General features: G+C 31.1%; 1 protein-coding gene across 1 annotated transcript; it reads right to left on the reverse strand.

Moving 5' to 3' along the window:
* Positions 1–685: 685 nt before the first annotated feature.
* Positions 686–95,209, reverse strand: LOC142331341 (popeye domain-containing protein 1-like). The gene is made up of 7 exons (XM_075377167.1): positions 95,016–95,209; positions 66,106–66,423; positions 17,488–18,335; positions 10,938–11,046; positions 9,530–9,641; positions 4,724–4,939; positions 686–1,517 (listed from the first exon to the last, which is right to left on the reverse strand). Exons 3-7 carry the CDS (start codon positions 18,246–18,248, stop codon positions 1,210–1,212), a joined length of 1,506 nt encoding a protein of 501 aa, XP_075233282.1. The 5' UTR covers positions 18,249–18,335; positions 66,106–66,423; positions 95,016–95,209; the 3' UTR covers positions 686–1,209.
* Positions 95,210–106,208: the final 10,999 nt, after the last annotated feature.

Genomic DNA, 106,208 nt, shown 5'->3' on the forward strand with positions numbered 1-106,208 from the left:
AAACATCCAGTTAAAAAAATTCTTGGGATGATATTCTGTTGTATCTCATTCTATTTTTCCTATTGAAAGAATGATACATACAAAAAAAATACATAATGGTTTTTGAAAAAAAGTAGTTCTGGTGGAAAGTAAAAATTGGTTCCAGAAAGATCTCACTCCCTAACATTTTAAAAAATTAGTAAAAGAGTTCATGAATGACAATAATATCTGTTTGTTACAATGAGCAGGAAACTCACCTGATCTCAGAACCTTATTGAGAATTTATGGGCAATATGGAAGAGGGAAAGGAAAAAAAACCCAGATATAATAAATACATAAAAGTGAAAATATTTTGTACTAAAATAATTGTAGAGTTAAACTCATCTAAGGAAAACATAAAAATTTGTTAAAATTTAAAAGTGCTTCCATTAATTTACACAACACTGCAGGTTAAACAAAATTCCAGAGTTAAAGTACAAGAAACTAAACAAAAAACACTCAAATTAAAGGGATATTATACAATTTCTTTAAAAAGATTCTTTTTATATCAACATTTTTTAGCAGAAAATAGTTACATTAATTTATTGATTAACTATCGGAACAAAACTATTTCATACAGTTTTAGTCAAAAACTACAAATTAATTTTAAATATAAAAACTAAATAAAACATAGAATAAGAGGCATAAATAAAAGGTAGGTTTTCTGTATAAATAACAGGATAAGAAAAGTTAATATTTTTTTTAATAAGAATGTGATATAATTAGAAGAAATTCACACAGAAAATAATTATATGAAACTGTATTATGTAACACTGTGATTACAGCTGATCCACTTCATCATTGTAACACCATCAATGTAATCGGATTTGGGTCTTTTTTTGAACTATGACTTATTCACTATATCAGAATCTTCCACTATATAATAAGTGGTCCAATGTAAAATAATATTGTTAAATAGAATGAAAACAAAATACATATTCCTTAAATTTATACGTGAACACATGCACATTCATACACGCTCACACTTACATGTGTAATACAAACATGAAAGAAGTATGAAAATCCAGTCTGAGCCGTACAAGTCCATATAAATACATATACAAAGGCTGATAAGAAATTGGGCTAAGGCAGAGGGTACTGGAACAATGGAATTACCTCCTGTGCTGTTGTCGAACTGTCTTTTTTCTCGTGGAAAGAAGAACCTCTCTTCCTTCGCACGGATAGCTGATGTCAGACTTTACTTTCATCAAATTTTACTTCACGAGTACGTGGCCGGCTCAATCGTGCCGGTCCGGTGTTAGCCGGGGGTGGCGCTATTACAGGCACAATGACAGGAATTAAAGCGACTGGAGGTTGCTGTGATGTCGCAGTCACCGCTGCAGCTGAAGCAGCGCTGGGCAGACAAGGAGGTGGTGGTGGAGCATATGAAGTATGTGATGATATGGTCTGCTGAGTGGAAGCAGCGAACGGTGAAGTCGGAGGAAAGTGATTTGCAACGACCGGAATCCAACACTGCTGTCCGCGTGAAGGTGATTCAGCTGAAAAAAACAACAGATTAATAAAAAGTTGAATGATAATTTATGGTGATGCAGAATAAATTAAAAATAACATTTTGAATTAAAGATTTTTTTGGAAATGTTAGGAAGGAAAGTAATTACATAATGAACATGGATGTATAAATGCTTTTTTTTGGTTACCAATAAATTAATTTTAAATTTAAAAAAATTATTGTAATTAAAATTTTTTTTAAATTTAAATATGAATATAAAGAGTAACATGTACATTATATTTAGGAATAGAATAAAATGAATGTATGGTTTGGAATATCTTCTTGCTGGGCTTCAATCACCCTGGCCGACGGACTCAGCAGCAGGAGCCAGTCCAGCATAGGATCGCTCGGGGAGAACCACCTCGGTGGCGAAAAAGAATCGACACCAACCCGACACTGAGGGGCTATGGGGGCCACTACTGCCACCCTGTAGAGGAGAACCGACTGCCTCTGAGGGGAAGCCCGGTCTGATTTCAATGGACGAGATGCAACTCCCCGACTACAACGAAGCCGGAGACCAGCTTCTGGACTCAACAGCTCTTCTCAGAGCTAACAACCATAACGGCACTTTTCAGGGCTATCGCAAGGATATAAATTATAACAAGCCATCAAAGCCAATCGATGACAACAACAGCCCTTCTCAGAGTTACTATAAAGTTATTAAGTGCCACATGCCGTCGAAACCATTCGGTGACAGGGCAAACAAACTGAAGGAAAAAGTCTAGCTAACAATGCATTAATCAAAACCTATTAAACAATGATATAAAAATTATAAATTAATTTATTACCATTATTTTTTTTATTTTATTTAAAAAGTTGTTACATTTTAGTCCCCATCATTAATAAACAACTCATCTTCTTTATTACACCTAATCAGTAAATTTCCCTTCAGCAACAACAGAGTGATACCAAATAATAGTTACTATTTCGAATAATATTAATTTTCTAATATGTAAAAATGCCTGATCAGGACTTGAACCTGGAATCTCCTAAAGAAAGGTAGAGATGTGATTACTCTGCCACTATTAGGAACTAGCATAAAAAAAAAATATATATATATTTATTTAATTACTTTATTTGTTTTATTAGATCAACCGAAGTACAGAATAAATAAAGTAGGATGACTTACCTTATTCCATCTATATGCAGGAGCGCTTTCGCAATTTACTCACATCATCAGCTGCATTATATATTCATTCATCTCAAATTACATTACTAACTTTGTAAAATATAATAACAAATCATGCATTTATTTATTTTATTTAAAAATACGTATAGTAAAGTAAATTCAGTTAAATGGGCAAATGCATAATTGCTTTACTTAAAATTATTTTTATGTTTTTTTAATTTTAATTTTCATTTTTAATTGTTAATTTTAATTTGATTTTATGCCTTGACATCATTTTTTTACATATGTAAAAATTTTTTACAATTTAATTTTAATTTAATTAATGTTAATTTTAATTTTAATTAATTTTTCATATTTTTAAATTTTGTTTTAATTTTTAATTTAACTGAATAAAAGTTTAAAACAAAAACAAAATTAAAGGTTTTAAATTTTTAAATAAAATAAATAAATGCATGATATGTTATTGTATTTTATGTAGTTTGTAATGTACTTTGAGATGAATTTATGAGGAGTATATAATGCAGCTGATGTTGCAAGTAAATCGCAAAAGCACTCCTGCATATACAGTGGAATAAGGTAAGTCATCCTATTTTATTTATTCTGTACTTTGGTTGATCTAATAAAATAAATATATTTGTATACAGTGCAGAGGAGAATGATTCTTAAAAGAAACGATTAAAAAAAAAAATTAATTAAGTTAATTTTCTTATTTTATTTCATTAATGCATGTAGAAAATTTTATACAGTGTTAGTCTATAAAAAAAGTATGTATTCTAACTGTTGCCTGCATTTTAACTCTCATGGATTTTGGATATGTACCACAGAATAAATTTAAAAAAAAAATTTTATTTTTGTTAAAATTCTACCATAATTTAAAGATTGATGTCTTAGTGGATGTTATATTAGCAAAATAGTCACTTAGATATTTGCCAAATTGTTTCTAGTGGTTGGCTTTATCCTGGAATGTTTGTACACTATTGGTCATGACATTGTTGACCAGGGATGTTTAGCATTTGCGGACTATATGTTCTTCTAGGTAAGTGGAAAACATTACAAAAAATCAATTTTGACTCTTCTTTGTATACTACTTTAGTGATTTCCCCTTTAGGTACAAGAATGACTAGAGAATTACGTGAATTCACTCTGGAACAGACCACATAAAACTGTCTATGAGAGAAGGAATCTTCCTGTGCCCCATCCCACAACCTTCAGAGTATGTCCCTGGGATTTATTGATAGTCATGGCAACAGAGATTTGGGAGATTTCCCCCTTCTGTAACTCCCAAATTGGATTTTTGAAAAATGAAATATATATAATTTTTTATTTTCAAAGGAGTGTCTAAATACAAATTTCACAATTGTAACATATTTTGTTCCTGAGATATAGAATTTTCATAAAAAACTTTTCCCTAAAACATAATTTTTATGTTATGTTTTCTCAGAACAGAAGAAACCAAATAAAATAACATTTTGAACAATTAAAAATGTCCTTTTTTTCTTACATTCTGTCAGTGAATGAAAAATCTTATTTATAATATAATTATAGTTGGTATCAATTGGTTACAATACATTAATTAAATTATCATTATATTTTTCAAATAACAAATTGCTTCTATTTATACAAATTATATCCTATTTTTTTTTTTTTAAATTGTAAGATAAACAGAAATTTCATCTTTTTTGTTGTTAAAAATCAGAAGTTCTTAACCACCTCTACCAGTTGCTTATTCAGTTTCATCGAAAGTTACATATGATAACATGGTTACTATTTTGAATGCAATTAAGCACAAGCAGTTTAATTGACAAGTTTGCAGGGACTCAAAAGTAATAGGAGATTAGGTAATGGAGATAAGGAGATTGAGCCATATTAATAGGTCTTTAAGATGGGTTTAAAATCCTTCAAGCAATAAAATTAAAAACAAAGTTGTTTACAGACAACTTTATTTATAATTACATAGACTTTTTTATTATTTTTATCAGAGGAATAAGCTTTTGAAGAACAACAGAAAATCTTCATGAAACACCTTTAATAGGTAAATGTTTTAATAAAACAATATATAAACTCACTGTCAGAATTTCTGCGTTCATCCTTTTGTGATGTCTTCCAGGCGATAGATCGGACATGTCCTCTTGTTCCAGTATCGACCGCATCAACACTAAGGCTGCGAGTCATCACATGTCTCCAGTGATCAGACATGTGGCTAGCTTTACTCAATTCATTGGCAATTATTGAATTTCCAAGTTGTTCATTTAATGAATATAATTTCTGCGTTATATCTTTACCTTAAAAAAAATATATATATAAATTAAATAATTAGTTAATAAACAACATCATTCAGCAAAGCTGTGTTAGGTTCATATTACATAGTTTATCTTATAAAAGTAATAAATGTTACCAGGACAACTGATTAAAACAAAAGCAATAAGTAAACCTGTAAACAAAGTAATAAATACGAACAACCTAATGAAGGCCTGTTTTTAAATCAGTTTAGTTTCAGATTTAGTTTTATTTTTATTAGTAACATACAACTTTATTTATACAGAATAAAACATTACATTGATGGCATCTTGCAATAATTAAATTTAGTTTACATTCTATTAATATTGTTACTTCATTAAATTATCACTTCAATATGAGAAAAGTTAAAATCACATAACTAGTTATTTACAATATTTTAAAATTAAAGCATATTGTAAACATTAATAGAATGCCTCCTTTAAATAAACGAACATAGAACAATTAGTTATAATTACCTTAATCAAAATAAAATACCATCATGTTATGGGTGAAATATAAAGAATCCAATTCCAGTTACAATTAAGTAAGCGCATAAAACAGGCAGAATTTCAAGACTTTTTACATGAAAAGATACTTGGTTTATCAAACCTGTATCATTTAATTCTAAATTATTCTTTGATTATTTATATTTTGCAACTCTAGAAGCAAATGATTGAACATTTTCAAATTTATGTAAATAGAACAAAATTTATTCATTTCAGTCACAGTGATCTCAAAAAATTCTATCAGTGAAACGAGATTCAGATTCAACTACAAACACATACAGGCAATAATATAATAAATCTTTATAAACTATTATAAAAAAAACACATATGTTCAGAAATTATATCAAAAGATTCTACTTAAACAAGGTTTATGTACTATTGTAACAAGTAGGGCAACATGATGAAAATTTCAATAATTACATACTCGTTTTAATTGGATAAATAATCCTAATACTGTCTTATCCCCATGATGATGAAACTACATTTGCATCATTTAGATGTTTATTTCCTAGGTATGTCAAATAGTATTAAAAATTCTTTTTATTTACAGGGTAGTAAAAGGATATGAAAGAGATTTGACGTGTTTATGATAATTTATTTAGAAATATGTAACTTATTTATTAATAATAAATAATTATTTTAAATAACTTACGGACAGCTTTTATGTTTTTGTGTGAGTTTAAAAATATGAGAAACAGGGATTTTCTTGTTTTAGTTCGTATAAATGATGTTCTTATTATTATTATTTAATTGAATCATTACAATGCCAAATTTCCATATTTAAAAAATGTATGAATAAAAACTGTTAAAAACTCCAGTTTGTTCATTCAGAAAAAACACATCATCTGAACAATGATGATACAATCGTATTCAATATCCTCACCTCTTATTTGTATTCAAACTACCTACTGGGGGTTGTGGTTTAGAAGACTAATCAACAATTTCAACTTCATTAAATATCCAGCAGACTTGTACATGATATTAAGATTACTGAATGTTCATGAATGTCTAGTAGATCATCTAACATACTTTGAGTACCAAATATATGACAAAGTTAATACATCCACCCGTTAAGAAATTCAACTGAATGTATATTTTATTCTTTTGAACTAAAATACAATAAATAGCACCCTTAGATCATTAATTGCCAATTCCTTAATATTAAAACTCTCAGGAATCCCATTTCCACTAATATTATCGATACATTAATTTCTTCTATACCTCATAGGTAATGCACAGGTAATGTTTAATGCATAGGTAATGCAGGCTAGGTTTCTGATCAGACATATTACTATGTTATTTCATTTATGACAATTGCTATGTTTATCAAAATTCATCTTTTGATACTATTTACACAGAGAATTATGTCTGAACTTAGCATTCTTATTAATAATTATTAATATTTGACTGATATCAGAGACTCACAATTCACTTTTCTATTTTTTTAACTGAATTTATTGGAATCTCAACGCAGAGAAAATGAAATGATCAGAACTGTTCCAATCAACCTTTGTCGAATTTAATAATATGAGGGTAATTTGACTACATGGTAACTAATTGATTTATTCTGTATCTGCTGTTTCCTACAATTTTATCAGCAAAAATGAAACTCCTAATCAAAAAAAAATTTGAAAGGATACTGGAAGCAGTATTTGAAGTGGACATTATAACTACATAAAAGTACAGGAATATTTGGGTAAAATATATAATTTCATCTGACTAAATATTTTAGAACATAGCCACCAAAAACACTAATCTGATTGAACCTCTATTTATCCTTACATTCAAACTGTAATTCTCTATTATGTTGAAATAGATGTATTTGCTACAGCCAAAATGTAAACAATAATCTTAACTGTCTTAAATGTAAACAATAAGAGTACATACCTATCTTCTCAATTAATACCAGAAGAAGCCTCACCATTTTTTTGAGGACTCATTGAATTGAAGACCTTGGGAACCATAATAAATGCAAAAAATAATTTGATGGCAGAATTTGGTCCTATTAATAAATTAACAGCATTTAAAATACCACTGTATATCAACAAACATTTCCATTTGATTGTTAACTAACATAGAAACTCTACCAAAAAATATTCCTAACAGACAACTTGCAACCTTTAAAGTTAAGTTCCACACGAAAACTTATTAATTCATTGCAATAAACCATTTAAAAGTGAAAGATAGAAATTTATTTTTAATGATATAACATTATTAATATTATTTCAAAAACTAGCTGAAGCAGTTAATTTGCATGAACACTAAAATTTGATGGTATCTGAAGAAAAGGTTAGAAGGAGCATAATGTTACAATTTTACAATGTGCTGGTTACATGAACATCGTTACATTGCAATGAAATTCAGGATATTGCCAGTAAGAGAGAGAAACAGATTACAATCAATGGAGCTCCTGCAGGAGATTTTCAGATAAATCCAAAGCAACAAGTTGAGAGAGAACATATGATAATAATTAAAAATTGAATAACAGAATCCACAGCAAAGAAAGTAACAGGATCAAGGTGACTGCATGAATACAAATCACTTTCCAAAGAAGATTCATTGTTACTAAGCTGCTGGAGGGCAACCTGAGGATATGATGGATAGATCAGCAACTTTGAAATTTGCAACTATGCAGCGTTCCATGGTTTACAATACAGGGTCTGTTCAGAAAATAATCTATTTAATTACGCACCTACAGATATATTTAGTGACATTGTGTTCCGCATAATCTCCTCTATAACCACATGTTCTTTGATTGTTGATATCTCATTTAGTTTTCATGTTATTGTTATTTGAGTGCAACAAGTTTAAGTGTTAGTAACGATTTTTGTAATGTGCAATTTTCAGGAGCAACAATAATGTAAAATTTTCCGTGAAAGTGGGGAAAACTTACCGAATTGTTTCAACCTTTGAAACAAGCTTACAGAGATGGTGTTCTGGGTCATACGCAATGTTATGAATGATTTTCACAATTTAAAAGTGGTCGTCAGTCAACTGAATATGACCCTCCACCAGGAAGGCCTTCAACTTCAACTGATGGCACCCATGTTCACAAAATCAACGATCTATTGCGTGCAAATCGCAATTGACTGTCAGAGAACTTGCAGAAGAGGTTAGCATCTCGACTGGATCATGCCATAACAATTTGAATGAAAAATTGAACATTCATCGAGTCCAGCAAAGTTTGTTCCTTGTTTCATGACTGAACAGCAGAAAAAACATTGAGTGGATATTTGTCTGCAACTTCTTGAACACGCCAATGATGATGAAACATTTATACAAAGGATCATAATAGGAGATGGAGATGAAAGCTGAGTTTATGGCTACAACACTGAGACAAAAGTTCAATTATCATAATGGATTGGCAAAGGATCTCCACGCCCCAAGAAAACACGTCAGTCTCGATTCAATGTCAAAGTGATGCTCTTTGTTTTTTCCGATTTTAATGGAATTGTGCATTTTGAATTCTTGCCTCAAGATCAAACAGTGAACCATGCATACTATCAAGGTATTTTACAACAGTTACGTGAAAACATCCGCAAAAAAGACCAGAGTTGTGGCGAGACAACTCATTCCTTCACCATGACGATGCGTCTGCACACTGCTCGAGACAACTCATTCCTTCACTATGACAATGCGTCCGCACACTCTGCTTTGTCAATTCATCAGTTTTATGCCAAAAATCAGATGACTGCCCTCCATCAGCCTCCCTACTCACCAGACTTGGCTTGGCTTTTTCTTATTTCTGAAATTAAAACCAGGATGAAAGGATGCTGTTTTGAGACTATTGACGTTAAAGCAAATTCGTCACAGATGTTAAAAGCCATTTCAAATGAAGCAGCACCGCTGGGAAATGTGTGTGAATAGGGAAGAGGAGTACTTTGAAGGGGGTCAAGGACCAATAATCTGTAAAACTATTAATAAGGATTAAAAACTAAAATTCGGTTAGTTTATGAACAGAACTCGTAAAGGTAGGTAGTAAAATTCTAGGACTAATATATTTAATAAGAGCAGTTATTATAAAGTAGTGAATGTTAATACTGAAAAAAAAAATCAATTATTAAAGAAAATTATAAGTGCACAAGTTACCGATTAAATTTGATAGAACAGTTTGTAACATCGGACGATGCCGTAAAACCCTATCCAACCGTAACTTTGGCCAACAAAGGTAAATGCAATCTTCCTCAGCTGTAATCGTCACCTGAAAACATAAATAAATAATAAGATAATTAAACATTAAGGTGGTAAATATCCATTAATTATGCAAACCATGTCTTCAGAAGCCAGACAGCAAAAATGGCTGATACAATGGTGCCTGCTATAAATCCATTCCTACAAAAGGAGTGATTCAAGCTTCTTTGTTAAGTGAATTTTGCTTTTAATTTATTGAAAAATACAACAGCAACTGTCTACTGACTTGAATTCTTTGGAATCATGAAGAAATTATCCATCAGTTGAAAGGACAGCTGATGTCTCTCCTTTGCCGACTCTTGTAGACTGCTCACTACAAGATTCTAGAACTGAAGCATAACAAATCTTGTGACAACTTCATACCAACATTTCAGGATTCCTCAATGACTGCAGAACTGATGGAGAATTTAAGGCCAAAATTAATTAGAAGAACTTATTTAAATAATTTTTCTGCAGAAAGAAAAATATTAATGATTATCAATCAGCCATTTATGACTTCAAACCAGTGTAAAGGGATGAAAATTTTAATATTTTTCCAGCTGGCTGTGCAAAACAAATTGAGCTCGGTTCTTTCTAACTTCTATTCTCCTTACAGACCTACCGAAGAAAGAGCAACAGGTACGTACAATTGACATTAATAAGTCTTTTAACGCAGCCAAGGAAACATAAAAAACTATTAGCAATCATGGCCATAGCTAAATGTACCAAAGTGCCTTCAAACTGATTTAATCCAAAATGGATTCATAATCTTCCAACAAGACAATGATGATTAAAGGTAGATTAAATCATATGATAAAGTGACATTATCCGATATAGGAGGAATTGCTACTCCTAGTAGTAATTTGAATGCCCCATAATAGTTTGTGCCATCCATTTCTGAAGATGAAGGTTAACATTTCACTTTCATTACCAAAGAAATCACTGATTGGCTCAGGCAGGTGAACAGTCATGAGAAGTAAAATTATGCAAGAGGAGCCCTGCTAACCCAATGCTTTAAATTCATTATGCAGCATTCTCAAATTAAAGGCAATAAATTTGCAGATTTGTCTTACAGAGACCAGGAACAGAAGAAACTGCAAGAATTCAAGAGCTTCAGCTACATCCAGAAATAATCAATAAACCACTCAGAGGATAGAGCACTCAAAGCTACAAACTTTCATAACAGAAGCAATCATCAATTGTATAGGAACATAGTTACCTGATAATCTGTTCTCCAATGTTGACTAACATATCAAATTGTTGTTAAAATTTTGTATTTTAACAACCTAGTAAGTAATCTATTGTTACAATTAATAAGATGGAATACCTGGAATAATTCATCACTGGTTTCATGGCTGGCTTCCCATTCCGGTGAATCAATGAACTGGTGGCTGTTTATATAATGCAAATGCATATTGTCACACGTTACCCTCATCCTGCAAAATAAATATGCAAGTTTTAAGATTTTAAGTGATTTAGAATCTCTGACAGTAAAGTATATTACATAAAAAAATAGCAAATATACTAAATTTATTTTAGATACAATTTCTTAATTTTAAACTAAAAAAATTGTGATATTCATAAAATTGTTGCTAAATATTTCTTTAAATTAATTTAAAGAAACAATTCTTTAAATATGGACTATGCTGCAGAATGAGAATTATCTTGAGTGTCATCCAGACACCAATTGTTACCTTTGTAATATTCACCTGAACCTACTAGTAAAAGATTATACAGTGAGATTTGTTGGGTGATTGCTATTTGTGCAAAAAATTCTGGAATACTGCATAATAGAATTTGTAATGCATTCCATCAAATAAATACAAAGTGACCTTTAGTGTCTGACTAACAAACAGTCAGTTTTCTTTATTATAATTCACTTGATGTAGAAATTTAGAGGAAGCAATGATATCAATTTTGCTAGAAGTTGTACACCCACACAAAGAAGTATACACATGCAAATATTGCTAACCTCTGATTACAGGTAATAGAATTATAATTAAACTAATGAACTTAAACTATACTGGTCGACAATTTATGTCAACAAAATTTTTTTAAGTACTCCAATAGGTGTACTTAATGCAGTTTGTAATCCTGTTTTCAGATATATTTGGAATTTCTTCATCACCCACAGTATTTTTCCACATATCTGTTGTAAATTGTGTTCTAGATTTCTCACTGCATGGAAATACACCACATGCCATTTGCTACCCCCCCCCCCGCCCCGTGATTTAGAAGGAATCCAAAGATCACTCTTCTGACTGCTACTTCTGCTTAACAGACATTAAAGGGATTACATCAAAATCAAAACATACAGTGGTGTACCCTAACTTGCAATCTGCAATGAGACCAGTTCTACTCTGCAAAGAATTGCCCATAGCTTTGCTATGGGCAATCTATACATTAGATGAAGAGAGAGCTCAGGGTCTGATGAAAGTAAGGAAAAAAAGAAACAGATTCTGGTGATACAACTTTTGAACAAAGCAGTTCATCTGAGCCTCATTTACTGACTCAAGAAGATCTTAATGATCTCATACGAGATTTAAAGTTATCCAAAAAACAGTCTGAAATGCTTACTTCCCATCTAAAAGAAAGGAATCTTCTTCAAAAGAATACAGAAGAATTTATCGTAATCATCATTCTGAATTTAAAGACTATTTTTCTGAAGAAAATGGCTTAGTGTTTTGTAATGAAATTTCTTCTCTTATGGAGACACTTTGTAATGAACATAATGCAACAGAATGGTGCTTGTTCATTGATTTCTCTAAAGTTAGTTTAAAAGCTGTGTTTCTGCATAATGGCAATAAATTCCCATCACTGCTTGTGGCTCACTCTGCTAGTATGAAACAAACATATGAAAACTTTAAATTTTCATTGAAAAAACTTCAATATGCCATGTATGAATGGAATATTTGTGGTGATTTGAAGGTAATTGCAATTACTCTTGGTTATACAAAGTACTGCTGTTTTTTGTGTGAATGTGATAGGAACAGAAAAAGCCATTTCATTAGAAAAATATGCCCTAAATGTGAATCACTCATTCCTGAAAAGAAAAATGTGAAACATGACCCAATGTGTAATCCTAAAAATGTGTATCTACCTCCGTTATACCAAACTAGGATTAATGAAGAATTTCATCAAGGCCATGGGTAATACTCTTGGTTTCATGTACTTAAAACAGAAGTTTCCTAAAGTTACTGATGCAAATATTTAAGAAGGAATATTTGTGGGTCTACAAATACGATCACTAATGCATGATGAAAAGTTTGAGGAACTATTGAATCCACTGGAGGAAGCAGCTTGGCAAGCATTCAAAAATGTTACTCAGAGTTTTTTAGGGAAATCGAAAGGCGGAAAATTACTGTGATATTGTCAGCAATCTTATAACATCTTATAAAAATTTGAGTTGTCCTTAAAAGTACAATTCCTGCACTCGCACCTAGATTTCTTCCCGGAAAATCTTGACACAGTGAGCAATGAGCAAGGGGAACATTTTCATCAAGAGATTTCAGCTATACAAAAGAGGTATCAAGGCAAAAATAGAATCCTTATATGCTGGCTGTATATTGTTAGACCATCAAGAGGGATGCTCCACAGAAAATATAGCAGAAAATTGTCGTTTCTTACTTTCTAGGTGAGTCAAATGATTGAATATTGTCTAGTTAAGAATGCAGAAAGTATTAAAATGTTTGAAATTATAAATGCCTGTCTCTCGGAAACCTTGCGTGATGGGGAAAATCCGATATCATATTTGAATTCAGAATCAGTCACATATTTTTCTTCCTGAGACAAAAATATTCTTTTTTGTATCCCGGTGTTATAAAATCAAAATTTAAATTCAGCATCTTAATTAAGTTAAGTTAAATGTAGACTTTAAATCATAACAAAGTGTGGCATTAATATGATACAATTTTAAACAAAATAAAAATATTTTTATAATGCATTATTTTAACAAATTTAATTATTGAATTCAAACTACATAAAATAAAAATTACAAATTATGAAAGATATATTATTAAAGCAGACTGGATTATTACATGACTGCCCAAAAAGGAATGTAATGTATTTAGGGTGAACGAATGTTTTTGTTCCACTATAGCATCTCAAAGGCTGAAATGATTTTGATGTATGACCCCGCATTGAAATCCTTATGTTACCGGGAGTGTCATAGGTTTTATATATATATATACACAGTGTTTCTAAAATGGTGGGCTGTTTATACTTTTTCAGATTCTACTTGTTATTTTTATATAAAAATTTATATCTCAAGTTCAGATGTAGGAATTACATTAATATTTGATAAGCGTCTTGGTAATAAAGTTTTAAAATTAGCAAAAAATCAGGACATAAATACCATTGCAAATTACAAAATAGTGGTCATGTTTATTTTTCAATCTGTTATATCTCCATAAATATAACTTTCATCAAAATATTGTTATTTGCTAAAATATTAAGCCTTTTATTTTGAACAAAATGTCATTTTATTTTTTTAAATCTGTTAAAAAATAGCCGAGTTATGGTAGAAAATTGATGTAATTTTATATCTCTTTTCATGTCCTCCACTATATGTTCAATTCGATTAAATATTAGTTTGTTTTTTTTTAATTTATTCTAGTATTGTAAATTAGTCACAAATTAAGTAATTAACTTTTTACAATAATTGACCTAATAATTAAAAAAAATAAAACAATTAACTGTTATAATCTTGTGTTAATTGTTGTAGAAGATTAGGTTCCTTTTTTTCAAATAAACAGTCAACAATTGTTAAACATTATGATATATTCAAAGCGTCCACCATTAGAAATTACACAAGTTTCCAGTCTTTTTCTGAGAGATTGTCTTAACCGTTCAAAAATTCCAGGAGTATTCATAATTTCTTGAAACCCATTTTGGATCCTTTGCTGAAGATCCTCAATGCTGAGTATGAATAAAGTTGAATAAACACTATGTTTCAAATGGCCCCATATATAGAAGTCAAGAGGGTTTAAGTCAGTTGATTGGCACTGGCCCTCTGTGGCCTATCCATTTTTCATGGAAAGTTTTCATGCAGGAAATCTGACACCAACTGACTGAAATGTGCTGGAGCTCCATTGTGGTGAAACCACATATTTCCTCTTAATTATACAGGTAGGTCTTCCAAAAAATTTGAAAAATTTTCAGTCAAATAGCAAGATAATTTTCTTCCATTAATTGATTTGGTACAATGAAGGACTCAAAAGATAGGTATTAAAAATACCTCCCCATATGTTCAGGGAAAATTTTTGTTGATGACTGCAATATACCATGAGGATTCTTGTCACTCCAGATATGCTGGTTGTGATATTTTTGAGCATCATTCCTGTTGAAAGAAGCTTCATTTTTACATTGTTAACATGATCAGAAGTAATAGTAACTGTGTAAAATTATTCAAAAGTGAAAAATTAATATCAATTGTTTTATTATTATTTAATATTAAATTTTATTGTGAGAAAATTATTTCTTAATTTGATACTAATTTACAATATTAGAATTAACAATGAATAAAAATAATTAATATTTAATCAAATTGAACGTAAAGTGGAGGAGATGAAAACAGATACAAAATTACAACATCAATTTTCTCCCATAACTCGGCTATTTTTTAATAGATTTAAAAAAGTAAAATGTCATTTCGTTAAAAATAAAAGACTTAATATTTTAGCATATAACATGCATTTTGATAAAAGTATATTTATGGAGATATAACGGATTGAAAAATAAACATGGCTCCCATTTTGTAATTTGTGAAGGTATTTAAGTCCTGATTTTTTTGCCAATTTTTTAAACTTTATTACCAACACGCTTACCAAATATTAATGTAATTCCTACATCCGAACTTGAGATATAAATTTTTATATAAAAATAACATAATGGTGGACAGGGGGAGAAAGGAGGGGAAATTACCATTTTTCCTAAGGATATTTTATGTTTAGTTTTACAAGTAGAATCCGAAAAAGTATAGCTAGCCCACCATTTTAGATACACCTGTATATATATATATAGTAGTGCAGATTTGCCAGTTGAAGCACAAACTTTAATGAACTGAATTATTGAACTGTGAGCCTTTGTTACTGTGTGAGCTGGGTTTGAAATGAATGATTCGAACCAATCGAATGAATAATATTACGAAATATTTAAATTAAATTTACGTAAAATAAAATATAAAATAATATTAAATAAATTTAAAATATTTCTGTTTAATAAAAATGTTTGTTTAATAACAACGGGCTTCCCGTGGTGACTACGTGTTAGACTAGAGTGGTTAGTGATGCGAGCGCCCCGTGTAAGGGGCGCGAGCGCTCTTGTAATATCTCTGTAAACAAACTTCCGATTTTCAAAATTCAAACGGGGTATTTGCTAGAATCATAAAAAATCACACGATGGAACCAAACTAGAACAAAAAGAACAATGTTTTTTTCGGCAATCGTGTTTTTTAATTTTTAATAATTATTACTTGTTTTTTAAATTATTAATTTAAACAGTAACTCAAGTTATTCACATACAATACGGAAAACCTTATTGTTTTTCCACTGTAATGCTAATTCATGAAATAAAAAATTTCTCCTACAGGTTCACTTTTTTAGAAGTTTCTTTTTATTGTTGATTATTTTAATATTATTAAGACATTTTTGTTCTATTAAAATTTGTAATGTTTTGTTTTTAAATTAAAGTCGTATTTTTTAAAATTGTATTTGTGTTCTATTAATTTTATTCACGTCAATTTTCTGAGAATTAAATTGTTCAAATTTTTTTTTAATTTTATTTTTTGTCTGCAACTTAACATTGAAAAACAAAAGAGTTTTTCCGACTACAGTTTTATTTGAACCATGCTGTAATTTTCTCGGAGACTACAAGAGGGACAATTCTGAAAGCTATTTTATACAATTTTTGAAGTCAAAAAACATATAAATCCATCAAATTTTCTCCTTAAATTGTATCCCAAAAATTTTGGTTTGGCTTTATTTAAATGACATCAGGAAGAAATATTTTGCTTGCAATAACAAAGACACAAAGCGTTACCGAACGTTTGTTGATAGGAATTTTGTTAATTATAGCTTGACTGACATCACATCTACATTTGATTGGCATAGCGCTCTTATAAACACCAACGTTCACATTAAGGAAAAATTCGATTAATTTTACTTCAAATGAAGGAAAAATGTGAATTATCAGCTTGCGTCGAATAAAATGAAGAACTTGTTTTTTTCATCTTAAGTATTTAATAACACTGCTTATAATATTTTTATTTTTGAATTTACGGTTATACCATATTTCGGACACGTCTTTGTCCTTCTTTACGGTTTTAAACATGGAAAAATAAATACTAAACAGATAACGAGATAAACGATAAAATAATAAAATATCAAAATAATAGAAAACTTAATTTAATGAAAAGTGAAAATTTTAGAAATAAACAAACATAATTAAATATTAATATCCCTATTGCTAAAAAAAAAAAAAAAAAATAGTATTAAAAATACGTTATATTTATTATAACAATAAAGGAAAATAATAATGTTTAATGTACAATAGACGAACAGCTGCAATAGACGATTGCAACTCGTCTGTACTTGTACTGTAACCGTATCACCTGTTGAGTCAACTGGCGGTTTAGCTGTTAATTCACATTTTTTTCCGCTTGCAATGTTATCCTTGGTCGCGCTGTTTTTTAATGTCTCAAATCAGTTTCCGAAGTGCTGCTAATTTTGAATCGCTTGAATATTTATTTTTGTTTTGATAAATGGCTTTATGTATTTCATAGACAGAAAACAAAAAAACCATCGATTTGTTTTTTTTTACGATAGCAAAGACGCTAGTTGAATGCAAGTACTACAATGTAATGAAATTGTCATACTTACTTTCCTTTCAGTAGTATGGAGAGTCGTTCGTCTGCTGGGGTCGATTCTTCGATGGCGTAATTTTCTCCTCGAGCCAAGTGGCACATGCTGGCTTCTCTAGCGAGCTCCTTGAAGTGTTTTTTGGTCACTCTCAAGGGTTTGAACAGCCGGACGTACAGCTCCGTCAATTCGACCGATAACGCGGGAGGAAGAAATCTGCACGTAAGTATCACCGAATGTATGAGATTAGTCAACGATAACACGACGTTCCACGCGAATATATCGGGGCTGCATATATGTACGCCGGCCCAAATTGCCGAAACCAGAAACCCGATGCACAGTAATGTCCTCAATAAAAGAATGCTCGGTTTAAAACTGCGCGGCATACAAAAAGCGGCCGCAAAGCATATGTTCGATAACTGATAAAGATTATGTTGGGCCGGCTCCCATTCGCCGCAGGCTCTTCCGCTGCCGCCGACGTCGCCCACGATCGCCGCTTCTTCGTCTTCTGCCGCACCGCCGGTCACCACTACCGTCCTGTTGTCCACGGCAGTCACCGCGTTGATGGCGGAACCGGGGCCGTCCCCCCATACCGCATCGCCCAGCGTTGTCGTATTGAACACCACCGTTTGGTTTCCGATCAAATGATCATCCATTTTAACAAAAACTACGACGACTGTCACTCGCACTCGCACTAGCACTAGTGACGTCTTCTGCTGCTGCTGTCTGGTACGACTACTACGTCGACATGAAGCAATCCCCATCACCAGCACAGCTATCATCCTACGCCGAATGCCACCGCCTGTCGACTATACGCACACACTATCACGCACGCACGCACACTAATCGGACACGTATAATCACCGGCCCTGCAACAAAAAATGGGAAAATAATTAAATCGATTACATTTTATTTATAAATGTCGATACAATATAAAAATCGGATTACGATTAGAAATCGAATTAATTTTTTTCTTTTTTTATCTTTAATGCGCAAATACGGGATCATACTCACCGTTTATCAAAGATTCGCCTGCGGTATACGTCCAGTCTCTATTCCTACTTTACTGATAATAATATTTCGTGATTTGAAGACATGGCGATCTTCCTGCAAAACTACTACTTTAAAATGTTATAGCAACCTCTGTATAATTTTATGCATTCGCTTTTTAAAAGCTGTTCTTTTCTTTATTTATATGTGTATAATACTCTTTATAAATAAAATTTATTTAAAAATATAACATCTGTTTTTAAAGGAAAAAATCTCATGTGGACACCATACCACTTCCTTGTACGCCTATTAAATTACATATACACATCTTTCGCTGTACTTCATTTAAACTTATTTCACTTGAAAGGGAGATACGATCCTTCAATTCTTTAATAAAGTGGACAGTTACACAATTACATTAAGGTGGACACCACATCGTATCGCATTTTTTTGTGTTGACCGTGTACATATTTTATATTAGTTTATTTATTAATTTTGATTCGTGTAGCTTAAGTAGTTATATGGTTAAGTGAGAACGTGTCGGATCCGTAACCGGACACACATTGGTTCGAATCGACTTCATTTCCTTTTTTTTAAATTTAAATATATTGATTTATTAATAATTATTAACCTCTGTAAAAATGTTTGAATTAAAATGAAAAATACATAAAATTTTATTTCAGTTAACTTCTGATTTTTTCATATATATATATATATATATATATTTTTTTTTTTTTTTTTTTTTTTTATTGCTATTATTGAGCTATTATTTATGGTAAAAATGTTTTTATAATCAGAGGTTAATAATTTTTAATAAATCAGTATATTTAAAGTTAAAAAAAAAATGTATATAAAGTCGGATTTGAACCGATATGCCTTCCTCTTAAAATCCAAATATTTCATTAATTAAATTATTTTTTGGCTGTAACTCTGGAACCAATGAAAATAAATACCACTTATGATATATCGTTGAAAAGATCGCAATGAGGGCTTATTACTGCAGTTAACAAAAAATCCAATTTTTTTGGATTTTGAGCTTTTTTGGACACTTTAGATACAGTCGATTGCAATCAAAAGGGGAGGTGCACAAGATGTTACAAAACTCCTAAATCCAAAATTCCAACAACCTGAGGCTAATCGTTTTTGAGTTATGCAAGATACGTACGTACGTACAGATGTCATGCCGAATCTAGTCAAAATTGATATTTCCGTTGAAATCTGAAAACTGAAATTTTTTGCCATCACAATACTTCCTTTACTTCGTACAAGGAAGTAAAAATAGTGGAATTGTTTTTTGTTGTAAGACAATATCTAATTTAAATCTATTACGTATAGTAATATGAGAATCCTAAGCAGACGACTGTACTTAATTATAATTGAAACTAAATATTAAATTTTACTGAATTATTAGAAAAAAATTTAATTGATTTCTGAGAATAAAAGTAAAATATACAAACAGAAAACTGTATTAACTTTATATACAAAATATAAATATCCAAACTGTAATCAGCCTACTGAAATCTTATATGTTCACCCTGTTCTCTAAAATTAATCTAGAATCTGGTTCAGCTTTTCTCAATATTCTGCAAACGATGACCAAAATAATTCTGACAGTCATCTAATTTCTTTAAGCCCTTAAAAAGATGGCATCATCTGAGTTACACTAGGTTGTCAGGAAATGAAATGATGATTATTTTTTTAAAGAACGTTTATAACTCCTAATTTCCTTGTATTAAAACTTTGCTAACAAGTGATGCGATAAATGAATTATAATTTATTGGAAACGAATCGAACGATTTCTAAAAAAACAAATTTTTAAACGGAGTAAATTCTGTACACCTTGTTTTTTAATTAACTGCTGTTAACTTCCCAAAAAAAATAAATAAAAAATATTATGAAGATTATTCTACGGAGTAATTCAGAAGGAGAAAAAAACATTTAAAATAACAAATAAATGAATTTTAACCGATGAGTTACGAGATTTTAAAATCACGCTTCATATTTCGTTTCAAGGTATATCGTATTCGATAAAAGGATAACGGAGCGGATCTTTATCTTCTGACAACAGAATCCATTATAATCTTACATGCCAAGGAATGTTTACAACATAAGACTAATTGAGTGAACATGTAGTGCACAACGTATACCGTAAGTCGCTTAAGAACACATCAAATACATTCAAGTTAATTTCATGAATTATATTTATTGTATTACAATCTTTGTTTCCGGTTTAATGGAACATTGATGGTATGCGATTCACCTACAATAAATTTTAGAACTAAAAGAATAATAGGATTTTAATTACAAAGGTATTAATTTTTAGGTCGTGCAATAGTAATAATAATTTTTTTTTTTGTTGTCACCTCTCCTTTTCATTGTAATCGACTGAACCAAGAGCGTCCAAAAAAGCCCAAAATCCAAAGATTTTGGATTTTTGACTTTTTCTTAACTGCAGTAATAAGTCCTGAATGAGAGCCTTTCAACGGTATATCATAAGTGGTACTTATTTTAATTGGTTCTATAGTTATAGCCAAGTAAAAGTTTAATTAATGAAATATATGGATCTTACAAGGGGAAGGCACATCGGTTCGAATCAGACTTCATCTCCTTTTTTTAACTTTTTTTTTAATTTAAATATACTGATATATTAATAATTATTAACCTCTGATTGTAAAAAAAGGTTTACAATAAATAATAATTCAATAATAACAATAAAAAAAGAAATATGAACATATATTAGAATTTATTAATGAAATGAAATTTTATGTACTTTTCATTTAAAAAAAATGTGTATATGTAATTTAATAGGCGTACAATGATATCATGTGGTGCCTACATCAGATTTTTTTTATTCGAAATGAGTCTGGGAACAGTTTTAAATCTTTGTGAATCAATAAGAGATAATGTTTTGAAATAAAAAATAAAAAATAAAGTTTGAAATGTTTGCACTTGAAGTATTTTTAATTATTTATTATAGTTTGATATTTAATATTCAAATAGCGAAAAAGAATGAAATAAAATAATTTATGTGATTAATAATTTCGCTGTCGCATTCAATTTGAAAAGAATCGATCACTTTTTTGTAAAAGAATATTGTGATCTTCAAATTACTCTGATCTGAAATTCTTACCGCTGAGTGATACAATAAGTTTGATTTAAATTTAAATTAACCATTTAATACTTTTTCCAAATTATTTTTAAATCGTATCACAATATTTCCTTTACTTCGTACAAGGAAGTAAAAATTGAAAATTCAACTGTATCTACGTAGTATATATATGGATGATATGGGAACGTTTTTTTTTTTTTAAAAAGTGTTCCTAAAGAATCCAACTTAAGAATTTTAAAAACTGTCTGAATTTTTTTTATATTTTATATTTTTTCCAAATTCTGGTTGTTTATTCAAACCGTTATACGAGGTAGCTTTCGAGCAAAGAAGTCAAATCGGATCCAATTTTTTTAATAAAAATTTTGATTGTTTACAAATTGTACTTTAAATACGGTATAAGTTTGATGATAAAAACATCATTTAGTCATCCAGGACACAAAAGGGTTTTACTAAATTTATATTTTTATATTTATATTTATATTTTATATTTTGTGAATTTATTATTTTTCAAAATGATACTTTTAATACTGCGTAACCTTTAAAATAAAAACGTCATTTAATCAAGGGTATCAAATCCTCAAATATTTTTACTAAAACCTTTGCAGTTACACTCTAAATATTGCAAAATTAAGGTATTAATATTTAAAAATGCTGTGGTGTATTATTTCTATTTATTTTCCTAATGTTTACGTTGCAATATGTTTAACGAGTGAGTAATAAGCAATCCCCGCGGCCCAATGAGATGAAAATTATATGTTTGACTTGTAAATAAGGTGTAGTTTTGTACAGACTCAGGCCGATTATTTCTCAGACGTTTGGTTAATTGAACCCCAACCACTAAAATACACCGGTATACTGTGTAGAATTAAAATTTGTATAAAACAATTAGTTTTTACTAGGATTCGACCTTCGGAACCTTCTAATTCGAAAACCAACTGTTAAACAAATGATTCGCGACGGTGAGTTAACCACTAGACCAGCTCGGTGGGGTTTGGCGTAATTTAAATATAAATTTGTCTAGGAAAACCCAGGAAAGTTATAAAAAATAAAAGTCAACCGAATTTGTTAAAAATTTAATGGAATATTGCGTAATAATGCTCTAATAATGATTTTACTACGGCCTCTCTTAATCGGTCCAGCCAAATTTCGGAACTTTTTTTTTATCCGTGAAAACCAGATCCGTGAAAACGATCTGTTCCTGAGGTAATCTAAATTGTATAACATTATTATGTATAAGTCAGTATAAAATATTAGTTATATTGTTTTACTTGTTTTTTAATAAGTTAAAATCCAGGACCAAGGAATTAAAAAAAAAATTATATTCCTTCCAGATAAAGAACCCCTTCTGCAATATATTTCTTTTCACACGGATCCGTTATGTCTTTCGTTTTATAATAGAATTAATTTGATATTATAGTAATAGATATATATATTACCATTTCAAATTTTATGTTTTTAGAAAAAACACTTTTTAAAAAGTAAAAAAAACAGAGCCCGGCGCACATACATATAATAGAACTCCAGAAATACATAAATGTGGATCACATAGTTTTCATATAACGTATCGTTGCAACCGAGAAAATAAAAATGATTGGGGTTCAGCGAGTAGTACACTTTTTTACGACTTATTATTTTTTTTTTTTTAATCTAGGCGATGTAATTCCTAAGGTAATTCTTACTACATACATTCATTAAAAGCTGTTTTTCAAGAAGTAGTAAAAATAAGTGAGGGAGTAAATGAGTAAACAGAAAACGAGATAGAAGGTTCAACCTACGTGACAAGTTGTAATAACCTATTTTGTCGGTCAGACAATATAAACTAAATAGGCCAGTAAAGCTGTAATATTCCCAGAAGTGCCGGCAGCATTTGCCCTAAACACAAGTACATAAACAAAAAAAACATTCTACTGATTTTATGCAGCTCGTAGGCCTAGACATTAAATAAATGTGACATGCAAATGCAAATTGGACAATGTCCAGAAGTTCTCCTAAATGTATTTCAGTTCTTAATCAAAGTAACGCCTAATCTCTTCGACCCGGTTTCCATCTGGAATATGCAAGCTTAAAACATACTAATAATAATAACAATAAAATAACAAATAGATGACGGTCGTCCCGGTTGGCATCCGGTAAAATGATGTCGCTGCCAACATAATACATTGTGTATAGTCAGCAGACGTATAGTAATCGGACCGATTTGGCTCCAGTTAAACTTTTTTGCCGAATAAGTGTATTCTATCCCCATTCCATCCCTTCTATCATATACATTCGCGGAATTGCAGTTTTATCGCTAAATTATTACTGTTTTAATAAATCGATTACAAATTATACATTTTTTTTTTATGATGGAAAACGGAAATTGGACTCTTATTCCGATGACTGATGCCGGAAAATATGTATGCCTGTAAAGAGAGAAAAGACGCAACAAAATATGAAACAAAGGGTACAGTCGACGTCTTACTGTTGCCATAATTTCAACATAAAAAAACACCTGTGATAATATAAACATATTCGATAGCATTTTGGAAAAACTGTTTAATGCTTTCATGATTATCTATAACAGATTATATATTTTTTTTTGTACAAGTTAATGTTGTTAAGGAATACGATAACATAAAAAATGTCAAAAGAGGTGTAGCAGAACTAGATTTTACAAAGTCCTAAATCCAAAATTTCAACATCCTACGGCTAATCGTGTTTGAGTTATGCGAGATACGTACATAAGTACGTACGTACAGACGTCACGCCAAAACTAGTCAAATGGATTCAGGGATGGTCAAAATGGATATTTCCATTGAAATCTGAAAACCGAAATTTTTCGCGATCATAATACTTCCTTGTCACGTGAGGATAAAGAGGAACTAGATCGTGGATACCGGTGTTCTTTGGTGGTTGGGTTTCAATTAACAACACATCTCAGGAATGGTCGAAATGAGAATGTACAAGACTACACTTCATTTACACTCATACATATCATCCTCATTCATCCTCTGAAGAATTATCTAAACGGTAGTTACCGGAGGCTAAACACTGAAAAAAGAAAGCTGAACGCAAGGTACAAGGAACTTCATTGGCTTCTACGGAGGAACTCAGGTCTCACGTTATCCAACAAGATCTTAATTTATAAGGCTATCCTGCGCCCAATCTGGACGTACGGTGTAGAATTGTGGGGAACGGCTAGTACTAGTAATGTGGAAATTATACAGCGATTCCAGAACAAAGTAGCGAGGGTAATTGCCGAAGCGCCGTGGTTCACGCGGAACGATGAGATTCACGATTATCTGGAGCTCCCATCGGTTCGTGAGATTGCACAACAGCGTAATGTCAAATACCTGCAGAGGCGTGAGAATAATGTAAACCACTTTGCAATTGATCTACTCGATAACAGCAGAGACGTCTGACGGTTGAAACGTGCCCATGTACTCGACTAAGGGTCTGCGTAACAATTTGGAATCTAACACAGTCAGTTTAGTGATGTCGTATCTAATTTCTTGTTACTTCTCTTTCTTTTCTTTTTTTTTATTTGTTATTAATGTTTGTTTTGTGGACTATATGGTGCTGAAATTAATGGCTTGTGATTTATGACTGAGCTTGAAATTTCATATTGGACTTTTAGTTTACTTGCAACTACTTATTGTGTATTACTTATTTTGGGGGTTCCTTAAAGACCTCCTTATCGCGTGCTTTTGTCAGGAAACTTACTTATGGCTCCGCAGGAGAGCAAATTGTAATTGTTATTGAGCAAAAATAAATATAAAAAAAATACTTACTTTACTTCGTACAAGTACAAATACAGTCACACATCGTTATTGCTTTTTCGTCCTAAATAGCCGGTAAGCTGAAATTTAGCATAGTTATTCGTAAATTGACTTTTTAAAATAACCCCTAGAAATTAAGTGAAATACCAGTTAAATAGGATTCCAAGATCAGAACAGATGGACACGAGAAAAACAATGTTTCCTTTCGACAATAAATTGCTATTAGGAAGAGATTTTTTAACACGTTCTAAAGGCGGTGAAAACAGGCATAAATTAATGATACAAAAACTGGAAAGTCTTCACTGATTCACTCAGCACTAAATATTTTATTTTCCAAAATACCTAGAGAACTATAAATTAGCAAAATTATTTCTAAGCGGGTTTTCAGAAAAATTAAGAAAAAAATTATTGCAGATACGTCTCCTAAAAATATTAAATTAAATAAGAGTTAAAGGACCAGGAGATATAAACCCGGTAAGAATATCATGCTTAATAGTAAAAGTTAGTACAAATATTTTTCCCTGATTCGTATGTACTTAAAAAAAAAGAAACGTACCAATTTTTCAAATCAGCATATCTCGCTCTGGTATAGTTCAAACACTTGACTTTTGTGAGGAATATTCCCACCACAAGTTTAGGAATTTCTCTCAAAACTAGCCCTTAAAGAAATAATCGACATAAAAAACCAATTAACATTAAAAAATCAATGTACGTGAACTTATTAAATCTGTACGTTAGAAATTTGAGATTCAGCACGAATGATGACTTCAACCATTGAATGAAAACTTAGTTCCAGTTTTCCGTTTAAGCCACCCTAAAGAAATAAGCCGGATTGACGGGAGATTCCGTAGTTCCCATATCTTTACATCCGAACTTAAAAAATTAGAATTTAACTCTAAATGTAATTCCATCGATATAAAAGAAAGCCTAGGCTTCATTTTTAAGATAATATTTTTTTAAAGATAGGAATTCTGTTAAATAGCTACTGAGATTCGTTACAAATTCTAATTACAAATTTCTACGAAAGCGTATTTAGATGATTTCCTTTAAACCTCAAGAGAGGTAACATATCTAATTTGTATTCCGAAAGTGGTGGATAATTTAAATCTGCAGCGACGTAGCTTCTGTGATACTAAAGCCATTAATTATAAGGATGAGTAGAACCGAGTCACTGACTATATTTCTGCTGCCATTTCCGGAGAAACTCGTAAACTGAAATTTTGTTTTGATAATTATAACAAATTAATCGTTAGAAAATAAAAGCAAAAAAACTGTTTGATTAATTTGCCTAAAGGTTTAAAAAGAGGATCTCTTAACTTAAAAATCAAATATATCTGCTTGCAAAGAACCGAAATTTCATCTAATATATACACGCGAAAATTTGTGGTGGTTTTGTCCGTTTGCATCAGGTGAGAACAAACTAACCAATTGCTTTCAAATTTTCAGGATACATTTGTTTTAATTCAGGCCAGGTTTTAAGGGGTAGATCGAGGCCCTAGCGCCCATGAGGGCGAAGATATTAATTTTTCTTCTTTGACGATGACGTAATACCGTTTTTGATTTCGCTTTTCAAAATAAAAATAAATAGACTATGCGTTTTATGATATACCCGATTTTCACCTCTATATCTTGAACCTTTCTCGAGGTATAAGGTATTCTAGAGTAATGGAAAGAGGAACCGAAAGGGATATGTCCGTCTACAGCAGGAGCGTATCAGCTTCTACATCAAGAACGATGAGAAACATCGGAGGAAAGAGAGTTTTTCAGACTTTGTTATTTATCAGTATTATTCTTACAACCAAGAGGATAATGAATACAGTGGGGATCCAGGGAACGGGGACATCTGGCTAGACAGGAAGGACTGGCAAGTATATATATATATATATATAAACTAAAATTAGAAAATTATCCAAATTAATAGAAAATTTTCTAATGCAATTCATTAGGTCAACAACCAAACAAACAAAAAAAAACGAAAGCAGAAACCACGACGTTTCGTCAAAGATTTAGGACTTTATCAAGACAAACCACAAATGACAAAGAACGAAACGGAACGGAACGCAAGAGTGGCGGGAGTGCCACCGTTTCTCCCTACGAATCGCAGAGCCTGGACAATGTCCTTTGCAGCTGTATGATTCTGTAATCGGGTGTGTTTCAAGGATTTTTTTTATTGTCGGTTATATCGTATGTTTTAAATTTAATTTATGGACGGATTTGGTGATTTGCGTTATTATTCGTTTAGACCAGCATTCTCAATTTATTACCGGGTCTGACCGTAAGAGATTAAGCTTTATGAGCCTGGAGCTCGCGGCGTGATTCCCCTTCAGACCGTCCGCTGAAGTCCTTCTGGTACTAGCACTTTATCGGCTAGCAGAAATACGCCAAAACGGGATCCTAGTTGTTTGGAGGGAGCAATGCGCCCCCTTCTCCGGAAGGAGTCGCATGTGCTGATTAAATTAAATTGTAAGATTTTTTAAGGATTTTGGATGAAGGGTTACAAATCTTCATCTTCGTCTTCTGTGGCTGCCCTTCACGTTGCTACTCTGCTGGGCTCTTCTTCCGGACTCCAGTCCGTGACGGCGGGTCGCGTTGTTGGTCTTCTTTCTTCTTTTGATCACCTCTTCATTCTTCTTTGGCCTACTCTTTCCGTGACTCGGCAGCAATCAAAATCACACGCCAATAACCTTGGTAGTCCCGTGGTCCTTAAGGGCTGAAAGGGGGAAAGTGCAGGTTTCTTCTTTTTTCTCTCTTCGGTATGCTGCTAGTGGCTGCTTGGCTCGTTCCCTCTTCTTCTTTCTTGAAAGGAAAGTAAATAGGGAACTTATAATGAGGTAATATTTTTCGCGGTCGCGGTTTGGGAGCGGCGATCGCCTTATTGTTGGGGTTGTATGACAAAGAACAACACCAGCAAACACTTATAAACCCCCCCTACACATAATCTAATAAAAACCAAAACCCCCACTACTAAAAATGTTATCATTTTCATAGATACTCCCACCACCATTTCAATGATAACATTAAGTTACAACCCAAACAAAAAAAAAAAATTAATCCTCAATTAAAAAACAAATAACCAGTAATACACAACCCATTTTTATCTATTAATTTAAAACACAATAGCATATATAATACTTAAATCAGATATGTCCGTTCTATTATTTATAGAATTTATATCCTTTTTAATGTGGATAATCTCCAATATATTTCTTTTTACGAAATTAGGTTCCATTTCTACAATTTTTACTTTATCAAAATCAAATTTATGTTTTTTAACTTTTTCGTTGCAGTAATTTCATTTTTCCTGTATTTATGTACCTCAATTCTTTTTTTTAAAATATAAAGATGTTTGTACAATATAACATGCTGAATAACCACTACACGGTACATTGTACTCAACATTTAGACTAATTTTGCTTCTTTATTGGTGTCTTTTAATTTTGGAAAAATGTAACCAATCGTATTGTACCTACTATCTATTGTACCATCAGTCTACTTTTAAAAAACTATTTGAATATTTTCAGACAAATCAGGAACATATGGAAGCGCCAAATATTCTTTTTCATCTTTTCTTTTTTTATAAGAAAACGTATTTTAAACCCTATGAATTCTAGACTTCACAATTTTATCAATAAAACTTTTGGGGTAGTTATTTTCCTAAAGCAATCTCTAACTTTTTTAATTATTATCGGTTTTTCTTTAGGATCTGTAAAACACAAAGCTCAATCTACCAACCTACCACTACAGCCTTTTTATGAATAATCGGCTGGGCAGACAAATAATACAAATACCTTTCAGAAGCCGTTGGCTTATTATACCCAACAACATTAATTATTCCATCACAATGCCTTACAGTCATATCCAAAAAATTTAGTTCATTACTTTTTTCCTTTTCTATTGTAAATTGAATGGATTTATTAACTTTATTAAACTCGTCAAAAACATATTCAATTTTGTCTTTAGGCAAACACAAAAAAAATATCAACATATCTTTTATAAATTGGAATATTCATATTAATTTCCCTAAAATCCCAACCTCAATATATTCTATTACACTGAATTTGCCAAACATGTCGACACAGGCGCACCCATTACCAAACCGTGCTTTTTTATTCAAAAACATTTTCTTCAAACTGAAAATACATATTAGAAATACAAAATTCAATAATCTCCAAAAAATATTTTTTTCTGCTTTTGTTTTTTTTTTTTTTTTTTTTATTTGGTTGTTGACCTAATGAATTGCATTAGAAAATTTTCTATTAATTTGGATAATTTTCTAATTTTAGTTATATATATATATATATATATATATATATATATATATATATATATATATATATATATATACTTGCCAGTCCTTCCTGTCTAGCCAGGTGTCCCCGTTCCCTGGATCACCACTGTATTCATTATCCTCTTGGTTGTAAGAATAATACTGATAAATAACAAAGTCTGAAAAACTCTCTTTCCTCCGATGTTTCTCATCGTTCTTGATGTACAAGCTGATATGCTCCTGCTGTAGACAGACATATCCCTTTCGGTTCCTCTTTCCATTACTCTAGAATACCTTATACCTCGAGAAAGGTTCAAGATATAGAGGTGAAAATCGGGTATATCATAAAAGGCATAGTCTATTTATTTTTATTTTGAAAAGCGAAATCAAAAACGTTACTACGTCATCGTCAAAGAAGAAAAATTAATATCTTCGCCCCCATGGGCGCTAGGGCCTCGATCTACCGCTTAAAACCTGGCGAAAAATATTACCTCATTGTAAGTTCCCTATTTACTTTCCTTTCAAGAAAGAAGAAGAGGGAACGAGCCAAGCAGCCACTAGCAGCATACCGAAGAGAGAAAAAAGAAGAAACCTGCACTTTCCCCCTTTCAGCCCTTAAGGACCACGGGACTACCAAGGTTATTGGCGTGTAATTTCGATTGCTGCCGAGTCACGGAAAGAGTAGGCCAAAGAAGAATGAAGAGGTGATCAAAAGAAGAAAGAAGACCCACAACGCGACCCGCCGTCACGGACAGGAGTCCGGAAGAAGAGCCCAGCAGAGTAGCAACGTGAAGGGCAGCCACAGAAGATGAAGATGAAGATTTGTAACCCTTCATCCAAAATCCTTAAAAAATCTTACAATTTAATTTAATCAGCACATGCGACTCCTTCCGGAGAAGGGGGCGCATTGCTCCCTCCAAACAACTAGGATCCCGTTTTGGCGTATTTCTGCTAGCCGATAAAGTGCTAGTACCAGAAGGACTTCAGCGGACGGTCTGAAGGGGAATCACGCCGCGCGCTCCAGGCTCATAAAGCTTAATCTCCTACGGTCAGACCCGGTAATAAATTGAGAATGCTGGTCTAAACGAATAAGAACGCAAATCACCAAATCCGTCCATAAATTAAATTTAAAACATACGATATAACCGACAATAAAAAAAAATCCTTGAAACACACCCGATTACAGAATCATACAGCTGCAAGGGACATTGTCCAGGCTCTGCGATTCGTAGGGAGAAACGGTGGAACTCCCGCCACTCTTGCGTTCCGTTCCGTTTCGTTCTTTGTCATTTGTGGTTTGTCTTGATAAAGTCCTACATCTTTGACGAAACGTCATGGTTTCTGCTTTCGTTTTTTTTTGTTTGTTTGGTTGTTGAGCTAATGAATTGCATTAGAAAATTTTCTATTAATTTGGATAATTTTCTAATTTTAGTTTATATATATATATATATATACTTGCCAGTCCTTCCTGTCTAGCCAGATGTCCCCGTTCCCTGGATCCCCAGTGTATTCATTATCCTCTTGGTTGTAAGAATAATACTGATAAATAACAAAGTCTGAAAAACTCTCTTTCCTCCGATGTTTCTCATCGTTCTTGATGTAGAAGCTGATACGCTCCTGCTGTAGACGGACAAATCCCTTTCGGTTCCTCTTTCCATTACTCTAGAATACCTTATACCTCGAGAAAGGTTCAAGATATAGAGGTGAAAATCGGGTATATCATAAAACGCATAGTCTATTTATTTTTATTTTGAAAAGCGAAATCAAAAACGTAATTACGTCATCGTCAAAGAAGAAAAATTAATATCTTCGCCCCCATGGGCGCTAGGGCCTCGATCTACCGCTTAAAACCTGGCCTGGGTTAAAACAAATGTATCCTGAAAATTTGAAAGCAATTGGTTAATTGGTTCTCACGTGATGCTGTTGCAAACGGACAAAACCATCACAAATTTTCGCGTGTATATATTAGATGAAATTTCGGTTCTTTGCAAGCAAATATATTTGATTTTTAAGTTAAGAGATTTTTAAGTTACAAAATTCAATAATCTCCAAAAATATTTTTTTTCTGCTTTTGTTTTTTTTGTTTATTTGGTTGTTGACCTAATGAATTGCATTAGAAAATTTTCTTTTAACTTGGATAATTTTAAAAACTACAACCCTCATTGTAAATGAGGGTTTGCGAGTACTGCGAGGACTTTAAAACGAATGATAAGGTTCCTTTAAGTCGGACAGAGTAAGATGCCACCAGCTGGTCCCGTGTTTACCAAAGTGATGACTTACCGCAATCAACAAGCATGCTTATGACAAGTAAGCCCAAATAGTTCGTCATTTTTTTCATACCTGATTCTGGGAATGGCTTATGTCTCTTGTCAGGCCGCCTGCAATCTATTAGATCAGATTATGGGACTTGATATAAATACTCGGTACTGACCGTAAAAGTAGTAAAAGATTATTACCGGCCCGTATTTCATAAAGTCTCGCCGTCTGTAATCGGGAATAATATATTCGATACGATTAAGAGAATATTTTGAGCGACCTGCTAGCGTTCAAACGGTTCTTACTCGTATCATTCACTTTATGGCCGTAGGTGTTTATCGAGCGCTCAACACTGATTTTTACATTGCAATAATTAAAATACGAAATTAAAGTCTTTTCAATATAATAGGAAGGAAATCAATCGATATACTTAAACGTATTTTTGTTAATAAAATCTCTGAAAGACTATACGAGTAATCGAAATAAAAGCATGGCGGAAAGAGGAAGACTAATATTCATATAACTCGTTCGATTTTATTAAACGCGGTAACCGCTTTGTTCGGTGCTTTCAGTCAGAGGCTGTTGACTTTTACGTTATAGTTCTGACCTTTATTATCAATCCGGTGACCTTTTAACGCGACAATGAAAGAACTAACACTTTCTTACATACTCGTATATACCATGACACGAATACGGATAGAAATACATATTACGTTAATCGACAAAAGAGAAAATAGTGTGAAATGGTACGGTAGTACGGGTTTGAGGTTTTTCAGTCGATCGAAATTCTTTTAGAAAATGGTAAACCGCTGATACAAATACGTTTAAATAAAATCTTGTTGAATTTATGTAATCGACAAAAAATTAATTTTTAGGATTTTTAGGTACGGCTTTGTAGAAGATAGAGAAGGGAATAAATTAAAAATTCTTCACATAAATGGTGTAATCGGTAAAAAAATAAGTTTAGAAAAATATAAATTCCCGATCAATCGACTGGTTTCTAGTTCGACTCCAGTTTAAGATTATGACATTTTTTATGTATCATTTACATTCATATATTCTTCTTCAATTAAAATTCGTGTAGAAGCATTTCCGAGATCTTCTAATTATATAAAAATTAAATTTTCAATATATATATCAACTATACAGTATATTTTTAATAGGATTCATGTAAAGAATTACACACAGATAATATATTTTAATACTATCTTAATTTTTTCGTTAAGGTTGTAGTGAGAGAACTTCAATAAATATTTTTATTTAAAAATATTATTATTTAATGTTTAATTTAATTGTAATTGTATGTGGTTTAAAAATATTTATGGCATCATTGTAAATAAGCTTGAAAGTACTGCGATATACGTATGAAAAGCAGTTCACTTCTTTTTATACATATATTTTTCTGTTTTTGATATGTTTTTTATTATTTTATTCTATTTTACTTACGCTTTGTTTTGATTTTTGGTTTGGTTTTTTTTACAGTTAATTTTTATTTTAAATTCTAAATTATTGAACGATTGATTCTATTAAAAATCTAAAGAATTGATTTTATTTTTGTGTCATCAATAGCAGCTAAGTAATTAGTTCTTGTGCTCAACTTCTCCAGATCAGCTGAGCAAGAGTAACACAGAAAGTTTTAATATGAATATTGTATATGGTTTATAAAGACTGCATTTTGTTTTTTTACTGAATTGTACAGTTTATACAATGACTCTTCAAAAGTAAGGTATTCAAAAAGAATGAACCGATAACAACACGCAAATTTTTCAGTTCATTAGAACCGTTACAAAATGAGTCACAGATCATTTGAAAGAGTAGTTTTTTAAGTTTTGAATAATTACCCCATGAGCGCGTTAGTTATAGTGCCCTCAAAATGGTGAATCACAACAAAAGGCGTTCTGTGTTCTTGAGTTCGCGAAAACAAATTCGGTAAATACCGTGCAGCGTGCTTTTCAATTGCGATTCGACTTTAATCCGCCCTCTCCGGTTTCGAAAGTTTGAGGTGACTGGTGGGGAGGGGGGTCTCTATAAAGGAAGAAGTCTAGGGCGACTACAGGTTTCGGAGGAACAAGCGGAAAGAATTGTGATGCGTTTCTTCATAACCCAGATATGTCCGTAAATTGAGCTAGCAGTCAGCTTGCAATTCCTCATCCAACAATCGGGCGTGGGCTAAGAAGACGTCTATTTATGAAACCATACAGATTGCAACTCGTTCAAACACTTTCCTACAACAACAAAAGGAAGCGATTGGAATTTTGCGAATCGACATCGAAGAAAATGGAAGACGAAACGTTCATTTCACGTTTAATTTTCACCGACGAAGTTACCTGTCACTTAAATGGTACAGTCAATCGTCATACCTTCAAATTCGGGGATCAGAGCACCCACATGTAACAGTCGAGCACGAGAGAGATTCTTCTAAGTTGAATGTGTTCTGTGTAGTCTGTAAGGTCAAGGTTTACGATCCCTTTTTCTTCGAAGGAAATACCGTAACAGGATAAACCTTTCTCGACTTGCTCCAAAATTGATTCTTCCCATTACTGGAAGCATTGGCACCTGATAATACGAGCTTTTTTTAATGTAACAGTGCCCTGACGATGGATTGATCGAAACGGTGCTCTCCGATCTTGCTCTCCGTGTTTGGCCGGCGAGATCTCCAGATTAAACCGAATATAATTTTTTCTTATGGAGATATATTAAAGATCTTGTTTTTCGTCCTACAAAATTCGATGACCTTAAACATCGAATATCAACTGTAATTGACTCAGTGAACCGTGACGTTGTTACGCGTCTGGGAAGAATTCTTTTATCACACTGAGGTTGTCTGTGCTGCTTCTGGTGGTCACACTGAACACTTATAAGACAGGAAATGAAACTCAATTATATTTAGAATACACGTGGTATTTTAATATTACCACGTAAGAATTTTGTATTACTTTTCCCCCAATAAAATATTAAGTTATGAAATCAGTTCATTGTTTTTGAATATCCCGTATGTTAATTTTGGCGACTCGAACCATCTTACATTCAAAAATAATTGATCATACGTGTTAGTAGAATATTGATATAAATATTAATTACGTAAACAAACATGGTCAGAAACCTACAAAAAAAATATACAAATATGATTTATATATACAAATATTTTTATTTTTATTTTTTTTTTTTGTTGATGATATCGCCACATAAACTTGTGTATATATATATATATATATAAAGAATTTAAGTTAAACCTTTCCCATAAGTTAAAATATAATTTTGTTATAATATAATTGTTATAATTACAATGTTATTAGTATAATTTTATTATAATATATATATATATATATATATATATATATATGTACGCGCATGTTTTTCCTACATCAGAAATGATTTTTTTTTAGAGGGTGTTCAATTCAATAATATTTTTGAAAAAGCTAGATGAGATATCAGGAAAACATACGCTTGTATTTAAGGATCACGGCCGTGAACCTTAAATACAAAAAGTAATATGAAGGAAATTTAAGAAACGATTTACGCGTGCATATTCTCTTATCTTATCGATAATAAAATCGGAAATATCATTGCATATAAAAATTATTGAAAAGTTATTTTTTTGGATTTATAAAAAATATGAATGCTTTTCTTTTTACTTCCTCGTACGAAGTAAAGGAAGTATTCTGATCGCGAAAAATTTCGGTTTCCAGATTTCAACGGAAATATCCATTTTGACAATCCCTGAATCCATTTTGACTAGTTTCGGCGTGACATCTATACTTACGTATGTATCTCGCATAACTCAAAAACGATTAGCCGTACTATGTTGAAATTTTGGATTTAGGACTGTTGTAACATCTAGTTGTGCACCTCCCCTTTTGATTGCAATCGACTGAACCAAAAGTGTCCAAAAAAGCCCAAAATCCAAATTGTTTTGGATTTTGGGCTTTTTCTTAAATGCAGTAATAAGTCCTCATCCTCATTGAGAGAGCTTATCAACGATATAACACAAATGGTACTTATTTTCATTGGTTCCAGAGTTATAAACACATAAAATTTTAATTAATGAAATACTTCGATCTTAAAAGGCACATCGGGTCGAATCAGACTTCATCATTTTTTTTTTACCTTTTTTTTATTTAAATATATTTATTGATTTATTAATAATAATAATTAACCTCTGATTGTAAAAAAAAATTACGATAAATAATAATAACAATAAAAAAAGAAATATGAAAAAATATCAGAAATTATTAAAAAAAATAAAATTTTATGTACTTTTCATTTTAAAAAAATGTGTGTATGTAATTTAATAGACGTACAAGGAAGTCATGTGGTGTCCACATCAATTTTTTTTAATTTAAAATTACTAAAGTCTTTTTTTAAGTAGTTCGTTTTAACACAACTTATTTCAAAGCAAAATCTAAATATTTAAAATATTCATATCTGGTTTATAATACCTTTTCTTTAGGATTTAATACTTCTTTTAGTAAAACGAAAATAAAATGGAAAAAATGAACAAGCTAATATAATTTTCTAAGCATTTGGCACCGTTGGTATTAATATATTTTGAATAAAATAATATTTCCATTTACCAACAATTTTTAATATAAGTATCCGAGCGCTTTCGGAGTCACTTCTACATCATCAGGGATTATTTGAAGTTATTAATTTAATATTCATGTATATAATTTTTTACTTATAATTATAATTAATTGAAGTTAAAATTGTTACGTTAATAATAAATCGATTGTCAATTAATAAAATACGTTATACGTTAAAAAAAAAATGTAACGTCATGTCCGTAAGATTTACGACTATTATAGTTTACGATAAGTACGGTAATAGTCGTAAAAATCTTACGGACATGACGTTACATATTTTATTAAAGTATATATCTTAATTTATTAATTGACAATCGACTATTATGAATGTAACAATTTTAACTTCAGTTTGATTATAATTATACGTAAAAAATTATATGCATGAATATTAAATTAATAACTTCAAATAACCTCTGATGATGGAGAAGTGACTCCGAAAGCGCTCGGATACTTATATTAAAAATTGTCGATAAATGGAAATATTATTTTATACAAAAGCTAATATAAGTTTATTCGTTTAAACAATTTAGCAAATACTCACCGATAACAGTTATTCGTTAACTATAAGAGATGAACTTTTTTAAGTGTATGAAAAATAAAACCCTGACTGAGAATCAAACCCAGAACCATACGTATAAAAGACATAAATGGTAAACTACGTTAAATAATAGTGCATTATGCTACGAGCCTATAACGATAGCCATTAAGGCACGAGTGCGAAGTAAGTTACGACACTAGTCTTGGTAAGTGTGGTATACTTCGCTAGAATGTATATTTGGCCATTATAAAGAGTTGCAGTTCGTATTTTTTCTACGGCGGAGAAAATATTGGGATTGCTGATTTAAATCAATGATAGTTGATTGCATTGTTTATGGAATATTTTTTTTTTAATTTTTCAAAGAATACATAAAACAATACATTCTGTGGCAATATGTCATCATAAGTTCTGCCTTTTCTTTAATATTGATCGGTTTAAAAATATTTCTTCGTTAGAATCCGACATAATTAACAAAATGATAAACAGCGTAATTTAAAAAAATTAATTATCTATCGGTGTACTTTCAAATTAATCTCTGCTTTGTAACTACTAAATCGGATTAAAATTAAAACAAAAAAAAAAGTCTGATACATCAAACAATACCCGCTTCTGATCGGTCTATTTGGAAAGAGTAGGCTTTTGATCGATTGAACACCTGTATCATAACAAAAATTTATCTCGTAATGACCTTCATTATGATACAGATTCTGGACGCGTAATTCAAACGTTTTAATACACCTGTAGAAAAACGGTAATTATATTTTCCTCATCCTATCATACGATATGATTGTCGTCAAATCAAATTCTGGAAGTCGTAATCGGATTTATAAATTATAATCAATTAAAAAAATCAATATCGGAAACTTTCTATGAAGGTAGTAGTGATACTTTCTTGAATGGTAGAAGCAAAGACAGTTATTCTACATTTTAGCAAATTTTTATGGAACTATAACAGAATAAAAAGTACAACCATGATAATAAGTGAAAATATAGCTTTTTACCAATTACAATAAACACATAACTTATACTGAATGTATTAAAGGCGAAATTTTCAAAACTAATACGATATAAATCAAAATGAGTGGAGGATTAAATATTTAAAAAAAAAAAACTTTTATAGATGTCATATTTTATTATATATTTATGTATACCAGGTTACAGAGTAACAGGACAGTGACTGTTATATATTCATATATTTATATGGCTATAAATATATGAGACGTGCCGTTACGTCGATTTTCACAATTGCAACAGGTTTACTCGAAATATTTGTCCGTACATACTGCTGAGATGAACGATTAAATTTATTTAAAAATGCATCGCTCAACAGTTTAAAAAAACAGAAAACATGACGAATGACATATGTTATTATCCGATCCACCCTATCTTGTACGTTATTAAAAAGAAAATGAAAAAACAGTATATACTTTACGACACGCTGGAGTTTTTCTTTATATAACGGAAGTAGAAAAGACGAAGACAATCGATGTTTTACTATCACACGTCGATATAAAAATAAGAAAACATACATCGCTTTATGGAAACCGTACTAAAACAAAAAAGGTTGACACCGATCGGTAAACATATTTTTATCAGAAGTCCGGAAATAAAGAATTTTATGAGGTACGCTTAAAAGTCTAAATACAACAAAGGATATTCTATTTCGATCGACAAATATAAAAAAAATGTTATTCGGCTTAAAACAATTTTCGACGTATATTATGAAATATATTTCATAATTTTCAATAAAATAATAATATATTTCTAAAATATATTCGTAAAAGTAATTATTTCATCACCTAAATCTTGAAGTTTAATAAATATTTTTATCTAATATCCTGTGAAAAAAAGTGACAAATTGCAATAATTATATTTTCCTTAAAAACACGTTATCTTTTATAAAAGAATCTATAGATAATCTCACTCTAATTTGGTTTTTCCACAGGGTGATATATCAAGGCGAACTGCAACTAGAATAACGTGTAATAGAACGGAATAAGGGATGGTAGAAAGAGAGAAAAATTTAAAGAGACAGAAAAGGAAATAAAATATTGGGTTTGGCACCAGAAACGTTTTTACCGTGATTCAAGAGATTAAAATGAAAAAGGAAAAAAGAAGCTACGAGGGAGAAGGATTACATATATCGGTTGAAATGAAAGAACGGAAATATAAAAACAAAAAAGTAAGGAAAAGAGAAGAGAGGATAAAATTTAAGTAACATAAAAAAATGTAAACCCTATGCAAAAAGAACGATAAATAAAAAAGATCGTAGGAAGGAGCAAATTTTTTCCAGTCACGAAGGTGAGTGAAATCATTAAAGAGTAGGGAGTTGCTGAAAGAATTCGGTGAAGAACGAAAGTAGATCACTAAATGCAGAAAGGGAGTCGATTACGGCTACGATTTAATTCTGAAGGATACTCTAAAAGAAATATTGTTAAAGGGAAAAGTAACGAAGGTATGAGATAACGGTCGGAAGTAACATGGAGGTAAAGGGAAAACATGAAAAAATTAATTATACGATAATAGAGAGCACGCGGCATGAACAGACACCATGGTTTCGTAGAACTGTATAGCCATGATGATTTATCATAGTTCCTCCATAATTTCCTGAAATTATTTTTTGAGATTAATTCCCCGAACATTTACATTTCATCGGGAATATTCAATAACCAGTGTTACACTGAACTATTAATTATTTTTAAATGAAAAATAAATATCATAGTTGTTTTTCAACTCATTCTATCATTCTTGTAAAAAACTGGAAAATTCTGTTTATAAACTTAAAAATAATTCTTCATCTGGAGCAAATAAAATTAGTAATTCGACTTTAAAAAATATCTATCGCTCCCTAGAAATCTAAACGTAAAAACATATTTTGAGAATTCGATTACTTTCCTAAACTAAGGACATTCACGACAATCCGGGACTTTTGTGAGACTAGAGTATAAATGGAATCCATCGGGTTGGTCTAGTGGTGAACACGTCTTCGTAAATCAGCTGATTTCGAAGTCGAGACTTCCAAAGTTCAAATCCTAGTAAAGGCAGTTACTTTTTTACGGATTTGAATACTAGTTCGAAGATGCCGGTGTTCTTTGTTGGTTGGGTTTCAATTAACCACACACCTCAGAAATAGTCGACCTGAGACTGTACAAGACTACACTTCACTTACACTCATACATATCATTCTCATTCATCTGAAGTAATATATGACGATGATTCCCGGAGGCTAAACAGGAAAAGAGAGAGATTGTAAATGGAGATTCCTGCGCATTCTGTTGGTTGTACATAAAAGATACAAGTTTCAGCTATTACCGCATGGCGCGCTAGCATGAAGCAGCGTTAAACAACACAGTCAGTGGTAAAGAACATGGCGTCCAATGAAGGGAAGGGATATGTGGAACAGCGCGTTGTAATGACATTTCTGGTGAAAGAAGGCTTAAAACCCGGTGAGATATATTCACGAATTCTTGTACAGTACGGTGATGATACTCTTATTCGCAGTAAAACATTTGAGTGATGCAAACGTTTTAAAGAAAGCCGTACATCAGTGACAGATGATCCCGGCCGAGATGGTTTGGAGCCACCAAAGTTATAGCCTCAGTTTTTTGAGATAAAAATGGCATCATTCACGTCGATTTTCTACCCTGTGGAATCAATATTAACAGCGAGTACTTCTGCAGTTCTTCAAGATGCGCACAATGCTCTGTGCAAAAAACGGCCTGATGCAAAAAGCATTTTATTTCTAGAGGGAAATGCACGACTGCATACAGCCCACCGTACGACATACACGCCACAAGATCTTGGCTAAAAGTTATTGGCACACCAACCCTGTAGTCCAGACCTCGCTCCCAGCGATTTTCACCTGTTCGGGCCCTTAAAATTGTTTCTGGGAGGCCAGCATTTCAACAACAATGATAAGATGAAGCAGTCAGTCCTATCTTAGTTTCGACGTAACGACAAATCTTTCTACACTGCGCGTATCCAAGCACTAGTGAAACGCTGGGATAATTTTATCAGGGTATTACATCGAGAAGTAAAAGTATTTTTTACTGTCATAAATCTGTTCTACGTATATTAAAAACTAATAATCCCGGATTGACCTGAACGCCCCTCGCTACATTTAAAGTTAAAAATATGTAAAACCCATTTTTAAATTCTGCGACCCTTCAAAACCTGAGAATTGTAATTCCATAAGTACATTTTAATTAATATTTCTAAACTTATTGAAAAAAAAATTCAAAACAGATATCAAACTACTTAAAGAACAATCTAATAAGCTTAATCGGTTTAGATTTCAAGCCTGGATAAGTACAAAGCGCCAATTGTAAAGTTAGTTTATTTTGTAACAAAAAACTTCTGTTGCGATAAAAAGATCTTGACCATCTATCTAGGTCTATTAAAGATCTGCAATACGATATTTGACAATTATCTAAAAAGTAGGCCGTAAAATCTGACGAAAGAAATTTGGCAAGTTTGGCTTTCCACAAAAATTGTTCTATCTCCTATATTATTTTAGAATTTTACTTAAACTCATTACTTTTGACAAATGTCAAATCTTCTCGTTTACAGATGATACTACATTTTTATTTAATGAGGACTCCTGGAATTACATTTTTAAAGTTGGAAATTTTAAAATTTAACAAAAATATTGGCTGAATACTGGCTGAATTACAATACACTTAGCAATATTAATTGGCATGAAAACTAAAATATTGATTTCTCCCCACCACCAAAGATCAGCCATAAACCTATATAATATAAAAATACATCGACTTAATTATAACTTTCAATTCTCGAAGATTTGAAGGTAACTTCTCGGAGAAATATTCAAAAATATAAGTATAGAGCTGGTTTATCAGACATCTGTATGTTCGGATAGATTATCATCTTAAATCATTGCCAATCTCCGTGGTAGCGTCTCGGTCTTTCATCCGGATGTCCCGGGTTCGAATCCCGATCAGGCATGTTATTTTTCATACGCTACAAAATTCCATTTCCATATCCCACGTACAAGCTTTAAGCTTATGAGGCAATATTCTCAAGCGCACAAAAAAGGCATCGTAACAGATTGAAATACTTAGTATTTAAGTTTTATAAAATAAATATTAAAAAAAATATTTTTGGCATCGTTAAGCGAATTTATTCGGCTTTTGCTCAGTCGTTATTCCAATATTGCATCGAAATATGGGGTAATGAAAAAAATGCCCATTTCAACAAAATACTTACTTTGCAAAAAAATACATTTTTGGTGCAGTTTTGGGGAAACATAGATTACACCACAGTAAAAATTTATTCACCGAATTTAACGTCAACCTTACGTAAGAAATTTACTCGTTTAATTAAATAGAAATAAATTTTTATTCCTAAGTCCTATCTGACTGTTCACAGCTAGATTCGCAGACAGACCCGATATTCTTTTTATAAATTATTGAATTTTATACGTAATGATTTTATTAACAGCAAATGGAATAGATTAAGCTTCGAAAAAACGAATGGATTTGTTAAACGTTTACTTTAATCAATCATGTATTCATTAACGGTGGGTGGCAGGGAATGTTTCTTAATAGTAAAATACAGTAATTTATCCGTGAGTGTCTCTTTTGGATTGTTTATAACATATTTTCCGAATAGTTGTAATATTTTTTCATTCAATATTGAATCATCTGATATAATTTTTATATATTTTTTTTATTATTTATATTGTTCGCTAGCCTCCGTCATATACTAGCTTCGCACGCGTACAAGTACAATAACTTATACACTTGAGCCCTTCGACGTTCATTTTTTAGATCTTTAGTGTTGGCAAATCTGGATGCAGCTTGAAATCCAGCTGGCGAGTTTTTTTATAGTTTTTTTGTTTCTCCGTAAAAGAAATAATTAAATAAAAAAGATTCATCGAAATCAGTGCAGTAGTACTTGCTGAATAAAGAAAATTGATAATTTTTTTTTTAAATTACATAATTCTTCCGTTTTTCGCAAAATCAACGTATGATAATAATTTTCTTGTAGCCTCTATGTTTCTCTACAAAAAAGAAGGAAAATAAAAAAGATCCGTAGGAATAGGTGCAGTAGTTTTTGACTGATTAAAACAAACTTTCAGATTTATATATTAGTTTTAGATGACTTTTTTGTATTATGATTTAGGTTGTTCCATCTGCGCTCAAGTTACGACTTTGTGTTGTTACAAAAAAGAATTTTTTCATTACTTATACACATTAACTGATATTTATACAGAATGTTGGTTTTAAAACGCAACATAAAAAAGCAACCCAATTTAAAGAAAAATAATGTGTTGTATTATAGCGGTTAGTTATAACAATACTGAGACAAACCTTTTTTATCAGAAATGTTAAAAGTGTTCACCATTTTCATCAATGCAAGCCTTTACCCTCTTTTTCGTATTCCGTGCTACGTTTCGAAGTAAACCTCTTCCAATTTCTCGTAATTCTCGAGTTATGTTGGATATTTCAGTTTTTCAATTGTGTGCCAAATTGCATCACATTTTTTTGGGTGTCCGATCAGCATTTTATATTAATTTATCTATTAATTCTGTTTCACGTCATTCAAGTAATTATGTGGCGTAAGCGAGAACGTGTCGGATCCGTAACCTTGAACACATCGGTTCGAATCCGACTTCATATTCTTATATTTTTTAAACATTTTTTGTTCAAATATATTGATTTATTAATAATTAACCTCTGAAAAAATGTTTGAATTAAAATTAAAAGTACATAAAATTTTATTTCACTAATAACTTTTAATTTTTTCATATTATTTTTATTGTTATTATTGAATTATTATTTATTGAAAAACCTTTTTTACAACCAGATGTTAATAATTATTAATAAATCAATATATTTAAATTAAAAGAAAAGTTAAAAAGAAATATATGTATATGAAGTCGGATTCGAACCGATGCCTTCCCCTTGTAAGACCCAAATATTTCATTAATTAAAATTTCATCTGGCTATAACTTGAACCAACAAAAATAAGTACTATTTATAATACATCGCTGAAAATCACTCAATGAGGCTTATTACTGCAGTTAAGAAATATTCCAAAATCCAAAACATTTGGATTTTGGACTTTTTTGGATACTCTTGGCCCAGTCGATTGCAATCAAAAGGGAAGGTGCACAGCTAGATGTTACAACAGTCCTAAATACAAAATTTCAACATCCAACGGCTAATCGTTTTTGAGTTATGCGAGATAAATACTTACGTACAGACGTCACGCCGAAATTACTCAAAATAGATTCTGGGATGGTCAAAATGGATATTTCCGTTGAAATTTGAAAACCACAATTTTTCGCAATCACAATACTTCCTTTACTTAGTACAAGGAAGTAAAAATGGAATAATATAATGCCTCAGAAATTATTTTAAAGGAAGTGTGAAAAGACAATGAATCTCGAAAAGCATGTAGAAAAGGAAACAAACAGAAATCTACAACGATGAAGAAAGAGACAACGACTCAGCGAAAGAGTCTGTTATAGAAAGTGCGTCAAAGAAACCAGGCAAAGACAACAAATCAAGATAAAGAAGCCATGTATGTGGGCAAGACTGAATAATAATCAAAATCAATACAAAACACAACTGAAAATTTGCAAAACATCAGAACAGCGTGAAGTTCGATTGGAACTTCGACGCCAGCATGAATTATCATGCAAGAGACATCTTAAAAATGCGAATCTGTAAAATTTGATAACTTTAATTATGACTAAAAGTAGAAAATCAAAGAATTTTTTTTTTTAATTAACAAATTTAACAAAACAATTCGTACTGAAAAGTAAAAAATAGTTTTATTTTTTAAGAAAATAACTTTTAAAAAAAATTTCTATTTATACATGAGTAAAAAGAAAAGCGTGGGGCGCGCTGTAATATACAACCATTTAATTATTAGAGTGTACCACCCTACGATTTCATTTTAGTTATAGATAGATAAAAAATTATTGTTGTATTATTATTGTAGGCAGGCCACGTTTGGAATATGTAAAACAAATTGTTAGGGATGTAGGATGTAGAAGGTATACTGAAATGAAACGACTAGCACTAGATAGTGAATCTTGGAGAGCTGCATCAAACCAGTCAAATGACTGAAGACAAAAAAAAAATAATAAATTATTTTAGAAGTAATTTTTTTTAAAGTAATTTTATTGTAAACAAAACTATTTTTTACTTTTTAGTAAAATTGTTTTGTATGTTTTTGTCATTCATTTATTTATTTTTATTTTTTTAAGAAAAGCATATTTAAAATAAATATTTTTTTACACATCGCTTAAATGAATAAAAAAATCTCAACGTATTAAGAGAAATTGAAATGTAATATACATATTGTATTGAAATATTTTTAATAAAAATGAGAAATAAAAACACATGAAATCAAAAGTTTGTTTGTATGTAATTTTTTTATTATACACAAACTTTAATAAATCAATATGAAACGAGAAATAATTCCTATCTTTAACAAAGCATTTTTTCAACACAAAGTTTTACATAATTAATATTACGTAACACGGATACGTAACATTTAACGTAAAAAAAGTAAAACAGGTTTTATATTACTTTCACTGAATTTTACAGTTTTCCATTGATTTTTACGACATGCTATCGTGTATTCAAAAATTCCCCTGATAAAAATAAAACTCCCGAATTTCAAAGTTTGAGGATTATTTTATATAAAATGTTTTCATTATATTTGTCCAATAATTAACTTTTAAATAATAAATTTGTTATTGTGATCGGAACATAATAATAAATTATTTATATATCGTGTCAGAAAGGTAGATACACTACTTCATGGATAAAATAAAGAAACTGCTCCAGAATTTGATTGGATAGTTTAAGGGAATCGTGGTAACCTTGACGAGAGCAGCATAGCAAAATATGCAATTAATTATATATTTAAAAAATAAATGTTATTTAAACCCCATATTAATTAATTTCAATATAACCACATGAATTAATGTTGGCAAATAAATACAAAATATATTAAATATAAAAAATAACTATAAAATACGACACCATTCAAAAGGATTTATGAGAATTAAATTTGTTATTAAGATATTAATTACTATTATCTTTTCTGCTGAAATCACTATAGTTTCAATGTTTAGTACTACTTACCTTTCTTAGCTTCATACTTTTATCTCTTGTTGACGCGTTTCGGAGCCACTTCATTTTCAAAACATATTATACATTACTCTTAGAGTACAATAAGTTTTGACAATGGAGTGGTTTATGAGAATTATTTAAATATATATTTTTATTTAACGGAAAAAAAAGATTGGGGTATTTTTTAAAATTCAATAACAAAGTCGTTTCTTGTAAGCCGAATTATTGCGTACGCAAAAAAAATTCTGCTGTCCACTTTGATAGAGATATATTGTAATTTTGATTATTCTTTTTACCAAAGATTGTGAATTAATAAATATAAACACAACTGTAAATTAACATATTGTATGATTCAAAAAGGATTTCACAACTTTAAAAGCATATAAAAATTTATTGAGGTAACTTACTGATTCGGTTGAGGTCTCATTTCATAGAAAAATACATCAAGTTTGTCACCCAATATTCACTTTGGTTTGATATGGTTTCTTACATTTGTAATCCGATATACAACCCGGCCGAAGTCGATTTCATTCTAGACTGTAGGCAGCAAGTTGGGCGTTAATTCAAAATCTTAGCTCAACAAGATTAGCAGGCAATAGCGGTACATAAACCCGATCTTTAAAGAAAAAATCTAGCGGGGTCAAATCTGGGGAGTGAGGTGGCCATGCAATTGAACCTTCACGACCGATCCACAGGGGAATCCACAGGGAATCGAGTATGAAGAAAATCTCGGACTTCTAGCTGGTAGTGAGGTGGTGCCCCATCATGCTGATACTAATGGCGTCCATCATCATGTAACTGAGAAATTAGAAAATTCTAATGCGTGTCCAGATAAACGGTTGCTTCCTGGAAGAAGAACAGGCCATACAGTCTTTGTTTGCTTATAATAGAAAACCATTGACCACAGGGGCTGTCACTAATATTCTGCAAAGTTTAATGAAAGGTTTTCCGCTACCCTATATTCGGCAATTACGAGTGTTCGCATTGCCGCTGATGTGAAACATTGATTCATCACTAAAAATTACATTATCTAAAAGTGTATCGTTGTCTGCAATTTTATCTATCATTTCCACACAAAACTGCAACCGAGCAACTTCGTTGTCATATGTGATGTGTTGAACTACGATTAGTTTGGTGGCTCAACACACGTAGCGAGCACAATCCACAACAGTAAATGTATACATTTTTAACGACACTGGTGGTGCCGAATGCGGTACTAATGAATCTACACGAGTCAAAACTTCATGTGTCTTTTCTACGATATGAGACGTCATCCGAACCTGTAAGTTATCTAAATATATTTTAATATGCTTTTAAAGTTGTGAAATCCTATTTGAATCACCCGGTATTTAATTTTCTAAATATCGGTCTACACGATTCATATCGATGGTGTTACGTCTAACTGAGAAGTACGAGTAAAATGCAAAAGTCTTATTCATGTTTAAAGTTAGATGTTACAATCCGTCAAGTGAATAATTTTTTGAACCGCTTAATTAAAATTTTCAAGTCAATATGTTCTCCTTTTCATGTCTATTTTTCATTCTTTCAAACGCTTTAGAAAATATAAGCAACAATGAAATCGGTATATAATTTTGTAAATTATACGGGGGGAACTATTTTTTAAGGTGGGAATAACAAACGAAGTTTTTAAGCAAGCCGGAAAATTCTCATTGTTGAATGATTTATTCATTTACTTTGTAAAAGAGTCAGTAGTAGCATCAACGACTTCTTTAAAGATTCTGGCAGGAATTTTTATATTTTTTTTTTTACTTTCGGCGTTTATGTGACGATAATATATTTCAGAAATTAGTAGTATTAAAAATCCACAAAGAAAAACTCCACGTTACAGTCAATAGCTACATTTTTACGTGTATAAAGAGTTTTTCTTTCATTCGCATAGATTTATATTTATAATAGATATTTCACAAAAAATCCCTAATAATAATCGTGGAATAAAAAATGTTTGTTCGGTTAATTTAATACACAAGTCAAAACAGTTTGATCTTTAACGAGGAGCTTTTTATAGCTAGCAAAATTTTTAAAAGATTAAAAGGGTAAATTACTATTCTCATTATTTCAGAATTAAAATAATAGAAAAAATTATTTCTGACGGATGAACTTTTATACCCCAGTATCGGCCAGAGTGACGTAACAAATAATTAATAGTGATCTAAAAAATACTGAAAAATATCTTAAAAATACTTTTAAAACAGAAGACAATTTTTACATGTTTTTTTTTTTTTTAAATTCGTTTGTATTCTCCTTTCTGTGCCTACAAAAGAGTTTCTCTTACAGAAACAAGTATACTGGAGATTAGGTTTCTAAATCCTCCTATCATAATAAAGAAAAGAAAATAACTTTCTACAATGTTCACTTAACGTGAATCTTATATATAAAGTCAAAAGTGTCTTTTTGTTTGTTCTCGCACCACTCGAAAACAAACCACCCGATTGCTTGCAGATACATTTGTGTTATCACAGTGAATGATTTAAGCTATAGACCGAAGCCCTAGACCCTTTACATGTGAAGTTGTGAATTAAAGATATTCATTAAAATAAAAAAAAAATTACTTTATTTCAATATTATATTTCTTTCATCAAGGAACATAAATTGTATAATTTTCCTCGTCGAAGGTGTGTGTACTTTAATTACCATTGTTATTACTATTTTTCCTTTGTAATTTAGTTTATTTTTTAGGTTTTTATAAATCTTGAATAATTTAATTGTTATATATCAGTTTTATTGTCACAACCATGAGGGTAACGAACAATGCGGAGGGGGGGTTCTGGGGCGGAGTCCTCTGGTCATGGGGAATGTCGATCGAAGCGAACTTTGCGGGAAAGGCAAGAGAAGCAAGCTCAAATGGAATGGCGAGCGAAGCGAGCTCTGTGGACCCTTGATTGGCTCCGAGGTTCGCCTGGGCCGACCTGTGACCTGGGGATTCCAGGGGCAGACCCCATTCAGCTAGTAAATAATACATGATTCATTAAGGCCTTCTAAATACTGTTGTAACCACATCTATTTATTTATTATTTCCTTGTACGAATTAAAAGAAGTATTGTGGATAGCGAAAAATTTCGGTTTCGAATTTCAACGGAGATATCCAGTTTTACCAACCATAAATCCATTATGACTATCCCTGAATCCATTTTGACTAGTTTCGGCGTGACGTCTGTACGTACCTATGTATCTTGCATAACTCAAAAATGATTAGCCGTAGGATGTTGAAATTTTGGATTAAGGACTGTTGTAACATCTAGTTATGCACCTCCCATTTTGATTGCAATCGACTGAACCAAAACTGTCCAAAAAAGCCCAAAATCCAAAACAATTTGGATTTTGGAATGTTTCTTAACTGCAATAATAGACCCTCATTGTGAACTTCAACATCCTACGGCTAATCGTTTTTGAGTTAGAGTTACGCGAGATACATACGTACGTACAGATGTCACGCCGAAACTAGTCAAAATGGATTCAGGAATGGTCAAATGGATATTTCCTTCAAAATTTGGAAACTGAAATTTTTCGCGATCACAATACTTCCTTTACTTCGTTCAAGGAAGTAAAAATGTGTATATGTAATTTAATAGGCGTACAAGGAAGTCAAGTGGTGTCCACACCACTTTTTTTATAATTTTAAGGTTAAATCTGTGCTGCTGCAGTAGCATAGTTGTAAAAGAAAATTATAGTGATCGGTCAAAATTTAGGGTATATTTCTTGAAATAAATAAATCCCCCGTTATCGAATTTAAATTAATTTACTTATTCATATTATTTTAAAATGTATTAATTTTATTAATTGATTTTAAAATCCATTTTAGTTATTTTTTATTAATATTTTATGATTATTGAAATGAATGTTGTATACGAGTATATTATTTCAAAACAGTATTTAGAAATCTACGTTTCTAACACTTATATTTTCATATTCCGTTTGACGAGTTTTATAGGACGTTCATTGTTTGGTTTTCAGAAAGGAAGGATATAAATTTAGTTTTTTTAATATCATATACCAATTGCCTGATTAAAAACTTTGAACTCGCGTGATTAAAATTAATCGATTGATACCAACTTCATGAAAACAGGTGTCATTCTAAACTTAGATAGGTGCAAACAAACGAACAATCACACCATTCGAACATGTAACCTTTTATGAAGTAATTGGATAACGTCATTTAATTATACTTCATGCAAAACGTGATTTAATTTTTTATATATTATTTAATATTTATCTTTATAATTAGAAATTATTTTATTAATTATTTAACAGAAATATATATGATATCATAAATAAATCCATTTTCAGAAATTAAACAATGCGATTTTTTTTGATTTTTTGTTTCTTAAATCTTATTTTATAATAACTTTTAAATAAATATTTACTTAAAGAAATACTAAGAAGGGCTATAAGAAATTTAAGATTATTACATTTTTAACTTTCGAGATGGATTTAATTTTAAAATAAATTTAAAAAAATTTAATTTTCTTTTACCGCAATCATTGCAGCGAGATGGACAAAGATCTTTATAGCGATTTCAGGATCTATTAATGTAGAAAAAATAGATGGAAAAAACTCCTGTTGACCTTTTTTTCTGAAGCAAGATATATGTATATGTATATATATATATATATATATAACAAGATAAAAATATATAAAGCCATTTTTTGGAAAGGGGATGAATGTCAAATAAAGATTTTTGGTAATTTTTGATCTTGTTAAAAAAGCGTCAACATTTTTAAGAAACGTTTTTGCTAAAGTGCAACAATAAAGATTTAAAATTTTATTTTAGCCAAAACACACGCTCTTTTTCCAGTTTTTATAAAAATTTAATACATTCTTTTTCCCGAAGGTAGTGCCAGTCTTTCAAGTTTGAAGAAAATCGGTCGGCGAGATCCAGTGTTATTAGGACAAATACTAGCTATCATAAATACGTTCATAAGCAGCACAATCCGTCTGACAAAAATAATTTTTTTTAGACCAGGGAGCATTATAAATATATTAATTGACAAATAAGAACACTATTTATGTAACACTATAAAACAAGTATTTTTAGTCGAGAGTTCAGAAAAAGTATAAAAAAATAGAAATTATAGGAAAAATATCTAAAACCTTAAATCTTTAGCCAGAATACTTACCACGAGATACCGCACACTTCATTCACGAGTTGAGTAAATAAAACTTATCTCAAGAGTGATAAAAACAGTATCGCTTACCTTAAACTAAATAAAGATAATTCCCCGGCCATAAATAAAATATAAGGGAAGGGGTAATAGTTTAATATTCTTATGATAAAAACGTTCACAAAAGGATTTTTGAAAAAATTTAATTTCAAACAGGTTATTGGATATCGGCCCTTTATTGTAGTTAAATAACGAAAAAATTCTAAATCACTATGGATAAAGAAGATTTCCCAACTATCTAATTGCTGTCTATACGTACATTTTTTAAAACCATCGTTTCTGATAAATTAATATTTCGACTGGTTTCCAGAAATGGGCAACTGTTCGAAATTAAGAACCGGTGCATTGATATCACCGTTCCGGTACAGGCCCAGCTCGAAACCCCATCCCAAATACCTCGGCCTCCCTTCCTCTTCGCACTTTCACCACTAAATCTATTGGGAGAGCCTTTCCCAATACGGTGGTAGCCTCGTAGGAGGTTGTTTTAAAAACACCAGTGCATACTATTAAGGCTCTGCGCTGGGCACTCCTTAAATTTTGAATAAGTGCTCGATTTCTTTTCAAACTATGCGCCCAAACGGACGCCGCGTAAGAGGTCATACTTTCGAAGACACCTAGGTATACCATGTACAAATGACGGCCCGACAGCCCATAATCCTTTCGAGCAATCCTCCTAAGCTTGTACATCACAGAGACGGCGTCCGCCGCTACTTGCCTAATATGGTTGCTAAACTGCAACTTCTCATCAAACAAAACACCTAGGTACTTATTAACTCGAACTCGGCTGATTACATAGCCTTTATATTTAATACGAGGGTTACGACTGTATGATAATTTTTCTGCACCCTTGAGAAGCATAAACTTCGTCTTGGCTACAGAAATCTTTAAATTTTGAATGTCCATCCAGCCATCTGCGGTTGAAAAAGCCGCCTGCGCCCGGTCTTTTAGCTGCAGTCGTTAGTTACACCATCACATGTAACAACTTCTTCAATACGTTCTCTTATGCTGTTAATATCTTAACGACACATATCCTCGATTACTCGTTGGACGCCTCAATGATCAGCACTCGCAGATTCATCACTGTACGAGGATGTTTAGCGGAAAATCTTTTACTTTAAAAATCCCCAAAGAAAATGATTACAGGGATTCATTAAATCAGAACTGTTCGTGAACCAGTTCTGTTCACACACAAAACGATTAGAAAATCGGTTTTAAATGATATTTGCGCTAAAGGTTTCATGCAGAAAGTCTAAAACAACATTAGCTGTGTACGGTCTGACTCCATCCTGCATGAACCACTCGTTTTCTAATTGAAACTCTTTTGCAAGAAGTCGAGGAGCAAAATTATTACGCAGCATATTCATATAACGTTCACTGTCTGTTCGAAAAAGATTGGGCCCTGTTATACCGTGGCTTGAGATAGCGGCCCGTAGAACGCGATGAACCTTTTCATGAAGCACGTGTGTATTTTCGGAAGCCAAAAGACGCACATTTTTTTATCAACAAGCCCATCTAGGTGAAAATTTACCTGATCTGAAAACCAAACATTGTTCAATAATACGTCTTGGTTCGCAGCCCGTTCAGAAAATGTCATTTTTTTATGTTTGTTGTAAACAGTTAATTTAGACAATACTGTTATTTTGTACGGATACAAATACAAATCAGTTTTTAAAATTCGCTGCACAGATCACCTAGAAATTCCAAGTAGTGCTGCTGTTTTTTTTGTTGTTTTTTTTTATTTGCCCAGTTATCTCAAGAACGCTGCTCTGACAGCTTCGTCATTCTGTGTTCACGCTTACTCTCAAATACTGAACCATTACTATTAAATGTTTCGTAAAGTCTACGTATTGCTTTAAATGAGGATGATCGTCGAGCTTGAAAATGTGCAAGAAACCGTCTTCGGGTAAACAGCATACCATTCGTTTCGTTAAAAAACAACAGTCTTTACGCGCTGTTCAACAGTGAGTCTTCCTTTGTCAGCCATCTTGGAACGATATACAAACAGCGCACCCGACAAGAGAAGAAACTAATATTCATGAACTAACTCCGACGGGGAAGACACCCTCCACGTGGCATTTTCGGTCGGCGCGCCACCTCCTCCATACCTAGCCCTTAGGGGATTTACCGGAGGTCAATTTTCAGAATCCCGGCAAAACGAATCTCTCAGCCTTGTTCTTGCCTCAGTCAAGATGCCGCCTATGCGAATACTAGATGTGATATTCCCATCGGTGTACTACCAGGAAATGAAACACATCTATGTCGAGTTTTTAACAAGACTGAGAGACATGAAGGAACTGAAATTAAAAACGCAACTACCGACCCGATAGGTTAGAAGTTGATTTCAACACGCAATCGTAACGTAACACAAAACAAGAAATAAAAGTAAACTTTAAAACAATAAAACCAAGACACAGGAAAGACCAGGGGAAACTCTAACTCCCTTCGGCAATCCGTTCATTTGACAGGTAGCCGATGAAGTTTTCAACGATTACGCATTCCGCCTGGTGTTTCCAATTCTGAGGGAGATCTAGTGTCAACCCGATAACGTTGAGCCGATAAACAGTCTTCGTGCGCAAAAGTTCGTATTTTGTGCATTCGTAAATTAAATGGTATGCATCATCTAGTTATCTACAATCTGGACACACCTAAATCCAGCAGGCCAAATCGCTGGTCTCTCTCGGAATGCGCCATGGCCAAAAAAATTGCGTCACATATTTGTTAGGGTGAACCCAAGGGGCCCCTTAATATTCACGAACCGCTGTCACTTCCGCCAATATAAAACCAAAAAAAAAAACATTAACCTATAAAATGATTGCCAAAACAAATTTTGGATCATTTCGTGCGCCACTCTGTATATTTTTATTCTTCTTTTCTGTTCATCATCTTACTTTGCGCCATGTCGATCTTTATTCTTCGCTATTCTCAAGTAACACTTTTAAGTTACCAACAGTTCTTATTTTTTTCTAATAGATGGTCAACAAATTTTACTCTTTTCCGGCCTCTTCTTTGCTCCTTCTACTATAATTTTAACCGGTCCTTTTCATTTCATCTTGACCGGTTAGCTTTCTTACTGTGGATTTTAACTTCTACTATCGTTCACTCACTTCATTACTACCTCATGTTACACTGCAATTTATTCAAATAATCTTCGAAAGTTTCTCTAAACCTGCATTAAAATTGCCTCCGGCGCTACTTTTCCCCTTTTTCGTAGTATCTGTATTTCATGTACATACAGATGTATATTCCAAACGTAAAACTTTTCAAGACGTTTTTTCAAGTTTAATTTTATCCTGCTATGTAATAATTATTTCTTTCCATCAAATACTTCCTTAAACATTGTTATTCTTGTTTTCATTTCATTTTAAATTTTTCCATCTTCTGTTAATATGGTACCTAAGTATTTATATACCTATTCAGTTCTTCCTTCTTTTCTGCTGACATTCGTTAACTTATCGTTTCCTATTCTCTTACTTTACAGAAAATTTATTTTCTTTACATATTCTGTTACGGGTCTCCTAATTTTCAAATCATCTGTTGCTGTATCTTGTTAATAGCTAACTCAAAAAGGCCTTAAGCTCGAAAAAATTACAACAGCAATAAATTATTGGAATAGGTTCGAAAAAGTACATAGAATGAAAGTGTGCCCTAGAAGATATGAGCGAATAATTATCTTCTTTTTTTTAAAACAAATTAAGGAAACGTTTTTAGTTGTTCGCCAATAGCTTACTTTTAACCGCATGTAAAAATGAAAAGCACCTAAGCATCTTAGATAGCTGAGAATATTTTTCATAAAAAATTACTCGGGTTCTTTTTTCTACAAGCAAAATTAAGGGCGCTAGCGAATTTTACAGTAAGCACCAAATTTGCGCTGTAGTAGTGTAGCTTGGAAACTGTGTGTACCTTCTGGTATACAGTAAGACTAAATGGATAAATTAATAATTTATTGATAATTTCTTAATTTTTATCGTAGAAAAAAGTGTTCGGGGGGGTGTTTCTACTGGTGGTATGTATTTTTTCATTAGATTAAAACTAAAAAAAATATTGACGAAAAATTAGATTTATTTTTTCAAAAAACCAAGTTTTATTTCACAAACGGCAAAAAATTTTCAACATTTTGGAAAATCAATCAAATATAAGGTTAAGTATTGATAAATGACGTATTTTTACATAAATCTACGAAATTAGATAAAAATATTTGTTTTTGTTAATTTTTTATAACAATTTTATAGCATCATACTAACATTTACTTCCTAAAACTCACTGAAAAATTAAAGTTTTAGAAAAATCATTTCTGCCATCTTAAAGGACATGTTTTACCTTAAAAAAACATTTATTTTTATATTTGAAAAACAGAATTAATAACGATTGGCTTTGAGCGTTAGTCAACGTACAAAAACACGCTTTGTTAAAAGAATGCAATTTTTAAATACGAATAAATAAACAATTAAATAAGATGTACTGATATACCTCCTTGTAGACCAGACCGAAGTCAGGGTATGAACTGATGTAGAGTTCACTAAGGAAACTAGAACTAAATTTTGTTGTTGCGAACAACATTTTTGGTGGTATGTTGTTAATTTGCCTTGAATTTCGAGACATTTACTAGAAATTGACTCAATAAAATTAGGCACTGGGTGACCGGACGAGGCCTTCAGCGAAGGCAAAATCTGAGTTTAAAAATCACCGATGTAAATGTCTACCGAGGCATTTACATCGGTGACATCCCAACGAGGCCTGGCTTATTACTACGAGATGTAAAAAGGTAGAGGGCAAAAGAGGACTCCCGTTAAAGCCCATCGGGGTTATGAACGGGGAGGGGGTCTGGCGACCGGAAGCGTCACAAGGCGGGTGTCTTCCACTACGGTTTTGGGATGTACTGATATAGCTTATCTAATGAGTAGATAGAGTAGCTCTACCTATCTTCGCTATGAGTAGGTAGGTTAGCTCAAGAACAGAATGTTTATTGACATTTTTCGATTTTTGCAATTTGTTTATTGTTATAGGTTACTTATCAACATCTTGCAAATTTTCACAAGATCGGATTAACGGGCGATCAGAAATTAAAGATACTTCGAAATTTTTAACTAATTTATAACCTTGGGTCTTATGAATCCGTAACTTTTTGAATTTTTGAATTACCTCTAATAGGAACAGAGTTATGGAAGTTTATTTATTGTTCGCACTCGAGTGACGCTTCTGTATGATAACTACTGCGCAATTTTGGTATTAATGTAAAATTCACTGGCGCCCTTAGTATTGGTCGTAGAAAACATTATTCACAAGAGTTTTTATGCGAAATTTTTGAAGTTATCTATTGGAGCTTTTCATTTTTACATGTGATTAAAAATGATGCCGCTATTGGCGAAAAATTTAAAAAAAATTTCCTTAGTTTCACTGTCTATAAAGAATGATGGTTTGTGGGCTTGTTTGGTTGTTTGGTTGTTTGCTGTATGTGCTCACATTTTTATTTTAGCTGCTATTGGCCCAGAGCAGACCAATGATGGTGCACCGAGCACGGTGCACCATCGATGCACCATCAGCGGGCACGCCGCTGTGCACGGCGACTCTCTCCCACTAGAAGCAGTCCGTTAACAATTAATTTACAGACTATTTAATTTAATTTCTAAGTAGATTATTTTTATTTTTATTATTATTATTTTTTTTTATTTACTTATTATTTATTAATTTTATTTATTTAATTTTCTTCATAAAAGAAAGAGATTATTAGTTAATATTTAGCAGTAAAAAAAAGGATTCTTTATTTAGTAGGAGAGAGTCATTGGCGCGCATCCGACCGATGCATCACGTGGTCAGCTCTACGCCAATAGCAACAGCTGGACTGGCAACTAACACAACCCCACAAGAATAGACGAAGAAGACGGCGTCAAAGCCAATCCCTGTTATCAATATGGCTAGCGTAAAACATCATATTTCTACTAAAAATTATTAAAATCTATATCTACCCCTTAAGTCTGTTATAAATATAAAAACACCAAAATGTTCAGAAACATATTCTCTACACATTAATTTTTTTTTTCTTAAAATATTTCTGTAAAAATATTCTTACAAACATGAGGATACAAACGCGTCGAGGATCCAGGGGGTATAGCCCCCTGGCTAGACGGTAGGGCGAGCGTAGCGAGCCCTGACAGGCTAGTAACAATTAACAAATTAAATAGTTCATCGCTCATGTCCGCTATGGCACACTTTTATTCTACATATTTTTCCGAACCCATTCCAAAAAGTTATTTGCTGTAGAAAATTTTTTCGATTACAATTTCTATTGATTCAGCTAAACCATATCATTTGTAGATATTATAGAAATTTATTTTCTTCCTCCTATACTGATCTCTTCATCTTTTTTAATATCTACGAGAAATGCAAGCAAGCGAGAAGTGCTACATATTAAACAATGTCGGTGATAGGGTACAATCTTCCTACGTCAAACCACTCAGTTAAGGATCCTTTATTTACAGGTCGTTTTCCGATTCGAGTACAATTCTTCAATTGGTCTTTTACCTTTTTAATCTACCGTTTGGATTTTTAATAATTTCATAATTTTATACGATTGACAATGTCGAATGCTTTTTCTCCATCTATGAAACATATATTTTTTCTTTTTTTTACTTGATTAAAATTTTCATTAAGGTTAACTTCGTTTGAAATATTCTCCTTGATATCTTTTATCCGCTTATTTTATTTTTTATTTCAAAAATAGAACTACAAAATTTCATAACTGCAATTTTTAATAAATATTTCTGAGATGAATAAAATAAAAGTCAACGCTTTTTCATTACGCAATATGTTTTCCCCTTTTGCTTTTTTAGGAATGTTTCAACGTTTTACATTAAAAGGTTATATTAAAAGATTTTTACTGACGAAGCACTTAACTTATGTTACTACATAGTACAAAAGAGAGGAAGGGTAAAAACAATGAAGGCGAGCGCTTACTAAAGGGAAATACACATTATTTCTTAGTATAAGGGTGAGATCTAGTTGACGAATCGTAAAACCGTTTTCAACTAAACAAAGAATGTATTATTTATTAAGTGTTCAAAATTGGGATGACGTTATAAATTGTTAGATATTGTGATATCAAAAATAAAATCTGTGAATAAACATGGTATTAAGAAGTTAAACTTTAATTTGTTAATTTATTAAAATTTCCACTACAAAGGACTAAAACTATATATACTCGTATAAATAAAATATATCGAGGGGCGTCGCTAGCGCCCCTAATGGAACGTATAACAACTTAACAGAGAGGCGACGACGCAACCTCTATAATCTTTAAAATAGGGTTTTTCGACACCTTCCGTACCTTCAAATTCATTTTATTAAATAAATAGGAATGATTTTGGATATATGAATTGTGTTAAGAATCCTGAATAAAAATGTAATTTTATGCGCAAAAAACAGTTTTTCGATTAGCATTCTTTTTATTGGCATTTTTTTTTTTTTGGAGCGCATTTTATTATTTGGCATTCAATTAGCATTTTTTTTTTTTTTATTGAAGCGCATCAAAGTCCTACACTAACTACTATAAACAAATTCAGACTTCAGAAGTGTCATTTAGATACATACATATCATCCTTATTCATCCTCTGAAGTAATAACTTACGGTGGTTCCGGAGGCTAAACAGAAAATAAAGAGAGTGAGAGAAACTTCAAAAATGGTCCGACCGAGATCAGCTGATCCTGATCGGTCATGAACGACTCAACCGATTTTCATCAAATGCACTTCTGAATTTCAATGAAACTGATGTAGTAGTTTGGAGATTTTTGAGCCGAAAAATCTTATACATAAGCATATATATATATATATATATATATATAACACATTCTGTCAAGTATTTTTCATGATTTATTTAATATTTTATATTGAATACCATTCATGTATACAAACATGCTTTTTTCAAAAGAGAAATTTGTCTCCGAATTTATTTTTAGAGTAAGCGATCATTCTTTTTTTTTAAATATTATTTATGAGCAAATATAACTTTATGGCCCGCACTACTTTGTGGATTAAATTTTCATTCGATAATTTGCCTACTACATAGTTTCTTTTTCATTTCAATATAAGGCATTTTTATTAATTCTGCACGAATATTTTTTTATCCCGCAACGAATTCTAAACGATGAATTCAGTAGGATACGAAACACTATTAAGAAAATTATTTAAAAATAAGTTCTGATATAATCTTTTTATCACATATCTTTCGTCGATATCTAGTATATAAGTGATTTAAAAAAAAAAAAAAACATTAACTTAACATAAATGTGTTTAGGCGTAGAGTTTTACGAAGAAAAAAATTTTTTATTGAAATAAAAATGATACTATGAAGAAGAAAAATGATCGAATGAAAGTTTAAGCTTGACAAAATGTGTTTTGATTTCATTTTTGCATACAGTTGAAGTTGGAATTGTCCGTAGAGTTTCATGCAGATAGTCAAAATTGCTTTAACCCACCGGGTTGGTCTAGTGGTTAACGCGTCTTCCCAAATCAGCTGATTTGGAAGTCGAAAGTTACAGCGTTCAAGTCCTAGTAAAGCCAGATATTTTTACATGGATTTGAATACTAGATCGTGGATACCGGTGTTCTTTGGTGGTTGGGTTTCATCAATTAACCACACATCTCAGGAATGGTCGAACTGAGAATGTACAAGACTAACACTTCATTTACACTCATACATATCATCCTCATTCATCCTCTGAAGAATTATCTAAACGGTAGTTACTGGAGGCTAAACAGGAAAAAGAAGAAGAAGTCAAAATTGCTTCTAAATAATCTTTTTATAAAAAGAAATAAAAAAAAGAATGATCGATCATTAATTTACTTATAACAAACAGATCGTATTTATTAGATTTACTAATAAAAAATAAAAATATTAAAATTCAAACCATTGGAATTCTAATTCATACTCTTTAATTCAAAAATGTTCTCTTAAGTGTACTCCAAAATGTACTCTTTAATTCTACAAGTTTCAGAATTTACAGATCAGACAATTAATACCTTGTCCAAAACTCAATACCTTTATTCTCCTATAAATAAAAATACATAATTTTGTAATTTAGAAGTTTATTAATAAAGAACGTGTAACAAATTGAAAATCATACATATTTAAATGGACATGTAAAGAAACATGGAAAAAAAACAATAATAATAATAATAATAATAATGCCTTAAAGTACAGAAATAACTTTCTCTCTCTCTCTCTCTCTCTATGTGTGTGTGTGTGTGTGTGTGTGTGTGTGTGTGTGTGTGTGTGTGTGTGTGTGTGTGTGTGTGTGTGTGTGTGTGTGTGTGTGTGTGTGTGTGTGTGTGTGTGTGTGTGTGTGTGTGTGTGTGTGTGTGTGTGTGTGTGTGTGTGTGTGTGTGTGTCAGAGTTTGATTTTATGTAAAAAGTAGTGATTGAGTTACTATTTTATTCGTTCAACTGTAATTATAGTTCGAACTGTATTTATAGATATAAATATTAGCAGCTACCCGTGACAAACTGCAGTTAATCACAATACACAACAGCACCGCGGCCAAACTGAGCTTTCCATTGATTTCTAGTATAGTACCGGAGCCACAAAGAGTGGCGGAGGGAGGTATATTATTTAAGTAAAGCGGGCGACCTACAGAATGGCTTTTCACCTCACACCCTTTGATAAACTCCGTGTTCTTTGATTCTACAACTGCAGGATTGACATCGGATTTAGCTAAAAAAAAATCAACTAACATACAAATACAAACCGATATAATTTTACTAACATACATAATACTCCTTTGACCACCATAAAAACCTACTTTCTCCGAAGTCCAAGAATGTTAAACTTATGCAAAATATTAATTACAGTTAGCCAATCTGAACTCAAAATTAACATTTTATATAATAAAAAAAATTAAAAACAACTGTTACAAAGAGTATATAATATCGTTAACTTTCTATAAAAAGAAATATGTGCGAGCGCGCACTGGCTAATGGTCAAATACAACAAAAAATATAAAATATAAATGATCACTTAAGCTGAGAAGCCCTGTCGTACGTCATTTTTCATTATAATCTTATAAACGTAACTACAAAAGACAGACAATTTCTTAGGTCAATCCAATAATAAAAAGTGCTGCAACAGCTGGGTATCTCCAATTTTAACGAAATCAGTCTACCTGAATTTGTGTGTGTGTGTGTGTGTGTGTGTGTGTGTGTGTGTGTGTGTGTGTTTATATGTTATTTATTCTTTTTTTACCTTCTTTTTCAATAAGATTTCATGCGATGTACTTCCTGAATTCTTTATGTTAGTTAATTTTACTACAGAAAATTTCATTAATAAAATTCGATTATTTGAAACTTTTTATTGTAAGCGAATAATTAAACTTAATTCGAATAATATAATATAAAATCCTACAAGTAGCCAAATTCCTCAAGCCATGAACCGGCTGACTTTTAATTTAGACACATATATTTACTCGACTCCTCGGACTGAATCCATTTCTTGCTCAGATCACTCATACTCAGAAATTTCAGTCCTTTCTGCTATAATCTCCTTCCATCTCTTCTTTGGTCTTCACATGATTTTTGTAACAATATTACATCATTACATCTTTGATCATTAGATCTCCTTTATGAATAACCTACTGAATCTGATTTTTTAAATGATTCTTTTAGTTTCCCTTTATTTTTTCCACTTCTCTGTTCACCACCTTTTTGGACAGGCTCATAAATTTTTCAAAATACCAATTTTTAAAGAATTCTGGGCTAAATTTACGTAATAGTGATTCATATTTACAACCTTGATTTTAAATGATTGTTAACGCTAACTACAGGGTATCTTTTAGCCTGATTTCTTCCTCTAAGATATTTGTGCTATTTACTGTTATTTATAGATATTTAATAAATTTAATCTTTTAAAGCTAGAATCAGTCGCCTTAAAATATTGCTCATTCACCATTCTCATTCCTTCATCGTGTCTAGTATTATATTTGTTTTTTCATTCATTTTTAGATCTATGTAGTTTACAACCCCTGTCGATACATCACTCCACTGGTTGCAAACTTTATTGACCAACGATACAGTTCACTGAACGCCCATGATATCGCGACACACTTGTTTTCGAATAATAAAATATGAAGTATCTGATTCTAAGCATCAGACATCTAGTTTATAAAAACAGATGTTAACAATCAAGCGAGTGGATTCTTCTATTCTTCTAAGTACAAGCAGCATGTCGAGAGGCGTCAGAAAAAGACAAATATAAGTACCTGGAATGCCAACTTATCTATACCGGAACTCCGATTAAAAAATTATATATATATATATATAAAATCGGTTTTTTTTAAATCTCACCACCAAAATTAATGTGAAGTCTGCGCTAGGTAAGTTCCATAAAGTTTGTCAACTCGTGGCCTTACGGTTGACATGGGAACACTCAAATCAACTTCAAGATGTACCAGTCTATTCCTTTGTTTAGATTTCATTGTACTAAATGCTCATCCGCAGAAGAAAACGGCAGAAAAACTTTTATGGCCCACTTTCTGATTGTAGGATATTGCCATCGCGCATAAATTAAAAAAAAGAATATTGAAAATTTTCTTTTCTTGGTAGAATTGCACGACAAGTTTAACAATTCATTTTGTTTTTGTTTTTTTCATTGGCAGTCAGCTTAGCGGCATTTTATATGTTGATTTCAGCAGATGTACGAAAAGGAAAAATTACTTATTATAACTTTGAAAAAAAATAAGGAAGTATTTTGTTATTGAAGTTTGTAACGGATTCAGGTACTATTTTATTAGCTTCTTCAGGCATTTTTTTCTTATTTTGTATAAACTGATTTTCAAAACTTTCCCTCAGTCTTGAAAAAAATACCTACGCTGAGGAATGAATTCTTCAACGTGGCAACATTGAACATTCGGTTTTATATTACCAAGTGATAAAAATAAACTAAGCATTGTTGCAGGTCTTCACAATCACTCAAAATTATCGGAAGGAAAAAATTAAATTCAGCATTATTGACTGGTAAAATCCGTCTCAAAATATATTTTACCGTATTAACTGTTTCATGCTAAGTATAGATTAGGTTGTGTATAGATTAGGTTGTATATAGACTTACTGAATTGCATAAAATTTATTTTTAAATTTCAATATTTCGCGACACACCGGTTGGAAACCACTACTTTAGTCAACGCTTTCAAAATATCTTCGTTTGTGTGTCGGTGCGGTGAAGACGTTAGCACTAAGTTATTCGATCGGGATGATGATATTCAAGGTGTGAGAGAACTGATTACATTTTTATATTGCCCACTTCTCGATACCGTATTCCGCTGTCACTTTTTTTTGTGGTATCGACTTCTCTATACCATCATCAATTTTTTTTTGTTCTGATTGAGAACACAGTCTGGTCTTGTGATCCATGATACATGCATAGTAATAACACGAAAGAGAACGCGGCTGTCTTTGAGCCGAATCAAAAAAATCGCTTTAAATGTCGGTTGACTTTCCGAATATCACACGAATCGATCCAAATCTTTATCTTTTTCCATTAAAAGTATTATTCTTTAACAGAAAATAGTGTCTTAACTTTATCTTTCTATTTTCTTCCCAGTGTTTCGTTTTCGTATCAAACTCTCTTATTACTATCCGTTAAATTATACGACATAACGATACATAATAAGTCCTTTGTCTACCTTAAAACTGTTAATCGTCCTCTCCTGGAGACTCACTGTATACTTTGATCTCGTAGTATAAATTTTGCTAAGGTTTCCGATTTATTTGGTATTCAAGCTTCTTTCATTACCGATATTTTCCCCGTATTTTAGTTAGAAAACGGTAGAAACATGTTAAATATCTAGTATAAACTATGGTCGAGATAATTTACTGACAATTAGTTCGTTTTACTTAATTTTATAATTGAAAGAGACTGACTTGCGACCGGAAGTCTAGTTTACTTTTACTTTTTAGTGACGCCTAAATTTTAACTCAGCCGATGATAGCTTTAGAGAGATAACAAAACGACTTTCGTGCTAATATTAGGAAATAAGTAGCTTATAAATAGTAATCATTAAATGACAATAATTAATCGTTAAAAATGAATTAAATGTGGTTTTTAGACTGAAAAAATTGGAAGCCGAGCGATCGTCTCTCAAACTGGCACAGACAAAAGTTAAATGAATAAATGTTACTTTTTCAGCAATTAAATGAATTACAATAAAGAATACTACTTCTATCTTTAAAAACATTATCGTTTCATATTTTTGTATTTTTCGACATTTTAAGAACTTCTGATACAAATATTGGAATTTCAATAATTATAAAATTATGTACATCTGTTAACACTTAGTTCATCTTTAACTCTCAGGAAAGTTTTAATGTAACGTCATTAAATTTGAATGTATTAGTTGCTTTATACTAGGATTTATTCTAATAAACTTTTGAAAAAAAAACAAATGAGTGGCTGCTGAGTTACTGATCGAGTGTTATTTCTTGAGTATGAAACTGTTTCTTACTGGAACTCTTACCGCTTTCCCTAAAAATGTATTTTTTCCCCCGACTTACAAGACAACCAATGTCGTTTGGGAAATACGCTTTGAAAAAAAAAAAAATTCAAATCGTTGCAGCAGTTTCTGTTGCTATCCTCCGACAAACAAATAAAGTTTAACTTTTTATATAATAGTACATCGTAAAAGAACCGGATATAAGAAATAATTTCACCTAGAAAACCCAATAATTTTTATAAAAAAAAAAAATTAAATAGTAAAAGAATTTGAAAAAAAAAACTTTAGTCGAAGAAGGAACAAAATTGAACTAATAAAACTCTTGGACTGAGATCAACACATCCAAATACCGTTATCTTAAACGTAATAATCTAAGTTCGATTTCATCTCGGTGCCAACTTTTGGATTATCATATATCACACACTTCCCCCTCTCCGACTCATTCTTATTATTATTATTATTATAACACTGAAATAGAGTTAACAGTTTCTACACGTTTTTCATTTTCCGGATAATTAAATTTTATGAGAAGATCGGTAAATCGGTCATCTTTATTTCATATATCGGAACAATCATCTGGGGAATAGACAAATGTAAAAAAAATTATTCTCCGATGACACGTATAATTTTCAAATAAAATCTGCCACAAAATGAGATCAGTTATTACATAAAAATATATATGAAAAGTTTAAACTGCAACGAAATGGCTGAATAAAATACGTAATTATATTACCGATGCAGTTCTAGAAAACCGGACATTTATAAAAGTGGTGTAACACTTCAAGTTATTTTACGGTAACCCTATTTAATACCAAATAACAATACAATAAACATTTTTTTTTTAAAATCATGATTAATAGTCTAACAACGAAGGGTTTGTTCAACTTTTATTGTGAATTATAATCAATGTGTACAGTGTTGCCGTATTTGTCAAAAATAAGTGATTTTAATATCTCATGGAAGTTTCCCCTCTGTTTTCTTATCCTTTTCATATAAATCGGCAACGCAAGAAAATCAACTTAACTGAATCGCATAACAGAAGGAATCAAAATTCTTAAATAAACAAGAATGAGAAAACAAAAAAAAAATCCTTAAAAAATTCCTTTTATATGAAACAAATCATAAAGAAATTTACGTAATGCAACAATATCATAGATTCGTTTGATTTAGTAGAAAATAGTCCAATATTTAAGGATTTACCTGACAATTTTTTTTGTAATTAGATACCTTAAAAATACATTGAATTTTGAAGTAAACAACAAGCGACCCAGAACTCAATTTTTGTATGATTTCCTAGCTACAAGAAACGTCATTAAAAATAAAACATACGGCCTTCCGTTACATTAAACTACATTAAAAATTGAAACTTACCGATTATGTCCAGTCCTCCATTTTGCTCTTGTCCTCGTTGTCCGTTCCTGTACCGGTGTCGTTCATGTATCTCCGGTATCACAATTATTTATATTATTATCACAATTATCACACGACTCGCTAAGGCGCTGGAGATTAGTTTTTCCGTTTTCGTTGTATTCGTTTATTTTAAAAAGTCGGCGGTGGCCAGAGACTTGACATATCATGACAATCGATATCGTCTTTCGATTTAAAAATCCTACCGGTTATCGGCAAAAATGATGATAAAGGAAATGCGTACGGCACATGATTTCAGCTCTAATTAAAACGCTGAAATTCCTGCAACAGAAATGGTAGTTATATTAAAAATATATAAATATTAAACATTTATCCAAACATAATATTACGTCGACCGGTAAACATAATCACTCTAATCATGCGGAATCTTTATTCGCATTTGAATAGCAAAATTCCTACACAATCAAATTATTTTAATTTGATGATAATTTGATTCAAATTATTAGCAATTTAATTATTTTATTTTGATTTGATTAAAAGCAAAAAAACAAAATTAATCAGCTTTGGTACAAGCCTCTTTCTCTCTCCCTCTCCATCACTCTCTCTCCCACTCCCTCTCTCTCACTCTCACTCTCTCCCTCTCTCACTCTCTCCCTCTCTCACTCTCTCTCTTTTCGGTTTAGCCTCTGGAACCACCGTAAGATATTACTTCCGAGAATGATTGAGGATGATATGTATGAATGTAAATGAACTGTAGTCTTGTACAGTCTCGGTCGACCGTCCCTGAGATGTGTGGTTAATTGAAAACCAACCACCAAAAAACACCGATATCCACGATCTAGTATTCAAATCCGTATAAAAGTAACTCCCTTTACTAGGATTTGAACCTTAGAACTCTCGACTTCGAAATCAGCTGATATACGATGACGAGTTTACCACTAGACCAGCTCGGTGGGCTATATTGGTACAAACCTGAAGTAACAATAAAAATCAAATCGTAATACGAATTTGACAAAGTCATTCGACGATCGCGAGATATGAGAATGTGTTATGTACTTCATCTCAGTCGAATATTTTGCTCTTATAATATTATTCTTATAGCGAGATTCTATCGCAATTAGCAAAAACATTATTCGTATGAGAAAGTTTATTTCATCTTATTTTCGTCATGGTAGTTTAAAATTGACGTAATATTAAATGTTCTTCGACGAAACGACTCACCGATTCGTTCGATTAAATGATTTTTCTTTTTATAAATTCTCAAGTATACACAGTGGTTCAGCACAAGAGAAAATGAAAAGAGATGATGTCTGATGATGATAAGGTCACACGGATTGGGTTAGTTTATAAAAAAATATAGTCTGCTGATTCCACAGGTATACATCGATGACGTAGCGACGGAACGTACAGGTACGATAGAGTAGTGTTAAATAAATAAGGCGATTCCTATCCGGTTGCAAGAGTATATTTTTCAATTCAACACCCACCAGGGACGTAAGGAAGGAACGATGACGTCAATGGAGGTAGTCGCGACGCGCGGAAAGAAGGTGGTGAGGTTACTATGCGGATCTACAGGCGGCAGTCGACTAGATGAAAAGATACGGAGGAAAACAGAAGGGGGAAGTAAAAGAAGGGAAAATAGACCACCGGCAATATTCTCCCGATATAAGAAGCTGATGCTACTGAAATTAACTTAGAACTCATCTTAAAAAGTGTCTCTTTCTAGAAGCGTCCTCGATTCCTGATAATGAATAAATTACAAAAAAAAAGAAAAAACACCACACCTTTACAAATGGACAAACGTATATTTCTTAAATAAAGAAATAAACTGTATACAAGCTTTGAAAAATATTCGCCTATAGATCGTGCAAACACAAAAGTCTTACTTTACTCTCAAGCTATCCCAGGCCTAATGTAGGATTTTGGGTTGTATATTTTCCCTAGTATTTACTGTTTTTTTGTTTTTTGGTTTTTTTAACTACAGCAAAACTTCGTTAAATTTATCAGCTTAATGACCAGAAACGACGTTGATCACTTTTTTTTATTAGAATCCGGATTCAAGTTCTATTTACGCAACATGACTTTTAAACATATTTGTACATCTGTATTACTATTGTACTCCGGTTAAGCAACCTGTATCGGATCGGTTGGCTAGCTATGCCTATTTTTAGACAATTTATTTAGAACTTAAAATACAATAAATATAATATTAAAAAAAAATCGAACGATCGATTGATTTGTAAGATATTTCGTAATTTTCCAACATCTGGTATATCTGCATTGCAAAACTCTGTTGAATTGAAGTCCGTAGGCCTGCTGTCTGTATATCCCTGGTTTGCCAGCAAAAGATATCTAAATGAAAAATACTAGACAATAAAATTGTATGCAAAATAATACTATATGGGCAATCTGTTTTCATCAGTATTCCAGGCTTTAAATTGTATACAAGTAAAGAAAGTTTTTCTGTAAATTTTTAATTAATTTTCAGGTGTCAGAAAATATTTAAAAAATTGTACCTGTCTGTTAGATTATGAGCTGCTTATATATATAGAATATATACTATACACACATATGTATACTATGTACTATACAATATGTATACATATAATATACGACGGCTATTCAGAAAGTAAGGAACGTTTCCACCTAACGCCGCCAGGCGCACGCCAATCGCGTATATATTGGTGTGCTCATGCTCGGCACCTCAGTCAGCGTCCAGCCGTGACAAGGGGAACGTTTCCGCACTGCCCGTTTTTTTTTAATATACAAATTTGAAATGTGTGCTGCAACCGAAAATCCCGCCAGTTGTGAGGTGCGGTCTGTGATTCGGTTTTTTGTGGGCAAAAAACCTAAACCAATAGAAATACATCGGGAACTGTGTAAAGTGTACGGGAACAACGTAATGAGTGAAAGTTCTGTCAGGAAGTAGTGCATTCAGTTTAAAAATGGCCGAACAAACGTTCACGATAAAGAGAAGAGTGGACGTACGAGCATTGTGACTGACGATCTGGTCTCCAAATTTGACGAAAAGATTCGTGAAAACCGCCGTTTCACAATAACTGAGCTTTCTCTATGTTTCCCACAAGTTTCACGGACTTTATTGTTTGAAATTGTTTCACAGAAGCTAGGCTACCACAAATTTTGTGCAAGATGGGTGCGTCACTGAGTGGTTGAGATTACAGGCGGCAGAATTCTATGACACAGGAATTTCAAAGCTTGTCCACCGCTATGATAAGTGCCTGAATTTGTATGGTGATTATGTTGAAAAGTAATATTTTAGTCCCTCTTTCACATGTATATAATAAAATTTTTTTCTTGTAGTTGGTTTTTTAAAATTCCAAAACGTTCCTTACTTTCTGAATAGCCCTCGTATAAACTAGCAGGTCAGGAGCTTCGTTCGCTGAACCCCGCTGGGTTATCCTCATGGTTGTGAGAATACAGTAATAATGATATATAACATACAATTAAGCTAGTTAATTCAATAATTTAATAATAAACTAATAAAATATTAAATATTTCACAGATTAGGTTAAATGATTACTGCCTAGATTTGGAACTCAGATCTGTTACCATGGTAACAGAACTATAATGAAGTTAAAAGGATTCATTTTTTTTCTTTAATGAATATCTTTAATACCTTAACCACCATTAGGAATATCGTGATAATTCTAAATGGAGATAACCAAATCTCTATGGTATAAATCTTCAAAGATTTATTCAAATCTGTCCTGTAGTTTTTCCGTAATGCGCGCAGAGGGACGATATTAGTTATCATTTCTTTACATTTATAATAACAGATATATTTTTTTTTTTAGTTCGATTAATTTATTAAATGAACAAAAAAAAAATCGTTAGCTTTATGGGATTAAATAAAAACTAACTACAGAATAGTGACCGGGAGACAGTATCCAAATAAGCCACTACTAGTGATAAAATATAGCTGGTCCGGTCAATTTCGAACCTTCCAAACGGGATGGCAAACAACCCTCTGCGAGATTTCGATATACGATCATGTGATTATTGATGTATCTATAAATACACATTATTGTTTAAAACGTTTTTAAAGTCGTTTAAGGTAGCATTCATGAGAATTTTTGTTGATAATTAGTAATACACATTTGATGCGCTAAATTAAACATTTGGAACGGTTATGTAAAATCAGTACAGTATATTTAATGCTGGAATTCAGACCACTAATTGTACTTCTCGGCTACTAATTCTACCGTCCGTACATTCCAAGGGAGACTGATTTAATTCTTGAGTTTAATTACTGTCACGAACTGAAAGTAAGGCTTCTTCATAAAATTTCTTATTTTCATTTGAACTATTTATTTAAATACGAAATTAATAGTCGCATATTAAAATTGAATTCATACAATTCGATAACCTTTAGCACGATTATTGAAAAATTGAAATTCGTTTTATCTTTTGAGCGATTTTTAATTTTATTTCATCTATATTCAAATAATTTTTAAAACGTAAAAATAAAGTACTAGTGGAAAATCTATTTCGAATGAAATTTCGAATTATGAAATTCCTTAAATTTTCTTTTTTAATTTTAAATTTCATGATTTTATTTTATTTTTAGTGTAATCGTATTTTATTTTTATTTTTTTTTTTACTATTTATTTTTATTATTTTATGATTTAATTTTAGATTTTAAAAAACCATCAACCTCTCTAAGACAAGCGCCTTCTTCATTACTGATTAAGAAACAGATATGTTTGTTTTTTTCAACCAGTTTTCCAGCTACTGCAGGGTCTCTCTCCCTCGCTCTCTCTCTCTCTCTCTCTCTCTCTCTCTCTCTGTGTGTGTGTGTGTGTGAGTGTGTGTACGAGAAGATTAACAACTGCAATCACCGCTACCGGTCTGCCAGGCCTGACGTAGCTACAAACGTAGTGCAATGTAAATGTAAATGTAGCGGTAAACATGTAATTTTGAGTAGACTCAGGTCAACCACTCCTGAGAAGTGTTGTTAATTGAAACCCACCAAAGAACATCGGTGTCCAGTATCTAGCAACAAAATCCATATAAAACCAACTGCCTTTACAAGGACTCGAATCTTAGAACTCTCGACTTCGAAAATCAGCTGATTTTTTTATGAACAGTTTAACCACTAGATTAACCAGACGAGTTGATTAAGAAATATATATTAATAATTCTTTAAAAAAATTTCCGATACGTATTTGGCTGGTACTTATTTATAAACCGAAACAAGATTTTTTTTAATTTTATAAAATTATAAACATTATTTCGTCTTGTCGATTTATAAATTTATTACAATTTTTATTTGGTAGAATTCTCAAGCCCAGAATATAGCTACAAAAATACAAGATTTCCAATATTTTAAAAGTTTAAATAAATTAATCGGCAAATAACCAATGCACAGGTAACTAAGTATTAATTTCTTTTACATGAAAATTTAAATTATAATTCAATATTCTCACAATACAAAAAATAGATCTTTATGGCGCTTCAACAAAAGAAAAATTTTCATTTCAACTCGCACGTAATAATTTTTTTACGTATATTAAACCCTTATTCTTTAAAGATTTCCGTGATTTTTTTTTTTATTTCGCAGTGGAATTGTCTTCATAATCCCGTCGTTATAAGTTTATTTTCAGGTAACGTAAATAGAATGTTTTTAAACAAAAGATTATACAGTATATTTTAATAAAATTTAACGTTAATTTAATAAAATTAACGTTAAAATTAATATTGCTCTGTACCATTATTTGTACTATATAGATCCACTTCACTGTGAACATAACTCTAGAATAAAGAAATGTTCATTGATTCTTCGAAATTTATTTTAAAAGCGATCGTTTTACATAATGGCAACAAATTTCCTTCTGTGTCGTTAGCTTGAGCAACGTGAAAAAACCTACGACTAATAAAAATCACGTTAGAAACAAACAAATTCAACAAGTAACGTTGAACTGTATATTGATATCTCATAGTTATTGAGTTATTAATGGGTTTGCACCTAGGCTACTGTACATTTTCTTGCTTTTTGTGCGAATGGGAGAATACAAATCATTAAAGCAGGAAGGAATGGCCAAAGCGTGAAACATTTACGCCTGAACAGAAAAACGTTGTACATCTTCCACTAATTAGCTCGAGATTTTTCTATCTACACTCCATATAAAACTAGGCTTTACAAAAACTTTGTTACGACGATGGTTAGAAAATGGTGTTGAATTTCATTATTTAGAAGAAAACTTCTCCGGTAAAATTAAGGAAGCAATTTTTATGGATTCCAAGATAAGAACTTTAATTAGAGACGGACAATTCCACCAACTCGAAAAATCAGCATGGACCTCATTTAAAAATGTTTTGCAAAACATTCTGGAAATCATAAATCTCCCCGACTATCGTGTTATTGTGGGTAAATTATCACAGCCATACAAAAATATGCGTTGTAATCCTACCGTACTTGCTTTTTTCCTGTTTACCCTCCGGGAATTATAGTTCAGGTATCACTTCAGAGGATGAATGAGGATGATATGTATGAGTGTAAATCAAGTGTAGTCTTGAACAGTCTCAATTTGACCATTCCTGAGATGTATGGTTAATTGAAACCCAAACACTTCTACCCTAATGAACGGCATTTGTATGTGTGTGCGTCTCCCTTAGCTTAGCACCGGAATGTACCGATGACTAGCGGAAAATCCCGATTCGTTAGTACATGTCTCGTGGTGGTCAGGTGTATACTTGGTACATAATTATATATCGATATACCGTATATATAAGAAATATATATCGAAGTTTTGGAAAAATTTACTACTTTTTAACCGATCCGAATTTTGGACGAAAATCGTAAATATGTCGAAAACGGTCGGTACTAGTGCTCTGAAAAAATTTTTCGATCTCCTAGACTATGATATGGAACTTCTACTCCCATTGGTACCCGTCGGATGATAATATTGTCAAGTGCCCCCGGGGCGCCGTTTGGAAATTGGGGAAGGGTGCGATGGGGTGCCACCGTAATATCTCGCCAACCGCTCGTCCGATTTTCGCAATTCAAACGGCATATGTATCGACAGGTCGAGCGCTAAGTGTTTAACGCATCAGGTAAACTCTTGATCGACTGGATCTTGATTATCCGGAAATTAAACCGTTTACGCCCTATGTTTTGATTGCACTTACCCATCGTAAAACGTACCGATCCGATCTTTCACTAAATACGCTCAAATCTGTGCGCTAGCACAGCTGTAAAGTATAATCTTATGAAGACTAAAAAGTATAAAATAAAAAATGTTTTAAACACCACTCTTAAATTAAACGCACGAAAAGGTAAAAAATAATTTTAAGACGATATCTCAGATTGGATTCAACATCAAGCTTTCATTGTGATATGTAAGATTATGTGAAATTAAAATTTGAAGCCATGACTTTCACATAATCTTACATATCACCATCAAAGCTTGTTGTTAAATCCATTCTAAGATACCGTCTTAAAATTATTTTTATCTTTTAGTGCGTTTAATTTAAGAGTGGTGTTTTAGAAAATTTTTTTTACATTTTTTTAATTTATTTATGTGATTGTTTTTTTCGTAAAATAATGAACTATAACCATGCAATAGACATCGGAATGTTTAGTATTAATTTCTAGAGTTAAATTTCTACTTTAACTTTCGTTATATCAAGCTCCATCATTTAAAAAAAGAAATATTTTTACACAATAGGTGATCAATTTTATAAGCCTAATAATCCCATTCTGAGACGTCGCCCGCCAGGGCAACCCACCCGAAGAAACCTAGCTGTGAAGGCGCGCCGTAGGCACCTGATACTATTATGTCCCTATTTGGATTCACATCTGGATCTGTTTCCGGCCCGTCAGTGATGAGCATGGGAAACGCTTCCACCAGCAGTCTTAGAAAACAGGTACTAACGACAATGAAGAACAAGAATGTTCGTAGATTAGTATTGGACGCTAAAGAGGAGTGTTCTTTGTCAAAAGAAAACTATCACATTTTGGGCAAGTTGAATAAATTGACCTGCTCGCGTGTATAATATTACATTTCTTAAAAGTTTATCTACGTATTAGAAAAAAAAAACTGTGAGTGACTGAGAAATTTTTTTTTCATATTTGAATTAACCGTTAAAAGTTCTATTAGGATCCCATATTTTATTTTTTGTAACAAAAAAAAATTAATTTTTTTGGTAATAGTTAAAGCCAAAAAAAAAAGTTTATAATATATAATAGATAGCAGCACTTATTTTAAGCAAAATTTACCAATTAGTTCAAATAAAAAAACAGATCGAATACACTACGAATTACATTACGTCTTGAATTCTTAGCAAATCTACGATTCGTTAGCTTTAAGTTGATAAAGTACATTAGTACATTACGTAATCATAGTAACCGAAAAGAAGCCTTTTTTTTTAAATGTATAGACAGAATTACTCGATGATATTTTCATAAAAACTATACTTTTCCCTCCGGATAAAAAAAAATATATATATACACTCGTATAATGTTGAATTTAACCACCGCTTTTAAAACAAAAAATTAAATTTATTTAAGATTTACCGCATATCACAAATTCTTTAATACTATTATTTATAATAAATAAATAATATTTACTTATAGTAGCAGAACCGTACGATAGACTGCGCATAAATTCCTATGTTCGTTAAAATAAACTACAGTTTGAACATTATTAAAATCGATTAGCTGATTACCAGACTACCTAGACAAATACACAATTTACTGGCTCGTGTTGATGTATCGAAATGTATTATTACGCTGCAATTATTACTTCCGTTTGACCGTCTACCGTTCATTAATATTAAAGAATTTCCACCGCTGGCGTTGTTCGAATAGATCGGTAATTAAAATGCAAGACTACACAACTGCGATCAATTTACTTACAAAACAAAAAAAATAAATATCGCTCGATATAGAAATAAATAAGGGAGGCGGTCTACATACACGTTTTATATTCTGCACAACGTACTATTAATTTTTGTAGCGCTAACGATTTATTATTATTATTATTATTATCCTTGCCATCATAAGGTAACTACTTCTATTATGCGGTTGCGAGTTTGTGTTCATGTTTACGATAGTAGATAGGGTCAACGAGGTATAATAATAACTTTAACCTTCTGCACTGATATCGACTTAAAAATTACTCGGCTATAGTATTTACCCAGTAGACGAAACTAACAATTATCAGTTTCAAAAACAAAATTATTTTAAATCAGAACCTGAAGTAGGTTTTATTACGATAATAGATAAGAATGATGAGTTGATAAGAAAGTAAGTACTGCTGTCTTGATAAAGGCTATCCCGGTCCGGCACTCAGAACAACCGAAGGAGTTCGGATCAATCCTTATTTCAAGTGTTAAGAGACTCTAAATAAAATTTAATCGGATTATAATTTCGAAAATTCATAATTAAATTTTGGGTGAAATAATAAAATTATAAAAAATTAACAATTAATGTAAACCACCTTACCAGCATGTCGATAAGTACTTTAGTTCTTTCGGCCTACCCGGAAGCCATCACCAGGAGTTAAAATTAATATATTTAAAGTTAAAAGTTAAAAAAAATCATAGTTAAAAACTTAAAAACAGTCATGACTGTCCCGGTCCTATTTGGATACTCTTTAGAGTATACTAGCAGGACCGGGACAGTCATGATTGTTTTAAAATTTTTAACTATGATTTTTTAAACTTTGGACTTTATATATTAATTTTAACTCCTGATGATGGCTTCTAGGTTAGCCGAAAGATCTAGAGTACATATCAACGTGCTATAATTTGGTATACATTAATTGTTAATTTATTCATTTAATATATACGCGGCACCATATTTGAGAAATTAATAAAATTATAGGAGGATATAATGAGAAAAATATACAGTCAGCTCACACTTTTAACGCAGCATGTAAAACACAAATATCCTCGTAGATGTAATGTATTAAAAAATACTTTTTAAAAACTTTTTATCAGAGATAACGATCTATTAAAAAAAGCTGACAAAAAAATTGTTATAATTTTCGGGTGCTGGTTCTTTCGAGTAAATAGTGGAATTATACATAAAAAATGTTTAAAACATTCAAAAAATCAATTTTTTTAAAACTTTGATCGGCTCTCCTAACCCAATATTATCCCCACAGTATTTTTATTATTTTTTTTTTTTGGTCGCTTGCACTACTACTATGCTTAAGAAGACAAAAAATATTCAGTTAATATACAATCCACCGGGTTAGTCTAGTGGTGAACGCGTCTTCCCAAATCAGCTGATTTGGAAGTCGAGAGTTCCAGCGTTCAAGTCCTAGTAAAGTCAGTTATTTTTATAGGGATTTAAATACTAGATCATGGATACCAGTGTTCTTTGGTGGTTGGGTTTCAATTAACCATACATCTTAGGAATGGTCGAACTGAGACTGTACAAGACTACATTCATACATATCATCCTCATTAATCCTCTGAAGTAATACCACGACGGTAATTCCCGGAGGCTAAACAGGTAAAAGGAAAAAGAAGTTAAACAATATACAATAAATAAAAAAAAGCTTTTTTTGATTTTTGGGGAAAGGAGAAATTTTGGTGCAATTTTTTTTTAAATTGGTAAGATAAGCGCCTATGTACTGAACTTAAAATAAAGTGGGGTTATAATTGTAACATTTTGAAAAAATTGACCCATAGAAACTATCTATCCCCTAGAGCTATTGAACCCAAAATTTCATCAATAAATTATTCAAAAATTTATCAAAATCAGATTATCAAGTCAAAAGTTATTAAGCTTAAACACGCAAACACGCGTACAGACATTACCTAACACTTTTTTTTTGTTTTTTGGGGTTCCTAGGTCATGAAATATCGAGAAATACAAAAAAAAAAAACATAACCAATTTTTTGACTGATTACTATACTTTCCTTCTTGCAGTGTAGGTCCAGAACTATGATGCCAGTAAGTAAAATGAATACAAATTCAATTAAAAAATTAATTTTAACTGAGAGATCTTCATTTAAAATGAACATATTATTAATAGATTATGTCAGAGTAAAAAAAAATTTGTCAGTTATAAAATGTTTTATTATACTGCACCAATTAGTATAAAAAATTTTATATGGACACCACATGACTTCCTTGAACGCCTATTAAATTACACACACACATTGTTTTTAAAATGAAAAATACATAAAATTTTATTTCATTAATAACTTCTGTTATTTTTTCATATTTCTTTAATTGAATTATTTTTTATCGTAAAAATGTTTTTACAATCAGAAGTTAATAATTATTAATAAATAAATATATTTAAATTAAAAAAAGATTTAAAAAAGTAGATGAAGTCTGATTCGAACCGATGTGCCTTCCTCTGATAAGATCCAAATACTTCATTAATTCAAATTTCATTTGGCTATAACTCTAGAACCAATGAAAATTACCATTTATGATATACCGATAAAAAGCTTTCAATGAGGGGCTCTTATTACTGTAGTTAAGAAAAAATCCAAAATTAAGATTGTTATTTGATTTTGAGCTTTTTTAAATACTTTTGGATCAGTCGATTGCAACCAAAAGGGGAGGTGCACACAATTAGATGTTACAGCAGTCCTAAATCCAAAATTTCAACATCCTACGGCTAATCGTTTTTGAGTTGTGCGAGATACATAGGCACATACGAACGTACAGCCATCACACCGAAAATTGAGAAAATGCATTCAGGGATGGTCAAAATGAATATTTTCTTCGAAATTTGAAAACCGAAATTTTTCACTATCACAATACTTCCTTTACTTCATATAATGAAGTAAAATATCAAATTTAGAAAATTGTACAATTTCAAAACAATCTACTTTTCGATGTGATACTATCACATTTTCCAAATAACCATAGACTGAAACTCAAAACTGTTTAATGAAAAGGGTACAGATATTATTATTTTAAGGCTAATTGAAAAATTTGACATAAAAACCGTCGGGCTCTGACAACCTAACCGAAATGGAAGCCACTTTGTATTTTTCACAGCTAATTTAAAAAGTACAGAACACCCCAAATAGTGGTCTCGTACCGAAAAATAGATAGTTTTGAATTTGGAGCATTTACTACATTGTTTTTTATACTCATATAAACAAATTATATATATATTTAAAAAAGAGAACGAACAGTTCGATTATAAACGAGCTGGTTGTACAAAGGAGGTTGCCCGCAATATGCTTCTAGTCTGTAAGCCTGGCAAAAATCTCGAGAACAGGGTAAAAAAAAGGGCAGCAGGTCACAAGGAAGACTGCCGAAAAGATGACTGGACCAAACTGAAGAGGCGAATGGAGAAAGGCTAGGCACATTGATTCGAATGGCAAAGAACTGTGAGTTATGGCGGGAAATTGTCAGCGGGATATCAATCGGGTCATCAGTTCTCAGACATGAAAGGGTGATGATATTATAAAGAAGTTACCATTGATTTGAACTCCTATAAAAGAGCGTAAGTATTAGTATTTCAAGAAAATTAAAACATTAATCTTATAAAACCTTCCCCTTCTATCGATGAAATTTTAAACATTTAATACGTGCACACGAACATTTGAAATGAAATTGTTCGGAACATACTTCATTTAAACTGCAGAAGGTGTTATAATTTATATTATTATAAGCAGTCTACAGCGATATGGTAAAACATGACGATGTCAAATTATCTGTACGAGTTCGAATCTTACAAAACAAAATTAAATATACTTTTTGTAGACTATTTCATTATCTTTTAATAATAATTATCTACTATAATTTATTATATCTTGTAATATAATAACCACGAGCTTAAATGATACAGTTAAACCGGGAAAAAGGCGATATTACTAACATCTACAGAATCTTTTTAAACTTTTTCTCTCGATAAAAATAGATAAATAGCATTTTAAAGTACGATTACTAAATACTGTAAATGATAAATAAACTACATAATAAGAGAAAACAAAATTTATATATCGAACCAATAACCTGTGACATTTATCATAGCAATAAAAAGCTATCGATATACATCGGCCGGCGAAATGTCACCCACGTTTTGCTTTCGATTTTAGATCTTATGAAATATTATTTGTTTTCGATTGGTATTTTCAATTTTTTTCTTTTAATTTGAGACCACTCTCCAGTAAAGTTGACAATTTTAATTAGTACCAGAATTATTATATAAAACGACCGCACATCAGATTCCAGGATTTTTTTTTACCAGTATGATTTTGTTGTCGATCAAATTTTTTTACGTTTAAACCTAGATTCAACGCTGTTAGTTTTAATCTATTCCGCTCGAGGAAGTATCGGTTAATGGGGTTTGATAAGAGGTGGAACCAGAAGTATAATATAATTACATTCTTCCCCACACTTCTGTTCAGCATGGTTATTATAGGTTACATAGTCTGATCTCTATCTGCGAGTTTTATTTTATAAAATAAAACTTAATTAATGCAAAAATGTACATTTTAATAATAATTAAATTTAGTTTAGACTTGTAAACGAACGCATGTAAAAGAGAGATTACAAAACGGTGGAAACAATTAAACTGATGTTGTGGAAGTAAACACACCTACTCGTCCGGTAAAACCACATAAGTTTTGAAAAGCTACATCTCAGTGAGTTTCGATGAACATCACAAGGCATACATAAAAAAAAATCCTAAAATTAATCGATATCCGCTTCTCTAGTAATCTATGAATTTCAGCAACTCTAAACCTATTTCAATCTATTTCGAAAAAAACATTTGTGAATGTAAACAAATCTGAACGTCATTAAATTTGACGTTTTTGTGAATAAAATTACGTACATTTCATCAGAATTAAAAAAAAAATCCCTTTCGGCACGCCGGAAGGCGGAGGTAGATTTCACCGGTGCTAAGTAGGGGATAAAAGATATTTCCACCTTAAAGTTAAGAAAAACTTTAAATTTACTCAATACGACAATAGTAGCACGTGAAAAAAGTTTCATATGTTTAGCATACGACAAGCCCCATCTTCGTACAATTCCAGCTACATTTTGGTCATCCCTTGCCGTAAGGATTGGTCATATAAAAAATTGTTTCAGACTAAAGTTTTAGCTAATGTTTAAAGACCACTTTAAACCGATTCGATACTGTGCCTATTAAGGGAGGTATGATTTTTTTGTCTTCGAAACCCCATTTTTCCTACCTCCTGGGCTAATGGTTGGTGATATCAAAAACTTTTACTTAGATAAGTTTTAGGCCCTTATCAAAATAATAGTAGGAACTTTAAACGAATTCGATATTTTACTTAATAAGAAAGTTATAGCGATATTTTGTTTTTTTTTCAAAAATGCCCCCCCCCCCCATGTTCTGATTTTGACCGTTAACGTACTAGACTGAGATTTTTGGACGATTTATTTTTAAGGAACAATTTAAAAGTGAATGGCGCAAAATTATAGCAGTTCTCGTGTCTACAAGTGAAATATATGTATATATAAAGTTTTGAGCTGACGATGATTTTGGGGTCTGGTGGATATGAAACGCGAAGATATATCGAAATTTTTGGAAGTCGAGCCATGATACCCGTTGCAATAGGTAGCTTTCTTATGAAATCTACCTAAAAGCAGAAAACAGAAAAAAAATTAAATAACATAATAATTAGGAAGAAATAACTTTGTTTCACTTAAAATGCTGAAGAAAATTAATAAGCTAAGAAAGAGAACCTGCTTCAACGTAGAGTCATATAATTTTTTTAAAAGAATAAAAGCTTTGTAAATAATAATGCAAATACAAAAAATAAAAATGCTGGAATTACGTCTATTGCAGAATTATACATTCGAGAAGTACACACATAAGAATATAATGATTTAGATCTAATTAGTTGAAAAGCGTAATTCATTTTTGCTTATTTCATATTACGAAATACAGTCTATCTGTTAACGAATCCCCACAGAAGCTCTGAAATTTTGAATGTACAGAGTAGTGCCTCTGGGGACCCGAGTGGGTTGCGACCTCCCTCATTCTGTACACAGGCCTCAGCCACACCCATAAGATATCGAACATGCACATTGCATACAAATCATTAGGCAGTTTACAAATAATCGAACAATATATAATCGAAGAACATTTATCAGTTTTTCTCTGATACATAAGGTAACTTTTATAGGTTTAAAGCATCCAGGAAGATTTCTCTAAATCTCTTCTTAGATTTTACAAGTAAGAAAGATGATTCCTTATTAAAAATATTATTTTAAGGAAGACTACGAGCAATTTTTTATGAAACTAATATAAGATGTGCCAACATTCCGATGAGAATTTTTTGGTATTTACGCCTAGAATTGAGACGCTGAAAAGTCGAAAATGGATAAATAAAGTAGTATCCGATCTCCCAGATAAAGAATCAGATTCGATAGTCCAGGTACCCATTTTGTGGAGTTAGAAATGGGTTAGGAGGGTATAAAAACTATTTCAGGCTGAGATTTACCTGCCACTCCTTAAATTTAAATCAGTGAAAACAGATAAATTTCGATCGGTGTCAGGTCATTAAAAAACTGCAAAATGAAAAAAAAAAATTTGTTGTAGTGAGAATGTAGCCTAGAAATGTTTTCAAAATGGTTTAAATTCTCGACCCAAGAGGTTATTCTGTACGCGATATTTACTTTACATTATATTGCACAATCCTTCACATTATATTTTAGTATTATACGAAGATAGCAGCCAAAGAAATAAAGAGGAAAACGTTTTAAAGAAAATAATAAAATAAATAGCTCGTGACGTGTTTATTTCCACCGCCAGATAGCTCATACATTTCACAGAAGAACAATTTGTTCGTTCAAAGGCAAACTTTGCCTTTTGCTGAAGTTAACTCCGATCAACTTTTTTTTAAAGAATAAAGTGTGTTAACCTGAATAGTGATTCATGAAAAGAGTTAAAGAATCGAACTTGTGCTTTAGTACCTTAAAATCATTTGAAACAAAAAGAACTTGGTTGTGTTTTATACATTTCCTTAAGGTGACTTCTGTTTTTAAGTCAATGAATTCCAGATGTACTCGTATATCTAGTTACGGACAAAGCTAAACCTAGCTACACGACTTTACTAAAGGTATAATAATTTCATTTCCGTAATGCACTTGCAAAACCATACAATTAAACTGAACATTAATGGCTGCTTTCGTCTTCAGAGCGATAAACTGTTCATCTATATCGTGGATTATGTGGATTCTCAATATACATTTACCATTTCTGGAAAAAGGTCAACGCGCTTTATCTTGAATAACCTTGAGTTTTTCATCATATCATACTGGATATCAACGATATCACAGAATCTTTCTTTGAGTAGAATCTTTAATTTTGGGAACGGCGCAAAATCACTGGGGATAAGTCGGATGAAAAATCAGGATTACCTAATTCGGATAATCGATTTTATAGCCAGAAACTCTCTCTCGATGAGTGTAGCTTAGACAGCCATTTTCTCGTGATGGTGACGGATGATATATTTAGATCATTCTTCAACTCTTTTCGTTCTTCTCTTTTAAAACCTTTTAACCTCTTCAACACTCATTATTCGCATACGTCTCAGATACCTTACCAAATCACACTATGTACATATTTGATTTTCTAATTATTTTTTTCCTTTTCTGCCCAGTTTTAGGATTTTTTTTCGATCTTCCCTTATCTTTAAATGTCTTATGCCCCTTACAGATACTCTACTTTTTCAGGACTACTTTTAACAGCTTTACCGTTTCAATAGAAGTTTTACCGATTTTCACAAAAAATTGATGTTAATGTAATTTGACCAATTACGAACCAAGATTACATGATTCCATCCAAATTACCAGACGGGCGATACTATGAATTTAACTGTCTCTCTAATTCGCTATAAGGAAAAATGATTTACCAAAATGAAAGCCGATTACATTATGACCATTAAGTTAAATACTGTATAAGTAAATGGGATACGCCTACAAATATTCCCTACGATGGGTGTCTCCCCTTCGATTTATTGAAAAATAAAATCTACTAATTTAGTAAGTATTTTTATATGTTTAGCCTCTTTAGGGCGTAGTATAAAAAAAGACATGTTACTTAAAAGTGGAGAGAAAAGGCGTTATCATTGAGTCAATCGTCGATTGAATTTTCTGATCCTGGTGCTTTTATTTTTAATCGATCTCCACACATCATCCGATACCTTAATTAATTTCCTTGTTGCACGTGATATGGATAAGCAAATGACCATTTTTATTTATAAATAGGAATGAAGAAAGTAATAGAAACGTTTTCGCTAATTCACAAAAAAGAATAAAGAACATCATTTTTGTTATTATTTCATCGTTTCAGTGAACAATATCTATAAATTTAACAAAACATCTTCAAAACAAAATATAACATAAATAAAAAGTAGAAAATACCGAGAATATATGTCGATTAAATTTATTAAATAGAAACAATAAAAAAAAATTAAAAACATTGTTTAAACAATGAAAAGAATATCTACAACAAAAGGTACCAAGAAACGTACATTCATTTCTACCAGAAAATAAATTTAATATGTAAAATAAAAATATAAATTCCGGCCTCCGTAGCGCGAGTGATAGCGTCTCGGCCTTTCATCCGGAGGTCCCGGGTTCGAATCCTGATAAGGCATGGCATTTTTCATACGCTACAAAATTCCATTTCCATATCCCACGCACAAGCTTTAAGCTTATGTGGCGATATCATCAAGCAAAAGAAATATATATATATACAACAATTTCTATAGAAAAATAGTTAACGATACAATCAACGTGACTTAAAATCGAAACGGGCGCATAACGTGTCCACGTGAAAAGATTACATTGTTCAGTCGATCTTAGTTATAAATTTTCATAATACATCAAACCCTTTTTCCATCTCCAATGAATGAAATTGCTCGATGTTATTTTAAAAATAAATATGTAAACTTAAAATTATTGTTTAATATCGATAAAGTCAAAAAAAAAATAATAACTGGCACTACAACCAACGTGACTACGAAAACACAACCTACGCACAGTAAACCCCCCTGTTATGAATCTTATTTAATTTAAACAACCTTTTAAAATCGTTTTCAATATGACAAAAACATAATAATTCCATTACTTCATTAAATAAGCATTTACGTAACAGTCAATATATATGTAATTAATACATATTCTAACAGATGTAATAATTACATTGATTTAAATTCTATACTTTTAATTTATTTAATACTACAATAATAATAATAATTATTATTAATATTAAAATATTTATTACAAAAGTAGAAATCAGCTCTTTATTATTGTAATCAAATTACGTACAAATTTAATTAAATCAAGTGTAATATTTTATTTAAACTTACATTTATTTAATTCTACTTTCCCAGACAATAAACAAATAGATGGGAAAGTATGATGATCATGTCAAAAATGAGGTATTGGGTTTTTGCAAATTTTTACTTTTTAGGGATCAACTGATTCATTTAGACCAAAAAAATATATATGTATGTGCTTACATGATGGGGTAGTTGTACTGCTTTTGGCCTAATATCTCAGGACTGACCAAACCGATTTTCTTCAAATTTGGCTCAAATATTTCAACATTTATAGCACAGCATTGATCATATTAATTTTTTTTTAATTCGCTAAGGATGTAGGGGATGTCGCATTACGGGAGTAGGAGGATATCGGAATCAATTTCGATTTTCTTCAGAGAGATTTTAGAGACATCTTTATTAAAACAAATTTGTTACATAGGATACATATATTTTTTCTTTTAATTATTTTGCTCTATCTCCCTTCGGTTTAAGTATTTTTCCAAACAACTTAGAAAATTTATACTTATATAGAGCTATCAATAAATGTCTATAACTTTTTTAAATTATAGATCCCTAGGACTAAAACGCAGTAAGTTTTTTTGGAAATTTTCTTTTTCTTATTTTATCCTTTATTAAGAGTGTTAAATTTAGAGAAAACTTTATTTAACCAAACTTTTTAAGTTTAAGCTATAAATAAATATTTTTAGAAAAGTTTTATTTAAAATCAATTCCCCACCTCTAAAAAATATATATTCAGTTTTTTCGGCTCTATTATTTTAAGTTTTATTATTAAAAAAGGTTTTTTGTATTTTTTTTTATCACTTAAAAGGATTAAAATTAAAGTAGCTTTGCCTATGAATATTATATTCCGGACCCGAAATGAGAAGCAATTTTTTTTTTTATTATTTTCATAAAAGTTATACTTTATTTTTTCAATATTTTTTAACAATTTTCTTTTAAATTATTTATTTTTACTTCCTTGTACAAAGTAAAGGAAATAATGTGACCACGAAAAATTTCGGTTTTCAGATTTTAACGGAAATATCCATTTTGACCATCCCTGAATCCATTTTGACTAGTTTCGACGTGACGTCTGTACGTACGATGTATGTGTGTACCTATGTATGCATATATGTATCTCGCATAACTCAAAAACGATTAGTCGTAGTAAGTTGAAATTTTGTATTTATGGCTGTTGTAACATCTAGTTGTGCGCCTCTCCTTTTGATTGCAATCGACTGAACCAAAAGTGTCCAAAAAAGCTCCAAATCCCCAAAAAATTGGATTTTAGATATTTTCTTAAATGCAGTAATAAGCCCTCATTGAGAGCTTTTCAACGATATATCATAAGTGGTACTTATTTTCTTGGTTCCAGAGTTATAGCCAAATAAAATTCTAATTAATGAAATAAAATTATTTTAGATTATTTGGAACAGTAAAGTTATGCGTAACAGTAAAGTTATGCAATACTTTGCCAGCTTTTTTAGAAGAGTATAAACTAGGAATATATCACTGCAAAGCACCCTTGAGTTTATTGCGTGTCGTTTTGCGTTTTTCTTTCAACTTGACGAAAAATGTTAAACACCGTATTTTTTTCCAGGAGATTTTAGAAAAAGTAAAAATTAGACGGCTATTAAAACAACTGACAACGATAATAGTTTTTTCATTTAATCTTTATCAATCACTCTGCTGAATTTTAGATCAACTCGTTCAACTACACACAATTTCTACTGAATATACATCTTATTGCAATTAGTGGAATACCAATTTTACTTTCTTACTGCAAAGGTTTATCATTAATTTAATAACCCATGAAAATACTTCTATTTAATTAATATATCTAAATTTAAAAAAAAAAATGAAAATAATAACGTAAATAAACATGAAATCTCTATCATTATTCACAAATGTAGTTTACTGTAGATTATATCGATCACCTGAAATGTGTGTCTTACAAAAGCGCGGGCTTTTTTTTCATAAAATAGTTTCAAATCTAGTCCACCACTTATTATTTTATTTCGATTTAAAATTGAAAAATGCCCGTCAGATCGTAGAATGCGTTTCTTAAAAAATAAAAAAGTGATGGATGTTTCAAAAATTGTTTAATGGAACTGGGATTCTGCAGAATGATAAATAACAAATTTTTATTGTGGTCGCTTATTTTTAATGACAGTTTAAATCTCACCTTTTCGAATATCTTCTGAAAACCGTGTTTTTTTTTTCTATTTTAACGCCGAAATAAAGAAAACGAAAAAAGACATAAAAGTAGTGTTTCATACATTTTACGCAGAAAAGATTGACGATTCTAATGGTGTAATTTTATTCTTTCCACCGCTTGTTTTAAAACATAGCAACATGGCAAAATCACCAGATAAATTACAGCACTTAGTGTAATGTGACTGCGTGAACAGAATTACGATTAACTGCTTATGCGTTTATTTTGGAAAAATCAAACTCTGATGAATTTATAAACGGACACCATTGAAAATAAAAAAGGAAAGAAACAGTTGTGAAGCGAGTTAAAAAGTTTCTCAATATAATTTCTGTTCATGTAAGGACCCTTTCGATATAGTCAATTTTAATATTAAAGGTAACGCAAGATAATTAAAAGATCTTTTCAAAGAAATTTGGGAAACTAGACTAACAAATAAGTTTTTACTTAGTTCCCACCTCTTTTCTTATCAGGAAAACATTAAAGTTGTATCGTAAGAGAATTTTTTACAACTCTTGCTGGGAATGATGAGCGGTTTAAGAATTTAATCATATAATGGTATTTTAGATTTTATGTTTTCACAATTCCACCTTTTTTTTAACCTCCTGGACCACCGTTAAATACTGCTTCAGAGGATGAGATGAATGATTTGTAGCGTGTGTGAAAATACCATGCTTGACCGGGATTCGAACCAAAGACCTCCAGATGTGAAGGCCGAAACGCTACCACTCGCCCTTAGCGGGTATAAAATTAGTATTGTCGTTTCTGGGATAATGAAACCTATACGTTATTGAATTTCCTCTAAAACCCTAAAAAAAAAAGCATTGGACCCTACTCTTCAACCGTCCAAGACGCTGGACTTCTAGTTTACTTTTAAAAACCTCCTAAGAAATTATTTAACAATCGTCTTGCTATAAGAAGATAAGAAGATCAGCGTAACTAATGGTTCCAGTAAATTTTATAACACAAATGAAATCTTCTCCACTATGAATATGTTAGCGAATTTTTTTAAGAAAAAAAAACGTTTTTTCAGTATTATAGGCACTAAGATCCCTTGATCTTAATAGTCCACACCTCTTTTTTTTAGAATGACTGTTGAAAAAACACTGTCTGCAGGAGCAATTTAAACGATTTACAGCAGTTCAAGCTGAAAGTTAACAATGCTCTCCAGAAATAGACGAGAGAACATTAAGAAAAGGTAAACCGTATCATTAAAATAAATATACAGTCATCATTTCTAACTCTTGTTATAAACAAAATAGTCTTTAATTAAATAATAAGTGACGGTCCACTTTTAAGATGAAATCTGTAAATGCAGTTAAAATTTTATACTTTTTCGTTAACGTTCGAAAAGTGTTGGAACTACAAATCTTGTATTTGCTGTTTGTTATGTTAGAACTACAAACGCAACGATAAATGCTGTAAAATATCCGTATTTGTTTTAAAAGTAAAATAATAACGATGTCATAATTTATTACAACTCTCGTAATTCAATAGAAATAATTTAACTTGTCGACTATCGTAACGAAATGATATTGTCTTTGTCTCTCATCAGGAAAGTTATAGGTTCGAATCCCTATTAGCCTTCATATTTTTCATAAAAAATATTTCTAGAGTAAACCTCGATTATACGCGGTAAATTAATCTTCTAAGAAATAAACAAGATTACATAAACAACTAAGTAAACCTGCAATATTTTTTTTTACATAAATCTGTTATTTATATCCTTTAAAAATTTACGTTTCCAAAAGTTTTTGTAAAAATATATAGATATACAATGCAACTTAATATTTTTGTTATATGAAAAAAATAGTGGTTCTAATGACTTAATCCATTTATCTAATGGTTCAATATTACTTAGTGCTACAGAGAGCATATAGAGAACGGGAGTAAAAAACTTAAGTAATCTTTTTTTCCATAAGATAAGGAATCTTTAAAATAATGACAGTAACTTTTTCAAGAAGAGAAGAACCTACCGGGCACGCTGATGTACAGTCCCGCATGTAGATTTACTTAAACAGAGCGTAAACGTTTTTTTTTGTATTTAAAAAATTCGATAGAATTTAAAAACAAATTTCAAACGCATAAATTTTATTATACATTTTTCTTAAAGGTTTGACATCATTGAAATGCAAATAACAGTGTCGTTTTCACTTAAACGTTTGTGTATGCTCGTTGATAAAACCGTAATAATTATAGCTATAAAGTAAAAAAAAAAGACATAACCATTCATAAAAAAAAAGCATTCCACGCCAAGTTTACTACGGAAAACGGGTAAAGTGGCTCTCGTCGCGTCTTCTTCTTTCAACTAAACACATTTCAGCTTACCAGCACGTCAAGCCACCACCGAAAGGCAGGTAAAAGAGACGCCTTCACCGCAAGGACTGATTTTATAATGAACATCATTACACTAAGAGAAATTAACTGTGATCAGTCCTCTGTTGCTTTACACGGTCAATATAATTAATACATAATGAATTATATGAATACACACTGTCTTTGATCACTAGGGGAATAAACTTAAATATGAATGCATATATTTAAAAAAATCTGACAACACGTTGGTACGTGTTGCCTATAACTGCGGGTTGTTTTTGATGCACGGCTTACGCACACATACTCACACGTTTTAATTTAAAATATTTATCATTTTATTTAAATATAATATTTTTTCGTTTATTTAATTCAATTATTCTAACTAAAGCGCGCGCGCATACCGTATTTAATTCGCGCAGGTGTGGCGGTACTAGCGGCGACGGTCGGCACTAAATAAATTAATGTAACTTCTTACACACAACAAATTTCGCCTGTACGATTGACAGACTAGTGTAGCCGCGAGGCTTAACACACCAGGTACGAAATCAACCGGGCGATCAAGTTCGAGAAGCAGCCAGGTCGAATTACTTTTTTACCCTTTAAATATTATTAATTTATTTAATTCTATCGCTCACCTGTGACGTAACAACATAGCAGTAATTTAGAGAATTTTTTGAGGATGGGAGTGCGATTTTGCAAATACTGTTATTTTTTAATTGTTAACAAATGTGCTTAAGAAAAATATGACCTTAATTAGGCAACATCTCGAGATACTGAAAGTGACCATGCTCTACAGCCTCACCCTCTTGACCTTTTAGTTGAAAATTTAATGGCATCAATGCTCCATACATAAAAGTAATCTGACCAAGTTTGGTGAATATCGCTGCAGTAGTTCTGGAAATATAAGGTGATTTAGAGGCCAGCGCCGAATACACACGTACATACGAACTTTAATATCCCGAAAATTTCCATCCGGTTTTTTTTTGTTTTGTTTTTTGGGTTCCTTGGGTGTCAAAACGTCCAAAAGATCCAGTGAAATTCGCATATGCCCAAATTAGACCGATTACAATAGTTTTCCTTCTAGAGCTATAGCGCTATCTAGACGGTAAAGTAAAATGGATTCAATAGGATTGACGTATGATGCAACCATACGTCACAATAGGGTTGACGTTCAATAGGACTGACATATGGATATCACGTCTAAATTTGACTATACGTTTGATATTGGAACCATCGCGCCAAACATTGTTTACTTTTCTATTTCTTTCATTTGATAACAGAAAGCAATTCAGTTACAACGAAATTTTTTCCAGCAATGTTTTCTTTTTTTACTTCCTTATAATACAAAAATGACAGTTCTAGATTAATTTATTATACCAGAAACGGAAATATACATTTTTTCTTATTAAAACTGTTGTAACTTTAATCTCTTCCGTCAGAAATTTAAATTCAGCTTTATTCAAAAATAAATGCTAAAGAAAATGTTTGTTTTAGAAATTGTACTCGGTATAGACCTATTTGAAAAACGGGCAATAAGTTGTGTATTTTTTTCAGGTGTTCAAGTTAAAATTTTACTTAAGTAAAGTCCTTTTTTTAATGTACAGACGATTGTACTAAATAAATTTAAAAAAGAAACGCATAAATTTTTAACGAAGCTGAACTGATGGGCTACGTGATTCTAAACTTACGTTTCAACTTTCGTATTCCGCACACGTCGGATGCAGCTCTGGGGCTGACTAAAAACAGTGACCGGAGTAGACATTAGTATTAACGACACGAAAAATCTCGACATTTTCAGTCCAGCCACTGTATTATCCGATGATGCAGAAGGCTAACAGTTAAACACCCTGTCGTTGAGTCAATACTCGTACCGATATAATAACAAAGTAACTTGATGAGTCGTAAATAAATGACCTAAATCGCTATATTTTTCTTATCTACCCGGTTTCTCAGCAACGGGTATAACTAGAAATTGAAAAAAGTAAAATTTTCATAAAATGTCTGTGTAAAGAAGGAGATAAATTTAGAAAAGCGATTCGAGAATCTAAGTTTCCAGAGAGAAAGAAAAAGAAGGTTATAAACCTGAACAGATGGACGGAAGAAAGGCGACAACACAGCAAAAAAATAAAAATCCTTTCGGAAAATAAAAAGAACTCAAAATTAAGCAAACGTGATCCGTAGTAGAACAAAAAGAAAAAATGTTCAGTTCGGATACCATAAAACAAATGATATCTTGATGGTACATCCTAAAAACGTCCTATATAGGACGTTTGCAAATCTTGCACACTGTAACGTGTGCAAGATTTTGTGGATAATCGGAAGATAACTTGAAATATCTGTAGGATATCATGAACATTCCGAATCAAGTTTTACTGGTATACTAAATTCTTCCATAAGAAGGACAACCCTGTGACATTCTAAAAAACCCTCCAAAAAAACAAAATGTCTTCCGACAGATAATGTTTTACTCTTTTATCTAAAATAATAAAATCAAGACGTAGATGAAAATTAAATATAATATTAAAATCCTTGACTATATTTTACTTGATAAAATAATTAATTTTAGTATTCTTAAAATTGAAAGAAACTATTATGAAACAAAACATTTACATCAGGGTTCCCCCAAAATTTTGAAATTGAATTTCCCTGACTAAAATAATCACAATATAGATGAACTCTAACGATATTTTTCAAAATAACGTTCAAATTAACTCATAAATGGATCGTTTAATCCATTATGTGCAACGATATTTATACAGAGGTTTCTAAAATAAACCAGACAATTATAATTTTTCAATTTGGAAATTCAAAAAATGGAGATAATTTTACACTATCATCAACAAAAAATTAATTTTAATGTAATATGAAAATATATTTCACAGTAAACGTATTTTAATTTTACTCACAGAAATAATTGGGGATGTATAATACACGAGTCCTAAGACATTTCTCGTTAAAAACTTTTAAATATTCGTCTCTACTCGATTCTAAAATGTTCAACTCGCCTCGAAGATTACTCAAAAAGTTCGAGTACTTGTACACCCATAATATTAATCCTGGTAATATAGTATTCATCCTGGTAATATTACCAGGATGAATACTTACTTATTCATTGTATAAATTGTTAAATATGCAAATTTGCATCCTGGTTAAGAAAAAAAATCAATTCAATCCAATCGATTTCATTTGTTCTGACTAGACCTTTATCAAATTTGAATTAGATTTGATTGGATTTAATCGGTTGCCAACTGAAGAAACCTGTTGAATCCAGCCGAATGTTACTGAAAAATCACCAAATACGATTCGGGTAGAACATTCGTCAATTCAATGAGATTTCAAAAAGATTTGATTGGATTCAATCGAACAGTTTCCTAAATTTAGGAAAGCCTGCCGAACTTGACAAGACTCATGAGAAAAGAGGAAACGCTCTCCAAAAACTCGACATCTGATCAGTGTATGGATCTGGATTTTTTGAAACCACTAAAAATTGAAAGATATGATATTAATAATTTTTAATATTCGAAGGTTATAAATTGAATAAATGATTTTTGATGTTCAAAGATCGCTGAAGAATCCAGATTCGTGCAGAAACCTCAATCTCAAATATATATTTTATTATTGTACATTTCAAACTTGAATCAGACATATAATTTACGAAAAGAGTTTCTACGAAATTTTCTTTTTGTTTTTCAATGATTGAAGCCTTTTCATTGATGAAAATACATAAGTAATTGTCATCTTTTAGTAAATTTTCTGCTCAAATAAAATTTATCACGTTTTCCCTGACATATTACAAATAGATTTTCTTGACTTATAGTGATTTTTCAAAACCTTCCCTGAATAAATAGAAAATTCCCTGACTTTTAAGATCTAGGGGAACCCTGTACATCGGTGAAAGTTACAAAATAAAAATGTTGGAAAATCAAAGAATAAAAGCTTTCGAAATTTTAATGTAAAAAAGGAATTTAGAAATTATACACCTTCGTACCATAAAAAACGAGAAATCTTAAGACGTTATGAAATGAGGAATGTGTATGATGGAATGAATCCATCAAAAAGTAAGAACAGTTTACTAGATTCAAAACTGGACTGTCAGATCATAAATATGTCTGGCGCCCAAAAATATGAATTGTGTAGACATAAAGAAAATTAATAATGTTAACTTATCTTTGTATTTATATTATGAACATACAGTCTTTGTTAAAATTATTTTGTTCTTAAAAAAAAAATAACAATATATATATATATATATATCAAACCGAACAATTGAACTGTTTTCTTATAATTCAACACAAAACTTTGAATAATAGGAAATGGTAAGAAAGCGCCTTATTGTTTCTGTTGTCATTTTTAATAAAAATGGTTTATTTGAAAAAATTTTCCCAACAATTTATTTAAAATTAAAAGATTTTTTTTATAGAAATAACACTACTATTTATGAATTTTTAAATATACTAATTAAAAACTTTAAAAGATATCCCGATTTTCTGCTTTTTCGATTAACGTAAACATAAATATATGTAGAAATAATTTCCATAACACCTACTGAATTGTTACTTATTTTGTAGTAATTTTTTTATATTTAATACCTTAATGTATTTTTTTTTTTGCTTGATAATATCTCCACGTAAGGTTGAAGCCTGTGCGTGGGATATGGAAATGGAATTTTGTAGAGTATGAAAAATACCTGCCTGACCGGGATTCGAACCCCGGACCTTCGGATGAAAGGCCGAGACGCTGCCACTCCGTCACGAAGATCGGCAAATTTATTTACCTTAATATTATTTCATGTGTTTATACGTTGTTGATGTTATTCTGTTCAGGGTTTTACGATGGTTTTTCTTGAACCATCCAGGATAATATTGTAGCAGTTTGTTTTTATTAATGAAGTACTAAGTACTTCTGAAGTGATCTATACAAAATAAATTATGTTATGTACCGAACAGAACAAAAGATTATTTATTTGTAAAACAACATACAAAGCTCTTGGGCCAAGTTTAGTTAAGGATTCCATATTAACTAAAATTAATTGAACAATAAACTGGATCATAAACGGCAAAGATAAAGACATATGTACACATAAAAAAACGCAGCAAAACAATTCGATTAAAAAGTATAAAATAATCCTTTCCCCCGCCCCCCAAAAAAAAAACAGAATCCAGATTAAAATACAAAAAGTAATAATAGTAAAACAAAACTATTACAGAAATATACAAATAAAGCTTTTTGTTGGCATGCTGATAATCATACAATGCATCCGGTTGAGTAAAAAAAAACAATAGAAAATTTTACTCCTCGCTTATCCTAGTAATCCTGGCATGGGATTCCAATTATTGTCGAAAAAGGTATAAATTAAAGGTATAAAGGTACAATTTTGGATAATAACTAGTCTCCAATATTTTCATCTGTTTGTTTTTGTCATTAAATATATATTACAATCCTCGGTAGACATCAGAAGCCAAATTATGTTACGAAGTTTGTTAGCAATCATTTTATACTTTGTATACACACACACACACACACACACAAACGTAAATTATAAATATGTTACAAATGGAAAAATATCGGTTTGAGATTTTAGTGTTGTCATATTATTTACATATTCAAAAATAATTGTAGAATTAAGAAAAAAAAGTTATTCTTATTTTTAATCTTTCTGACAAAAAATTGTTTCTGTTTACATATGAGAAATGCAACAGTGTTTTCACGTTAAAAAAAATAATAACTAAAAAAGAGGGAAAAGAGACATATATCATTGTATAAAAAGACCTTCGTGTACTTCACTCGCTCCATGAAAAATTACTGTAAAATGAGAAATATTAACAAGCAACATTATTTAAAATTTATGCTGTCCTTAAAAATAATGATGGTAGTGCATTTAAAAAAAAAAGTTATTATCAATAATGATAATAACAGTAATGAATAATAAATCACAATAATAAAAATATTGCGTTCTGTACAACAGCATACGCATAATTACCGACAGGTTTCCATAACAGTAAACATTGCATAAAAAATTCAAGAGACTGTAACAAATAGACTTTGTGGGTATTTTAGGCGTTCATGAGATAAAACTACCTTATCGATACACGGCAAAATGTGTTATTGTGTTAATTATATAATCTGATAAAAGTACCTCTACATAAACTTGAAAATCGTTCCATGTAAAAATGTTCGTTGTCTTTTCAGGGAGTACGTAAATAAAGTAATAAACAATAATACGAGCACAAACAGTAAGTGTATATAAACTGTACAAACGAGTTGCGTACTATCACTGATGGTGGGATGATATACGATATGGTAAAAAACAAACCCTAGCCGGTGGCATCTTCTCTCACTGACAGCCCCGTACGACTCCCTCGTCTTACGGCAACTCTGTATGGCGTATGGCGGCAGTGGGCTTAAAGCTTAGTATTCGAGTCGGAGTCGCGACCCCCACCGCTACGACACCACACCTCACCGTCGCACTACTACTCGTCGCTCGCTCATCCAGAGATCGATATTAACTCCATAGAGGTATACAGTAACCGAGTATTACACACGCGACTTTAAACACAAATGCATAACGTACCGAAAAATACTAACCGCGTTCATGAATACGCTGTTAGTTAGTAATCCGTCTTACAGATAGCGATATTTACACTTTAGTATCCTTATTTATAGGCCTAATATACCTTGAAACTCATTTATCTTAATTGCTATGCGAGAGAACGATTATGCAGTTAGAATTAACCTCTGCTTTGTAACACACGCTCCTGGATAAAAAAATAAGTAGCGATCGTGGAGGATGTTTTGCGAGAAAAATCTAAAAACTTTGACATCCAGTTACTTTATTTACCGTTTGGATCGCTGACTGCAAAATAATTTGCTATATAATCAAACCGTTCTACGATGTTTATCAATTCAACACTACTGATGACGTTATTTAAAAAATGTCTAATCCCTAACGGAAATCTTTTCAGATGTATGATACGAACGAAATAAATCATTTATTTATATATATATATAATTATATTATTATATTAACTTGTGTTAATATTTTATATTAGAACAAGATCCATAGCTGTTTTGGTCATCAGTATTTAGCTAAAGCATATCTAGCTGTGGTCAATCTGAGGCAATAAACAACTACCAAACCTTTATTCAAATACCTGTTCTGAAATTTTCTAATTCAATAAAAAATAATTATAAAAATAAACAAATCTCTAGTTCTCTGAACTTAAAAATGGATTGCGCTTGTGTATGTAATCAATTGTTTATAATATAAAAATATGAAAGCGCATTTAAAATTGTTTTAAAAAGATCCATGTATGTAAAACTTTCAGAAGATTGGAATAGTACTAGGTTAAAACAAGTTTTTTTTCACAATAATGAGTCATACCATATTTCTATGAATAATTTTCTGATTTCTAAAAATTAAACTGATGTAAAACTTAAAGTGAAGTAATACGACCAAAACATACATTATTTTATCTACACAATCAAAATGACTTCGATGGTACAATTAGCTTATACTAAAATTCAAAGTATTTAGTAAATGGAACTACAACCAGTATAAAGTGATTTATAAAAAAATTTAGCTACATCTTATGCTATTTTAACACAAGTCGATGTCTAGTTTTTATTTTTTTTAATTCAGCTTACAATAAAAAATTATCAATTTTAAAATACCACAATTTTCACAATCTGATACTTATAAAAATGAAACTAGCAAAGATTACATATCAACATATCTAATGGTAAAGTGTTTTGGTACAGAGAAGTTAGACTACTGAAAATATAATAATTGCAGCAGAGTTAAATTTATATATTTTTCATAACCAGGAATTCTTTATAGTTACAATGCTAGAGCTCATTGCTATTTGTGCAGCAACAATTTGGGTTGTAGAAGCACATATAATGCATCACATTGCCACAGTTCAACTAAATAATTGTCTTCAGGATAAGATCAACAAGTACTGCAAGGAAGAGCTTTTAGACAAGTACATAGTCACTTTCATAAGGAAGACATATAGCTGACATCTGCAATATGTCTTAGAAAGGGTCTAGCGTTAAAAGAATGTTGTAAATATTCAGAACCTCCAGCTGTGACTTCTGCTGCCCTTCTGATTACGTTGCACCACACTGTGGTGCACGGTAGTCACACTAACACTAACCATTTTATAAGAACGACCCAGTTAAAACAAGAGAGTGAATACAATTTTGTATTGCCCAAGTTTCTGTGTTTTGGCATTCAAACCATTAAATTGATGGCAACGTTCTACCAGTCTATTCCAAAAAATAAAAGTATAATCACACTTGCTTATTCTTTCAACCCACAACAAAGTATACAAGCTGATAAATGAGCTGATGTATTTTTTAAAAGTTTTTTTTTTTTAATTTACAGACCCAGATCCTACCTGTTTGTGATATAAATTCAATTATGGCTAGAAACAAGATTTTTTAAGAGGTCCTTCTACCTCCACACATGTTAATTATTAGCATAAATACCAAGGAAAAATTCCAGAGAATATACTATTTCACAATAGTATGACACATCCTACATCAAGTAGATAACGATCAAGGAGGTACCTATTGTTCATTATTGGACGTGGATTAATCATAGATACCCTTGTACTAAAGGGTATCTATTCTGTTTTTAATGGTCTCAAAAGAATAGCAACATATTATTATTGAATGCAAATTCCATTTTCGTGCAGAGGTGTGAAGACTTCTAAACTGGTCAGAAAGATTCTGATGATCATGAAATACCAAATTAAACTGTCTAGCCAATTGTTACTTTATATGAAAGATAATAAATAAAATTGCAATTTATATAGAAGGCTCCTTAAGACTGCTTCTTTATTCAAGTAAAAGATTTAAGTTAAAAAGGCGGTTAAATTAGGGTGGCACTGGTAACATTGTACCAAATACCATTTTATAACTTTAACTTGATCATGAATTAATATTATTTATAAGTGTCACGTTATATTTACGGTTTATTATGGTGTAATAATATTTTATGGATATATTATGTACGTGTACATGATGTACACACCATGTACTTGAAAAGTTGCTTTTGAGTTATTAATAGTCATGGTAACCATAAGTGTTATTCCAAAAATTAACAGTAATATAATCAAATTCCTATAAAGCAATAGTTAATTTTTATCACAACAGTTTCAATAAATATCACAAAACTTTTCCCCGCAGCTCAGTTGTTTAATAAAATGTACTGGAACAGATTTACATTGTAAAATACAGACATTTCTATTCATCTGAGCAAAAAGAGATATTGGATTCCACAACTTACTGTAATGGCATTCTGAATCAGGAAGTCAGATGTGCTGTTTAAATTGAAGCATGACCCGGTACTCAAGCTCCACTGTTTTTTATGTATTTTCATTTAGCCTTATAATGTTGTTTTTCTTATGTTAACAATATTTCTTAAGTTATGACTATGGTATGAAAAAATAAAAATAGTTATTTTAATGTGAAGAAACATGAATCATAACTTCATGAACATTTTAAGGCAATCAAAATTGCTTTTATGAGTTTTGTTTTTAATGTATTCTACACAAATGTATACTTCTGCAAATATAACTTTGCATTAAAATTATATGAAACCTTAATCTGAACATAACGGTTTAAACTAACTGATTGTTAAGTAATTTCTTTTTGTTAGGTAATAAATTAACCACATAAAATCAAGACCTGTGCATCAGAATATATATATATATATATATATATATATATATATATATATATATTATATAATTTTTTTTTTCAATTGCACAATTTTCAAATGCACACTAACTTTCTAATGGTAGAATTTAGCGTATAATCTTGAAGCCTGTATGTGAAAACAGATCACAGAAATTTCTTTAGCATGTGAAAAATGTCAAGTCTGACCAAGATTCAAACTCAAAATGTTCTAGATGATAAGTGAAGACATCTATCACAATTTGAAGCAAAGCGATAACTCATGATTTTTCTTTTTTGGTCTTATATAACAGCTCCTAAAATTTTAATAACTAACCTCATCAATAATAACATATAATAAAATTTTGTATCCTCATTTTTGTCTTCTATTTTTATTATTAAATGAAAAAACTTTCAGAAAATATTGTCATTCCAATAGTTGATGCTCCAAAGAAAAATATGTAAAATAATTTAGCTAAATAGTACTAAAGTAATTTTTACACAGCTTTTCTATTCATTTTACATGGCATATTACAAGTAAGGGTATGCTTACTTGGTATATGGAACAGTTTTTTTGAGAATTTTTGGAACAGGTATTCTCGCTATTATGGTTTTATATTTTATTATGTTTTTATTTTTAGTACGTTTTATAGTATAGAACATAATCAAACAATATATCACATTATTATGTTTTACTAGTTTATCATAACTTTTTTCTACCACATTCATAGGAAACTTTTGTTCACTAAAATTTAATTCCGATCAACATTACAGTAAATTTACTTTGAAATCTCATGTCACAACCAATATTTATGCATACTTACATGTACAAATTTAAGAATTTAAGGATAAACATATATTAAAACCGATTTAGGGTATAATCAAAAGAATGTTTAAATGATAATAGAAGTTAAAAGTCAAGCAAGTTTAGAACAAATGATCTAACTTGTAATAACATACATGATTAGTTACACCTTCCCTGCACATACAGTTTATATCAATAACGGTTTTCTCTTAGACTTATAAGCAGCACCATCATGTCAGGAAAATCTGGGCAATAAAAAGCTATTTACTAGAACCATAACCAACTAAAGTAATTTAATATTACATTAAACTGTGCCATAAAATTACTTAAATATTATTCTTTCACGTGAGATTCACTTCATTTCAATCGATACTCTTAGATGAGTTAGGCTTGAAAAGATATGTCCAAAATAAATGAAGGACACAGGAAAAGAACGATCAAAGTCACAAAAATAATTTTTACAGGAAATTGAAAAAACAACTTTAAATACAAATTTAAAAAAAAAACTGTAATTTATTTTTCATTGTTAATTTGTAGATAAAATAGAACACATATTTTTGCAAAGTAAATTTAATAAGAATATAGTTTTTCAACATATTTTTGCAAAAACCATGACAAAAATATTAACAAGCCCTTTCATAATTTGAAAAAAACAATTATAGTCCTATTGTTAATATATTAATGATACAATATTATTCAAAAAATGAAGTAATACAGCTCTGATTAATAAAACTGGATTGTTAATACTTAAACTAAATGTGTAAATACAATATGTGTACAATACAAAACTGTATACAAGAAAATATACCCAAACAGTTCTTTAGGTTAGACTGCTAAATGTCTACCTTTCCCTTAACAAAAACATTCATTATACATTCCAATAATACCTACTTAATAATGGTCAAAATATTAATGGTAATTATTTTTTATAAAAAAAAATATTTAAATTTGTGAATTTAGACAACTTGCTGAAGTCATTGATAAAATTACATCATGTTATTATTGTCATTAAAATCTCTTACTCCATAACTTTATAAAAGTAGTTTGATAGCCAACATAAAAAAAAAACCCAAAACTTAACCAAATTATGTTTGTTGCTAATTAGAAAATATATTGTCAAATGAAGTTAAAAGAAATTTATGAATAAAAAACTACCTTAATACCAATTTAACAAAATAATTATACCAAAAATCTCTACTCTTATTGATAAGACTAACTGTAATAGTATGGTTTTGAAATTATGAAAAACTCAGGTAAATAATTACATAACTTTTAGCAAAGAACAAAATTAAAAATATTTTGTCAACTAATTTATTTACTCATTCATCTATCTGGTCGCCATCATTTTCTGATTCTACAGAAGTAGAAGCTTGGATATTCTGATAGAATACTTGAGTATCAGGCCCACAGAAGCGCTTTAGAAAATTCAGGTTCTTAAACTCTGATTTTCTTTTTTGTAAGTTAAATATTAACTGACCATATCCTAATTGTAATATACTAAACTTTATAAAATACTCTTTATATTAGTTCAGTTTGTTCCAAATGTTAGTTTTTTGAACTTACCAAGCATAGTTTAACAATTTTTTATATTACAGTTTGTATTGTTGAGCATAATTTTAAGTAAGAATCATTTTGTTTCAAACTAATAATATATTTATCTCTTGACACGCAAGTGTTTTCCAAGTCGGGAAATGAGCTTGTGATTTCCTTATTGACTAACACTGCTGCTTATTTCCTGAACTAGCCAATAGACAGTTTGATAACAATGTCATTGGACTGAATGTTTACTGCTCAAAAATTCTTTTAATTTCAAAAGAATATGAGAATCAGATAGTGACTAATTTGGATTGTATGGAGAATGGTCCATCTTCAACTGAAACTTTTACAACCTTTTGTTACGTTTTGAGCAATATACACATGTTATTATTTTGATATCACATTGAGAGTTGTGTCAGGTGTTTTGTAATTTTTTTACCATTTTGCAGTACCTTTCTGTATTGATGGTTTCCCCTTGAGGTAGATAATCAATCAAAAGGATGCCTTTCTACTCCTTAAAACAATTGCCATGACTTTATGGCTGAATCTGTTTGGTGGGAAAATGTGAATGATACTTCTATTTTAGGTGATACTAAATTACAAACTGGATTTAACAGTCAAGAAGGTTATTACTTTAGTATTTATAAATTGATTAAAGCTTCTTGCATCAGTAGCCATCTAATACATAAATAAAGACAATGACATTAATTAATATAACCATTACTGGTGTAACAAAATGTGTACCTCGTTATTAATTTTTTCCATTTATCAAAATTAACAAAAAATGTTTTAAGAAAAAATGGCAATTTCCTCTTCATTTTCCTTCTGTCCTTCTCTATGTTTTTCTAAAACAGAGATTGGACTGAGGAATCATTATAATATTTAGTATTCATGTTTACTCCAACTTTTTCTAATTAAGATTTATAATGTAAACATAGTCATAAGCTTCGCAATGGTCAACACATCAAATTTTTATCTGTATAAGGGATAAATTTAATGGTGTTTTTATGTTTTTAGATCCCAGATCTGTATCTCCCATAGCTTTCATGATATCCAATAAAAACAGAAATTTCTGTGACAAAATTTTTTTAAGGTTTGAAGTATGATATTTTGGTAAATGGCTAATAAATGGATAAATTTTATTATCAAAGTAGGGAATTTAATTCTAAGAAAACTGATGTAATAATGTTTATAAAAAACTATAGACAAAAATGTTAATTTGTAAAAATTAAAAAAAGCTGTTTCGAGTACAGTAAATTTACACCTTTGAAAAATTAAAACACTTTTAATTAACTTCAAAAAAAATACTCACTATGGTTTACACTGTATTAAGTTATAATACACGTTCAAATATTCCACTAGTTCATCGATGCACTTTTCAACTCACTTTCTTACATTTTCTGTCATCAACCTACTGATACTTTTGCATTCCTACATGAAGATAGTAGCACTGAGAATTCAAGCTATCAGTTCACCACGTATATCTACCTTTTGCTTGTATACCCCGCATTTCATCCATCCCTATATAAACAGTAACCTAGGGAGTAAGGTCTGGTGATCTAGGTGGGTATTTTAGCAGCCATCTACAGTAAATTTTTCATCTAATAATTTTCTCACCTCATTTGTGAAATGTATTGGTACTCCATCAAACTGACAGTGCATTTCATTAATGAGAAATTTTCAAGCACTGTAAGAAATTCATTTTCTAAAACTTCCGGATAATTTCTCCCCGAAACACACAGTTATAGTACGAAAAAGCCTATTAATTCATTGCCAATCATGCCATACCAAACATGTGGAAATTTGATTCAACTATGAGGGTTTTCTTCAGACCACCAATATGAATTCCGTGTGTTGTTTATGCCATTATGGATAAAGGTAGCTTCATCCAAAAATAATATTTAATGAAGTTTAGTGGTCATTATTGTTAAGCCATTGACAACAATGCAGTTGTCTGGTGACATGGTCACCTTTCTGAATATGTTAACGTCACTGTCTGTAAGCACACAATGTCCTCTACTGTACTTTGTGGAATGCCGAGTTGTGTAGAAATTCTCTGCGTACATGTAGGATTACGCTGTTCCAGCTGCTGGTTGATATTTAGATGAAATATGAGTGCTGCAAAGTGAACCATTCTCATGAAGATTATTAAACATTCAACAGAATACTTTACGGTTTACACAGAAATCATATCAGCATACTCTGCATGAGTGAAGAGAAATAGCATTTTAGAGTACAACACAAAAACGCTATATAACTTAATTCTCAAAAACTATTAAACACAATCAAAATTATGTCAAAAACAACTAAATTGCATAACATTTATTATTAACACATAACCACAATTTTATGACAACCATGAGTAGTATTCAAATTAATTTTGATGCATACAGTTAGTGTTGCTAATATAATTTTTCAAAGATTTAAATTTATTGTACTAAAAACTAAACTAACTAAAAAACTGCACTAGTTTTTTTTTTTTTTAATTTTATTCATTTTTTATTACATCAATTTTCTCAAAATTTAAATTCTCTACAAATTTTGATAACACAATTTTTGCATTTATAAGTCAATTAACTTTAAAACCAAAAAAGTAGTTTTTTGTCCCCTCATTTTGAGTTATCAATTGGATGTCATGAAAAATACAGGATACAGTTCTGGAACATGTATTCAAGTTTTTAGGTGAAGAAACATTACATACCATTAAGTTTATCCATTTTATATAACACTAAAAATATCTGCATTACCTCATTTCACCCGGAAAGCTGAAATTCAGACAAAATTTTTCAATAGCCGTAACTTGATAACGAAATGTTTTCAGACATAAATTTGTACATAAATTTGTAAGAATGTTTTTCCTTATATCAAGCTGTAGAATCATTTTCAAATTATTTCACTTTCCTCCTTAATAAGCATATATTGCAGATAAAAAATTGATGTGACCATTATTTTGACATTTTTGAACATGTAAACCATAAATTTTTATTTATTATAGAAAGATGATGTAAATGTGTGTACTAAATATTATAATAATTCTTCAATGGTATCTTAACCCATTAACTGCCGCACATAAAGAATATGCAATTTATTCTAAATAAACATTTAATTTCATCTATTATTAAATACAGAAAGCTAGAACTATTTTCATATCAATAAAAAAAATCTAATGTGGACACAACATAACTTCCTTGTACACCTATTAAATTACTTTTTTTTTTAATGAAAAGTGCCAAAACGTTTATCTCATTAATAACTACTGATTTTTTTCATATTTTTTTTATTGATATTATTAAATTATTTATCATATTTTTTTTTTATAAATCAGAGGTTAATAATTATTAATAAATCAATATATTTCAATTAAAAAAAGGTTAAAAAAAAATATGTATTTAAGGTCAGATTCAAACCAATGTGCCTTCCACTTGTAAGATCCAATTATTTCATTAATTAAAATTTTATTTGGTTATAACTCTGGAACCAGTGAAAATAAGTATCACTTATGATATATCTTTAAAAATCTCTCAATGAGGGCTTATTACTGAAGTTAAGAAAAAGTTCTAAATCCAATTTTTTTGGATTTTAGGCTTTTTTGGTCCCTAAAATCCAAAATGTCAACTTTCTATGACTAATCGTTTTTGAATTATGCAAAATATCTACATACATCATGCCAAAACTAGTCAAAATGTATTCAGGGATGATCAAAATCGATATTTCCATTGAAATCTGAAAACCGAAATTTTTCACGATTCCTTTACTTTATACAAAGAAGTAAAAGTCAATTATATTTGTTATGTTTGGCAAAAAGCATGCAAAATATGTCATTTGTTGAAGAATGTAATATGAACACATATGAACAATTTGTTAAACATAATATAAATTTATTAAATAAAATATATTAAAAAAATTATTTAATTTCTTTGCTGGGCAAGAAATTTTTAAAAAATGTTGATAAGTGCACTTTACATTTTATAAAGAAAAAAATTATATGGTTTTTGCATCAAATACATCTTCGTCCAGCTTTTTTCACATGCTCTGAAATAATATGTGCCCTATTTGACCATAATGAAAAATTTCTGGCAAACAGTTTTTTGACATGGACGACCCATGGTTGCCACTGATGGTAAAGGAAAATTATCTTTACATTTTTCTTCATTTCCAGCAATTCTTTGTGGTATTTTTGTTTCTTCAGTATTAATCAGTGATAGTACATGAGAAGACCTAAAATCAATCTGACTGGATTTTACTGTTATTTGCAATTCAGTATATTTACCATGAATTTATTATAATACAATCGATAGCATTTTTTCCATGCACTCCAATACCAGTCATAGGAATCAATACTACCAATACTTTTAGTATATTCTGCTATCATTAATGACTGAGCAATCACAGTGTCTTTTCTTTCTTTTCAACTGTATCTTTTCATATTTGATAATGGATATTTGTCACTGTGGTAAGTGGCAACCGTCACCACTGCATTATCATTCTGTTTAGCAACTGCATAATTTGTGTTTTCAATGGGCAATTAGGAATCCTATTTTCTCTGATAGTGCCAGTAGTAAAATATCCTTTTTCGTTCAGTAAATTAAACAATCATAGATAGAAAAGAAATTTTCAAGAAAAATTCAAATCTAGTACTACTTTTATCCGAAGACAATAATCAGATTTTTCTTTCTTTGCACCTCCATGTGGAATAAATTGGTACAAATACCCAACTGAACTACATAAACACCAAAACTTAAATCCAATTCCAATTGGTTTTCTCTTGATAAACATTTTTGCTGAATGCCTACCAAAATATGGCACAATTTCTACATCAACAGATAAATTATGAGGAAAAACACCAAATTATAAATTCCGTTTGTTGACAAATGTAGAAACTGAACATTTTATAAAATAACGTCTACAAAAATAGTAAAATGACAAAAATTTAATGAGTCAAACAAAAATAGTTCGACACAAAGTTACTATTTTTTATGTAAGAATAACATGTAACATGCCTGGCATGTGATTCATCAGTCCATAAGCCACCATCATTATTATAATCACACCATCATTTTTAACAACCAGTATTCTTTATCAGTTTTAGAAATAAATAATTTTCATGAACTGATGAATAAAAGCAATACTTAATAAGCAAATAAAAGAGAAAAATTATTTTTAGCAAGCATATCACGATCATTATACACCTAACAGAAGGGGTTACACAATCTCATAAACTACAGTAAGTTGAAATGCAAATAAACTTGCTAATTAAAAACTTATAACCACATATTTTATTTTTGTAACTAAGAAAATAAAGGAAAA

The sequence above is a fragment of the Lycorma delicatula genome, chromosome 10 (genome assembly GCF_047948215.1).
Source record: "Lycorma delicatula isolate Av1 chromosome 10, ASM4794821v1, whole genome shotgun sequence".
Classification (NCBI taxonomy): domain Eukaryota; kingdom Metazoa; phylum Arthropoda; class Insecta; order Hemiptera; family Fulgoridae; genus Lycorma; species Lycorma delicatula.

Bases quoted from the DNA above. Each gene is read 5' to 3' on its own strand.
- LOC142331341 (XM_075377167.1), bottom strand. From the start codon at position 18,248: ATGATAGCTGTGCTGGTGATGGGGATTGCTTCATGTCGACGTAGTAGT. The intron at 11,047-17,487 runs GTAAGTATGACA...TTTATTTTGCAG, and splicing joins TCCATACTACTGAAAGGAAA to GATGAGGGTAACGTGTGACA. The intron at 1,518-4,723 runs GTGAGTTTATAT...TGTTTTTTTCAG, and splicing joins TGAACGCAGAAATTCTGACA to CTGAATCACCTTCACGCGGA.